This window comes from Quercus robur, chromosome 5 (genome assembly GCF_932294415.1).
Source record: "Quercus robur chromosome 5, dhQueRobu3.1, whole genome shotgun sequence".
NCBI lineage: Eukaryota > Viridiplantae > Streptophyta > Magnoliopsida > Fagales > Fagaceae > Quercus > Quercus robur.
The window spans coordinates 33,544,356-33,687,707 of NC_065538.1; the positions used below are offsets into that span (position 1 = coordinate 33,544,356).

Below are 143,352 nucleotides of genomic sequence, written 5' to 3' on the forward strand. Positions count from 1 at the left end.
ATCAGTTTGCTACTCAGTTAATTTATGGTACCTTTGGCTTTGTTGTTTAATTTTATCAGTTATTATCACTATTGTTATGATTATATGATAGGTAATGTGAAACTGTTGAGGCACATGTATGAAATAAATTACTTTTAAGTAAATTTCTTAGGCTCTCGGCCCTTGGGCATTCTCTTAAGGGGCGTTTGGTTTGCTTGATGCTACATCAAGTGTAATGCTATATTTTTGTAATCTTAAATTCATGTAATGTGATTAAAGGAGGGTAACATTATAATGTTTGGTTCATTGATTAAATTCCCATCACATTTTGAATATATAATATTGCTTTATTTGGTTAATTTCTATAAATGTTCTTTGAAATAACTTTACCAATTTTTATAAAAAAAATTTATAAGTAACCAAAAAATTACTAATGAAAAACATTTTTATATTTTTATTTACTTTCCTCCACTTTCTCACCAATCAAACAACCAATACAACTCAGATTAGAAAAAAAAAAAAAAATTCACTTTCTCATCAACCAAATAATTACAATCTTCCATTTCATAATAAAATAACCACAAAACATCCAAACTACGAGTGTGTTTGGGAAGTGATGAAAGTTGAAACTTATTAAAGTTTTTAGCTTATTTTTGTTACTATTCATGGGTTCTATTGCACTTTTTGGTATTATTCATGGGTCTCATTATACTATTCAGCTAGTTTTTAGTTTTTTCTACAATATTTTCAACAAAAAGTTTTCAATTTCAGCTAAATAAGTTGTTCCCAAATGGACTCTACATTCCATTTTCACTTTCCCATATTTTTTCACAAACCAAACAACTTAGATCTAAGACAAATCAAACAAAATTTTCTCAAATCCTCCCACCTCCACCACCACCACCACCACCACCACCACTACCACCGAACAAACCACCATGAGTGATTGTGACAGAGCTTCCAACCAGCTCGTTCATCACCTCCTCCATGGGTCCACACCTGCACCACCACAAATTTTAAGATTAATTTAGCCCCGATTTGGAGCTTTCTTCATCTTGATACCCAGCACTACCAAATCGGAGAAGACAATGTGATAGAAAAGAAAGAAAGGGATTTAAAATTCACAAAGAGAGAGAGAGAGAGAGAGAGAGAAATCGTCCATTGTGGTCTGTGATGGAGGGAGCAGAGAGAGAGAGAGACAGCCATGGATTGATCTAAGGAGAGAGTGGCTAGGGTTTCAACTTTGAATGGGATGAGAGAGAGGCTAGGGTTTGATAAATTTACATTAGGATAATTTTGTAAATAAAATTTATTAGTGAGATTATCATCATTTAAGAAGGTGATGTAATATATTTTGAAATCTTAGTACCGTAATGTATGTCACATTAAGGGCACATCACGACGAACCAAATGCCCCTAAGAGTTGTATGATTGAGGGTCAAAGAAACGAAACACCCCCCCCCCCCTAAATCTCCCCAGCAAAAAATTAAAAAAAAAAAAAAAAAAAATCAAAGAGGGAGATTTGACACCAAAGATTGCAAGCTTGAAATGACAATGGAGAAAGAAAAGGAAAATACTAACGCTCTGTTTGTTTTGCTGGAAAACCTTCTGTAAAGATAGTTTTCCACATTTTCCAGTGTTTGGTAGCACAAAAAAAACTTGGTCAATGGAAGACTATCTTTGGTCAACGGAAAACTCTAATAAAAATAAGGCTTATTTTCTATAAGCTGTTTTCCAAAAAAAAATTTTGGAAAACAATCTCTCTCTCGTGTTGCATCTCCTATAAATATTATTTTTGTTTATAGTCGTGGGAAACATAATTTTTTGGCACCTTCTCTCTCTCATGGTAAGTTTTCTCACTTTTTCTCTCTTCCCTTTGCTTTTTCTCTCCTCACACCCTCATCGTCACTAACTCTGGTCTCTCCTCTTCCCATAGATCTCTCTCTTTAACTGTCTCTCTTCTCTCTTTTCTTCATGTTTCTCTTCCCCTCTGTAACACTATTCTCTGATTAGATTTTTCTTTACTTCACTGATCGATCAATAGTTCCGACTTGTAAAGGAGAACAAATTTGCAACGGTAATTATTTCATTCCTCTCTACCAAAATCCCAATTCTTTGCTTTGAATTTCAAGCTCAATTTTCTTTTTTCTTTAAGAAATTTTCGATTTGATGGATTCTAGGCAGAAGTTACTTCTATTTCGTACATAAAGTGCAAAAAATAAAAATAAATAAAAAATAATAATAGAAGAAGAAGAAGAAAGAATGAAAGAAGTAAAAGATTAAAATTTTAAACTTAGTACCTATATTGCTCTAAATTGCTTTTACATGGGACAATCTTTATTGTGGACTAATTATATTGTTATATAATGAATGATAATTGTTTAGGAGAATTGCAATTGTTGGCAAATACATTTTTTGTTAGCAGATACTATGTAGTGATGATATATTATGCAATACATTATGTAAATACTTAATTTAGAGTAATATTGAAGACTTGTGGTTGACCATAGTAGACAAATGGTTGAAATGTGTGTGTGTGTGTGTGTGTACATACGCTACTGTCTATATATATGAGAAAGATGAGTGGTAGAGATTATGAAAATTTGACAACTAATTAATTTTGATTGTATCTATTGTCAAAATTTTAGATTAATTAGTATGAAAACCAAATTCATTCTTAGTTTTTATTTATAATGATTACATTAGTTAGTTTATATAATATACATGTTTTAAATTATACAAGAAATATTTTAAAAAAATTGCATACCATACACCAGAAAACATTCTCAAGCTCATTTTCAAAGTCGTTATCAAACACTGGAAAATAAGACAGTTTTCTAAAAAATGCTCTTTGGAAAATGAACAATTTTCGAAAAAACGTTAATGCTGAAACAAACAGAGCGTAATAGAAAATGAAATAGAAATATAAATCGATTTGGTTGGTGATCATCAACGAGCAGTAGCTTGAGTATTTTTTTAAAAAAATTTTTAATTTCATTTTTTTTTGTGCTTGAGTCTTTGAAGAGAGAGAAATTTACCTAAATTTTCAATTTGTCATTTAAAAAAAAAAAAAAATTTAATGAAGCCCATACGACATATTAAAAAAAAAATTTAATAAGAGTATTAGTCACATCAATTTTTTTCATCAACTACATAACGATAGGGACCTTTTAGATACAATACCAAAATATTAGGGATTAAATTGACATATTTAAAAGTTTAAGGATGAAATTAACATACATCATAAACATTAAGAACTAAATATGTAATTAATCTGAATTCCTACCGGTGTAAGTATAATAGTAAGACTTCAACTGGGATTGGGATTGCCTTTTGGCGGCTGGTCTGATAATTACATATATATCCCTTGTCTTTCTTTCTTTCTTTCGGTCTTAGGGTTCTTGCATTTGTGTTCGTGTTCCTCACGACTAGTTCTCACAGTTCATCAATATGGGAGCTTCACAACCAAAACAGCCTGAACCGCAAAAGAAGAGAAGAGTCCGAAAAACATCATTCAAGCTGAGAAACCCAACTCTGAAGAAGAAAGCCATGGAACTCTCTGCACTCTGCGACATCCCAGTTTGCGTGATATCTTATGATGCGGCTGAAGGGGCTGATGGCAAAGCTGAGACGTGGCCCGAAAGCCGAGACGACGTGAAAGCCTTGATTCACGACTACAAAAACTACCATGGAGTACATAAGAAATTTTCTCTTGTTAATAAGAAAAAAGGGTACAAGGAAATCAAGAAGAAAGATGTTGATTCCAGCCACGAACACAAACCAGAGGAGTTTAAAAGGGTTTTAGCCATGTGGAAAGCATGGCTTAATGAACAACATGATGAGAAGTCATTGGAGAGTTTTTGGACTTTCTTTGACTCTATGGTTTGTACTATGAACAAGAGGATAGAATTGCTTAGGATGAAAAGGAATAGTAACTATGAGGTGGGAAGTAGTAGCGGTAGTGGTAATAGTGGTAGCAACAATAATAGAATTCTTGAATTTGATTTGAACAACTGAGGATATATATATCACACGCAGTGAGCCTCTGCCTTTAGCCAAGAAGATTTGGTTCCAGAGGTTCAATTTAATTTCAAGCAATTAAGTATTTGTTATTTTATCTTAATTGTTTCAATTTTTTTTTTCTTATTTTCTGATTTTGGGGGCAGTACGTACAGTAGTAGTCTTTTGTGTTGATTCTTGATTTTGTGAGCAATAACAGTAGTCTTTTGTCTCAGTCCGGCCGGTTTCCATTTAAAAAAAAAAAAAATTTAATCGTAGGGTCAGCCTTAAGAAGGTTTAGTTCAGAGATTGGTTGTTATGTTATCTTGATTCAAAGTTTTTCTTCTATTGTTTCTGATTCAATGTGGGTATGTTATGTGGTAGTCTTTTATGTCAATTTGATGCTTGTTATTTCCTTTGAAGTTGGCAATTCCCTATTTGTGAGCTACAATATTGTTTGTTATTCAACGTGGCCAGTACGCTTTTGTTTCAGTTTTATTTCTGATTTTGTTTTAGACAATTATATGTCTACATCTTTATTTTAATTGTAAAATGTAAACAATTGTATACGGTTTGTTTAGTACCTGTTTGTTTTAGCTTTTAGAAGCCAAAACGCACTTTTTGAGAGCAAAAATGAAAGTCAGGCATTTGCTAATGTTTCAAAACGTGCTTTCTCAAAAAAGCTGCATTTTGAAATGCAAAGAATTGAGCCAAAACGTGCGGACGGGTTTGAGGAGCTTTTGAAAATGCAAAAGCGCTTTTGATCAATATTGTAACAAAGTAAAGATGAAGAAAGAGAAAAGCTGTATAAACACAGAGAGAGAAATTGAGAGAAAAGATGAGAAACTTTCTCTAATTGATGTAATGAATGAAACTGTACAAAATATAGGCTTATATACACCTTTGAACCTAAACACCCAAAACAGAGCTTAACAAACTAACCAAAATATAAGGGAATTGGTTACAGCACGTGTAGAGATTAGTTACAACACACGTGTGTTACATTCTGAATTAAATTAACATCTAAACTACATGCCGTTTAGCTACTGATCTAAAATACTTGTAGCTATATGTTGTGTCGTTTAGCTCTTCTTTCCTTTCTTCTTATTCTCTAACCCTTTCTTCTTAACTGCCTGATACTCCCCCTCAAGATGAGACTCAGTACTATGTATGTTTAATACATTCATCTTGGAAATTAGGAACTTCAGTTGTTGACTACTCAATGCTTTGGTAAATAAGTCCGCTGGCTGTGTATGTGTAGGAGTAAAGAACAAATGAATCACCTTTTCTTGCACCTTATCTCTAACCAAATGACAGTCTACTTCTATGTGTTTTGTCCGCTCATGGAAGACAGGGTTCTCACCAATATAAATTGCTGCCTGATTATCACAAAAGAGCATGCTAGGTTGTGGTTGATCAACTTCCAAATCTTTCAATAAAGCTAGCAACCAAGTCATTTCACAAACAGTTAAGGCCATTGCTCTATACTCAGCTTCAGCTGAGGATCTAGAAACTATAAATTGTTTCTTAGATTTCCATGAAACCAATGAGTCTCCTAAGAACACACAAAACCCTGTAGTGGATCTTCTAGTGTCTACACAAGAGGCCCAATCTGCATCTGTGTAAGCCTTTAAATGTAAATCTGATTTTGATGATAGGAGAATGCCTTGACTAGGACATCCTTTAATGTACCGTAATACTTTGTAGGCTGCATCAAGATGTGGTTTTCTAGGCTTAGCCATGAATTGGCTTAGTTTGTGGACTGAATATGTGATACCCGGTCTTGTTAAGGTCAGATATAGCAACCTTCCAACTAATCTTCTATAAACACCAGGATCAGCCAATAAATCTCCTTGATACTTGCTTAGATTTAAGTTTTGTTCCATTGGCACTTTGCTGGGATTACAACCTATCATATCAGCATCTTTAAGAACCCCTAGTGCATACTTCCTTTGGCATAATGAAATTCCCTTCTCTGATTTAGCCACCTCAAGACCAAGAAAGTATTTCAAATTACTAAGATCTTTCAACTTAAACTCATGATTCAAAAAGGTTTTGAGATCTTCAACTACTTGAACATCATTACTTGCAATAAGAATGTCATCAACATAAACTAGCAATGCTATAAAAGTCTGATTAAACTTCTTAGTGAATAAAGAGTAATCAGATTTTGATTGCTTGAAACCATATTTCAAAATGGTTGTAGAAAACTTGGAGTACCACTGCCTTGATGCCTGCTTGAGACCATACAAAGATTTGTTAAGCTTGCAAACTAGGTTCTCCCCCTTGCTGTGAAATCCCTGAGGCAATTGCATATATACTTCTTCATGAAGATCACCATTAAGAAAAGCATTGTTCACATCAAGCTAAACCAAATGCCAACCTCTCACAGCAGAAATTGCAAGCAAATTTTTGACAGTAGTGAGTTTAGCAATAGGGGAAAAGGTGTCAGTGAAGTCTAAACCAGCTTGTTGAGTGAAACCCTTGGCAACAAGCCTAGCTTTGTATCTGTCCAAGGAGCCATCAGCATTATATTTAACCCTATAAACTCATTTACACCCAATAACCCTTTTATGAGGAGGTAATGGAGTAATGGTCCAGGTCTGATTTGCTTCCAAAGCAGCAATTTCAGATGCCATAGCATCCTGCCAATTATGATCCTTGATTGCCTCATGGTAAGATGTAGGTTCAAGAATGGCAGAAATGAGAGAACAAAAATGGGCATAATTGGAGGACAATTTGGAGGAATTAAGGTAATTGGATAAGGGAAAGGGTGTACCTGACTTGTTGGCGGAAAGAGAAGGGAGATTATCACTGACAATTGTGTTGCACTTAAAATCATTCAAGTATGCAGGTGGTTTAAACACCCTAGAAGACTTTCTTAGAGGGACAGAAGATGGAATGGTAGAAGGAATGACAAGTGGGATAGATTGAGAGGGATTAGAAGCTGTTGAATCTGTAGAATTCTCAATAGGTAAATCTGCAGAAGCTAGAATAGAACTCTCAACAGGTAAACTATCTAAAGGAATAGTAGGATTAAAGGGAACATTAGGAGTGGAAAGGTTATCAGAAATAGGAACCTATGGAACTGAAGCAGGAGTATTAAAGGTAGGAAAATCAAATAAGGAAGCAGGTGGTTAAGCCACTGAAGGAAAAAGGTGAGGTAAAGGTATGCTAGTGAGAGAGAGAAGGAATGGGAAGGTGAAATGAAAGGAAACACAATCTCAAGAAAATGGACATCCCTAGATACAAAAAGTCTTTGGGTAGTTAAATCAAGTAACTTGTAACCTTTAACACCAAAGGGGTAACTAAGAAAAACACAAGAAGATGATCTAGGATCAAATTTTGATCTGTTATGGGATAAAGTGAAGGCAAAACAAAGGCAACCAAAAACTTTCAAATGAACAAAGGAAGGAGGTTTGCCATAGAGTTTTTCAAAAGGAGTTTTCTGGTTCAAGATTTTAGAAGGCAATTTATTGATGATGTGGACAGCAGTCAACACAAATTCACCCCAATAGGAAATAGGAACATTATATTGAAACTTCAATGCCCTTACAATGCTTAAAATGTGCTGGTGTTTCCTCTCCACAACTGAGTTTTGTTGTGGAGTCGCAACACATGAATGTTGGTGAATGATGCCTTTGTTGCATAAAAATATTTCAAGAAAAATTCAGGGTCATTGTCAGTTCTAATGATCTTAATATTGGCATGAAAATGTGTATTTATCATGTTATAGAATGAAATCAGCAAAGATCTAGTATCAGCTTTTGATTTCATAAGATAAACCCAAGTGGATCTTGTGGCATCATCCACAATGGTAAGAAAGTATTTGAAACCATCATGAGTGAGCTTGGCAAATGGTCCCCAAACATCACAATGGATCAAATCAAAAGGATTATTTGAAATATGATTAAAAGATGGAAATGGAAGTCTTTTCTGTTTTGCAATTGGACAAAGAACACAGTTTTTATTACTATGAAAAGTACGTACATCAGGAATATAACTGTGTAAAGCATGAAACTTATTATCAGAGGCATGTCCTAACCTCATGTGCCAAAGATAAGGCTTGGTAACACTAGGAATTGACATGGAATCTGACATAGAATTAACAAAATATTGAAAAACAGACTCAAGAGTTGAATAAGCTGCTGAAACAGACTTGCAAGAGGATGTAGTGTGCAGCAAGTACAAATTGTCATGTAATTCACCCACTCCAATCATTTTCCAACAAGTAAGGTCCTGAATAAAGCACAAATTGGAGAGAAAAACAAGGCAACATGAAAGAGTTTTGGTTAATTGGCTGATAGAAATCAAATTGAAAGTGAAAGAGGGAACATAGAGTACATTTTCAAGTTTCAAGGTTGAAGTAACCTTAATTGTACCTATATGTGTAATAGTGACTTTTTCACCATTAGGCAATTGAACAAATGTGGAAATGGAACTAGTGATATGTGTAAACAAAGATAAGGAATGAACTATGTGGCCTGTGGCTCCAGTATCAAGAATACATACATCAGTACCATAAGCAATTTTATTGACAGGATTGACAACAAAAACTGAATGATGCAAATCTAAGGAAACAAAATCTGACCAAGTATTACACACATTACCTAAAAGAGCAGAATTGGCTGAGTGTAATGCATCATTAGCACCACCAAATGTGGATGCATGAGAGCTGAGCATTAAGATCAGTTGCTGATACTGCTCTGAAGTGAAAGGAAAGGAATTGACCTGTTGAATACCAAAATTACCAGAACTGCCTTGATCATCTTCAATCAAGACTTGATTGGCTATAGCCACTCTGCCTTTTTGCTTGTAACCGGGAGGAAATCCTACCAATTTGTAGCATTTCTCCACAACATGACCAAGCTTCCCACAGTGACTACACACAGGCCTCCCTTTTGCATTGATTCCTTTGATATTCTTGTTATTCCCTAGATATGAATTTCCTTGATTAAACCCTTGATTCTTGACTGCAAGAGCAGTTGATTCAACTGAAGAAGCAACAGTAAAACCCGAATACCTTTGCCTTTCCTCTTGAATCACTAAAGAAAATGCCTTATCAATGGAAGGACTAGGCTTCATCATGAGTATTTGTGTTATGACTTGAGAATAAGAATCATCCAAGCCATTTAAGAACTGCATGAGAGAATCTTGATGCTGAAAGGTTGTGATTTTATCATTCACACCACACGTACACTTTCCACATGAGCAACAAGGCAAAGGCCTGAAATTCAATAGTTGATCCCAGGCAGCTTGAAGACCAATAAAGAAACCTGTTACTGTAGCAGCACCTTGCATCATAGTTGAGATTTGCTTTTGAAGTTGAGAGATCCTTGGTCCATTGGCTTGAGAGAATCGTTTCTTGAGAGTATTCCATACTTCGAATGCAGTGTCTTTGTAAATCAAACTAGCAGTAAGGTGAGGAGAAACTGAATTCAAGATCCCAGAGGAGATCATTGAATTGCATTTGGACCAAGCTTGCTTCTCTAGTGCTGTGATTGCCATTGATGTATTAACAGAACCATCAACAAATCCAAGTTTGCTTTTGGCATCCAAAGCCATTCTCATTGCTCTGGACCACATAGGGTAGTTATCCTCAGTTAATGGTTGAGTAACGTGAATTGCACTTGGTGTTTCACCATGATGCAAGAAAAATGGACTTCGTGGATCTTCCATTGGAGTTAATTCTCGCTGAGAAGAGGAAGTTGAACCAATTTGAGTAGCCTGAGTATTCAATGCCATTGAAGAAGGCTCGAGCTCTGATACCATGTAACAAAGTAAAGATGAAGAAAGAGAAAAGTTGTATGAACACAGAGAGAGAAATTGAGAGAAAAGATGAGAAACTTTCTCTAATTGATGTAATGAATGAACCTGTACAGAATATAGGCTTATATACACCTCTGAACCTAAACACCCAAAACAGAGCTTAACAAACTAACCAAAATATAAGGGAATTAGTTACAGCACGTGTAGAGATTAGTTACAACACACGTGTGTTACATTCTGAATTAAATTAACATCTAAACTACATGCCGTTTAGCTACTGATCTAAAATACTTGTAGCTATATGTTGTGTCGTTTAGCTCTTCTTTCCTTTCTTCTTATTCTTTGACCCTTTCTTCTTAACTGCCTGATAAATATTACCGTTGGAAATGCAAGAAATTAATAACCCAAATAACCATCATCTCACTAACCACAAAATACACTGAAAACTGAAAAAACAAACATAGGAAATAATAGCTACAATATGCCAGAACCTCCACTGCCAATCTCACTCTCAACAACCCATTCTAAATATTCTAACATGGCTGAGGTTAAGTAACGAGGAGGAGCTCTGATGCATCAATCTAACTTCAATTCCCATTTGGTTTTCGGGTTATGAAGAGAGAGCGGTATTGAAGATTTTTGATGAAATTAAGAGAAATCACCTGTGAAGATCAAGGTGAAGAAGTGCATGGGGGTGGGTTGTGTGTGGTTGAATTTAGAGAAAAAGAAAAGAATAAAGAAGATCAAGGTGAAGAAGTGTGTGGGTGTGGGCTGTGTGGCTGAACGTGTGGAGGAAAGTAGAGAAAGAGAAAAAGAAAGAAGACAAAAGGTGAAGGGTTGGCTCTTGTGGCTGAGGTAAAATGGAAGGAAAAAAACGAAAAAGAAAAAGAAAAGGGAAATGGGTTGGTTTGGTGTGGGGGCGTGCCAATATATATATTAAAATAATAGAATATATTTGAGTAACTCAAGTTCACAATATTATGAAAATTTATTGTGAAAATATCGTGGACATAACACTTTTTGAAAAATGAAATGTTAAAGATAAATATTTTTTTTTACAAAATCTTTTATTAAGAGAGTCATTTATTATTAACATGAAGTAATTATTATTATTATTATTATTAAGAAGAAGAAGAAGTTGATACTAAGTATGAAATAAACTCCCTTATATATATATATATATATATATACATTTTGTCATTTTTGGTAATTTACCACTCAAATCACAATTTTTATAAGTGCTAGCCAAACACTCAGTTTTTTCAAAAAACACTTTTTAACAACTTTTACGAAACACTCAACTTTTTCTTTTTTGACATCCAATACGATAGAAATTTTATTAATGTGGAAAATTCAGTACAAATACACAATGACCCCCAGTGAACAGTGTTGGGGTTTAAAAATAAAACAGATACAACATTGCAGCAACAGAGCCCGATACAAAATATGTAGCAGAAATAGAAAAAATACCGTTGGCTTTTTACTGCAGAGCCATGAGGCGTTGGTACTCCTCCAGCAGTCTGCAAGCAACATCGACAATTGCTTTTGGTTGGAGTTGGACATGCTCAAAGTAAAACTTGTTTCTTGCATTCCAAATCGACCACGCCGTAGTTGCCCACTGCTCAAGTTCTTGTTGGGTACACAACTGTCTGAATAATTGGAAAAAGTCATCGGCCATGTTTCTGCATTTCCAGATTCGGCTACTTATTAGTGCCCACACATTTTGTGCAAATGGGCATTCCCGTAAGATGTGGCTTGTATTCTCGGACTAGTGATGACAGATATCACATCTGGTATCCACTCAAACTCGGCGTCTATGGAGATTTTCCCTGGTTGGAAGACAATTTGACCAAGCTCTCCATAAAAACATTCGGACTTTGGGTGGTACTTTGAGTGCCTAGATTTCGCTCCAAACAGGCTTATAGGCACGGCTTAAAGAGTGTTCTGCCCATGGTTGCTTATTCAAGTGGAGTGCAAGCCGATAAGCTATTTTAACAGTGAATTTCGCAGCTGCATTTTCTATCCAAGTCAACAAGTCCAGAGAGTTGAGGCAGTCCAACGGTACTGCCAGAATTTCCTGCCTTGTCCAAATTAGCTTTTTCAAAAAGTCCAGTTTCATACCGCACTTTTTGAAAACCTCACTTTTTCAAAAAGCCCAGTTTCAAAAAGTTGAACCAAACTTATCCTTTGTCTACAACATAAAGTGAATATGAATAGTAAATTTAAAACATAATTGTTCTTTTTTTATTTAATGCTTGTCATTTTTGTTTTACTTTGGAAATCCCCTAACTTGTGAGCTATAGGTTTTGTGGTACTGTAGTATGCTCATGCTGGTAATCAATTATAGCCACAATATAAACGATTCCCATTGAACCTTCCGATTCCAATTTTAATTTTATGCTCCATATTCACATCAATTAGGGTTGTGCATTTTGTCAGGTCAATAATTTGTTATTATAATATTTCATTGTGTTGGAATTTTAAAAAAAAAAAATTATATCTTAATTTTTTATTATTAGTAGTAGAATTATGTTTTTTTTTAATAAAAAAAACTAGTATTATGCGAGTATGATGCATGAATTTACTTATGATTATATGTAAATAAATTGAAATTATATTAATAATTAGTAAGCCACTTGACACCTAAATAAAGTTATAGTTTTAGGTAAAATAAAATAAATATATTAGTAACTAATGAGTCACATGATAACCAAAAATTCACCTGAGACCATAACATGATCACAAAAAATTCACCAAAACATAAACCACACCATCGTTAAAAAAAAAATAATAAATAAATAAATTTGAACGTAGAATTTAATCTAAAATATTTAAAGAGATTGATTTTTTAATTTATTTAAACCTGAACAATTGAGCTAGATTAAACACGTACGTGGGGTCAACCCTACAAACCAAAAGCAAGCTCCACACAGCATAAAATGGAAAGGCTAAACAAGCTCTATGCATTATAGTTCTATTTCTTAGCTTCTCTACTGGTTTTTTGACTTAACCATTGAAGCCTTCTTGGAGGTGGCCTTGGTTGATTTGAGGTCTTCTTCTTTAACGTGTGACTAGCTTTGTCAAGTAATTCATCACATGCCATTCTCGAAGTAGAAATTTTGATGCGGTTCCATTATCTCTCAAATTTCTCCCACCTACAAAACCCACATATGAACCTAGGAGAAATGGATGATTACTTTGTTCAAATGAAGCATATCAAAAACTTATAATCGATGCGTGGATGTGTCTCATGGACAAACTACATCATAATTAATATTGAGACATGTTTGTAAGAATATTAGTATTGGCATAGTTAAATTTTTAGTCAAATCCTAAGTTATAACTTAAAGAAGATAATTTTTCAATAATCATTCTCTCATTTCTATTTCTCTATCTACGTACCCACACCGCCACCCACACTTTTTCTCATACCAACTAACCTCCCAAACACGGCAAGGGCGAGGATGGCTTTTCAAAGGAAAGACTTAAGATTAACCATAAGGCTTAAAACAATTCAAAATTCAAGATTCAAAAAGAACAATAGCCCTTCATCCATAATCTAATCCTTATTTCTCTGTACAACAATTTAACAAAAACACAACTCATCTTAACTCAATCAAAGTAAAAATCTCATCTTTCCTACTCCAAGGCACAAATTGTGATCAGGGCATGAATGCAATGATTGTAGAATGTTCCATTGTGAGTTATGTCAAGATGGTTCTCTGATGTGGGGGAGAGAGAGAGCAATAAAACAAAATAAATTAAGATAACTACAAGTTACAATGCTGGTTAGAATCAAGGCTGGCTCAATGTTTTTGGGCACTACAACCAATGTGGACTATGCAACATGTGTTTGAATGATAGATTTAAAATTAGTAGATCTGAATTTTTTCTCTACAAGTCTCTATGTCCTAATAAAAAAACAGATCTAGAATACTTTTCTTGAAAGTTTCCTCCTGTTCTAAAGAGAGTGGATTCATAAAGCTCACTTCAAGAATTAATTTTAGATCTATCATTCAAACACATGTTGCATCTCATCATTGTATGTTAATGGGTACTTAATGATCATTTATAGTCTAGAAGACCGGACTCTATCCCGGCAAGGCGGGTGTCTAACACCTCATCTTGTAACCTAGCCCTCAAACCATAGATCTTAAGTTCGTAGAGTAGTCTTTATTGTTGGTAGATTGTAACTAGGAAACAAGGCTAGGTAATTCTTTTACTAGATTGTAACTAGGAAAAAAAAGCCATGTATAGTTTCTTTCTATCAATTGTATTTTTTTTAGATAAACGAGAACTCGATGTTATTCATGTAACTTTGTATTTTTTTTGGTAATATAAAAAAAAAAGAAAAAAAAAAAAGTGGCGACTTCACATAATCCCAAAAGAGGGGTGCCGATACTTATCTCTTTTGATTGAGAGCACCCAAAAATCCTGGTCTCTCACAATTTTTGTTAAGTGAGTAACGATAGGGACCAAAATGGAACTCTTTTTTCATTTAAGGACTAAAAGCGGTAAAATAAAAAAGTAGGGATCAAAATGGAAATATGGTCAAAATGTAGGAACTAAAAGTGTATTTACGCATTCATTAAAATCACATAAACAACCAGGTGGGTACCGTAGACACTCAATTTTGCACCCATAATTTAATCAAGGAGAATGAATTGAATGACCAATCCATGTACCCCAAAAATCATAATTGCATTACATGCATCAATTTGTTCTTGCATTACATGCATCGTTTTGTCTTTGAATTACATGAATAAATTCATTCATTGAATATCATAAAAATGATCTTGAGATTCTAACGATCGCAGTGGTGTTTCCGTTTATCAAATCAGACTATCGGATTGAAAGATATCGCATAATCAAGTTTGCACGGTTAACATGTATTATATCTAGGTAGAATCGACCACACATGATCAATTTAAATTAATTCTGATTGGTTAAACAATTAAAATTAATTAAATAATTTTGTGATTGGTTGATAATTAGTGTTTAAAATAGGGATGCATGCATGGGAATAAAAGGGATAATTGGATAACAATAAAACTATGGATAATTTGAACTTTATCAAGATTTATTTTAGGGTATTTATCTACAAGATAATTGTCCTTAAATATCCTAAATTATCCAAAAAAGAGATGAAAAATCATAGGCGGAGGATGAAAACGCGTCTAGGTACAAGGATCAGCCAAAAAACCCTAAAAGAGGAGTCCAAACGGCACCCGAACACGAAAGTGCATTCGGAGCCATAGGACCAATTTCCCTAATGTGGGCTTTGGCCCAACAGCCTTCGGGTGACGATTATGCATACCATTTTCGATCTTTTCGTAAAAAGATGCGTCTAGATTCAAACCCTAATCGCCCGTACCTAATTTTTAGAGTCTTCTGGCCTTTATAAATAGAGACCAAACCTCATAATTTAGCACATTTTTTCTACGCTTTGGGAGGCATACGTTTTGGGCCCTCAAATTGCCCATATTTTTTGATCCCTTCTCTGAGTGTTGTTGCTTAAATTAGGGTTTTTAGGTTTCAAAGAGAATTGCATAAATTTCTTTGAACCCTAAAACATCCTCTCAAGAATAAAGAATGCTCATGCAAGAGGTTGTTTCCTTCACCCTTTTTCTTGTGATGTGATGATGCATGTTATATCTCTTTCTTTTTTAAATATCCATAACATGAATGGTAAATTGTTGTTTTGTTAAAGCATGATTGTTTTTTTTTTTTTTTTTTGTTTGTTTGTGATTGTTATAATCTTTTTCTTGAATATCAATAAATCTACATGTGAACAATTATTTTTCTTAAAACAAAACAGATCTGCATCTTTATAAGATGTAGATCTGAATTTTTCTCAATATAAAAACAATTATGCATCTTTATAAGATGTAGATCTGAGTTTTTCTCAATATAAAAACATATCTACATTTTCCTTAGATGTAGATCTAAGTTTTCTCAAACAAAAAGAGATCTGCATCTTTATGAGATGCAGATCTAAATTTTTCTCAAATCAAAATTGATTTGCATCTTTCTTAAGATGCAAATCTGATTTTCTTAATACATGCAAATTGTTGAAATAAAGAAAGAGATTGTGTATTATTGTGTTTGTGTTTATTTTAATTCATGATTGCATAAATTTGGATTGTGAGTGAAACTCTCTTCTTAAAAAATCTTTTTCATTCTTTGTAAAACATATAACAAAACAGATTTGAATTTTTGTCATCAAAAATCATTTTTTTAAATATAACAAAACAGATCTAAATTTTTGTTATCAAAAATCACTTTTTTAAATATAACAAAACAGATCTGAATTTTAGTCATCAAAAATTACTTTTTTTTAATACTACAAAACAAATCTGATATTTTGACAAATCAAAAATCATTTTTTTTTATACTACAAAACAGATCTGATATTTTGACAAATCAAAATCATTTTTTTAATCATTAAAACAAATCTAATTTTTTTAAAAAAAAAAAAAAAAGCCAAAGAGGAGATTTCATTCATAAATAAATTTTTGTGATTTAATTTTTCATTCACATGTTCAACATATCATTCATGACATGCATAAGAAAGTACATTGGTCACAAGAGTCTAGAAGACCAGACTTTGTATGGGCGGAATGGGTGTCTAACACCTTCCCATTTCGTAACCTAGCCTCCGGATTTAGGTTTTTGGTTTAGTAGATCTAGACTTGTCTTCATTTGTTTTGGGTAGAATGTAACTAGGACAACAAGCCATGTAAATATTTGGTAGATTGTAACTAGGACCCAAAGCTATGTAACTTTTTAATTTTCTTTCAGATATGTGATTTTATTCAATCAATGAATGGAATTATTCAATCATGTATTTTGTAATTAGTATTTTTTTCTTATTTTTTTGTATAAAGAAAAATAAGTGACGACTCTATACCATTTAACCAAAAGAGAGGTGCCTTAAAAGGTACATGAATCTCTTTTTTTGGGGGACGCTTTTCATCGAGCTCTCTCACAAGCATTATCCAAATTATTATTCAAGTTTTTGATGTGATAACTCATGAGAGATCTTTTCATGCAATAACTAATCAAAGATCTTATAGATGGGGTTTCCTATTTTGTCTACAACCAAAATCTAATTTTTCTATAGAAAATAGATTTGTACATAACGTGTCTAGGGGAGAAACCTAGAATGCTAATAGACCAATTTTCCTTTTGTACAACACATAACCTGTAAAAAAGGAGAAAAGCTAAGACTAAATAAATAATATTTTTAAGCTTTTGTACAATACATAAAAAATAGAAAGGTCTATAGAGTATAAACCAAAAAAAAAAAAAAAAGTAATAGGCTAAAGGATAAGTATTGACTAGATGATAGTAAAGTATCATGTATTCAGCTTTAAAAAAATAAAATAAAATAAAATAAAATAATAAAATAATAAAAAAAAGAAGAAGAAGAGGAAGACAGTAAGGTCCCGGATAAAAATAAAAATTTTAAGCTCTTTCATTCATACCCAACTAGCAAGAACAACAATAAAAGAGAGAAAACTTTGCAATAATAGAAACAACAACAACAAAAAGAAAGTAGAGTAAATAAAGGCCAACCGGAAGAGCAGTTAACATACCAATACCATACACTAATTGACGAACAGCTACAAAGAAATTTAGAAAAATGAATCAAGATGGATAGTGGCAAGGAAAGTAGCGGGCAATGGGGAGGTTTGATTCCATCAAGAATCAAGATGTGGAGAGAAAAATGTGTTTTTATTTGTTTTTTACTTTTATTTTTAGATAGAGTCGTTTTCTTTCTCTTGGAGAAGTTGAGAATAAGTATTGAATAGGTATTAAAATGAAGAGTCTCTTCACCTTCTGGTATGGGAGAGTGGAGAATTTTTACTCTTAAATTGCAGTAGATATTGTGGAAATTATTGTGTATTCTCGGAGTACCATAAATGCGTACTCCCTCATCTCACATGAATGGTGGGTCTCACTAATTAAATTCATGGTGGGACCCACCATTCATGTGAGAGGAAGGAGTACACATTTATGATACTCCAGAAGTACCTAATAATTTTTCACAGTATTTAAAAAGTGTGTAATTTTTTTTTAATGAAAAAAATAGCTTTATTAATTAAAACTTTTTACGGATAGTGCATTCTAGGGGCCTTATTATTTTTTTTTTTTCGGATAAGTAAGAGGAACTTAATTATATTTTGTTGGGTAATAGAGGGGCTTTCTTTCATTTGAGGGCGTCAAACCATTGCCTTAGTGGCCTATAGGGTTGAGCCGTCCTTGGTTAGAATTGCATTAACAGTGTAATTAGCATGCATTTTGCCTAATGGTAAACTAACCTAATGTGGACTAATTTTTTGTATTTCAGCAAAATTTTAGCCGGATTGATTAGATGGTTAATCCAATGCTAATTTCCCTAAGAAGATGATTGGGTGTGTGAATGTGCCCGCAAAAATGGGAACTACTGGAAGACTTTCTTGCATTTATACAATTGCCTCCCAAGCTTAATCCTATTGTAATCTTTTTGAATTAGAAAATTCTAGCCACTAACTCAAACCCACACCTAAACATGGAAAAAGGGTCGAGATTTGTTGACTTGACCCGAATCCAAATTTTTAACCTGAATAATAAACAAGTTGACACGTGACCTAACTTGTTTTTTGCAGGTCAACCTGACATGATTTGGCTAACTCGTGACAAGACCCCTTTTAAAAAAAAAAAACATTTTTTTGGATTAAAAAATAATACAAGACATTATTGGTTTAATTATTTGCTTTGAACTTTATCTAGCTACATGCAAACAATTGAAATATGAATGATTGAGGCATTCTCTTTCTTGAAAACGCGATAAGTAAAAAATTTTATATATCAAATAACAAAGTACATGGCAAGATAATTGGGTTGTAGTAGAGTTAAAAACATATATTAGCTTTGCCACTCTTTCCTTTAATATTTCATTTTCCTTTGATGATGGGTTTTATTGGTCTAACCATGATTTGCTTCTCAACTGTTTTTGCAGATAAAAGCCACGTAGCGCCCCGCCTCAATTTAGTCAATGTTGCAGACCTCAACAGAGTCCTAAGGTTCGAGGTGTTCGTGAGTGAGGACAGGTAGTTGAGAGCGGTCCACCTCATTTTGGACTTCGAACCAATCTCGGACAACTTTTAAGAAGTGGGCCACGCGATCAGGGCAGGTGACCTTAGGCTCTGTAGGATAGACGTCTCTATACCTGGGTTCCTTGCCCGAGAGGACGTTGTGCCTGTTGAGCTGCCTCTCATTTTTGCTCTACCTAAAGTAGCGGTTCCAAGGGAAGAAACTAATTCCTCATGCCTCTCACTCGAGGAGGAGATAAACTAATTCTAACTTAAGGAAGAAGGAGAGGTGCGGGCAGATCCCATTGAGATCTTAGACACTGAGGGTGAGATTGATAGAACTTTAGGTGTTCGCACCCCAGGTCTCATATTTGCAAAAATAGATGACAACTCCCAGGAGGAAGAAGAAGGGATGTCATTCAATCCGAGAAAAGGCTTGAAGGACCTCCTCGCGGGGAGGAATAAAGGGTCATCCTCTAAGGAGGCCCCAAAGTCCCAACCCCCTCTTCTCTTCCCCCTCCTCCCCCTCCTGTTACTAGCCTACTCCCCATACCCAATTTGAAGAAGAAAAGGAAGGAGCAGGAAGTGGAGAAGGCTGAGGTGGTTTGCCAGAAAACCAAGAAGCAAAAAATAGCCCAAGACAAAGGGCGAGCCACCTCAGTGGAAAGTAAGGAGGACCCAGGTGTGGCCAAGGTGCGCCAATAACACTACACCTGGGCTTCTTGGCTAGAGTTAGACGGAGCTACCATCCCATGGAATTCCTCTATCAAGGAGTTTCAGGGAGGGCAATCCTCTTACGTAGCTGAGGCCCTAGAGCGGCCCCTCCTCCTGCTAAAAGATATGGCTGTTCTGAGGCATATGAGGCAGCCAGACCTCTTCACGTCCCTAAAAAGGGACCAGGCCCTAGTAGGTTCACAGTCATACCTTTTGGTTTAAGTGCTAAGTTGCCCTTCCTATTTGTTTTATTATTACTATTTCATTACACATATATATTTCTTTAACATGGTATTCTCTTGTTGTTTTTGCACAGGCTATCCAAGAAGTTTTTGTAGCCGAGGAGTGGGTTACAAATGCCCGGAATGATGCCCAGGTTGAGGCCAACCTCCACACTGAGGCCAACAAGGCCTTAGGCACATCTAAAAAGAAAAATAAAGAGCTTACTAGTAAGCTGGTTACTGAGTAAAGGGCACGTTTGAGTGCTAAGACGGGCGTGAAGAATGCCTAGAACCTACCCAAGGACTAGCGTAAGAGGCCGTACCACACTGAGATTGAATTGGCCATGGTAAAGCAGCAGGTCCTAGAGCTGAGCACTGACCTAGAGAAAGCCAAAGCCGCCGCTCGAATGGCTGAGGAAGCCACAGAGGGCTCATAGCAAACATCCTACGAGCTGGGTCTGCAGGAGACTAAGGTTCGACTGGCGGATGAATTGGCTAGAGGCCCTCAACCTTGCAGAAGTCCCCGCTACCTCAAAGTGGAGGGAGGCTAGGAACGTCTACTACCCTCCTGACATTCGTGAGGTTCCAGCTAACCTCCTACCTTCCCCTGCCCTTGCACCACTCTCAATAGAGCAGCCCCTTACCACCAAGGCCTCTCTTCCCCCTCCCGAGGTCCCAAAGGAGCCCATCCAAGTTGGTGATCAAGGCCAGGGGGTTGAGAAGGCCAAGGAAAAGGGCAAGGGAAAGGAAGTCTAGGCTTCACTAGAGGCCAAGGACGCTATTAAGGCTAAGGATGCTATGAGGCCAAGGATGCTGCTAAGAGCAAGGATGCCACCAAGGCAAAGGATGCTGCCAAGGCCAAAGACACCGTTGTTAAGGCAAAGGAGGCTAAGGACAAATCCAAGAATGCTGCCAAGGCCAAAGACACTGCTGTCAAGGCAAAGGAGGCTAAGGACAAATCCAAGGATGCTGCCAAGGCCAAAGATGCTCCTGCCTCCAAGCCTAGCAACAAAGAAGACTCTCCTCCCCGTTCCAAGGCTTAGTTCTAGGATTTTATTTTCCCTTTGTAGTTCTTCTTTTGTACTAGCAGTTTGCCATTTTCTATAATGTATTTTTCCATTATTTAATTAAAAGACTTCAACTTTATTTTCTGAATCTTTACTTTTCTTGCAATACTTATTTCTAGTTGGCTATAATCCTTGTCTTGCTCTTTATTGAAACCTTTAAACTAATGATGTATCCAAAGGTGAACACCCACACTTTGACCAAGGCTAGAAGTAATAACTAACCGTCAACTTAAATAAATTAAACATGTGTGCATGGTGAGAAAAATGACTAAGTCCTGAGAGACAAATGAAATGCTTAATAAGGAAAGAGGGTGCCTGAGGCTTTTCCCTTTAAGTGTATCTTATTAATGTATTCTTAGAATCCTTTAATCGAAACCCAGGGTGGACTTTCCAAGTGTTAACTTCCCCAAGGTACATGATTCGAGGAGCCTGATATGTCTGAAGTTCTGTTCAACACTTAAATGGATAATTTAGAATATTAATTTTTACAAAGCATGTGGTCTGAGGAACCAAACATAGCCAAAGTTTTGCTTAATACTCATGTAGGTAATGAAAAGTGTTAATTCACCTAAGACATGTGGTCTGAGGGACCTGGCAGTGCCAGAGTTCTATTTAACACTTAGGAAGATAATAGAAAATATTAATTTACCCAAAGTATGTGGTCCGAGGAGTCCCACATGACTAAGGTTCTGTTTAACACTTAGAAAAATGTCATGAAGTATTAATTTACCCAAAGCATGTGGTCCGAGAGACTAGGCATAGTTAAGGTTCTGTTTAACACTTAGAAAGATGTCATTAAGTATTAATTTATCCAAAGTATGTGGTCTGAGAGACCAAGCATAGCTAAAGTCCTATTTAACACTTAGAAAAATGATTAAAAGATATCAATTTACCCATGGTATGTGGTCCAAGGAGTCAGGCATGACTAAGGTTCTATTTGATACTTAGGAAAATAATAGGAAGTATTAATTTACCCAAAGCATGTGGTCCAAGGAGCCAGGCATAGCTAAGGTTCTGTTTAACACTTAGATGGATGTCAAAAAATATTAATTTACCCAAAACATGTGGTCCGAGGAGCCAGACATAACTAAGGTTCTGTTTAATACTTAGATAATTTAAAATATCAATTTACCTAAGGTATGTGGTTCGAGGAGCCAAGCATGACCAAGGTTTTGTTCGATATTCAAACAAATAGTAGAGCACATGATGCATAATGTAATAAACCAAAATATGGTAAAGAAAGCTTTTATTAATAATAATACATTCTCAGATTGTTTACATTCCAAGGGCGTGGTACAACATTTTCATCTAGGTCTTCAAGATAATATGCACCTATTCCAGCCACTAAAGTGGTGCGATATGGCCCTTCCCAGTTAGGCACTAACTTTCCCCAAGCTAGGTTCTTGGCAGTACCCAGAACCTTTCTTATTACCAAGTCTCCAGGCGCTAGTGGCCTTGACTTTACATTTGAATCGTACCCCTGCTTGAGCTTGTGTTGATAGTACGCCAGCTGAACCATATCATTTTATCTTCGCTCTTCAATTAAATCTAAACTCTTCTTTAATAGCCTATCATTGTTGCTCGGAGTAAAAGAGCTTGTTCTCAGTGTTGGAAACCTTGTCTCCAGAGGAATCACAGCCTCGGCCCCATAAGTCATAGAAAATGGCGTCTCCCTAGTGGACCTACGAGGTGTAGTCCAATATGTCCAAAGGACGTGTGGCAACTCCTCCACCCATTTTCTCTTTGCGTCATCCAGCCTCTTTTTGGGCCCACTCATTATGACCTTATTGACAACCTCGGCCTGTCCATTCCCCTATGGATATGCCGGGGTGGAATATCTATTTGTTATGCCCAGGTCAAAGCAAAACCTCCTGAAAGCTTTGCTATCAAACTGAAGACCATTGTCCGAGATGAGTGTGCAAGGGATTTCAAACCGAGTGACAATATTTTTTTAGATAAATCTCTTGGCATCCATATCCCTAATATTTGCTAGTGGTTCAGCTTTAACCCATTTGGTGAAGTAATCCGTGCTGACCAGCAACCATTTCTTATTCCCTGCTGCCTTAGGGAAGGGCCCTACAATATCCAAACCCATTAGGCAAAAGGCCAAGGGCTGGACAGGGGGTTAAGGACACCTCTTGGTTGGTGAATGTTTGGAGCAAATCTTTGGTATTGTTCGCATTTCTTCACATACTTTTGTGCTTCCCTCTGCACATTTGGCCACCAATATCCTTAAGTGGGGGCCATGTGAGATAAAGATCTGCCTCCCGTGTGGCTTCCACAAATCCCATCATGTAACTTTTCTAGGAGTAGTTCAACTGCCTCAGGGTGTATGCACAGTAGATATGGTCCAGAAAAAGAGCACTTATACAACTTTTGGTCCTTGGACAACCAAAACTGAGGAGCCTTATTCCGTACCTTGTCGACCTCGAACTTACCCTTAGGCAAGATGTCTTCCTTAAGGAATATCACAATAGAGTCCATCCAGCTAGGACCCACCCTAATCTGGTGAACATGAACCACGTTTCTCCCTATTTCAACAGGTTTACACAAGTCTTCCACAAGGATCACCCGAAGTAAACTTTGTGCCAAGGAGGTTGCGAGCATGACAAGAGAGTCAGCATGTGTATTTCGACTTCTAGGGCTTTGTGATAAAGTAAAAGACTCAAATCCTGACTGTAAGTGTCTAACTTGGTTCAAATATTCCTGCATTCTGAAATCTCTGGCTTCTAACTCTCCCCCTACCTAGCCTATAACCAATCTTAAATCTGAAAACATCTCCACTTCCTTTCCTCCCATTCTCTGAACCATAGTCATCCCTACCAATAAAGTCTCATACTTGGCCTCATTATTGGTGGCCGAGAAGCCCAACCTTAAGGATTTTTCACTAATGATCTTCTCAGGAGAAATTATAACTAGCCCCACTCCAGATCCCCTTTGATTCGCTACACCATCAACGTGTACTCTCCAAGGTAAAGGCTCTTGCAGGGAGACCATGCCAACTAATTTTCCATCCATGTTTTATTTCTCAACTTTTTCTTCAAATGGGGATTCAGCAAACTCGGCCACCAGATCAGCGAGGACCTAACCCTTGATAGAGGTGTGAGGCATGTACTTGATATCAAAAGCCCCTAGGATCGTACCCTACTTGGCAATCCTCCATGTGTAATCAACACTTTGAAGTAGAGATCTAAGAAGAAGTTAGGTCAGGACAACAACTGTGTGTGATTGGAAGTAAGGGAGAAGCTTACGCATAGCATGCACCATTGCCAAAATGGCCTTTTCCAGTGGTAGGTAACAGACCTCAGCCTCATGTAATAACTTGCTCACATAATAAACTGGCCTCTATACACTACTATCAACTCGTACAAGCACCAGGCTTACCGTATGGGAAGCCACAGCAATGTAAGCAAACAAAACCTCATCCACCTCGGGTCTGGACATATAGGGTGGTCGAGATAGGTATTCCTTCAACTTTTGGAAGACCAAGACACACTCTTCTGTCCATTCAAATCCCTTCCACTTGTTCAACAACTTGAAGAAAGGTCTACACCTATCTGCTAACCAAGAAATGAATCGGTTTAGAGTAGCAGTTATTCTTGTCAACTTTTGGACCTCTTTGGGATTCCGAGGTGGCTATAAATTGTTAATTACTTTAATTTGGTTAGGGTTGACTTCAATTCCACAATGAGTGACCATGTACCCCAAGAACTTCCCTGATCCGACACCAAAAGAGCACTTAGAAGCATTAAGTCGCAACTTGTGTCTCCTTAAGATCTCAAAGATGTTCCCGAGATCGTCAATATGCTCAGATTCCAACTTACTTTTAACCAGCATGTCGTCTATAAAAATCTCAATGTTTTTTTCCTAACTGTGGCTCAAACATCCTGGTCATCATCCTCTAATAAGTAGACCTTGCATTCTTTAGACCAAAGGGCATCACCTTATAATGGTAATTCCTAGTAGGGGTGACAAAAACTGTTTTCTCCTGATCACCCAAAGCTAAAGGTATCTGATGGTACCCTTAAAAGATGTCTAGGAAGCTCATCTGTGGATGACCCATAGTTGCATCCACCTACTGGTCTATTCGAGGCATGGGAAAAGGGTCTTTGGGGCAAGCTTTATTCAGATCTGTGAAGTCCACACATACCTGTCATTTCCCATTCTTCTTCTTCACCACCACTGTATTGGCCAACCACTCAGGGTAGAACACTTCCTTAATAGCCCCAGTCTACTTAAGTTTATTCACATCTTCTATGACAGTATCAGAATGCTCCTTAAATGAGCGCCGAGGTGGTTGATTCCTAGGGAGGACAGTTGGGTTGACATTCAGATGATGACAAATGAAGTCTGGATCCACCCAAGGAGCTTCATAAGCATTCTATGTGAACACATCAATATTCCTCCTAAGAAATGCTAACAACTCCTCCTTCTCCCGAGGAGGCAACTGAGCTCCGACCTGAAAAAACTTCTCCGAATCACCATTTATAACAACTTCCTTCATCCTCTCACACTTTGCCTTTTTCCACACTGCATCCGTAAATAGGATCAGAATCCTTGATTGCTATGAGCCCCCTTTAGCAAAGATCGAGGACTCAGCTTCAAGCTGATGCATAATAGCAGCCACCAGGCATTGCCTAGCTAGGGATGGACTCCCAAAAAACTCTTCAATTTGGTCCCCCACAGATATTTCACCTTCAAATGCAGAGTTGAAGAAACGGCCCCTAGGGCATGAAGCCAAGGTCTTGCCATAATGGCCGTGTAGGGAGAGTATGCATCCACCACAATGAAGTCCACCTCTACTACTTTTGAACTTGCTTGCACGGGCATTCTAATCTGACCCCTTGGAATGATAACTTTCCCATCAAAACTTACCAAAGGTGAATCATAAGTTGTCAAATCCTCGGACTTCAAGTTCAGCCCTTTGTACAAGTCAGGGTACATAATCTTTGCACCATTGCCTTGGTCTACTAACACCCTCTTCACATCGTACCCCCCTATTCGGAACGTGATCACAAAAGCATCATTGTGTGGTTGTATGGTTCCAATCTTGTCCTGATCCAAAAAACTCAACGTCGGTCAAATATCCACTCTAGCCTTCTTCGGCTCAAAATTAAAGTCCTCGACAGGTGGCCGAGTCACAGACATCACCCTGGAGAGATGAGAACCAGTTTTCCCAAGAGCAGCAAAGATGACATTAATTGTGCCCAAAGGAGGCCTCGAAGAAGCATTCCCCTAAGCCCCTGATCTTGCTTGGTCTCCTTGCCTATTGGGCCGATACAAAAACTGTTGTAACCTCCCATCTTTGACCAGTTGCTCCAGATGATTCCACAGAGTTCTATAATCCTCGGTGGTATGCCCTCATTCCTGTGGTACTGACAATGAAGACTTTGGTTGCGCCTCATGAGGTTTCCTCCCATTTTGTTTGGCCATTTGAAGTATGGCTCATTCTTGATCTTCTCTAGGACTTGATGTACTGGCTCTTGAAACACCGTGTTAACCACCTGAGGAGTCGTCGACCTAGATTTCCCAGTAAAATCTCTTCTGGGCCTGTTATTATTGTATTTGTCCGACCTGAAATCTCTCATGTCCTGAGGGATAACCTTAGCCTTTCCCTTCCCTTGCTGCTAGTCTTCCTCAACTTGCTTGTATTCATCAATACGATTCATAAGCCGACGCACACTCCTTACCGACTTCTTGGTCAAAGACTTTCTCAAATCATGTTCGGTAGGCAGGCTAACCTTAAAAGTCCTTATAGCCACATCATCAAAGTCCCCATCAATCTCATTGAACATCTTCCAGTATTTGTCTGAGTACGTTTTTAGGGTCTCCATTTCTCGCGTGGAAATGGATAACAGGGAATCTAAAGGGCGAGAAACCCTACTACACGTAATAAAACAAGATCCAAACACTCGAGTGAGCTCCTTAAAGGAATCAATGGAACTTGCACCTAGGCCATCAAACCACCTCATCACCACAGGCCCTAAGCTGGATGGGAATACCTTACACATCAAGGCCTCATTCTTGGAGTGCACAACCATTCTCTGGTTGAAGTAGCTTACATGTTCCACAGGGTTTGTTTGACCATTATACATGGTGAATGAGGGCTGAGTGAACCACCGAGGAAGTCTCCTTCCCTCAATTCTGCGCGTGAAAGGTGATTTGGAAATTTGGTTGAGCGCTTTGCTCATCGCGTCATTTCCCAAGCCTTTGGAAGATGAGTTCCTGCTTCTGCGCTCATGGTGGTAGTCCTTATCACACAAGAAAGACTTACTAGGAGGTCCTTGATCTAGGTCTATAACTATCATCCTCTTTATCATTAGAAAAGAAGTCAGAATTGGAAGGAGTTTTCCTTCGCCGTTCGTGGCGTAACTTCCTCTTCAAATGATCAATCTCCAGCTGCATGTTCCTAGTATTTTCCTCATGAGAGGTGTGACTCCTAGTTCGAGATTGACTTCTACTAGTATGGGTGGTATGCACACTTCCTTCCTTGATCCTTCTTCGTTCAAGATGAAGAAAATGATCTGGACATTGAGACCCCATAGATTCCTCCTGGTGTGGACCTGAACCCACCATATTTGAACGTTAAACTCACCACAACACCAAAATTTTCCCACAAACGGTGCTAATTGTAAGGACGCAATTTAGATCCCAAGCCCAAAGGATGTATGAACTTAGGCCCAAAGAGCCTAATACAATGAATTTGTAAAAAGTGAGTTAGAAAATTGGGCTTTAATGAGTCAAACAACAAGCAAAGTGGATCCAGATGACAAGAAAATGAAGATAGACTGGTTTAAGCTAAAGAAAGTTGTCCTCGACACAATCCGAGAAGATCAGTTTTTATATATTTCTTCTCAAGTTTGATTACAAGTTCAATTCTTAATTGTTACAGTGTTTTCCTCTCAATTTCTCGATCTCCCCCTCTCATTGCCTTTTTCCTATTTTATACTATCTGTTTGTCTTCATCTCTACCCTCCACGTGTAGATTAGATTGTTGGGGCTGATCCCTGTCACATTAGCACCTTCCTAAAGTCTCTGGAGAGTAGCTATAAGGCTGAAAACTACTGTTCAGGTATCATTTCCTCATTAATACGACCAGAGAGTTAGCTGTAGAGCATTCAATGCGGTGGTAGCAACTTTCCCTTAGATATTTCCTACCTCCTAGTTGTCCTGTATGTTCATAACGTATATCGTTATCATTAGAATTTCTCGGAAGGTCACCCTAGATGATAGGACACTCTTTCTAACCTCTGTTTTGCTTAGCCAAGGAGATACTCCTCCTTGGCTTACCTTCCCCAGCATTCTCACCCGTATCTTGCTCATGGGGTCCTGAGTCTTACATACTCATTACTGTTTATCTGTCCTCAAACCACAAAGTGTCCTCGGACAAGGCCCAAGGCCCAACATATGTTCTTGGGCCCCTTCTCCCTACAACCAAAATAAACTGTTTTTCAAAATAGCAAATGATATTTACTAGAGGGTGTGTTGCTTAATAATGATATGGTAATCATAAAAGATATAAATAAGTAAACAATCAAATTTTAATGTATATTTTTAAATTGAAACAGAGTGCCAACTACAATTGATATTAGATTATGAAATTAGTTTTCAAGATTGTAAATTTCTTTTATGCTTTTATTATTTGTCAAAGTATCTATCCAATAGGGCATTTGTAATTTTTTATTATGTTTTGGGATGTTGATATTGTTTAGAAATGAAACTATTGTATTTATTTTAATTATATGCTCAAATGGTAGACTAGACTCCTTTGTGCAATTTTGTTTTGGTTAGCAATGTTGAGATTTGTATAATTTTATAATTATTGAACAAGTATTAATTTGTTAAGTTGAGCTTATTATTGATTTGAGTGGTGAATTTAAAATAATGCATATTACACTAATTTGCTACATGACTTATCAAATGGCAAATGCAAAATTAAAGGAAAAAAATCATGTGAAAAAAAATATGGGATCGACCCAACTTGCAACCTGAATGACCAAACCCATTTCTAACAACCTTTTTTTTTTTTTTTTTTTTTTTTTTTAATTTTATTTTATAACCTGAACCTATTTTCTTTTCAACACGAATCCAATTGACCCGACCCAAACCGACCTACCCAGTCTGATTTGCCATGTCTACCCACACCCAAATTCACAACTTATGTGTCATCTTGTGATTGATGCACCAGATCTATATTTTTCATTAAGTACCCATGATGGTCTTATATGTAATTGTAGTCTAATCACATGTTGACACTCAAGTCTATTTAGAAATAAATAATGCTAGAGATACAAACTATTTTATAAAATATTTTACAAACTGCTGATATGATGAGTGATTATTGGTAAATGAAAATGTGATATTAATGATGGGCCTATATGAAAATCAATAAGATATTGACCACATCTACATTTTATAAAAATATTGAAAATAGTTTGTAATTTGTAGTATTATTCTTTAAAAATTGGGTGTGTCCATGGACAGACTATTCCGAGTTTAGGCTGCGTTTGAATCGACTTCAAACGCATTCCGGAAATGATTTTCTGGAAAATAGGTGTGTTTGGTTGGTCCGGAAAATTCTATTTTCCGGAAATTGAAATCCGTTGACCGAAAAAAAAGGCCTTTGACCACGGAAATCAATTACCGGCTCTATTTTCACTTCAAAGGATTTCCGGAAAAGAGAGAGAGAGAGAGAGAGCGCGCGCGCGCGAGGGAGAAGACCAGTGCGCGCGAGGGAGAAGACCGTCCGCGCCGATCTCCAATCCTAAGACCAGTCGGACGACGGCGATCGACGCTTCGCGAGATCGCGATCGACGGCGCGATCTCGCGAAGCGTCGTTCGCGAGATCGCGAACGCGAGATCGCGCCGTCACGAGATCGCGACGTTGATCGCGATCTCGCCTTAGCGAGATCGCGCCAGCGAGATCGCCTTCGATTTGTGTTTTCTGGATGTGAAGGCGAGATCGCCATCTCGCGAACGCGATCGCGCCGGCGAGATCGCCTTCGATTTGTGTTTTCTGGGTTTTCTGGATGTGTTTTCTGGGTTGTGTTTTCTGATTTGTGTTTTCCTTTCTTCTTTTCCAAACACTAGAAAATATTTTCCGGAAAATTTTTTGAAATACAACCAAACACACAGAAATATTTTCCTTTTCCAGAAATTAGCATTTCCAAAAAATATGTATTTTTTGGAAAACGTTTTACGGCAACCAAACACAGCCGTTTAGTTACCCTGAGAGGTTAAAAAAAGGTAGTAAGGCCTAGGTTAAGCTCTACAAATACAGAAATACTGTACCCAATGGGATTTTGGGTTTTTGGGCTCTTGTTTCATCCAAGTTAATATGGGCCTCTCGTACAAATCACTTTCATTAAAGTGAGAAACATGGGCCATGTATTTAACATTGTCAAGTAAGAAACAACCGGCATCAGCATGTGCCTTTTTTATTTATAACAACAATGGTATCGTCCTTCATAAAAACCTTTCTTCAACACCTTCCTTAGCATTATCGAATCTGAAGAGAATTCCTTCTCTTCTCTGCTCCTCTCTGGTTACAGGTAACATTTGGGATCTTTCTTGGGTTTTCAATTTTTTTCATCAAGCTAACATCATCAGATCTTGTCTTTTTCTGCCAATTTATCTCTGAGATTCTTTTTCTTTTTTTTTTGAGGAACAATCTCTGGGATTCTTAACACACTCTTTTCTGACCAAATTAAACTGATTCAAAATTTATATCTTTGTGAATCTGGGATTTTTGTGATCTTTGATGGATTTTTATTTTTATTTTTATTTTTATTTTTTTTATTTATTTATTTATTTATTTTTACTTTGCAGTAGTTTCTGCTGTTGTTTCATTTGCAATATGCGTTAGCTTCAATGAAATTGACTCTCTCTCTTTTTCCCTTTCATTTTTTGGTTGTGGGGTTTGATTCAATTTGGTTAGTTCAATTGCTGGTGTCGCTTAATTTCTTTTATAGAAATTATTGAACAATGTATTTTATATCATGTATTTGTAGGACTTTTTTGTTAGATCAATTAATATACTGTTAAACTAATGCTTAAATGATTAAATTAACTGGTTCCCAACTATTCCTTTGGGAGAAATGGTAGATTTATTATGGTATCAGAGCAGATGGTCCTGACTACTGAGTTCAAAACCTTGTCTCCACTCTGCCTTCCATTTATCATATACTTATAATCTCTTTGTTGTTGCTCTAGAGAAACCCTGCTGCATTTTTTTTTTTTTGTTTTTTGTGTTTGTAAAACAGGCTTAAAATCAATGATGAAAACCTCAGATGTGATGAAATGTCTTCAAACATCTCCTAAATTTTATAATTGGATATTAGGAAGGTCTCCTTCTCTCTATTTTAGACTGAACTTTCCTTATTGGTGTTTGTAATTGCAATTGGTTGCTAATTGTTTCCTGTAGGGGCAAAAAGAAAAGGTCTGGTTTTGATGGATGAATTACCAGACCAGTTAGTTTGGGAGATCTTAACCAGGATTAAGAAAACCAATGACAGAAACTCTTTGTCTTTAGCATGTAAACGCTTTCATGAGTTGGATAATGAACAAAGACAATCCATTCGGGTTGGGTGTGGATTAGACCCTGCAAATGAAGCTTTGACTTCACTATGCAATAGGTTTCAAAACTTGGCAAAAGTGGAGATAACTTACTCTGGTTGGATGTCCAAACTAGGAAAACAATTGGATGATCACGGGCTTCTCATTCTTGCAAGTTGCTGTCCTCTGACTGATCTCACCTTAAGCTACTGCACATTCATCACTGATGTGGGTCTCCGTTACTTGGCTTCTTGCTCCAAGCTTTCCGCATTAAAGCTGAATTTGACCCCAAGAATCACGGGTTGTGGCATATTATCTCTTGTTGTGGGCTGTAGAAATCTTACACTTCTACATCTTATCAGATGCTTGAATGTTACCAGTGTTGAGTGGCTTGAATATCTTGGCAAGCTTGAAACACTTGAGGACCTTTCAATTAAGAACTGCAGAGCAATTGGGGAAGGTGATTTAGTTAAGCTAGGCCCTGGTTGGCAAAATCTAAAACGGTTGCAATTTGAAGTGGATGCTAATTACCGATATATGAAGGTGTATGATAGGTTAGCTGTGGATCGATGGCAAAAGCAGTGCATCCCATGTGAAAATATGCTGGAGCTTAGCTTGGTAAATTGCATCATCAGCCCAGGGAGAGGTCTTGCTTGTGTGTTGGGAAAGTGCAAGAACTTGGAGAAGATTCACTTAGATATGTGTGTTGGAGTAAGGGACTCTGACATTATTGGTTTAGCCCAAAGATCAAGTAATCTTCGGTTCATTTCATTGCGAGTTCCATCTGATTTCTCACTGCCTCTTTTGATGAACAATGCTTTGAGATTAACTGATGAGAGTTTAAAAGCCGTGGCTCAGAACTGTTCAATGCTTGAATCAGTTAGGATATCTTTTTCTGATGGAGATTTTCCTTCATTTTCTTCATTTTCATTAAGTGGAATACTTTCCTTGATTAAAATGTGTCCCGTTCGTGAACTTGCTCTTGACCACGTGTATTCATTCAATGATGTTGGGATGGAGGCTCTTTGCTCAGCTCAGTTTCTTGAAATACTGGAGCTCGTCAGATGCCAAGAGATTAGTGATGAGGGGCTGCAGCTTGTGGGCCAGTTTCCCCGATTGTGTGTCTTACGATTAAGTAAGTGTTTGGGGATTTCTGATGATGGCTTAAAGCCACTTGTGGGTTCATACAAATTGGAATTATTGGCTGTGGAAGATTGTCCTCAAATTTCTGAAAGAGGCCTTCAAGGAGCTGCAAAATCTATTTCTTTCAGGCAAGACCTGTCTTGGATGTACTGATCTTGTTATCAAGCCTGTTTGGTTTGTACAGTCTTTATGGAACTCTCACAAGCATCCACTTATCGTGACTAACCCAGAAAGGTTTTCTTTTTTTCTTTCTTTTTTTTTGGGTGTGGTTATAACTTCAACTATTGAAAGTTGAAATATTCATTGTGAATGTAATATATGTACTTTCTGTAATTAAGTTGATGATTTTTCTTACTAAAAGTACAGTTCTTTATTCGATTACCATTAAGTTGATGCTTTTGCCTTTTAGAGTTTGAGAAAAAGCCTCTTTTTTTTCTTTTTTCTTTTTTCTTTTTTACAGTAAGAGCATCCACATCAGTGGAGTTAAAATTTTTAGCATTTAACATTTCAAAAACTACTATATCTATTTTAACACACAATTTCACAACACATCCTGCATCAATATTCTTATTTTTCCCCTCAACTAAACACTGTTAATTTTTTTATTAATTTCTTTCTTACTTCCTCTCTGCCACGAAACTCAATAAGTGATAAAATAATATTTAATTTAGGACAAAGATTTGCTGCAAACTTAGTTGCAGCAAATCCTACATAATGTTGATGTGTCAATGCCTTAGATAGTCACCTGTCCAGGGCAAAGATTTAATGAAAACTTCTGTTAACATTAGGGTTAACGTCTTCTCTCTCTCTCTCTCTCTCTCCTCCGACGATGACCATGATTACCCACCTTTTCCCCCTGCGATCTTCTTAGATTATCCACTTCCTCCTCTTTTGAGCTTCTCAAATTACCCACCATTAAACCCATCAAAAAACCACCACCACCACCACCACCACTTGCTTCGGCCACCGATCCCACTTGACTATGTGTCCGTCAACCCCATTGATCCACCCCATGTCTCCTTTTTCCACTGCTTCACCCCTTCCCTCATTGCCCCTTCCTTCTCTCACTTCTTAGCTCTCATTTTGTCTCAGTTTTGATTTGATTAGTGACTCCTCATTGAGTATGAAGCTTGATGATTTGCTTGGGTTTTCTTTTTTGCTCATTGCTAAAAATAATTTCTTGTGTAATGTTTTGAAATATTTTTTTCTTTCTTTGATTTCTTGTTTTTGTCTAGTTCGTGCTCCTTTTTTTTTTTTTTTTTTTTTTTTTTTTTTTTTTTCAGCACCTTGGATTTTTTAGCCATATGACAGATTGATTAGCCATATTTCTATTGGTAGGCATGTGGTTCTAATGTATTGTGTAGTTGTAGACCGTGGTGGCTTCAAGAATTTTTCTCAAGGTATTCCTTAACAAACATTAATTATACAATCTAATAAAAAGAGAAATTCATATATTGACAACAATAATAAAAAAACACGCAAATACATAAATTTTACAATTGTCTTCTACGAATTTTCATATTTTGAAATTGTTGAATGATAGTCTCATTATTAATGTTACAAGCTACGTCTCTTTCAATGTACACAATCAAGCAATCATTCATCCACTAAATGTAGAACAAATTATGGAGCAAAATTTAATTTTATTGGCATAAAAAAATTGAGGGTGTTCCCAAATTTTTTTTTGAAGGGTAGACAAATAAAAATTTTTAAGTTATTATATATTAAAAAAGCTATGCACTTGGTTGTAGAAAAGCTATGCACTTGTCATGGCAGGTGCTAAATTGCACTTAACTTTTGGTTTGGTTCTTTTGAGTGACAACCTTTATTAGAGCGTAATTTTGCTTCAATTCCTTTTTTCGGTTGGTGAATCTTTGCCTCTCCTTAATGCAAAATGCATTTGTTATTTTCTAATTGCCCCATTAAAATTGGGCTATGCACCTATTATTCTGTGTTATTGATTATAAGGAAATTAAATATATCTCATGAACATTCAAACTATATGATATGCTTTGTATTTCACTTTTAATGTTTGTCCCTTAGTTGAGTTCTTAAGATGGAAGTTCCTAAGCTAAACCCTCACAAACTTACATATTTAGTAGTGATAGTGATCTTATGGCTTCACCTATGCTTGCTGTTTAATCATTGAAATCACTATTTTTTTTTTTTTGGTCAGGTTTGATCACCAAGAGCGAGAAAAGGTTGCTGCTGAAGGGATTAGTGCTAAAGTTTAGATTGTTTTATGTTAGTGAAGACCACAAGTTCTCACACTTGTATAAGTTCTACCATTACGAAGAAATATTGTAGAAATATATATTTTTTTGGATACAAGTAGAAACTTCAACAATTACCTTTAGCAGGTGATTCAAAAATTCTTTTGAATGGAAGTATTTTGCTTGGGTATTATTTTATTCATTACACTTTAGCTTCAACTTGCATCCTTAAAGAATTTGTGAATGAAAATTTTAGGTTCTTTTTGAGTGAAATAAATCATTGCCCATGACTGCGCACATTTAATTAGGGCTCTTCTTCTAATAGCCTTGTAATCAAAGTATACATTTCAATAAAAGTTTTGTTCATTCTTGGATCAAACTCTTGCATCAATTTGTGAGTCTTGTGACCATATAGGCAACATTAAAATTGTTCAATTTGACGAATTACAAGAAATTAGAAATAAACGGCACACAATCAATTACATTTTATTACACTCTCAAATACTGGTAAAACTTTTTGTAAATGAACAATGAAACTACTTTAGTGTTAAAATTAGAGAATGCATTCAATGTTTCATTTTCACTGATACTGAAAATTAGCCTATTGACAAATGACAGCAAGATATTGCTCCATACATCATGGAATGCTCATAACAACTAACAAGTTCTACTATATAAAAAAATTCAGGTACAACCAAAGACCATCTTTGATTGAGCTATTGCTTTCCTGGCAGAGTACCAACACTTCACAGAGCTCAAAAGAAGTCTTAGCAGAGTCTTTTATATCAAGCTTTTCTTTATGCAGCACTGTCATGTAATGTGTTTTCACTACTATGCTCTTTTCTGAGTTGTTCTCTGTTTCGTCTAATTGTCTTCTGGGATTCAGACCAGTTTTTTTGGATATTTTCTTTCAACATATCAAAACAAGTTTTCTATCTTTTAACTAAAAAAAAAAAAAAATCATGGAATGCTTCATAACATTTTCTGGATAGATACATTGAACTTTTGGACAGCAAAGCTAATATTTTACCCTGTTAACAAGGAAACAATAGACATAATTATTACTCCATATAACCTTTGTCTACTATAAATATGCACAAAAAAAAAAAAAAAAAAAAATTGCATAAAACAATTCATAAGCTCAATTGTGCACAAATCTAGCTGTAATTTATGCTTTATTGTATAAATCAGTACCATATTTGTATAACATAGAAATGCCCAAGTAGAATTAAAATGGGATAATTACAGTAAACCCACCTGTGGTATGGCCTGTTTTCACTTTGCCTACCCATGATTTAAAACTTTACACTTTGCCCACCTAAGGTTAGTCCCGTTATCCTTCCGTAACCCCCTCTCCGTTTGCCGTTAGAAAAACACATTTTTAGGCAAAAACAAATATAAGAAGAATAAAAAAGCTAGGGTTTTTCATTGCTCATGAACTTCAAGGAGAACAAAGTGGAGGAACAATACACCAATCAAATGGCTCAATGAAATTATTTTTAATCTTTAACAATATCAACAATTTCACAACAACATAGAAGTTCACATAACAAAGATAAAAAAGTTAGGGTCTTTTATTGCTTAAGAACCTCTCAGGGAAGTTCTCATAGAAGTTCTCAAAAAAAAAAAGAAGAAGAAAGAAATTTATTATAGCCTTGGACTTCATTATACCCAATCTCCAAAACCCATCTCTTTCTTCTTCTTCTTCAAGAACCCACAAAGAAAAAAACCCAGAAAACCCAGTAATGCTTCCTTTCAGATTAAGCGTCGTTGTTTTGTTTCTTCTCGTGTCGCTTCTTTTGCCGCCGTTTTGTCTTTGTATACGGTCATTTCCGATGAGACCGAACAACAGTGGAGATGGGCTTGGGCTTGGGCTTGATGGGTTGTCGCGGTTTGCTGAAGCGCCGGACTACCGTAACGGAAAAGAGTGCCCGCCGATGGATTGTTGGAAATGGATTCAGATTAGGGGAAGCTATTCATAGGTGGGATTTCATGGGAGACCACTGAGGAAAAGCTGAAGGAGTACTTTGAGAACTATGGTGATGTGGTCCAAATTGTGGTCATGAGAGACAAGACCACTGGTAGACCCAGAGGCTTTGGCTTTATTGTCTTTGTAGATCCTTCCATTCTCAATAGGGTTCTTCAGGACAAGCACACCATTGATGCCAAAACGGTCTGACTCACACCTATAATGGGGCTTTCTTCTTTTTTATTTCCTGGGTTTTTGTTGTCTGGTGGTAATTCTAATGATTCGGCTTCTGGGTCTTTTTTGTTTGTTTGTTTGTTTTCTTATTGGGTTATTGTGGTTCTGCTTCAATTTTTTTTTTTTTTTTTTTTCCCTATGCTTGTTTGTATGGAATTTTGAGTTTTTGGGTATTTTGGAAATCTTATGTTCTTGTTGCGAAATTGTGGTTCTGTTTAATTTATGTTGCCACTGATGTTTGTTCTTGGGATTTTGTTGTTTTTGAGTTTAATCGTGATGGGGTAATGTGGTTTCTCATTTTATTTTGTTCAATAATGTTGTTTTTGAACTCAAATTATCCTGTGGTTTGCTATTCCTTCACTATGTTCCTATAGAAGTTCTTAAGCAATCAAAACAAACAACTTTTTTATTCTTGTTATATTTGTTTTTGCCTAAAAATGTGTTTTTCTAATGGCAAACGGAGAGGTGGGTTACGGAAGGCTAACGAAACTAACCTCAGGTAGGCAAAGTGAAAACGGGTCATACCACAGGTGAGTTTACAATAATTATCCCAATTAAAATTCATAAATTAGTACCATATCTGTATAGTTTAGAAATACCCAAGAAGAATTAAAGTTCATCTAAAAATATTTGACAATTTATTAAAAGAAAAATAGTATCACCAAATTTTCAGACATTCTTTTGAACCAAAAAACTAGAATATTTGGGGGAGGCCTAAACATATAAAAATCTAAATTGACTACTTAAAATCTGGACTAAACTTGTTAAATATGATTGGTAACAATTCAAGCAAAGCAAAAATTTTCCCCTCAAGTTCACCTATCAAGAGCCACAGTTTATATCTTTAAAACGAACCACAACACGCAAAACATATTATCCACGAGAAAAATTTCTATCACACGGAGTGATAGAGAGAGAGCATGAGAGAAGAGAGAAGACATTAACCCTAACATTAACAGAAGTTTTCATTAAATCCTTGCCCTGGACATGTGTCTATCTAAGGCATTGACATGTCACCATTATGCAAGATTTGTTGCAACTAAGTTTGTAGCAAATCATTGCCCTTTCTTTTACTGTAGCAAGAAGGCAAACAAATTTGCCTTTGGCTCCACCAAAGTTGGGCACTAATTGGAGTTTGAGGTACCCCACCAATGGTGAGGCTCTAACAGACACTTTTAACTTCTTGGTGCATATTTTCAAAACCTTGATCTAATGCTAAAATTTTTGTGCATGATATGTTGAGAAAGCAACGTAATTTTTTTTTTTTTTTTTTAAGAGAAAAACAAAACAAACGTGAATAATGAAGTTCATGAGATAAGAATAATAACATAAAATCATTTGAGTAGCAAAATAACGAGGTTTAACTCAAATGGCAACTCTTCCCCTTGTAAGAATAGTTGAGGGTAAGGTTTACTAAATGTCCGTTTGGCAAAAATTATTTTTGCCAACTTATTTTACTATTCAGTTTATTTTTGGTACTATTTATGGGCCCCTCTATATTTTTTTAGTACTATTCATGGGTCATACTGTACTATTTCAGCAGAATAACTTTTACCTTTATTTACAGTACTTTCAGTAAAAAGTTTTTAGTTTTAGCAAAATAAGCAGATGCCAAACGAACCCTAAGTGCACAAAACTTATCAATAAAATTAAGTAAAAAATGGAATAGTTTCTATAAATGAATTATACAGTCACAACTATTATCTATCTTCTTGATTGGTGTTATTTGAATATGAAAAAGTGGCTGTCTATTTGACTTTGAGGATGATTTTTAAGAAAATCTAAACTAAAGTTGCTCAACTAATCTAAAGGGATGAACATATTAATAAGGGGATTTCTATTCTAATACATTTGCTCTGAATTATGCATAGACATCATTTCAAATCATCCATAGCATAGATAACAAAACTAATCAGATCACTTAGACTTTCACCTGTTCATACGAAAAACACTTTGTGCTAGAGAACTGATGATGATCACTATTCAAAAAACTACCGCAACGACGCAAAACTTCTGACTAGACTATGGCCATAGGAGAGACTAACAAAAAGTTTTGGCCATTTTCTTAGGTTCTTACCATATAACACCATGCTCTGATCAAGTTGATATTTGAAATATTCATGACATTTATTTTTTATTGAATTGAGAATGCCATCAATTTCCATTTTCAATCTTAGTATTCAGTATTTCATTTGACATAGTTCATTTGACTTTTAATTGATAGTTTTTTTTTTTTTTTTTGGGCACTGAAGATTAGTTAAAGTATGGATGCACCTAGAAAAGGTAAGGTTTCAATAAACTATACATAAACAAATAAACTAAAATGTAAGGGTATATTACACTGACACTTCTGTGGTATTGTGAAATTTAACTCAGTATACCGTATTTTAAGGAAATGACACTCTGCCCCCTTTTTTGAATTACTTTGGACACGGAGTATCAATTATGTTGATCATTTGAGATGGGAAAAAGGGTAGGGGGTCAATTATTTTAATCGTTTGGAGACTGTTATTTCTTGTAATCAGGTATAAAGAGTCTACTTTCACTATAACTTGGGAATGTTAGTGTAATTTACCCAAAAATTAAATGAAAACATTGATTGCAAACAAAAGTCTTTATACTAGGTTATTTGGATGGAAAAAGTTTATCATCGAACTAATTTGGAGGAAAATACCTCCAACTCACTACATAGCAATTCATAAAACTATTAACATGTACTTTTAGTTATATTGCATATTTTATGAGTCACGTGACTTATTTAATAATGCATGTGAATGATTTGAATCGCCACGTAATGAGTTGTAGGAGATGACTCCAACTTGTTTCAGAGGAAAACTTTGTTCTATTAGGAAAGATACCTTTATTTCCCATACGTGAGAAAAGAAAAAATTAGGCACAAGAAAAAACTAAAGTTGGTTTACTTTGGAAGTAGACAAAGAGGACCCTAATGAGCACTCCGTTGAAGAAGATGACCACCTGGAGAGAAGCATGAAAAGGAACACATCACCTACAGTCCTATAAGGACTCTCTAGTTCACCCTTCTAACGATTGGGCTAACCATGAAACACAGATTCATCCATTTGCAGCGGGAATGCAAGACTTAGATGATGAAGAAGAAGACACTATTGATTCTTATCTCATGATTCTACAATCTAAAGTAGAGAAACAATGCTGGAACAAATTTTTTTTTTTTTTTTTCTTTTTGCTTCTTTTCTTCCTCTGCTTTTCCAGCCTCCTTTTTCTTCCCATGAATATCTTGGCAAGCTTGAAACATTTGAGGGACTTTCAATTAAGAACAACAGAGCAATTGGGGAAAGTTATTTAGTAAGACACTAGATTTTGCACCCATAATTTAATCAAAGAAGATGGCTAGAATGACCATTCATATACCCAAAATTCATGATTGCATTACATGCATTAATCTATTCATTGCATATCATAAAAATGATTTTGAGATTCTAACGGTCACGATGGTGTGCCTGATTTCCAAATCGGACCGTCAAATTGAAAGATATTGCATAATCAAGTTTGCACGGTCTACATGCATTTTGTTTAGGTGAAACCAACCACACATGATTAATTTAAATTAATTCTGATTGGCTAGACAATTAAAATTAATTAAATAATTTTATGATTGGTTGTTAGCATAAAAAATAGGCTTGCATGCATGGGAATAAAGACGATAATCAGATAACAACAAAATTGTGGATAATCAAGACTTTTTGAAGTATTTATCTACAAGATAATCATTGCTAAAAAGACTTGAATTATTAGAAAAAGAATTTAATTTTTATAATATAGATTAAAAACACGTCTTAGTACAAGGTCTGGCTAAAAAAACCCTCAAAAAAGGAGTCCAAAGTGGACCAAAACTCAAACACTGGACCGACACCCAAAAGGGCCATTCGGCACTTTCCAAGTGCCGATCGGCACAAACATGGGCCATGGCTCGAGGGCACTTAGATTGAGATAAAACTCATCCTTTTTTATTCTTTTAGAGATAAGGAATCCCAGTTCATATTCTGATCATTTAGCTATTTTTTCGAACATCCTAGCCTTTATAAATAGAGGAGTTCCCTCAAAATTCAGCACACTTTTTGACGCTCTCTGAATCCCCATTTTTTGACTCTCCTCTTCTTTTATTTTCTCTCTTACGTTAAAGACGTTTTGGAGGTTCTGACCTTAGGAATTCCTTTTTTGTGAGTAAAATATTTTAGGTTTCAAGGATAATTGAATAAATTTCTTTGAACCCTAAAATATTCCTTCACTACTAAGAATAGCACACATGCAAGAGGTAGTTAATTTCTTTTCTTTTTTTAGCCTTCTTTATTAATTTTGATTGATGATGCATGAATAGGTTTAGGATTTTTTTATTTATTGTATTTCTGATTCTTATATAATTGCCATGCTTTGTTTAGATTGTTTTTCTTTCTTTAAATATGTTTTTAGATGATTGTTTATTTCAACTCTTTCTCTTTAACTTCAAAATCTGCAATGACTATTAAAACAAAAAAAATTTGTATCTTCCTTAGATGCAGATTTGAATTTTTTTAAACACAAAATAGGTTTGTATCTTCCTTAGATACAAAACTGAATTTTTTTTAACACAAAGCTGATCTATATCTTCCTTAGATACAGATCTGTATTTTTTTTTTTTTTTTTTGTCATAAAACTAATCTGAATTTTTTTTTTCTAAAAAAGTTTTCTTCTTTATAAAATTGCAGATTTTGAAACTTAAAAGAAAGGATTGAAAGTTAGGTTGTAATTCTTTTAATATGTGATGTATGTAACATAGATTTGTTTCATGAGTGTAGTTCCTCTTCTAAAAAAAAGTCTTTTGCTTATTTTATTCATAAACAACAGATCTAATTTTTTTACATATAAATCAAAAATCATTTTTCTTAGTATTCAAAACAAATCTTATTTTTCTTAATAAAATCATTTTTTTTTTTAACTTTACACCAAAAATAGATCTAATATTTTTTATAAAAACCTTGTTCTTTCTTTGCTCCAAAGCAGATCTGATTTTTTTTTTTCAAAATTTTTTTCTTTCTTTATACAAACACGAATCTAATTTTCTTCACAAGACATTTTTTTTTTTTTTTATCTACACAAAAACAGATCTGGTTTCTTTTTTTATTATTGAATTAAATCAATTTTTTTTTTTTAATTTACAAAAACAGATCTAAATTTTTTAAAAAGAAGATGATACATTTATAAGATAAATTTATTCGAGTTAATGTTAGTCAAGTGTTTGTCATATGTTCAACATATCATTCATATCATGCATAAAGGGTATATTGGTCATTAGAGTCTAGAAGACCAGACTCTATCAGAGGGGAATAGATGCCTAACAACTTCTCATTCCGTAACCTAGCCAGAACTTAGTTCTTTTGGATAGGTAAATCTATGCTTTGTCTTTCTTTTATTTTTTGGGTAGATTGTAACTAGGACTCACAGCCTTGTAAGATTCAATTTATCAAGCTTGTATTTATATTTATTTAATCAATGACAATGAAGCATTTCAATCATGTAAATTTGTATTTAGTTTTTTATTATTTTTATGTATAAAAAAAAAAAGTGACAACTCCACATCACTTACCCAAAAAGAGAGGTGCCCTGAAAAAGCACCCAAATCTCTTTTTTGAGGGCACCCCCATATTTTGGCAGTCTCTCACAGTGGCGACTCCACTAGGGATGTTGAGGGCTAAGCTTCGTGTTAGACTTAAGTGACCAACAATATACCCGTCTCTTTTGCATGATTTTGTATGATATTGTTGTTTGTTTGATTATTTATGTCTTGAGATGATTTTATGATATTTTTGTTTGTGTTGCCATGTTTGTTTGTTAAGAGCTTTCCCTAACTGTCATAGTGTGTGCCATCAAAACAAAAAAAAAATGTATGCACCCCTCTCAACAATATGGTGGTAGTAACTGTGGATCACCCATCTTCATTAGATTCGGGTACCCAGTGGTGAACTCACCAACTCATAACCCAAAGTCACTGGATCATTTCTTGTTGACTATAAAGGATAGACCATGCCATTCGGACCAATGCAATGTTCATTACATTACAAGTTGGGAGGTGTAACGTCCTAGCTATGGGAAAAATAAAACAACAAACCCACCCTACAATGTAATGACTTAGAACCTACCCCTAGGCCGGTCCCTGTTAAAATTGCATTGCATGTTGTTTTTTGTTTGTTTGGTTGGTTAATTGATATAGATGGGGACCTAGCTTTGATTAACCCGACCAAGCCTGTCATTAGGGAAGAGTTTGGTCAAGATCTGAAGGAAGGCTGCAAAGAGAACTTAAGGCTGACACTCAAACTAGTGGCTCCAGTTCCAAGCCCATCACTCCCATCATGATATTGAAGCTCGTGAACATAAAGGACATTCTGTTGTCACAACATAACAATCCCATATTCGACCTACAAGATAGTACAAGCCACAAGAAGTTTGAACCTCCTAACACTATGGAGGAAGAGGTAGAACATCCAAACACTGAAGAACCTATGAACACTCAAGTGCTACTCAACACCATGGTAGTTAGTCAAATCAAGTTAAGGGAGGATGTGAACCTTATGGTGCAACAGGTTCAAAGCTTGAAGAGTAATCAAGAAGAGAATAAGGCTGACCATAATCCATCAACCATGGAGAGTGAGAAGAAGATCAATGAAAGAACGAACAAGATGGAAGAGATGATCAAGAGAGCTCACAAAATGGATGACCTCATGGACTACCAATCACTCTCACTTTTCCCCAATGTGAGACTGCATTCCAAGTTCAAGATGCCAAACTTAGACAAGTTCAATGGGATTGGATGCCCAAAGTGCCATTTGAAGATGTATATGAGGGCCATGCATCCCCCAGGTGCGACTGAAGAGCTACTTGCTCAAATGTTCCAAAACACTCTAACTGGAGCCACTCTTAGATGGTTCCTCAACCTAGAAGATACTAGAGAAAGGAGTTGGGAGGACATCTGTCGTGAGTTCCACAATCAATATAAGTACAATATAAAGGTGGATATAACAAGGAGGGATCTCGAGACCATGAAGCAAGAACCGAAAGAATCTTTCTCTACCTTCATTACCAAGTGGAGGTCCAAAGCTGCACAGATGATGAATAGGCCAAGTGAAGAAGAACAATTAGCTATGGTTGTAAAGAATTTATTTCCTGTATACCATAAGTACTTGTTTGCTCAGTATTTTCCTAATTTTAAAGTTTTGATTGCTGCTAGAACCCAAATTAAGGACACAATAAATAATGGCACTATAAAGAATGATGACCCATCGAGGTTTAAAAAGAATTTAGGATCTAATTCTAAGGCTGTAGAAGTTTCTAATATCCATAAAAATGATCCTTATCAACTGAGTGCACCCATTGCACTCGTGCCAATATCACAAAGGCCACCTTAAAGGCCTAGGGGAGAGTTTCATGAGTTATGTATGCCTATAAGCCAAGTATTTGAGAAGCTAAAAGCAAAAGGGTTCCTAAAGCCCTTAGACCCAAGACCAATTCCAAACCCACTACCTTCAAGATTTAATGTGAATAAGAGATGTGCCTACCACCAAGGCCCTGGCCATGATACTAACAAGTGTTTTGGCCTTCGTCATGCAATCCAAGACTTAATAGACGATAAAGTGATTGCATCGCCTATAAGGCCTAGCATCGCTAATAATCCCTTGCCCAACCACAATTTTGGGAGAGGACAGAGGATTAATTGTTTGATGACTGAAGAGGAAAGTAAAGAAGAGTCGTCTAAACTGATCTATGACCTGCCTGAATGTTTTATGATGACCTGGGAAGAGTTAATGGAAATGATGACCACTGTAGGGTATGACATATGGAGTGAAGAAGTAACTGAGACCACAAATTACCCGACATCCATAAATGGGGGGAGACACTTTGAACCCCAATCAAACAACCCAATACCTATAAACGGGGGGAGACACTTTGAACCCTAATCAAATGGCCCAATAATTGCAAATGGGGAGAGACACTTCAAACCTTAAGACACCGACCTGAACGACCCAACAAAAATTTCCCACATCACAAGGGGGGAAGACACTTCAAACCCCCACATTTGGAGAGGATAACCCAATAGAAGCCTTGAACAAGGCCACCCAACAAACACCTATTAAAGAAGAGGAGGTCCTTAAGCAACTGCAGAAAACACAAGCCAATATATCTTTATGGGGTTTACTCATGGCCTCATACAAGCACTGCCAAAATCTGGTAGACCTTCTCAACCAAATCCAAGTCCCTACAACCACAACTTCCCAAAATCTGAATGCCATGATTGGGTCCATAAGTAAAGAACTCACTATTTCCTACTCTGACAAAGATTTGACAAAGAAAAGGAAGCACTACAATGACCCACCGCATATTACTGTAGATGCTAAAAGCAATAGGACTCCAATGGTCCTCATTGATGATGGAAGTGCCTTAAAAGTGTGTCCTTTAAAGACTGGAAGTTGCTTGGGTCTAAGCATTGAAGACTTTGTGCCTACTAATCAGTATGTGAGGGCATATAACAGTAGTAGAAGAGAGGTTCAGGGAACCATAACACTAGAGCTCACTATAGGGCCAATGATCAAGAAGGTGGAGTGTCAAGTCCTTAACATATCCTCATGCTTCAATATTCTCCTTGGGAGACCATGGATCTATGACACAGAGGCCATACCTTCATCCCTATACCAAAAGGTTCAATTTCCACATGAAGGAGCCATAGTTACTATATATGGTGATACTTTGACTGTGCCAAAGCCTATTTTGGTATTGATTCTGAGAAAGAGCCATTGACCTTGGATGGCTTTGAGATTAAGAGGCTTGGTTTTGAAAGAAGAGGAGAAGATCCCCATGGACTTTTCTCCTTACAGTAACAACAATGTGGTAGCAATGATGAAGAGAATGAATTATCTTCCAAGAATGAACTTCGGGAATACTGTGAAGAAGCCAATTGTTCAAGACCCAATAATCCCTACTACCACACCACCTTTTGGGCTAGGCTATAAGCCCACTGATGATGACTTGTTAAAGATGGAGGTAAGAAAGATGGCCCGAACCAATGCCAAAGCAAAAGGACTTCCTTGCCCTCCGGAACCCCTAAAGCCCTATTCTCCAACATTGAACAGAAAGTTTGTCAAAGCTGGAGATAGTCAACGCTATTGGGGATTCCCCGAACCTAGATTTGATCCTGAAACCAGAACTATGATGCCTGAGTTTGAGTTACTACTTGATTGCAACAACAAGCTTCCAAAACTGAAGAAGGAAGATACAACTAGGGTCCCTATTGATTGGGCTGATTACGTGGACCCTGATGCAATGACTATGCTTCTAGGGGATGCCATTTGCAATATAAGGGAAGAAGAATACTAGAAGGCTTGTCAACATGCATTGAAGAGCCCATATGAAATAAGAACAAGTGATAAAGATGAAGAAGGGGGAGAAGCCCCTAGTAATGATGATGAAAGTAGCAATAGCAAGAGTGGCAGCAGCAATAGTGATAGTGGAGATGGTGAAGATGATAGCAACAATGACAGTGAAAGCAACAATAGTGAAAACTATGATAGCCAATATAGTGGCAATGATTGGGGTGAACCCCTTAGTGATAGAGAAGATGAAGACGAGGGGCTTTACTATGAAGACTATGATAACGACGTAGACTACTATGATGGAGATATAGAGGATTATGCTGAAGCTGAACCTATAGATATGGGAAGTGACACTGGAAGTGATCAATATAGGCTAATAAATGTGCTGGAGGCTGTAGGAGAAGAGGTTGAAGAGACCAACAATATAGACTATGATGATCACCCCTATAAGTGCCTCTCAAATTGGAGTTGTGTTACTGATGTTAGTTCAAGGTTCGGTCCTCGATATGACAAGCATGGTAGAGAAATTCTTGAGCTAGGATCCTTCCACAACTCAGAGCTTGGCTCACTGACCCTATACACTGAGGAAGAAGATGACATAGATGCTAGATTGGCCGTTCTAGACCAAAAACTGATGGTCCACAATCTTAGAACCCTAACACTTGAGAATCCTGGAGGTGATGATGAGAAGATGGAAGGGAATGAGTCAGAATACCTCCCTCAATACACCCGCCCAAGCAACAAAGGAAAACAAGATTTGTTTGGTGAGTGGATGGATAGCATAAAGCGTTTGGATGCTTATGTGATTGACAAGCCCATAGATATGGAAATTGATAGTGAAGGCATGGATTATATGGATGAAGACCCCCTGGTACTGATGCTAAGGGAAGAAGGAACTCGCTAGGAGATGCCCGCAGTCTTTGAAGCCATAACTGAGTTGAATAATTGGGCATAGGAGGGAGTTACCCACCTCGTGGATGACTCTGCGAGGAAGATAAAGACCATTGAGCCAATCACTCTTGTCAAGAAGATCAAGACCATCGAGCTAGTCACCCCTACCAAAAACATAGTTTCTATTCCTATTGAGTCTGTTTCTGCTAGTATTACTATTCTTGTTGAGTCTGTTTGTGATACTATTCCTATAGAGTCGGTTTCTGTTGAGTCTGTTAAGAACTCTTTTTCATATAATATGATTTATGATTTTGCTTATTTGTTGGTTTTGAATGTTTTTATTTCTAAAATTGGTAAAAAAAACTCTTAATAATAAGGAATTAAAACAAGGGCATGTAGAACCCATAAAAGAAGAAACCCAACCTATTAACCTGGGAACTGATGATTAACCTAAAATGGTACAAGTAGGCAATACTCTAACCACCTTTGAGAAAGATGCATTAGTTACCCTACTAACAGAATTCAAGGAAATATTTGCATGGTCCTATGAAGACATGCCTAGGATTGATACAAATATAGTACAACATTGCATTCCAACAGATCCAACCATGAAGCCGGTCAAGTAGAAATTGAGAAGAATGAAGCCAGAATGGACTCTCAAGATCAAAGAAGTCGAGAAGTAGTATAATGCAAGACTCCTGAGGCTGGTCAACTATCCAGAGTGGTTAGCTAATGTGGTTCTAGTACCGAAGAAGGATGGGAAAGTCAAAATGTGTGTAGACTTTCGAGATTTGAATAAGGCTAGCCCAAAAGATGATTTTCCTTTGCCTCACATTGATATCTTGGTTGATAATACAACAAGACATGCCTTGCTATCATTTATAGATGGATTTTCATGGTACAATTAGATTAAAATGGCTCCAAAAGATATGGAAAAAACCTCCTTTATTACTCCAAGGTTATGCCGTTTGGCCTTAAAAATGCTGGTGCTACTTACCAACGTGCAGCCACCACTTTGTTGCATGATTTAATCCATAAAGAGGTAGAAGTTTATGTGGATTACATGATAGTGAAGTCCAAAGATCGTGAGGGGCACATACCAGCCTTACAAAAATTCTTCGAAAGAATCCAATTCTACAAGTTGCGGTTGAATCCCAAGAAGTGCACTTTTGGAGTCACATTCGGAAAGCTGTTAGGGTTCATGATAAGTCAGAGGGGAATTGAAGTAGATCCAGAAAAAATCAAGGCCATTGTAGAGATGAAGCCTCCAAGGAATGAAAAGGAGGTCTGAGGGTTTCTAGGGAGGATACAGTACATCAGCAAGTTCATAGCCCAACTCACCATGACATGTGAACCAATTTTCCGACTGCTCAAGAATGAAGTTCCCACGGTATGGAATGAACAATGCCAAGAAGCTTTTGAGAAGATTAAGAATTATCTGATGAAGCCACCAATACTGGTTCCACCGGTACCTGAAAAGCCATTATTGTTGTATCTCACAACTACGTATACAACAATGGGGGCTTTGCTTGCTCAATACCTAGAAGAGTCTAGGAAGGAGAATGTGATTTACTACATCAGCAAGAAGATGTTGTCTTAGGAAGAAAAGTATTCACCACGTAAGAAGACATGTGTAGCACTTGTATGGGCAACCCGCAAACTCAGGCATTATATGCTTGCTTTCAATGTCTTGTTGATTGTAATAATGGTTCCTTTGAAGTATTTGATGGAAAAGCCTGTGTAGGATGGGAAGATAGCTAAATGGGTTTTGCTTCTGTCAAAATTTGATATTAAATATGTTACTTAAAAATCTGTGAAGGGGACAACGATTGCTAATCACTTAGCCCACTATTCACCTAAAGAAGCTGAAGAAATCCAAGGAGACTTTCCAGATAAGGATATTATGGAGATTGAGGTAGAATCATGGAAGATGTATTTTGACGGAACTAATCAAAATGGAAGTGGCATTGGAGTTCTCCTAATTTCTCCAAAAGGGACACACATCCCACTCTTTGGTAGGCTCAACTTCCCTGCCACTAATAATGCCAATGAATATAAAGCTTGTATTATGGGGTTACGAGTAGCCCTGGGTCTTGGAGTAAAAGAGTTGAAAGTATATGGTGATTTAGCTTTGATAATTTCTCAGATTCAAAATAGATGGAAGATCAAGGAAGAAAGGTTAATGCCTTATCATGAATGTCTTCAGAAGTGGGCCTTGAAGTTTAGCAAGATCCAGTACCAATATGTGCCAAGGATGCAAAATCAGATTGCAAATGCTTTAGCAACAATGGCATCCATGATGGATGGACCCAAGGAAGATGAAACAAGACCAATAGTGGTGGAACAAAAAGAGGAACCAGCTTATTACATGACAATAGAGGAGGATGAGGAAAAGAATGGGAAAGGTGAATGGTATTCTGACATCCTACAGTACCTCAAGGATGGGACATACCCACCGTCTGAAGATAAAAATGACCAATTGACCATCAGAAGGCTATCCACTAATTATATTATTTGGTGGGTGAGGCTTTACAGAAGATCATACGATGGAATTCATCTCCTTTGTGTGACCACGAAGGAAGCACAACAAATAATTGTAGAAGTTCATGAGTCAAGCTACGAGCCACATATGAATGCACACATGTTGACATAAAAGATAATGAGGCAAGGGTATTACTAGACTACTATGGAAGCCGAATGCGCAGCTCATGTTCGGAAGTGTCATCAAGGCCAACTCCATGGAGATTTGAAGCACATGCTACCCATGCCATTACATACCATGGCTTCACCTTGGCCATTTTCTACATGGGGAATAGATATCATTGGGAAGATCCACCCAACTGCATCCAATGGCCTTGAATTCATACTTGTTGCTATAGACTATTTCACTAAGTGGGTGGAAGTTGCCTTATACAAGGTTTTGAATTCAAAGAAAGTTGCTCAGTTCATTCAAACCAATATCATTTGCAGATATGGGGTACACATGAAATTATCTTTGACAATGGGCTACATTTCAAGGGAGAAGCAGAGAAGCTGTTACAATAGTTCAACATTCAGTACCACAAATCCTCACCATATCGTCCTCAGACTAATGGAGCAGTTGAGGTTGCAAACAAGAATATAGGGTGGATCTTGAAGAAGAGCACGAAGAAGTACAAGGACTGGCATCTACAATTACCTTATGCACTCTGGGGGTATAGGACATCGATTCAATCTTCCACAAGAGCCACTCCTTATTCCTTGGTGTATGGGATGGAAGCAGTCCTCCCCATCCAAATGGGTGTCCGTTCATTAAGGACAATACTAGAAAGTGAAATTCCTGAATTTGATTGGTTGCAAAGTAGATATGATCAACTGAGAAATCCAAGCAAAATGAGGCAGGTCCATACATTATCAAGCAGATATACTCTGGGGGAGCAATGAGGTTGATGGACTTAGATGCAAATCCTTTCGCCAAACCAACCAACATGGATCAATTGAAGAAATACCACATTTGAGGTTGTAGTTTCAAAACACCATGTTTGAAGTGGTTGAAAATTATGATTATTTCCCATCCTAGGCTTGATAAAAAAAAAAACAGAGAGAGAGAGAGAGAGAGTGAGGAACTTGCTAGGTTGACAACCTGAAAGGGTGACCTAGGCAAAAATTAAGGCATATAAACAATGAACTACGTGATGACCTGATCCTTCTGCAAAGGGGGTACGTAAGCAACCATGCATTGGTTCGGTCACAATATCCCCAAACCCACCATTTACCCATTAAGCAAAAAATTTATTTTCACAAAACTCAACCATTCCATTGAATCATGCCATTACCCCCCAAAAAAAATGTCATAAAAAAAACCAAACCATAAAAATAAATAAAAATAAAAACCCTAAAAACTTGAACCTTAGATAGAACTTGCAAGCCCTAAATAATTCCTAAACATGTTCAAAGCCAAAAAAATAAGATCATTTTGTCTTTAGTCTTTTCTCTTTTGGTTGATCATTGATTTCTTCTGTGCTAGGTACCTAGCCCCAGGGACGAACCCAAGATTTCAAGCTAGGGGGGGCTGGAGATAAGCAAAAAAAAATTTTCAAATACACATCCATATAGTATTAATAAACTATCAACCAAGACAAATATTAAGATACAATCATCTACCAACAAAAACAAAACACACGAAACACTATTAAGATACAATCATCTGGAATTGGGGAATGAATATTTTTTGGGATTGGAACATCGACATTTTCCGGAATTGGGGAATGAATATTTTCTAAAATTGGAACATCCACATTTTCTGGAATTGGAATAGCAAGATTAGTTATTGGCAATCCTACGTTGACTTCTGAAGAATTTGAATCTTTTCTTTTGACAAAATCAAACATTGTAGTTGGTTTTTTCATGATCTACAAATAAAATAAGAATCATATATATTATCTCACAAACGGTAATATGCATGATGCATTTAATTATAAATTTAGTATTTCTCACTTCTTTTCAATTTATAAATTTATCTAATTTAGCATTATGAGTTAACAATAGCCGCAAGTGAATCACTGTCATTTTCTTAAATTTGTATGACAATTTTCTATATTATATGATTTGTTTTTGTCTTTTTTCATTTGTCTTTGGTCTTTGCCTTTATTTATCTCTTTGGCTTTGTCTTGTCTCCATATTTCTAACACTCACGGACTTAACCAATCCCCCTACTAGCACTACGATTTTATTCTACAGTAGCAACAAAAACTTTTCCCTACCAAATCCCACTACTGACACTATGTAAACTTTTCCTAATTTTACCATTTTTTTTTTTTTTGTCCGGTTAATGTGTGCCCTTGACAAATCTATTTTTGAAAAAGTTTTATTGGGTCAATTTTCAATAAACTTTTTCCAAAATTGGTTTTACTATTGTGTACCCCACACATTAGTAGAATCTTTTTTTTTTTTTTTAAGTTGTCCCTATTATTGCCCAATTGCCTAACAACCGGTCCACAAACAGTCAAACACTACACTAATATATTCTCTAATCTCTACAAACTCTACTCTCTCTTTCTCTTATCTCTCTTATCAATATAATATAAGAGAGTCCTAAACACAGAGTCACAGAGACAGAGACAGAGAGTCACAAAGCCAAAAAGCCAAAAAAAGAAGAAAAAAAAGCACAGATTCAATTCATAATCAACAACTTAGTTCATCACTCATCAATAAACACCACAAGTCCATAAGCACAGATTGTTAGATTCTGAGATTCGGCTGGGTAGATTGAGCAAACGGCGGCAAGAATCAAGATGGGTCTCGCGTGGGCATGGTGACAGTGGCGGCATTGGTGTGGCCATTTCCCGTTTGGGTATGCAATGGGAACCGGTGGCAGCGTGAGGCGTGAGCAGCGGCGTGAACCAGTGAACAGCGGCATGAGTTTTTTTTTTTTTTCACTGTGTCTGTTTCGCCTCTCAGTCTCGCCTCTTTTTTTTTTCTTTTTTTCACTTGTTCCGTTTGTTCCTTTTGCTAGGTTTTCAATTTTTCGTTTTTACATTTTTTTTTTTTTAGACTTACATAGGCTAATGGGCTCTTGACTGGGCCAGCCGGTTGGGATAGGGGAGCCAAGTCATTTTGATAAGGGGGACCAAGTCCCTTTTTTTTTTTTTTTTTTTTTTTTGTTTTTTGAAAAACTTTACCTACTAATTTTTTTTTTTGGGCCTAAGGGGGGGGGGGGGGGGCGGGCCCCCTTAGGCCCCTTCCTGGGTCCGTCCTTGCCTTGCCCTCTTTGTCCCTCCTTTTAAATTCATAGTTGTCAACATCATGTCTTTCCCGATTGTCTCTAAGAAATTGTTTTCTCATAGCAACCATGTCAGCCTCCTTGTCAGCAATCTTGTCCACCAACCAGTTAGAGTATTCTGTAGTCATCTTGAAAGTGAACCTTGACAAAAGATTGATCCACTCAGTCAGCCATCTCCAAACCCAACAACATATTCCTTATAGAAGTAGGATTTGTGCCCACAAGAGTGAAAGGTTTTCTTCTTTTTCCGACAAGCATTCCTTGCTCATATTGGAACTGCCTCAAGAGTTTGTCTGCCTTATAGAAAGTTGCCCTTCTTAATCCAACTATGAAGATATGATCTGATCGTGGAGACCGCAGTAAAGGGGGTGGACACTTCCACCAATAACAATTCCATTGAATAAAGGCATTGGATTTCTTGTTTAGAATCTCACCCAGTTGCTTTCAGTTTAACACTCAGTTTTGATGACAGTCCTACTGAAAAAATTGTTAGGACCATAATTACCAGCTATAGACCTGGCAATCATATCCAGTCTTTCCATCAACCATATCTGCAAAGTCAAGGGACTCCCGAGAAAGTTTTGAGACTCTCCACCATGAAGTATAGATTCCAGTCCTAGAAGAGTTTCTACCAAGATCAGAGAAACAGGATTATCACCATCCTTAATTTGACTCACAACACTTATGGCTCGAGCTTCCGCAAAATCGTGCCTTCTAGAGCAAAGCAAAAATTTTCCCACGAAGCAAAAAGCCAAGCCAAAACTTTCCTGCATGTTGTCAGTCACTCTATAAGTGCGTTTGTCAATCAGTATTGAAAGAATTGCACGAAGATTCACCATATGTCCTTCAATCATACTATTGGTAATTGAAGTAGGAAGACCTAGAGCATCCGACAAAGATTCCCTATGTTTGGGGTCACAAGAAATTGCCACGGATTTCTTGCTCGGATCATAACCCAAAATAGCGGAAAATTCTTCAATTGTGGGAGAAAGTTCAGCAATTTTAAACCAAAACACATTATCTTCAATATACTAGAACTTCACAGTAGCACGGAGGAAGTCCCACTTGATTTTGATGTTCCTCAAGGCCTTGATTCCCTCTACTTTATAGGCTGTAAAATTGGTCTTGGTGCTAAAATCAAAGCTATGGACCCATCTGTTGATATCATGAATTGTTGAATGAGAAAAATTTTGTTTGTTAACCATGGATGATTTTTGCTTGTGATTATTGTGTCTTGTTAACCTTTTTGTAGAGAGTTGTTACAGGAAAGATTGCTAAAGTAAGCTACATCAGTTCTTATTCAGGTTTAAATAAGTTTCAAGAGTTTCTAGCAAACTAGGAAAGTGCTTCACGGTCATTAATAAAGAAAATATTTCTCAAAAAACTTGAAAACACAAAACATGTGTCAAAAAGGTGTGAGAAGTTAGCCCTCCACAGCATAAGCCAGTTAGTGCATTAAGTGCCGAACGACACTTAACTCCACCCAAGCTCATTTACCTTGTCTTGCATTTTCATGCACTTTTCGGATCTTTTTTTTTTTTTTTTACCTTATTTGACACTCAAAAAGATTTTTTCTTGTTAAACTGGGGCATTCAAACATACTTTGTACATTTGTTTCAAAAATTTTACTTGCATCACTACATTCTAACTTTTTTTTTTTTTTTTTGAATAAACCGAGATTTTTCAAAGTCATGTATTCATCTCTTAAACTAAGCGCATTCGGCCATGCCTTACCCCCTCTTTTTGGAACAAGTAAAAACCATTCATTCTTTTCAAAAAACAATTCTTGTAAAAAATGAAGAGTCATCATGCATAAATTTTCAAACTAGGGGCATTCGGCAGTGCCTCATTCAAATAAGTGCAAATGCCATCAGAATTATTCAAGATAAGTTTAAATTGGTACTACAAGACCTCATCATGTGAATTCTAAGCTTATCTCATTTAAAGTTCCAACATGATCAAAAGCAGTTCAAAGGACAAAGAGCTAAAAGCTAAGATTAATACAAATTTGTCTAAGAAACATTTCTTTTCTTTTCTTTTTTTGCAGGAAAAGTTAAAAACACCAATCAAACATCATTGGGACTTTGGGTCTACCTACATGAGGATCTCCTCGACCCTCCTCTAGAGGAGCCGCCTTCAATGTTTCCTTCTTGACTTGCATAAAATCGAGATTCTTGTTGCCAATTCTCAAGCTTAAGATTTCTGATCCTTTGCTTCAAAGATTGCCTGTTGGTATCAGCATTTGCCATCCGACTTACCTGGAAAAATCAACAAAGTCAAGTGTTAGATCGATTATTGAGGAAGTCCGAGCAAAGACATTCAAAAAGCATCATCTTATACCTAGCTCACTTCATTGATCATATATCGAGAAGACTGAGTGTGTGCTACTAGTTGCAAGCCTCCAATCATCTACATGCTTTCTTCCACAAGATCAACATCAACCTGAAACATAGATTTACCAAACCATGAGCAATTCAATGATGCCAAGAAGAAAAGAGGACAAAGAACTAAAAATTCAAGAACACACCGAATCAGGCCAAGGGACGTTGGGGGTGTACTCTGGCCCATCTAAAGTCATGGAGCTATACGATCTATCAAGATTCATCACTTCATATTGCCGTGTAGGAAAGTGAGGATAGGTCTCCGTGAAAGAACTAGAAGAGCCACTAGCATGACTAGAAGGGGGATTTTCTTCTTCCTCCTCTTCTTTAGAAGATGAAGCCTGAAAGTGCAATATGCAGACATTGTTACAAAGCATAAATAAAGGAAAGGAGCATACAAGATGAAATGCAACTTGACTTCAGAAGGAAAGAGAGATACCGAGGCAACAGGGATGCCAACCAGACAGCCTTGCAATTGAGTTTGAATGAAATCCAAATAATTTCCTAATATCCCTAAAACAACATGGCCAATCCGAGCACGAGCAATCTCTTCATCAGTTAGCAGATCAGCCAACCGAATGGAGGGATAAGAAGGAACTAGAATTGTCATAGGAGGGTATAGGTGTTGAACTTGGGCCAACACCCAATCGCTAAGATACCAATACCTCCCGTGGCCACACTTAAACAACACCTAGTGACTATTCAGCTCCAAAGCCCATTCACACTCAGCATACTCCTCACATCCAACCCAAGGATTCAAAGACATCTGAAAATCACAAAGATCCTAGAATAAAAAGAAGACCAAACCACAATCAAACATAGAGACCCTTAAACACAAAATTCTACCCAAAAAAAAAAAAAAACTCACATCAGCAGCAGTTAAATTATCAATCACCATACGCCAAACTTCCAAAGAATGCTTGGAAGGCGTTGACAAACGGTATTTGGGCAACCAATGGAGGAATCTAGGATATATGCGATCAACATCTTCCCGAACTTGAGGACCGACCCCAAAATATTCATACATCCAAACCTGAAAAATTCACACACCATTAAAACCTAGCCAAAATAACTTTTCAAAACCCACACACAGCCCAAAAAGAAATTCCAAACCTTACCTGCCAAACAAACGGTGCACCTCCTAAGCTTGAGAGACTACACCTGGAAAGTTGAGCCATAAAATGCAAGAGGGTCACGTAGGCTATGCCACCCCAATCATAATTCTTGATCTGGTCAATATCTCTCAAACTCCATAGATAGCATAAACTCACAGTATTGCCCAAGTATGGACACAAGAAAGTCCCGATGAAGAGAAGCATGAACATGCGTGTACCCGTTGCCACAGTTTCACAGCTCTCAATATTCTCATATAGCCACATTAGAGAGACATTTTTACTCTTCAACTTTGAAGGCACTACACCTAAAAGTCTCTTAATCTCTTTTGGAGTAAGGAAATCATTGACCTTGATTCTTTCACCACCCAATCTTAAGCTAGTGATGATAGAGAAGTCGTAAGGTGTCAACATTACTTCACCAATGCCTGGGAAATGAAATGTGCATGTGGTATCCCAAAACTGTTCTGACAAAGCAAGGAGAAACTAGAGATCCTTGTATTGTGCTAAATTATGAGGTGCAATCTCTATTTATAAATGCCTGAGGATCCTAAAAAATAGGTACGGACGATTAGGGTTTGAATCTAAACGCATCCTTTTGCGAAAAGGTCGAAAAGGGTGTGCCTTATCATCACCCGAAGGCTGTTGGGCCAAAGCCCACATGATGGCAATTCCGCACTTTTAGAGTGCCGTTTGGCACTCCAAATGTGCTGTTCGGCACTCCAAAAGTGTCGAATTAGCTCTTGGAGGCCAAATGCATTTTCATGTTCGGGTGCCATTTGATCTCTCCTTCTAGGGTTTTTTGGCCGGTTCTTGTACCTAGACTTGTTTTCAACCTCCGTTTATAATTTTTTATCTCTTTTTTGGATAATTCAAACTTTTTTAAGAACAATTATCTTGTGGATAAATCCCATAAAATAAATCTTGATAATGTTCAGATTATCCCCAATTTTGTTGTTATCCAATCATCCCTTTTATTTTTATGCATGCATTCCTATTTTAAACACTAATTATCAACCAATCACAAAATTATCTAATTAATTTTAATTGCTTAACCAATCAAAATTAATTTAAATTAACATGTGCAGTCGACCTTACCTAGACTCAATGCATATGGACCATGCAAACTTGATAATGCGATATCTTTCAATTCGATACCGTTGCGACCGTTAGAATCTCAAGATCATTTCCTTGATATGCAATGAATGAATTAATGCATGTAATGTTGTAGACACCCAATTTTATAACTTGCATTTAACCAACCGGTAGATCTTTAGATTTGTGATGCAAAACAAATCTTGATGTTCTAACGATCAAAATGATATGTCATGGGTTTTGATCGGACCACCTAATCAAAAGTAATCATACAAACAATTTTCAATGATCATGACTTGCCTACACGATGGGCCTGATCGCGTCCTATTCTAAACACTTAATTTTGATTGGTTCTCACAAGAATTAATTTAAAATTAATCAAGTGTGATTTTTGATTAAATTTCATTTTATTTCATTTTTTAAAGAAAATAATAAAAAATGTTTTTCTTTATGGCATCTTATCTGCTCTTTTGAAAAAAATTCCAGAGATATGATCCATGAAAAATTCAAAAAAAAAAGAAAAAGAAAAAGAAATGCTCAAAAAACGTCATTATCTTCAGCAGTAACTTGAATCGCATTTTTGGTCAGAAAAACGTTGAAATTTGGATTTCTCTATTTCTATAAAAGTTGTAGAGAATTAAATTTACTTCCAAAAAACATCAATCCCGAATCAATTGGAATTTTGAGCAGCAAGTTATGGCCAAAATACGAAACAGGTGCAGAAGACAACACAAATTCAGCATTATCTTCAATTTTCTCTCAAAATTTCAAATGAGTTCAACGTCAAATCTGTTCAAGCCTATCTAATAGACTTATCCTTTCCCTTTGCCTCAGAAGAAATATTTTTGAAAAATAAATTGGGTAAAGAAACAGATACAGCCTATGAAAAAATTCAAAAATGCTCAAAAGACGTTACTATTTTCAGCAGCAATTTGAAACACATTTTTGGCATGGATAACGCTGAAATTTGGCTTTCTCTATTTCTTAAAAAGTTGTAGATAATTGAATTTCATTTCAAAAAACACCCATCTTGAATCAATTGGAATTTTGAGCGGAAAATTGGAGCCAAAATACGAAGCAGGTGCAGCATCATTTCAAAATTTGAATGGGGATCAACACCAAATCCGTCCCCAGCTCATTTAAACAGGTTATCTCCTCCCTTAGCTTCAGAAGAAAGCTAATAACTTAGCTTTAAAGCTAAGCCATCCCTTCCCCTATAAATAGAGGAGACCTCTTCCATTCTCTGGACCCGAATTCCCTCTAGAGAGCTAGTGAGAAAGCAGAAAAAAAAAAAAAAAAAGCTATTGAACAACCATTGTTCTTACTTTGGTTGTAGTTGAGTACTTCCTTGCTTTCTCCCTAGCCCTTTAGGTGATCATTTCCCCTTTTAATTTATGCTGGTAAGTAGTTAACTTTTTTTTTAATTCTTTATACATGCTAGAATAAATGCTTACAAATCATTATTCACTTCTTTTATGCTATGCTTGGATGAACATGCCTATGTTTTATTGGTTTTCTCTTACATGCTTAGATGAACATTTCTAGGCCAATACACAATTTTCTTTTGAATGCTTAGATGAGCACTTCTAGACTAAAACACAACTTTCTCTTTAATACTTAGATGAACATGTCTAGGTAGTTGTTTTACATTTTTAAATGCTTGAACAAACATGTCAAAGTATTTTGATTTTGCCTAGATAAACATGTCTAGGGTTTTTCTTTTACTTCTCTTCATAATTGCTTGGATGATCAAATATGCTTAAAGGTTTTATTTTTATTTGCTTCTCTTTGCAATTATGTTGATGTCAAATCACATGACAATTTTGTTTTCCCTCACATGCTTAGATGAACATGTCTAGGCTAGGAATTCTTTATTTATATTGATCTCTTGGATGAACATGCCATTACCTTCATTTTTTTTGTTATCTAACAAGTTTTTTTTTTTTTTTTTTTCTCTTCATGTCAAATTCCTCTAACATATATTTATTTACACTTCTTGCAAATCACATGTTTGTATGACATATTCTTTGTATTTGTTTGACATGACATGACATTGGCCACCTTAACCTAGGAGACCGGTTTTACCGGGCGAGATGGGTGCTTAATCCCTTCCCATCTCGTAAATTAGCCTCCGAACCAAGATCAAGGGTTCTAGACAATGTTTTTTTGTATATAGAATTTTACCTTTTTTAGAATGTAACTAGGAAATAAAGCAATGTAATTTACTTTTCTTAGATTGTACCTAGGACAAAAAGCATTGTAAAATTTTGTTACAAAAGTCGATGTAAATTGTCATATACATTAATACAACAAAAGTATTTTTCATTAAAGGTTTTCTTGTTTTTCCTTTTTTAAATTAAATAAGTGGCGACTCCATGTAAAACCCTCGATCTAGGGGGGACCACATTTTACAAATGCAAAGGCAAAATGATGCATGTAATGCAAGAATAAATTGAAGCATGTAATGCAATTATGATTTTTTGGGGTACATGGATTGATCATTCAAGTCATTCTCCTTGATTAAATCATGGGTGCAAAATTGAGTGTCTACACCAGTAATGTAGGAACTGACCTGGTAAAACTGCATTCATTCAATCCCAAATTCCTTAAGAATTTTAGATTGCCAATTGATTTAGGCAATTCTCCTGAAAAAGTCGTTGAAGAGACATCCAAGAATCTTAGGGGATTGGTCCAATTTGCCATTGAGAAAACCCCCATGAGTTCTCTATTTTCCTTTAGATTGAGCTCGCGTAAGTTTGGAAGGTGGAAAATGTTATTTGACATCCTCCCACTCAATTGACAAGCTTCAAGAGTAAGGGATGTCAAAGAAGAAGACAAATTCATGAAAGAACTAACGGAAACAAGGGACATGTCAACTTCATCAGGTTGAAGTTCTCTTAACTTGGTCAAAATTTTGTCAAGCCTCTTCATAACAGATGCTTCAAGGTAAACAAATCCATTGTGAGAGAGATCTAGTGAGGTCAATTGGGAGAGGTGGGATAATTTAAGAGGGACTTGGCTAGAAAACCATGAGCCTGAAAGGTTAAGATATCTCAACCTAGCAAATTGACCAAATCCAAATGAAATTGGCAAAAAAGAGAAGCAGTTGAAAACAAGGTTGAGATGTTGCAGGTGAGGGAGAAGAAAGAGGCTAACGTTGGAAGGGATGGTGCCATAAAGCCAGCTACAACTAAGGTCAAGGCCAATCACGTCCCCCCTCGCCTTATCACACATAACCCCATCCTATAAGCAACAATCAGTGCCCACCTTCCAAGACTCCATCTTTGGATAAGAATTATCACACAAGAATGAAGCAAACTTTGAAAAAGAAACAAATGCTTAAATTGGAGCAACGCAGAGCTCTGGACTTGGGAGCACAGTAGTGCTAAAGAAGAGGAGAAAGATGATGATGATGATGATGATGTAAGTTGAAAATGCAAGAGCAACAAGAGGTAAAAGAGTTGGGAGAGCCATATGAACCACCTCATCATTCCTAATGAGTTCATAAGTACATACATGGAGAGATGGGAGGTTAGTCTTTTATAGGAAAAATATCATGGATTGATAATAACTACCTCATTTCTTGTTTACAGATCCAACGTGTTGTAGCTCATGACATTATCATTACAAATGCTTCTATGTGAAAATGGACCGTGTGATTTCGAAGACTAGACTCTGTATTTGCATTTGAGTGAGTCTTCTAATTCCTCTGACACAAGAATCACAAGTACCAAATTGAGAAAACAGGGCATGTAATTACGGACTTTGCTATGTACACAATGTAACTTTTAGGGTGTGTTTGGTGGAGTGGATTTTAGGGAGGATGAAAAAAAAAAAAAAAGGAGAGAAAATGAGGAGAGAAAACTTTTTGGAGAGTATTTGGTTGGGAGAGGGAGAGAGGAAAATAATGGTGAAGTCCATGTGTTTTCTCTCCAAGCCCACCAAAAAGTTCTCTCCAAAATGGGGAGAAAACTGAGTGGGAGAAGTTTAATAAATATATGACAAAAATGCCCATTTACATTTTGCACATGAACTTAGTCCAATACATTGCTTCCTTTTTTCTTTTCTTTTTTTGGGTTTAGACGTTGGATTCTTCCATCTTTTCTTTTTATTTTCTTTTTTCTTGGGCGTTGCCTGTTTGTTTTCCTGGGGTCAAGCTTTGTCCAACGTTGCCCTTCTTCTCCTTTTTTTTCTTTTCTTTTCATTTGCTTTCTTTTGTATTTTTTTTGTTTTTGTTTTTGTTTGTTTGTGTTTTTTTGTTTAGATGTGATTTTTTTTTTTTAGACGTGATTTTAATTTTTTTAATAAATTTAGGTGATTGCATTTTTTTTTTGTCATTTTTTTTAATTGGGTATCATTTTTTAATAAGGATATATGAGTAAATTTACACAAACTTACTTTTTCCATCCCTTCACTTTTCCACTCCCAACCAAACAAAAATGAAGGAAATTAAAATCTTTTCTATCCTCCCACTTTTCCATCTCTCACATCAGTTTCTATCCTCCCACTTTTCCATCTCTCCAACCAAGCAGACCCTTAAGACTGTTTTTGGACATTGATAACTAGTGATTAAGAAAGAAACAATTTTCTTGTATGATCTATTTATTTTTTAAATTAATAAATTAGATACTCACCAAGTGAGTCTTAAACCCATGAGACGACTTGTCTGCCATCATGCTTTAGAGCATTCCCAATAAACTTAACAAAAAATTCTAACTAAATTTTTACAATAAAGTCATTTTCTATTCCATTTAACGAAAAATTCTAACTAAATTTTTGGTACACTTCCAAACAAGCTCTCTATTTTTTTTTTTTTTTGGTGATAACATCTAATCTATTTCATTTAAATACTTTTTTTTTTTATTACCCAAGGGTACTATTTTCCCTCCATCACTCCAACATTTCCTACAAGTTCAAATAACAATCCCAACAACTCCACCACCTTCAATTTGCCAATACAGAATACCCACCAACAAAACCCTTGACCAAGCACGGCTAGATCCAAGTCCATTAAAATACACCCATCAGACAAGCTTTAACCCCACTCAACCACTTCTAACTCAAGGCTGTCACCATAACCCTTTAGCTGCCATTGTTGGGATGAGTGAAGACCAATCGTTAAATTACCAATTCTCCCAAAAGTTTAAATTGATAGAAAATGATAAATTTAATTATTTAACCATATAACTCTAACATTCTCCCCTCAAATCTGGGCTCAAACTCTATTTTAATAGGTAATGCTTAATATGTGAAATTTTAAATGAGATGTAAAGTCGAAGAGGCAATGATCAAATTTATGATCTCCTACTCTGATTTTATGTTAAATTTATTCTTCTTCAAAAAACTTAAGGTGATAAAAAAAAATGGCAAATTTAATTATTTATCTACATAATTCTAAAACCAATAGCCAAAAAATGAAAAATGGAAATGGAAATCTATTAGAGGAATAGGTTTGGCCATAATGAGAAGAAGAAGGTGAGGAGGGGAAAAGTGGAGAGAGAATCGGTGAGGAGGAAAAGAAAGAAAATAAAAAGTAAGAATGGAAAAAAGAGGAAAAAGAAGAAAAAATAATAATAATAGAGAGAGATCTCTTGAATGGAAATACAAAAGAACAATTTTTGTTGAGTTATTGTAGCTTTGCAATATTTTTTTGAATAACTGGCGAGTAAGTTGGAGGCCAAGAAAGGGTTTGGCTAACCCTAACTAACATTTAGAAAGAAAAAATAAAAGTGGTTTGTTGAATTCATTGTAAAATTGCAATTTTAAAAATTCAAATGTTAGCTTATATTGGTTGGCTTAAGGATTGCTTTTATAGATTCTTATTTGGGCAAATGACTAACATCATTTTTTTACTTAACAATAACCACTCACCATATTAATAATTTATAAAAAAATTTGTAACTCGAACATTTTCCTTTACATTATAACCCCATCAATATTTTCTCACTTAACCATGTATGTTGAGGCTCTTTCATCAATTAAATACTTTTTAAGTCCTATGTGAACTAAGGTTGTTTAGTAACATTTTTCTAATGCTGTTGTTTTACCTGATGTTTTAGTTCGGTGATTATGACAAACACCGAAACGGCCAAGAAGCATGAAATCCATTTTAGGTGTCTAATCCATTTTCCTTATTTCACATTTACCGTCAACAAAGCCATCATGTCGTGTTATATTGTGTGCGCAAAGTTGTTTAGCACTAGTTTTCTGATTGGTAGTATTAATTACACATACAAACATACACACACGTAATAAATAAAAAAAGAAATTGAAGGCATAATTGCAATCACAATACAAAAAACGAGGGTTATAGCCGCGTTTATAAATTGCAGCTATAGACCCTTAAAACGCAACTATAGCCACATTTGGTCTATAGTTGCATTTTCTATAGCTTCACTACAACTATAGGTCCAACAAGTCTATAGCCAAATTTAAAAAACATGGCTATAAGCTGAGATACTTATAGCTGCATTTTTAAAAACACAGCTATAGACCCTATTTGGGCTGCGTTTAAAACACACGGCTGTAGGTACAGTTTTGATTGCACTTTAGAAACGTGGCTAATGCCTCCTACAACTACTTTTTAAAAACACAGCTAAAGCCTCCTGTAGGGTTTTTGTCTATAGCCGCGTTTATGAAATGAGACTATAGGTTTTTTTTTTTTTTCCTTGCTAAGTCACAAATTCCTGCCCAAATTTACATAACCAAATACAAAACAAATAATCACAAATTCCTGCCCAAATTCAAGTTCATTGCTATATACTTAAAATTCTAAAGTTCATTGCCAAAATAGATAATACAAAACAGCTATATACATCACAAAATTTTGCAAGTTCCCAAAATAGCTATATACATCACAAAACAGCTATATACAAAACAGCTATTTTTGAAGTTCATTGCCAAAATTTTGCAAGTTCCCAACAATTTTGCAAGTTTACAAGCTGAAGTTCAACTTGTAAGTTCCACTGACAAAAAAGATCCTATAATGATCCTATACATCACAAAAAGATCCTATAACTAAAAGATGCTCCACAGACAAGTCCCCAATAAATGCTCCAAAATCAAATGCTCCAATGCTCTCTTCACATCTTCTTTCGTACCCTTTCATCATCAAATTTGTACCTGAAAATGAGTATATCTTAATAATAGACCATAGAATGAATAAACAAGATGGTATGTGATGCATGAAGTTCAATCAAATCTCCAATAAACTCACTATACTCATACCCACCAACTAGAACAGTGAAACCTAAAACTAATGGTAGACCCTTTTACCATTAAGCTTATATCATAAATTCATTGAGATTCATGTGACACAGCAAGTGGCACCAAGCACTAAATAGAAATTTAAAAATAATGAGCACTCTCACTACTTGTAAGGTTTGGAAAAACATAACAATGTATATTTTTAGAGCTATATGATTGTTGTGCAGATTCTTTGACCTTCCCAAGATCTCTTCTATACCACGGAGAGTCCCCAATTGCCACCCTAAATATATTAAAGGCATCGTATTAATATCACATAACAATGCATTGCAAAAAGTTGTGTTTCGCTAAATAACATTTTTTTGCTACCTGAGAAGGATTTGAATCACGCATCTGTGGGCTAAGTTGGGCCAACATATCTCTTATGTGCGCCAACACTTCGGCCATTTGCTGTCGGTGCCTTGCTTATGATTGGGAGAGTTGTTCTTAATACCTTGCTTCTAATTGGGCTAGTGATTGTGTGAGTTGCTCTTCATGCCTCGCCTTAGATTGAGCTAGTTGCTTTACAAGGGAAGTCTTCAACTCTCTAATCCTTTGGGTCATTCCGCTTGACAACGGTGGAGTCAATATAAACCGTGAAAGGTTTATGGCACTTCTTCTTGATGGGGTTCATCCAAAACCCACCCCGCATACATGTCTAGAGTGCTCTAGACCCATCACTCGAGCATACACATCGTCTTTGGATCATAGGATTCCACCAAGCTCTCCTTGTAGTCGCACACTATCTTCATTCAAAAGTTTTCTCATCCTAGCCTATTTTCCCACAAGAACCAAATAACATATTACACACCATAAACAATACAAAGACAAAATACACTAAAAATTCGATTCAACTAGTGCTTACAATGTTCTCTTCCACTTGGGGAGTTACAGCAGCCCCATCTTTGGTAAAGTATACTTTTTCATACACATCTACACACTCAACTACTACCCCTTTAGATTTCGCCTACATCATGAACATAATTCATATAATAAACACAACTGCTCTCATAATTGTCATGTTATTTATCATTTGCATTGACTAAAGCGTTCATGAATTCTAAGTTTATAACTACCACCACCAAGAAAGTTAAAAATTATTTTCAACATTCAATGTGAATCAAAAGCATAAAATCAGCTTATGTGATACACGAAGAAAGTAGCACTTGTAATGCATTTCTTACCATTACATCGGAAATTTGTGCAAAACTTTTGGGCCCAAACCTTGCTATCTCCTTTTGTTTACCACGACTTTCCTTGCTTTTGTCACCTAATGTTCACGATTACATTATCAAAAAAAAAAAAAAAAACAAATATAGAAATAAAACAGAACCATATTAGTTAACTTTAACAAATCCATCTTAAGAACCATTTTCATGGACCAAATGAAATGAACAGAGCATAAAAGGAGCACCATTTGATACTTAAAATACCCATGTCAGTAAAAAGAAAACAAATATGACCCAACAACCAAAATAGCATTAAAAATCAAAAACAAGTTGGGGAGAGAGGTAGTTTTGTTAACTAATACCCAAAATCGAAATGCTAAACCAAAAATCAAAACATAATTTTTTTTAAAAAAACTTACCGTTGGGGGGATTGAGAGAGGTCCGAGTGAGATTGAGAGAGAGGTTGTTTTGTTCTTGAAAAAAAAAAATAAAATATAAAACCCCATGTAGCAAATCCCTAAAAAAAAAATCCAATTAAACCTTAGCTTTACAAATACCCAAAATCGAAACCCTAAACCAAAAATCAAAATAAAAACATTTAAAAAACTTACTATTAGGTAGATTGTGAGAGTGTCTTGAGTGAGATTGAGACTTGGAGAGAGTGTTTAGAGTGAGATTGAGAAGGTCTTAGAGAGAGAGAGATAGGGAGAGACCCAAGGAAGGGTGACAGCGCTACTAAGTGAGATTGGCAGCGTTGGTAATGGAGGCTTGGGCTTCATCAGCAATGACACAGTGAGAGAGGTCCGAGTGAGATTGAGAGAGAGGTTGTTTTGTTCTTGAAAGAAAACAATAAAATATAAAACCCCATGTAGCAAATCCCTAAAAAAAAATCCAATTAAACCTTAGCTTTACAAATACCCAAAATCGAAACCCTAAACCAAAAATCAAAATAAAAACATTTAAAAAACTTACTATTAGGTAGATTGTGAGAGTGTCTTGAGTGAGATTGAGACTTGGAGAGAGTGTTTAGAGTGAGATTGAGAAGGTCTTAGAGAGAGAGAGATAGGGAGAGACCCAAGGAAGGGTGACAGCGCTACTAAGTGAGATTGGCAGCGTTGGTAATGGAGGCTTGGGCTTCATCAGCAATGGCACAGTGAGGAGGATCAGTGGTAGAGAGGGGTGGACCGGTGGTAAGGGTTTGGGAGTTGCAGATTGGGTTAGGGTGTGAACAACGGTGTCATAGATTGGGATAGGGTGTTCGAACAGCGATAGAAGGTGGAATTTAGGGTTTTTTTTTTTTTTTTTTTTTAATTTATACCAAACCTGTAGCCACATTTAAAGAAACACAGTTATAGACATGCTTTAAGCCGCATTTTAAAGAAACGCAGTTGTAGGAAAGCTATAGCCACATTTTAAAAATGTGGCCATAGACCCTAAAAAAAAAAAAAAAAAAATTGTTCAACCTATAGCCGTGATTGAAACACGGTTTTTTTTTTTTTTTTTTTTTTTTTAATAAAAAGATGTCCTATAGCTGCGTTTAATAGGCCCTACCCAATAAACCCCACTAAAAATGTTATAAACGTGGCTACAAAAATTCCCTATGGCTGCGTTTTCTTTTTTGTAAACGCGACTAAAAAAAATGTGGCTATAGCATTTTGTGCGTGTATTCGGTCATGTGCTAAAGTGTGTGCACGACGGCTTTAATTACCATTTTCCAATTCTATTTCTATTAAGAAATAGAATTACGACCAACTATTGACACATGATTCCTGCTTGCTTGAGGAAGAATATGCATCATGTGAATCCTTTACTATGAAAAAACCAAGTCTTTGGGTTGACTATCCTCATGTTGCGGTTGCATGCATAAGGGACTAATATGGATGCAACACAACAGTACTTGTGATAGAGAGTGTGAGTCCCAATAGAGTTGAGGGACCATATTAGTAATTTGAGCATAATTATCCCACTAATTTGGATTGTAAATAAACATTACGTGTTCATCAAAATAAACATTACGTGCAATCATGATTAGTAAGCTAGCCTTCAAAAACCGTTATCACTATTGGAAAGAGATACAATGAGACATGGTTCGAAAGTTGATGATTGGTTTAGAATTTTTCCTTAATTAGGCGTGATTAGTCTTGCTAAAAAAGACTAAAGAGACTTGCATGCAAATTAATCTCAGATTAGGATATCGATGTTGATTTGGAATTTCAAATATACATTACAAATGCCCTTTTAGTTTAAGGCAGATAGTTAAAATTCCATAATTAAAAAAAGAAAAAAATAAAAAGAAAAGAAAAGGTAGTTAAAATTAAACTTAAAACTAATGTTATCATCAAGAGCTTGTTTCTCAACAAAAAAAAAAAAAAAAAAAAAAATGCTATCCAAGAGCTTCTTTTGAATTCTATCATAGTTTTAAGGTGATGCTTCAGAATAAGTCAGATTATTATGATTGAGTTCAAAGTTTCTTATACACTCACTTAAAGTTTCTTCAGAATAAGTCATAGATTATTTTAAGGTGATGCTTCAGAATAAGTCATAGATTATTATGATTGAGTTCAAAGTTTCCTAAAGGCAATATGGGCTTTGGCAGAGTTGGTTGAGTAGGCAATGTTGGCAAGGGAGTGCTAGGCAATGGTGGCAATGTGGCTTTAGGTAGTGTGGGCACTGATGGCAGAGGGCAATGTGGCCTTTGGCAGAGATGGAACTGTAGGCAGTGTTAATGCTGGGGGTGGAGCAGCTGGTGTATCCAAAAGGTGTCGAGTAGCTAGGCTCACATTGATGCTTGAGAGTGACAATGCTATGATCATAGAAAGAAGGAAACAATACTTAGAAAAAGTCATAGTTTAAATGATATAGGAGCAGAAAGTTGTAGGAGCTAGTTCACTTCTAGTATTGGCAATGGCAAGTGGTGTTAAAGAAAACTTGTACAAGTTGGTATTTATAGAGGCCAAATGCTGAAGGATTTTAAGGACTATATAGGAAGTGCTAATGTGAGTTTAGTGAAATATGGTGGTAGGAAGAAGCATCAGTTAGCTCACTTCCCATTCTCCCAAGATGGGCAACTTGGAGATTGAGGTTCAAAACTACTAACTAATCTAGAAAGGCATGTGGCTTGATATTTGCCTTTAGGAAATCAGACCAACCTGTTTTATGGCTCATCAAATATGTCAATGAGTTATTGAACGAATTTCAGACTAACAAACATGTATTGGGTCCACAAGGCAGTTTACTTGTCCAAATAGACCATGACTTTTTGTGACACATATATAGTTTTACACAAATAGTCTTAAGAATTTTGAGCTTCATGGTGGGATTAGAGAACATGTGGTTGGCTAATTCCCAACCAAGAACTGGGAGGTAAACCAAAGATATGAGAGTGGTCAGTGGGATCTATATGACGTACACAATATACATATAATTTTAAAAAAAAATTATTTTTTGGGTTGAATAACAATTTAATCGAACAAACCGAAAGTGTTATTGAGGATTAGCCCATCTTCCTTCTCAAGGTCTAGGGGGGGTATTAAGGAAATGGAACTAGGCCCCAAGCCTAACAAGGAGCAACCCTAAGCTGCCAAGTTGTGAACCATTATACATTGGGAAGCACCATAAAAACGTAGTATAGCATTCTCTCCACTTCAAGTCCATATATTTCGTCTATTTCGGAGTTAGATTTTATTTTATGCACTGCCACATTATTTAATTTTGCAAATAATATGACAGTCTATACATCTTTGAATCTGCAAAACTTTATATGAAACATTAAATATATATATATATATATATTTCAAATTAAAATAATCAATTTTCATTTAAAACCTTCTATTGCTAAGTGTAGGGGCACGAATCAGGGTCCAGGCCCAACAGTTACAGGGTTCTGGCCCAAGGAGCCCTAGACAATGAATTTGTAGAGAATGGGTTACAGAACTAGGCCCTAACGAAGTGCGTGCTAACTAACTTTGGGCCATGCAACAAATCGAAAATAAGAAAATCTCCTTCATGTCCATTAAATATACGGTTCGAGGAGAAGAATGGGATGTACTTCTGTCTCTGATCAAAGGCTATGGTTCTTCTCTTCTTCTTCTGTTCTAAGTTCCTCTTTTTTTTTTCGGTCCCTTCTTCATGGGGACTCCCCTTTCTTATATAGCCCCCTAGAAGTCATCAGAACCTTACACCTGTTGATCATCTGGACCTTCACTTGAGTGTCCGTCCCATCGGACATCTCCCCCATCTTTCTGTGAGTTGTAGTAGCCAAGGTAACATTGTTCGCAAGTCCTCTCCACATTAATGCAGCCAAAAAAGTAGCTGTCATGCATTTAATGTGGCAGTTGTAGTCTCTCCATCGACATCCTACACTTTCTTCCCTCTCCCGGGCTTGTGGGACTCGTCCCTGCTACTAATACTTGTTGGAGCGAATCTTTATTGCTGGCAGAGTGCATGTTTGAGCCATATTTGGTACGTCCGAGGAAACATTCCTCCTCGGACTACCCTTTCAACAACTTTAGGCCTATAAGAATTGGGCCGGGAGCCCTTTTGGTGCCCACACCTTCTCCTCGGACGTGGGGACTTTACCCCTACAATAGCCCCACAAAATTCTGATTCTTTCCCTCTTATTCGAGTAGAAAATGCGAGATTTTGACACTTATGGGGTCACTTATTGTAAATCCTTGTTTTACGCGTGTGGAGGTATAGCCCCACGTGCCTCATTACTGCTACTGGCGTTTCGTAACCCACGAGGCGCTAATTATTGTGCTAGGCGGCTTTATGTCCTTCGAATCCAACAGTGGGGCGCCTGATCAACGGTTGACATTTTCCCAATTCTCTGGGCGGGAGTAAGCCCATTCAGTTTCTCCCCGCTATATAAGATTTCCAAGGGGACTTATTTCCATTTTTTGAAAAAGCACTCAAGCGTCCTAGAGCACTCCAGCACTTTCTTTTGCAAAGCATTCAAAGCTCCATAGACACTCCCTTGAAGATTCCAAGCGAGTTCTTCACAAGCTCAAGAGGTTTAGGATCTTCGCTCCCGTAAGTGCTCATTTCCCTTCCATTGCCTTTCCTGGCTTTCTTCCTTAAGTAAACCTTCTTCGCATTGCCTAGGGTTAGTGGGATGGGTAAGCTTGAGAAACTAGTAGACTCTCCAGCCGGTATGGAAGGCTTCAGGGCCAAATACCGTATCCCGCCGAGAGTAGGTCTAGAACATTGCTCCTTGGACGAGATCTTAACTAAGAGAAAGACGGGGCAAGTCACCATTCTAATGATAGCCTTCATAGAGGGAGGAATGACGATCCCTATGGGGAGAATAACCAGGGATTATTTGCGTGGTCATAGGCTGACCCCCCACCAGGCGCTGCGAACATGTTCCGAATCCTGGGGTGCGTAGACGCTCTGAACGAACAGATGAACCTCGGCCTCTCATGGCATGATGTAGTTCACCTATATGAATGTCATTGCCTCAACGAGTCGTATTACCTGAAATCCAGGTCCGACGAGGTGAGGTTGATATCCTGCCTTCCCAAGTCCAACAAAGGCTTGAAGGACGACCTTTTAATCATCTCCGGAACATGGCACGACTGTCTTCACTGCCCAGTTAAGGCGGGAACACCAGGTGGGGCACTGTAGGGTCAGATCCCTTGGAGGGGATCTTAGTCTCGAGTTTTCTCTTCCTTATTTCAGTTTTAGCTTTGATTATTTACCTCCTCGGACTAACGTAACCCTTCCTTTGGGTTTTTGCAGACAAAGAACAAACAACTCCGCGGCTAAGTTTGGTCAACGTCCAAGCCCTCAACTTCCTCCTAAGGTCCAAGATCTTTGTGAGTGAGGATGAGCAACTGTGTACTGCTCCTCTTATCTTGGACTACGAGTCCCTTTCACGCGCTTTAGTGGACGCCGGTCAAGCCATCAAGGCTGGAAGTCCCCGATTAGCTCGCATCGACATCTCTATACCAGGCTTTCTTGCTCGGAGAGACCTACCTCCTGTCCAATTGTCTGTTCAGCGTGTTCTTCTAGAGGAAGTTGTCCCAGGAGAAGGAGCTGATTCCTCGCACTCATCTCTTGAGGTTCAAATTGACCAATTCCGCTTCGCCGAGGAGGGAGAGGTACCAGCCAGGCCTGTAGAGCTCTCAGACTCCGACTCGGACATAGACCGTTCCTCAGCGGCTCCCACCCTTGGCTTGGTAATTGCTCAGGTTGACACTAGCCAAGAGGTTGAAGAAGAGGACATGGATTTGAAGTCAAGGTCTGGTCTCAAGGGCCTCTTGTCCAACACAAATAAGGGGTAATCTTCCAGGGATGCCCCCAAGGAACAGGCTACATCCAAGCTTCCTCCTCCTCTTCCCCCCACAACTGACCCAGTGATACGACCTTTTCCCAATTTGAGGCAGAAGAGACCAGTGGAAGAGTTGGAAGAGGGCGAGGTCGGCCCTGAAAAGGCTAAGCAATAGAAGAAGGGCAAAAAGCCCAAGGAAAAAAGAACAAGATCTGTTGATAGCCGAGACAAGGCGACTATGAGGAGGGAGCAGCAAACCTGGTCCCCACGCCTAGAGTTGGACGGCGCTCCTATCTCGTGGGACGCGACTCTGTAGGAGTCCCAACGAGGACAGGCGTCTTATCTGGCTGAGGCCTTGCAGCAGCCCCTTCTCCTGCCTCGTGACATGGAGGGGCTCCGTGCTACTCAACACTTGGATCTCTTTATGTCGCTGAAGAGAGATATGGCCATGGTAAACGAAGACTTCCTTATTCAGTTTCTTTATTCCGCACCTGTTTATTTGTTATTTTCTTTTAATCAATCTTCCATCACTCCCATGTAGGTCACTCAATAAATTTTTGTAGCTGAGGAGTGGCCCAAGAAGGCTCGCGAAGATTTGAACACTGAGGTTCAGTCTCGCCTCGCCGCGGAGAAGGCTACTGGCGTCCTCAAGTTGGAAAAGGATCGCCTAAATAAGGAAATAAAGGAGGAGCTGAAGGCCCGTGACAGTGCTGAGGCCAAACTTAGGACCACCACCAAGCAGGCTAAGGACATGCGCCAATAGCTTTATCTGTCTGAAATAAACCTCGCGACCGAGAAGCAGATGGTTTCAGACCTCAAGGCCGAGCTACCAAAGGCAAAAGAGGCGATTCACCTAGCCAGGGAAGCGGCTGAGGCTGCGGTGGCAGCCTCCTACGAACGTGGAGTGGCGGATACCGAGGCCAGGCTGACCGAGAAGGTGGCTATAGTATGTAGGGACTACATTACCATGTCCTGGGGGGTGGCCTTAGACTGGGCAGCAGTTCCTGCGGACTCCGACCTTAAAAAGATTGAGAATATCTTCTTTCCTGAAGATATTCGCAAGATTCCGGGCTCGATTCCTCCTGAGGAGCCCCTCTCTGCTAAGGTCACTACTTCGGATTCCCTCATACCTGAAACCAAGGAGGTGCAGCCACTTGCAAAGGACAAGTCGCCTGAGGACACCCTCACAATAAGGGACGTGGTCGCACAAGCCAAGGAGGCCATACCTGAGCCCAAGGCAGGAGGTGGTCAACCTGAAGCAGAGGTCCCTGCAAAGATTTCTACCCAGGATAAAGCCTAGGACATTAGTGTAGGACTTCACTTGTAGTTATCTTCTTTTATCTTTTATCTCCTTATTTTGCCAACGTTTGTAAGAGAACGCATTTTGGAGCCCAATGAATGATATTATTTCTCCTTTGAATCTTGTTTCACTGCTTCTTTTTTTGCCTTTGTTATGAATGAGTTTCTGTTATGCTACTAGCTGCTAAGAGCCAAACGTTATTCGAAATTTAAGCAACACGGTTAAGCATGAATGAATGTATGAGAAAAATGATAGTTAATACTTAGATAAAACTGCATCGAGGTTAATTTCCCCCAAGACTGTGGTCCGAGGGGCTACATAGGAGTTTGGGTTCTGCTTAACACTTAGATGAAATTGCACACGGATTAATTTCCCCTAAACTTATGGTCCGAGGAGCCAGGCAGAACTTAGGTTCTGTTTAACACTTAGAAGAAATTGCACTCTAGTTAATTTCCTCCAAGCCTGTGGTCCAAGGAGTCAGGCAGGACTTGAGTTCTGTTTAACACTTAGATGAAATTGCACACTGGTTAATTTCCCCCAAGCCTGTGGTCCGAGGAGCCAGGCAGGACTTGGGTTCTATTTAACACTTAGATGAAATTGCACACTGGTTAATTTCCCCCAAGCCTGCGGTTCGAGGAGCCAGGCAGGACTTAGGTTCTGTTTAACACTTAGATGAAATTGCACACTGGTTAATTTCCCCCAAGTCTATGGTTCGAGGAGCCAAGCAAGAATTAGGTTCTGTTTAACACTTAGAAGAAATTGCACAGTAGCATGGCGCCAAGAATTACAACTTTCATTAATAATAATACCTTTTTAGGTTATTTACATTCCAAGGGTGTGGCACTACATGTTCATCCAAATCTTCTAAAAAGTAGGCCCCTATACCAGCCACCGAGGTAATACGATATGGGCCTTCCCAATTTGGTCTGAGTTTTCCCCACGCGGGATTTCTTGCAGTGCCCAGGACCTTCTTCAATACCAGATCCCCGGGTGCCAGGGGCCTTAGCTTCACATTGGCATCGTAACCTTGTTTGAGCTTTTGTTGGTAGTAGGCAAGTTGGACCATTGCACTCTCCCTTCTTTCCTCGATGAGGTCTAAGCTTTTTTCCAGCAGTCCGTTGTTAGCATTGGGGCAGAATGTGCTGGTCTTCTATGTTGGAAAATTTATCTCTAGAGGAATAACAACCTCAGCTCCATAGGTCATCGAAAAGGGGGTTTCCCCTGTGGACCTGCATGGCATGGTGCGGTACGTCCACAAGACATAGGGCAGTTCTTCTACCCATCTTCCTTTCACGTCGTCTAACCTCTTTTTCAACCCGTTTACTATGGTTTTATTGACAGCTTCAGCCTGTCCATTCCCCTATGGGTAAGCCAGTGTGGAGTACCTATTGGAAATTCCCAACTCGCTACAATATCTTCTGAAATCTTTACTATCAAATTGGAGATCGTTGTCCGAGATTAGGTGTGAGGGACTCCGAACCTGGTGATGATATTTTTCCAAAAAAATTTCTTGGCATCAACGTCTCTAATGTTTGCCAGCGGCTCAGCCTCGACCCATTTTGTGAAATAATCTGTGCCAACAAGAAGAAACCTTTTGTTCCCCACTGCTTTAGGAAATGGTCCTAGGATGTCCAGGCCCCACTACGCGAACGGCCAAGGGCTGGACAGCGGATTAAGGGTTCTGCCTGGTTGATGTATATTCGGGGCGAACCTTTGGCATTGGTCACATTTTTTCACATATTCCTGCGCCTCTTTCTACATGCTCGGCCACCAATAACCTTGCGTTATGGCCCTACGGGACAGGGACCTACCCCCCGTATGACTTCCACAAATTCCTTCGTGCAATTCCTCCAGGATAAGTTCAGTGGCATCTGGGTGCACGCATAGCAAGTACGGTCCTGAGAATGAGCGCTTATACAGTTTGGAGTCCTCAGACAGCCAGAATCGAGAAGCCTTTCTCCTAATCTTGTCGGCCTCGTTCTTTTCTTCTGGTAAGGTGTCATTCTTTAAGAATAACACTAGAGGATCCATCCAGCTAGGCCCTACCCTGACACTATGGACCCAAACTAAGTCGGTTCTCACCCTCGTTGGGCTGTATAGATCTTCTACGAGTATGACCCGAGGAAGTGGTTGAGCCGAGGCAATGGTGAGCGTTGCAAGGGAGTCAGCGTGGGTGTTCCCGCTCCTGGACACGTGCACTAGATTGAAGTGATCGAAATGCGCCCGCAAGCGCTCGGCTTGGACTAGGTACTCTTGCATTCTTTCATCCATCGCCTCCAATTCCCCATTTACTTGTCCCACGACAAGTCTTGAGTCCGAGAACATGTTTATGGATTTCCCACCCAGTTTCTAGATCATTGACATTCCTTCCAATAGTGCCTCATACTTTGCTTCATTATTCGTGGCGGAGAAGCCCAGCCTTAACGATTTTTCGATGGTAATCCCCTCGGGGGAAACTAGGACTAGCCCCACCCCTGAGCCCCTTTGGTTGGCCGCGCCATCAACGTGTGCTTTCCAACAAGTGGGCTCTTGCTGAGAGACTATGCCGACCAGTTTTTCATCTGGGTTTAGTGGCCCTACTCCTCCTTCTAGTGTGGGTTCAGCAAACTCAGCTACCAGATCCGCGAGAACCTGACCCTTCACAACGGTGCGAGACATGTACCTAATGTCGAAGGCGCCTAGAATAGTCCCCCACTTTGCTATTCTGCCCGTGTAGTCGGCACTCCATAGTATTGATCTGAACGGGAGTTAGGTTAGTACAACAATAGTATGTGCCTGGAAATAGTAAGGGAGCTTTCGCGCGTGGCTTGCACGATTGTTGGAGTGTTCCCAGTTTGTCCTCATCTGAGAATCCGATTAGGGGCGTGGCCATCCCTCTAGCCCTCTAAGACTCCCGGTCGTTAGCTTCAGCGGGGAGCCGGCCCACCGACATTACTCTGCAAGGATGGGAGCCGGCCCTTCCTGGTGCGACGAGAATGACATTTATCGTGCCAATGGGTGGTCTCAATATGCTTTTCCTAGTTTCGATGTTCGACTACTCCTGCCATCCAACAAGGTGATGCAACAGATGTCTCAACTTCCCCTCTCGCACCAGCCAGTCCAAGTGGTTTTTCAGATTCCTGCAATCATCGGTGGTGTGGCCCGGCTCTTAGTGATACGCACAATACAAATTCTGGTTACGTTTCGCAGGGTCGCCTGCCATCCTACTTGGCCATTGAAAGAACAATTCGTTCTTCACCTTCTCTAGGATCTTATGTAATGGTTCTCGAAACACAGCATGGACTGCCTGTGCCCCTGTGGATCCAGACTGCTCCGAGTAATCCCTTCTCGGGCGGTTACTGTTGTTAAAGCGGTCCGACCTAAAGTCCCTCCTCTCCTGAAGGACAACCTTCACTTTGCCCTTTCCCGTCTATTGGTCTTCTTTAACTCTCTTGTACTTGTCGATTCTGTCCATGAATTGGCGCACGCTAGTGACCGATTTCCCAGTCAGGGACTTTCTTAAACCATGCTCTGTCGGTAGGCCTCTCTTGAATGTGCTAATGGCGACGTCATCGTAATTTCCCTCTATCTCATTATACATTTCCTAATATCTGTCTGAGTAGGCCTTTAGGGTCTCTCCTTCTCGCATGGACAAGGACAGGAAAGAATCTAGGGGCCGAGGGACTCTGCTGCTAGTTATGAAGCGAGAACCGAAAACCTGTGTCAGCTGCTTAAAAGAGTTTATGGAGTTCGGCTTGAGGCCATCGAACCACCTCATTGTCATGGGTCCCAAGCTGGACGGAAACACTTTGCACATTAACGCCTCGTCCTTGTAATAGGCGGTCATCCTCTGGTTAAACTGGCTTATGTGCTCTACTAGGTCCATCCGACCATTATATATAGCAAAAGCGGGTTGGTGGAACCGCCGAGGAAGCTCAGGCCCCTCTATCCTACGCGTGAAGGGCGACTGGGAAATGCGGTCCAGGGCCTTACTCATGGCGTCGTTTGCTAGGCCCCGGTAAGATGGGTTTTTGTAGCCGCGTTTGCAAGGTTGCTCTTCCTCATAGGAAAAGGTTTCACTTGGTGAGGTTCTTGATCTCCGCATGTACTCATTGTCCTCCTCATCGCTAGTGTCCAAGCTGGGGGAAGGACGCTCTCGCTGCGCTCGGCGTAACTTCTTCTTCAAATCGTCGATTTCTTGCTATAGAGCCCTATGATCATTTTGCTTATGAGATGCGTGACCTTTCCCTTTTAAGCAACTTCTGCTCGTGTAGGAGGTGTTTACACTACCCTCTTGTTGCTTGTTTTGATTTCTCTCCCGTTCGAGGTTAAAGAAGTTGTCCTGCCATTGGGAGTCTACGTGTCCCGTTTGGCGCGGACCTGATCCTTCCATTTCTAACGGTTTCACTTGTCGAGGCACGAGTTCTCCCCACAGATGGCACCAATTGTAGGGGCACGATTCGGGGTCCAGGCCCAACAATTACGGCGTTCTGGCCCAAGGAGCTCTAGACAATGAATTTGTAGAGAGTGGGTTACAGAACTAGACCCTAACAAAGTACATGCTAACTAACTTTGGGCCATGCAACAAATCGAAAATAAGAAAATCTCCTTTATGTCCATTAGATATACAGTCCGAGGAGAAGAATGGGATGTACTTCTGTCTCTGATCAAAGGCTATAGTTCTTCTCTTCTTCTTCTGTTCTAAATTCCTCTTTTTTTTCGATCCCTTCTTCATGGGGACTCCCCCCTGGAAGTCATCAGAACCTTACACCTGTTGATCATCTGGACCTTCACTTGAGTGCCCGTCCCATCGGACATCTCCCCCATCTTTCTGTGAGTTGTAGTAGCCAAGGTAACACTATTCACAAGTCCTCTCCACATTAACGCGGCCAGAAAAGTAGCTGTCATGCATTTAATGTGGCAGCTGTAGTCTCTCCATCGACATCCTACACTTTCTTCCCTCTCCCGAGCTTGTAGGACTCATCCCTGCTACTAATACTTGTTGGAGCGAATCTTTATTGCTGACAGAGTGCATGTTTTAGCCATATTTGGTACGTCCGAGGAGACATTCCTCCTCGGACTGCCCTTTCAACAACTTCGAACCCATAAGAATTGGACCGGGAGCCCTTTTGGTGCCCACACCATCTCCTCGGACATGGTAGAATTCTATATGGAACCCAAGGCCCATTGTATGATCTGAGGACTTTACCCCTACACTAAGTTAGGGATATGTATTTGCATTCACATCCAATTATATATAATTTCTCTTTCTCAAAAAAAAAAAATATATATATATATATATATATATAATTTCTTTATTTTTGGCTCTTTAGGGAGTTATATTTTCTTCTTTAAATGATCACTTTTACCATATACTATGCATCTCATTCTCTATTCTCATAGAATATGACCATTATGATTATTTGAAATCATGATTGTTGAAACTATTAATAAAAAAGAAACATATTTCAAACTATTAATAAAAATGCAATTTTGAAATTCCACCTTTTCCGACTGGTCATATTTTTGTAATTTTTTTTTTTTTTATGGCTCACTTTTTTTTTCTACAAATGCATCTTAATGACTCAGATAATAATAAGACAATAAAAAAAAATTTCATGGAAGAAGAATGATCGACATCACATCGTCAATGTTCAACATTAATTCTTAGTAGATCTGACCTGATCATTTTCAAGGCCACCAACTGAACCTATATAAATAAATTAAACCTTGATTCTATGTATAAATGAATTTAACCGTTTGGATGAGAGGTGTGTGGATGAGAATGACATAGCAAATATTTTGGTGGATTTCTACCAAAATTTATTCACTTCATCCTTACCAAGCCGGATTGAGGAAGCATTAGAAGCTACACCAAGGGTGGTAACGGAGGAGATGAATCATGAGCTTGTTGCTCCTTTTGGGAGAGACGAGGTTGTCATTGCCTTAAATCAAATGGATCCCTTGAAATCTCCAGGACCTGATGGGATGCCTCCATTGTTTTTCCAGCAATTCTGGCCGGTTATTGGTGATGAAGTAGCTGATGCAGTTCTCACATGCCTCAATACTGGTTCAATCCCACCTTCCATAAACCGAACTTTTATCACTCTCATCCCAAAGGTTAAAAGCCCGGTAAGAGTTTCTGAATATCGCCCAATTGCACTTTGTAATATTTTGTATAAGCTTATTTCTAAAGTTCTAGCAAATAGACTTAAGAAGTTTTTACCTAGCATTATTTCTGAATCCCAAAGTGCCTTTCAGTCTAGTAAAGCAATCACTGATAATATTTTGGTTGCCTTTGAGACCTTACACCATATGAAAAACCAAAAATCCAAAAAAATGGGTTTTGTGGCCATGAAGTTAGATATGAGTAAGGCGTATGACCGGGTGGAGTGGAGCTATTTAAGAATGATCATGGAGAAGTTGGGTTTCTGTGAAAGGTGGGTGTCTCTTGTTCTTGAGTGTATTAGCTCAGTGTCCTATTCGATTCTGGTGAATGGAGAACCTAAGGGAGATATAAGGCCTTCAAGGGGTTTAAGGCAAGGAGATCCTTTGTCTCCATACCTTTTTTTGTTGTGCTCAGAAGGTCTGAATAGGATGTTACAGCAAGCAGCCGCAAATGATAAAATAAGGGGATTCTCCTTATGTAAAAGGGGTCCAAAAATCTCACACTTATTTTTTGCAGATGACAGTTTATTATTTTGTAGAGCTTCTTTGGCAGATTTACAGGCAATCCAAGATATTCTGTCATTATATGAACAAGCTTCGGGTCAAAAGCTAAACCGGGAGAAGACAACCATCTTTTTCAGCAAGGCAGTGAATGAAAACATGAAGGCTCAAATTTCAAATTTTCTACAAGTACCAGAGGTGAAAGAGTATGAGAAGTACCTTGGCTTGCCGGCGGTGGTGGGAAGGAATAGGAAAGCAAGTCTAAATTTCATCAAAGAAAGAGTGTGGAGCAAACTTCAAGGGTGGAAGGAAAAGCTATTGTCCCAAGCGGGTAGAGAGATTTTACTCAAAGCAGTGGTGCAAGCGATTCCTACATTCACAATGGGTTGCTTCAAATTACCGATGGGCCTTTGTCAGGAAATTGAGGCATTAATCCGAAAAATTTTTTGGGGACAAAAGGGTGAGCAACGAAAAATTCATTGGAAAAGATGGGACGTTCTATGCCAGCCTAAATCAGAAGGAGGGTTAGGGTTCAAAGACTTGGAAAAATTCAATGATGCAATGTTGGCAAAACAAGTGTGGAAACTATTGAAGGACCAATCCTCTCTTTTGTATCGGGTCTTTAAAGCGAAGTATTTTCCCAAGGGATCCATTTTTGAAGCCTCAGCAGCCACGGGTTCTTATGCATGGCAGAGTATCCTTAAGTCAAGAAAGGTGATTTTGATGGGCATGAGATGGAGAATAGGAGATGGGAAGAGCATAGATATATATGGAGAAAATTGGCTGCCAGGGAAGGGGTCTGCTAGGATTGTTTCTCCTCAGGTAGCGGCATTAAAAGGAGCTCAGGTGGCTGCACTAATAAATCCAAATACCCGGACTTGGAATATTAATCTGCTCAACCAGAATTTTTTGAGTTTTGAGGCTACCAGAATAAAAGCAATCCCACTGAGCTGGACTGAACAGGAAGACCGTCTCATTTGGCCCGATAGTCATGATGGGGAGTATTCGGTTAAGGCAGGGTACCAAACGTTGTGTAAGGAAGCAAACTCTAGCGCTGCATCAAGCTCGGATTCGTCGCACCGATCAGCTTTCTGGAAACGCCTCTGGAAGCTCCACGTTCCTAACAAAATAAAGTTTTTTCTTTGGAGAGTTTGTTCTAATGCGCTACCCACAAAGGATAATTTGAAGAGGAGAAAAATTCTTGAGGATGCGAGGTGCAGTGCATGCCTTCTGGATCAGGAAACAACGTTCCATGCGTTGTGGAGTTGTGAGACACTGAAAGATATTTGGAACCCCTGTTTCAGCTGGGTCCGAACAGAGTGTCCTCATCTTCAGGACATGCAGGAACTAATAAATCTGGTCGATCAGAGGGCAAAGGGACTGGAGCTATTTGGGGTGGTGGCTTGGTCTATCTGGACTCAAAGAAATAAGTTGAGGTTGAATGAGAAAGGGGTGCCTAGAGATAGGCTTTTTGAAACGGCTAGTAGATACCTCTCGGATTTCCAATCAAAATTCCATGAGACTAAGGTGCACCAATGAAAGGAAAATACAAAGTGGAGACCCCCAGGGGTCGGAATGTTTAAAGCAAATTATGATGGTGCGGTGTTCGCCGAGTCGGAGGAAGCAGGGATAGGAGTTATAGTTAGAGATAGTAAGGGGGAGGTGATTGCTGCCTTAGCTGAAAAAATACCTTATCCGGGTTCAGTGGAGGTGCTGGAAGCTCTAGCTGCAAGAAGAGCAGCAAAATTTGTTGTGGAATTGGGATTATCGGCTGCTGAAATTGAAGGTGATTCTGAGGTAGTTTGGAGGGCTTTGAAGGCAGCGGACGGGGCTCATTCAGCTTGGGGGGTGATTATCAAAGACACAATGTCTATTGTAGGTTCTCTAAGAACCTTTTCTTTCTCTCATACTAGGCGGCAGGGTAGTTGTGCGGCCCATGCTTTAGCTAAGAGAGCAATTGTTTCTTTTCCGTTATTAGTCTGGATGGAGTATGTTCCAACAGATATTAGTCACGTTGTAATTTCTGATTTTCCAGCATCTTAATAATAATACTTTGTTTTGACTCTCAAAAAAAAAAAAAAAAAAGAATTTAACCGAACCTATTAGTAATGAAGTGAGCAAAATAGTGCATATAATGTTTTACAGGTCTTGTATTCAGTTCTTATGTTGAGAAAATATAAAGTTCACATGATGGACAAGTGACGTAATCCACCATTCCACTAAAAGACTCACATCTATTTAAAATTGCTGAGTTGAAAATTTTTTTAAATAGAAACTGATTACTGACTCAGCAATTTTAATCAAATGGAAGTCTTTAAGTGGAATAGTGAACAGATGACATGGTCCACCAAAAGACCCTATAATTCTCGTGTTTCAGGTCGATTCAATATATAATTTGTAGCCTAATATGACAATAAGTTCAGTTTTTCTTTGTGTGTTTTAGGGTGGTCCAATATATAATTCGAAGCCTAAGACAATAATAATTTATAGATTTGACCTAAACATTATAAGACAATAAGTTCACCGCTTTAACAATTAGAGCGCGTTTGGATTCGGCTGAAAAAAACTGCGTTTGCGTTTTGTCTTTTTTTTTTTTTTTTTTTTTCACGCGTTTTGGAGCGTTTTGGGTGTTGCGGCTACTGTTCATGCACTGTTCAATGAACAGTAGCCGCAAACTTTGACTTTTCAAATTTTTTTGGACCAATCACAGCACATCGTGTACTGTTCACGGACCCACAAATTTCACTTTTCAGCAACTTTTTCATTAAAAATGGGTCCCACGATACTATTCACACATTTAAAAATTATTTCGCTACAGTGTTTTTCAGTTTTCAATTTTCAGCTGTATCCAAACGGACCCTTAGTCACCCTCTTGCCGTAGAACATTATTGTAATGGAGAGCCAAAAGACCAGACATCCCCTGCTCTCCAGCCAAGACTTTCAGCCTTCAACTGTCGTTTAGGCTCTCCATATGCGTTTTTTTTTTTTTTTTTTTTTTTTTGCAACACAAACAGAAGGCAAAAGCTTTTTAGATAGTAAGATGTATTTGCACAAAATAAAGATATTCTTTTTTTTTTTTTTTTGAGAAACTCCAAATAAAGATATTCAGTTGCTGTATTTCTATTCTATGGTGCAAATAGAGATATACAATTCTTGTATTTCTATTTCCATTAATTAAAAAAAAAGAAAAATCCATATCAGTTATACTTATGAGCCAGCAATAACCATCAGTTATAAAGCGCAGCAAGTCAATTCGCTGTTGTACCCTTGTGTAAGATGCCTAAAGAGAGGTTTCAAAAAAAAAAAAAAAAGATACCTAAAGAGAAAACTGGAATGCAGTAGATCATAAGTTCGAGGATAGGAATTAAAACACTTGCACCAGTTGTGATAGAGGTTTACTACTAAGCCTCTTGGGCCAGCTGAACAAGTTACCCATACCATCAACCGGAAGCAGAGAAAGACAATGACTGAGAGCCACACCTGCCACAGAAATATAGAAAAGATTAGCACAAATATGGATAAAATTCAAAAAAGTGATTCACAGGCAATGGTCCAGTAGCTTTAGTAACAGTAGTAGCAACAATGTTAGTGTGATGGAGGAATGGTGTGCTTTAGAAAGATATTATGAACTAAGAAGCACGGGTGAGGGTGTGGGTGCGGCGGGGTGCGGCAATTAAAATATTATTAAAAATATTTTTATTTATATTTTCTATATATTTTTACTATTAAAATATTCTTAAAAAATACATTACTATGGCCTTGTAATCTAAATATGTCAAAAACAAGCGATAATATAAAAAGTTAAATATTTTTATTCAAAATTGTAATCTATACTCTTTAATAGGGAATTGTCAAGTATCAAATTAGAAATAAAATTATCAATAATTTTCCTTTATATATATATATATATATATATATTTTAAAATAAAAAATTAGACAAAGTATATTTGTATCAGTTTTAATAATAGTTTATTACATTTATGTATCATATAATAGATTAATAAATTTTTTGACTAATAACAAAGTAAGAAAAATCACACCTGGGATCCCACATGTAGGACTGTAATCTAAATTGAAGTGTAGGTTGGGGAGTATAACTTTGCTTTAGAATACAACTTGAAGTGCAACCCACCACGTGTAGGACTTAAAGCAAATTGTAAAGAAAATCTTATTTGAGCAAATAAACCACTAGCAGATTGAACGAAGAAGTAAAGAAAAGATGAAAAAATAAAAAGCAAAGCAGATCAGCAGAGAGAGAGAGAGAGAGAGGATGAAGAAGAAACCCAATGTGACTGTGGTGGTGCTCTAATTTTTTGCCCAAAAAGAATCCAAGATGCAGATCAGCAGAGCTTGGTGGTGCCATCTGTGATTGTGCTCTAACGATTTCGGCCGTTTCGGTAAGTTGAGATTGAAAGCTTTAATTAGTTTGATACCTGAGTTGAGAGTGGGTCAGTGAGGTGAGGTGAGCTTGAGTGCGTCTGTGAGAGAGGGGAGACAGAGAGCAGAGAGTCAAGAGGGGAGACAGAGCACAAAGTGAGAAAGAGCTGAAGATTGAAGTGAAGAATGGACCAAATGGTGCGTTTTGAGAACTAAGATATTTTAGGGTTTGTTATTAAGTTCAAACGATGCGTCTTGCACCTTTTTTTTTTTTAATTTCGGCCTAAATCAGCCGGTTCGGCGCCGGCACCAGTGTGTTTCAACGGTTTCGTCCGATACGGACCGATTCGGCCCGAGTCAACACAAATCAGCCTGAGTTTGCGCTAAGTCGGGAAACGAAAAAAAAAAAAAAAATGGACGCAGCACCGACGCGCTGGCAGCAGCGTCGCTCGCGCATCGGACGCGGGTGCGGCGGCCATTTTGCCGCATCCGTGCATCCCAGATTATGAACCATCTTTCCTATCTTTCTGTTCACACAAAGGGTGTTATCATCTCTGCATTATTCATAGCAGGAAGGTGAGAACCCATAAACAAAAATATTGCCACTACCAATGAAGGTTTCTTTTTTTTTTTAATTATTATATGTGATTTAGGTTTGGGTATTTTGGTTGGATTGATTTTGATTTTTGGTATTTGGGTTAGATTTTGCTTTGATTAAGTTATTTGGTAGAATTTTTTATATTAAGGGTGGGTTTGGATTCAGCGTTTGCTGAATCCGCGTCCACGTTTTTCCCCTTTCTTTTTTTTTTTCTTTTTTTTTTTTTTTCACTTTCACGCGTTTAAGGAGACCATTTTCACTGTTCATATACTATTTTGTTACTATTCATGTACTGTAGCAGTACTATTTACGCATTTAAAAATATTAAAAATGGGTCCCACGGTACTTTTTATACATTTAAAAATTATTTTGCTACAGTGTTTTCAGTTTTCAGTTTTCAGTTTTCAGTTTCAGCAATAATAAGTTCAATCCAAACAGACCCTAAATGATCACATAAGAACTTTTGAAGTGAAATATAGATTCCACAAGTTTTTGTGCTTGGTGCTCTTTATCTTAAGTGACCAAATAGTGGTTACCTCAATAGAAATATATTTGAAGCAAAAAAAAAAAAAAGTTTTTCTGTAGATGCATAACAAATTAGAAAATTAGTTAAGTTTGAACTTTTACTATTAAATGAGTGGCTTTAGGTTTCTCAAAAAAAAAAAATAAAGGTGGTTTGAGGGGTTTAAAAGACTGTGAGGGAAAGGTTTATGCATTTGGGATCAAATATGGTTTGGACACTATGATTTGGTGATGGTTTAGGTGTTTATGATTTACCCTCCCTAAAAAATCCCTAACATAAGCAATCTAGGTGTAGATACATTAGAGAGAGTTTAGTGGCATGTTAACTCAAATTAAAGACTATTTAAAAAAACAAAGAGCTCAGATTAGAAACCTCTTTGGTAATACAATTCCAAAAACTATAGGTATGATTCCCAAGTAAACTAGAAGTCACTGTCTTATACAAATCTCAATTTATACCTCTCCCTGTTAAACGAAGTTACTGACTTTTACATTTTCTTTGAAGGAAACTCTTAAGCCCTTTGCATGGGTAGCCAAGTAACTTTTGCTCCCTTCTTATATCTTTAATTAGATGAAATCTACTTCTACATTTTGGATTATTTCTCCCTTCGCAGTGCCATTTTATGATTTGCGTTGATTTCCATGGCCAGTAGCCTTTTATGTTTTTTGTTACAAATTTGATGAGCCCTCTCATAACAGTGGAGAAAGGAATAAGGGAGCACATTTCATAGAATTATTCACAACTTAATGATTCAAATAGGTGATTTTACACTTGGTGATGGCAGAGGTGGTGTTTCAATATTTGGTGTGAAGTTTGCCAATGAGAACTATAAACTAAAGTACACCAGGTTAAGAAAGTTAAAAGTCCTACCTACCAGAATTCTTTGTTTAATGAGAAATGTCTTTAAAAAGTTTATGGTAATCTAATGTGTTTGAGAGGTTTTGGCCCTATAGTGTATTTTCAACTACTTGGGGTGTTTTTTTTTTTTTTTTTTTTTTTTTTTTTTTTTATCAAAACAAATGTGCTTGACTGGGTTTTACAGATTTTTGTAGCATAGCTTTGATTTTGGGAACTTTTTTTTTTTTTATCTATTTCAAACCAATGCCATTTGGGTTCTAAAGATTGCTCCCTGTATATCACTCTATTTTCTTGGAGGTAGTCACACTCAAAAGCTATTGATTGGAATGCAAGCTATTTAAAAGAGAATTGTGATTTTGCTTGTATGACAAAAAACTTTCAATTTTGCTTTTCAATCTTTTTTTTTTTTTTTTTTTTTTTTGCATGCAACTATTTAGAGTTATATGCATTGATTTTGTTTCTGATTTGTTCACTTCATTGAAATAGTATCATCTCATGCTTATGTTGTTTGATGATGTGCAATTTTATAACTTTTCGAAATCCAATATTTGTGCAGTGAGGTTGATTTTTAGTTAATATATTTGTTTCTGATTTGTGTAGAGGGCTAACATGAACCTACTTAAATGATTTCAATGTAGGTTAATTCAAGATGTCAAATTACAAGGTCACTTAGTTCCATCCTGAATCACATGAATTCGTTAAATTCATTCTTAAAGAGGGTGCTGTTGGGGACAACACTAAACAGTATCATCAATTGACTTTGGACAAAATTTAGTAGATCAAGCTAAACAACCCTGAAGCGCATCACATTTTGGCCTATATAAAATATCATACTACGCTTGTAGAGTGGCTGAAAGTGAACAGAGTTTAATTGGTAATCCATTTATAGGAAGTGGAATGTAAATCGGCCAAGTCCAGAGGCTTGTGAATTGATTTTGGGTCTTCTTAGGGTAGTGTACAATTACTACATTGATGGAGAGAGTCATGGAATCCTTTGGAATCCCAACAATTATTTGATTCAATATGAGAACTGTGGTGAAAAAGTAAAACAAGTCTTACTTGTTCATGATTGGTTACATGATAGGGGAAATAAAAAAGCAACGAAGAGAATGATATCGAAGATGTGTCAGAACTCATATTCAAGGGAATTCTTAATGTAAGTCAGAATAATTTTCCAGCAAAGTTATATCATTTGTATGACTTACTAAAATCTGCTGTTGATGGGAGTCCTAACACTTGGAGACCGATTCTAAAACACCCTTCCCTTTGGAACTTTATTCTCCGGATCACTTTTGTTGATCGTGTTCATATATGTATATGAAAAACAATCAACTGTTTACGTTAGTGGATCAGAGTCTTAATAGTTGCCAAGACTTACATAATTGGAAATCGAAGGTTCCTACTAATACTCCAATGGGGAACTTTTCTAAGCAAAAATCCTTATAAATCAACACCTATGGAGCTTTTTCGCTTTACAAGGAATTTTCTGAACCATTATATGGAAAAGTACTTTGTAGTTGTTGGTGTCACCAAGGTGGAAGTGGATTATGTTGCAAGAAACTCTGGCTCTCCATACCTTGAGGAGCAATATGTGGAAGCTGAACTATGTAAAGTTTGTGAAACACTTCTTTTGAATTTATTTGATTTGGTTTGTAAAGAGGATGCATTTGATGGCTCTTGGTTCTTCTGAAAAAAGGTACGAAATATTTTAGCATACTTTTTGTGAGTTGTTAGTTCAATAAAATCTTTAGATGTGGTCATGTATGTATTTATTGTGCAGGTATAAGAAGATTTTCTTGCTGTATCCGCCCTCTATCTAGGAGTAGCATTAGGTAGATTGCTATGGTGAGTAAATTTCACATTAGTTTTGTTTTGTTCTGTTCTCTCTCTTTTTCTTTTTCTTTTTTTGTGTATGTTGTGTAAAAACAACCTTAATTTCAGGACATATAGGGTCCGTTTGGATTGAGCTTATTGTTGCTGAAACTGAAAACTGAAAACACTGTAGCAAAATAATTTTTAAATGTGTGAAAAGTACCGTGGGACCCATTTTTAATATTTTTTAGTACGTGAACAGTGACAAACAGTATTGCTACAGTGCGCTACAGTGTTTATTGTCCTTGGAACATGTGAAGTGAGGAAAAAAGAAAAAAAAAAAAAAAAAAAAAAAAAGGAAAAACGCAGCTTGGATTCAGCGGAAAACGCTGAATCCAAACGGCCTCATAAAAGCAAGAACTTCCTATGAAAACTTCTACACAACATACACTAAAAAAAAAAAAAAAAAAAAAAAAAAAAAAAAAAGAAGATAGAGAACAAAACAAAAAAACTAATGTGAAATTTACTCACCATAGCAATCTACCTAATGCTACTCCCAGATAAAGGGCAGTTACAGCAAGAAAATCTTCTTATACCTGCACAATAAATACATACATTACCACATCTAAAGATTTTATTGAACTAACAACTCACAAAAAGTATGCCAAAATATTTCATACCTTTTTTCAGAAGAACCAAAAGCCATCAAATGCATCCTCTTTACAAACCAAATCAAATAAATTCAAAAGAAGTGTTTCACAAACTTTACATAGTTCAGCTTCAACATACTGCTCCTTAAGGTACGGAGAGCCAAAGTTTCTTGCAACATAATCCACTTCCACATTGGTGACACCAACAACTACAAAGTACTTGTCTATATAATGGTTCAGAAAATTCCTTGTAAAGCGAAAAAGCTCCATAGGTGTTGATTTATAAGGATTTTTGCTTAGAAAAGTTCTCATTGGAGTATTAGTGAGAACCTTCGATTTCCAATTATGTAAGTCCTAGCAACTATTAAGACTCCGATCCACTAACGTAAATAGCTAATTGTTTTTCATATACACATGAACACAATCAACAAAATTGATCTGGAGACTAAAGTTCCAAAGGGAAGGGTGTTTCAGAATCGGTCACCAAGTGTTAGGACTCCCATCAACAGCAAATTTTAGTAAGTCATACAAATGATGTAATTCTGTTGGAAAATTTTTCTGACTTACATTAAAAATTCCCTTGAATATGAGTTCTAACACATCCACGATATCATTCTCTTTCATTGCTTTTTCATTACCCCTATCATGTAACCAATCATGAACAAGTAAGACTTGTTTTACTTTTTCACCACAGTTCTCATATTGAATCAGATAATTGTCGGGATTCCAAAGGCTTCCATGACTCTTTCCATCAATGTGGTAATTGTACACTGCCCAGAGAAGACCCAAAATCAATTCACAAGCCTCTAGACTAGGCTGATTTACATTCCACTTCCTATAAACCAATGACCAGTTAAACTCTGTTCACTTTCTGCCACTCTACAAGCGTAGTATGATATTTTATATAGGCCAAAATGTGATGCGCTCCAGGGTTGTCGAGCTTGATCTGGTACATCTTGTCCAAAGTCAATTGATGATACTGTTTAGTGTTGTCCCCAACAGCGCCCTCTTTAAGAATGAATTTAACGAATTCATGTGATTCAGGATGGAACTAAGTGACCTTGTAATTTGACATCTTGAATTAAAAGTCAATAACTTTCTTTAACAGGGAGAGATATAAATTGAGATCTGTATAAGACAGTGGTTTCTAGTTTACTTGGGAATTATACCTATAGTTTTTGGAATTGTATTACCAAAGAGGTTTCTAATCTGAGCTCTTTGTTTTTTTAAATAGTCTTTAATTTGAGTTCATATGCCACTAAACTCTCTCTAATGTATCTACACCTAGAGTGCTTATGTTAGGAATTTTTTAGGGAGGGTAAAATCATAAACACCTAAACCATCACCAAATCATAGTGTCCAAACCATATTTGATCCCAAATGCATAAACCTTTCCCTCACAGTCTTTTAAACCCCTCAAACCACTTTTTTTTTTTTTAGAGAAACCTAAAGCCACTCATTTAACAGTAAAAGTTCCAACTTTAACTAATTTTCTAATTTGTTATACATCTACAGAAAAACTTTTTTTTTTTTTTGCTTCAAATATATTTCTACTGAGGTGACCACTATTTGGTCACTTAAGATAAAGAGCACCAAGAACATAAACTTGTGGAATCTATATTCCACTTCCAAAGTTCTTATGTGATCATTTAATATAAAAAATTCTACCAAATAACTTAATCAAAGAAAAATCTAACCCAAATACCAAAAATCAAAATGAATCCAACCAAAATACCCAAACCTAAATCACATATAATAACAACAACCAAAAAAAAAAAAAAAAACCATTCACTGGTCTCATTTCAACTCTTATTTTCTTTTCTAAGAAACTCTTTCTTATTTGTATATATCTAATTGTGTTTCCCAGATAAGCAATTAGTTGGAACACTTCATAATTGGCATGCTTTTCATAAGAATAACCCACCAAATTGTTCAAAAAATTTTCAAAGGAAGAAAGCATAATCAGCAATAATAAATATGCAAGTTAGAATGGAACAAACCATAACATTTAGTATAAAATTCTTTTAAGATTTCTTAGATTTCTTTCTTGACTATTCAAACTAACAATTTATAGTAAAATATTTACTACTTAAACAACCAATAAAAAAAATTTAGCAAATGCAAACAATAACTCAATTGAGCTCCCAATATTTTAGAAAATAAATATCTAAAGCTTCAAATCAGCAAAACTATGATGTGTGAAAAGAAAGAAGTGAAAGGATGGAAGTCATATCCAAAAAATATAATGTGATCACTCAATTTAGTGCCACTGAGGTTCTATTCTCTCACAGTACATTCATCAAAAAACTGATATGCATCTTCAACTAACATTGTTCTTTTCAAAGAAAGGAAAATAACCTCCAAATACTTTATATGCTTGCTCACCAAAGGGTGCAGAAAATTATGAAAGCATTAAATGATTATAAACCAATTGAAGAAGAATGATCCACACAAACTAAGAAATAATACAGAGGAAAAAAAAAAAGACCATATTTAGTGGGGATAATGCAAGCAGAAGAACAAAGACAAAGGCAAACACAAAACTCAAACGATATGATTCATACAAGCTAAGAACTACAACAATTCTTTGCATCGGAGTGGTAAAGGTTGAGCATGAGAAAATCAATTCCAAGCTATAAATAATTATTGATATAATCATGTTCAAAACTCTTTTATAAAAGAATCAGCCACAGGAAATTACAGAAGGCTACCGATATAATTCCTATGTCAGTATTTGTTGTTGAAATTGTAACTTGATCTAAAATATAACTCAGTTAAATATGATTATCAAGATGAGTATTGTATTAGATATTATCTTAAAATAAGTAAGATTGTTGAACTAAGAAATTTCTACTCGGCTCAAGACATACCAGCAATATTTATTTCAAGATTAGAGAAGGTATTCTTTTTCATCTCTTTGAAGGCTTATAAGATGCAAAGATAAAGCGCGTAAAATCTTGAAAATTATATCAAGATTCAAAATCAATGTTAGGTTTTGAAGTTGAAGGAAAGAAAAATAATACTTGAAGCAGAATGGAGGTTGGGGGCTGCAGCGGCAGGCATCGGAGCTGGGGTGGGTAGATCAAGCAGGGCAGTGGCGGCGACTGGAGGTGCGTGAACTCTAAGTCAGTCTCTGCCTCACTAGGTTGATCAGCTAGTCAGTGGGTGTGTATCAATGGCAATGAGGTGAGTCTCACAGGGTGGATGACAGTTGTGGTAGGGGTGGCTTGGATGGTAGTGGCGTGGTTGGCAGAGTCACTAACTCACATCACTCTCTTCTCTAGTCTCTCGGTCTCTCTCTCTTGACGAATCCTATCTCTTCTTCTTTTTATTTTTGGCGGAAATACTATTTTCATCCCTACATTTTCACCTCTTTTTCACTTTGGTCCCTACTTTTTAATTTTACCGCATTTAGTCCCTAAATTCAAAACACGTTCTATTTAAGTCCCTACCGTTATCTTACTAACGAAAATTGTCTACGTGGCAAACAGAGTATACAGTTGGCACACTAAATGCTAATGTGACCATTAAAATAATAATAAAATTTTTTATTTGGCATTAAAAAATGCCACATCAGCATCTAAATTTTAAAAATTAATTTATCAAATTTTAACTAAATAAAAAAATAAAAAACAGAATTAAATACAAAAAATTACATGAATTAAGATCCAAGTTTATTTTGAACAAAAACAACAAGAACACAAACCCAGACTTAAGAACACAAAATTAAAAACCAAAAATCACAAACCCAGAAAATAAGAACACAAAATTAAACTTCAGATCCACATCAGATTAAACCTGAACGCATTAGAATTCATGCCAACAATCTTGACAAACCCAGATAAAATTGATAAATTAAACATGAACACATTAAACATTTGAGCAAGAACACAAACCCGGAAAATTTAAAACCCAGAAAATTAACATCAGATCTACAATTCTTAATTCTTGGTACATGAATATTACCATTTACCATCTCAATGTTTTCCAAGACTCTTTTAACAATATCAATTAACTCGAATCGTACTAGCCATTCAAAACACAGTCATTCTCATTGATTGATTTTTGGGTTTCTTATTTTCAAGCAAAAAATGTGGATAACATGTAAGGAATGACATCTGAACTTACAGCTTCCTATAAAATAATCAAATTATTCAAAATAATAATCAACCCCATGACAAAAATAGAAACTTTATCAAATATGAAAGAGCAAAAAGAAGAGCTTGAATGATGAGAAAGCAAATGAGAAACTATATAGGAATATGAGATGGAAAGGAAACGAACCAGCTCGATCCATTGACGAGAATCAGCTGTCCACTAAAATGCAGAGTCTTCAAGGAGCTCTGATTACAGAACCGAGTATACCTTCAGAAATGTTGATTTCAGATCCACCATTGACACCCCACAAAGAGCTTTCAGAGTGAGTGTGTCAAAGAAAGAGAAAGACAGAAAGACTATGGAAGAACAAACAAGAACACAAACCCAGAAAATTCAAAACCCAAAAACATCTAATATGAGATGAGAGAAAAAAAAACTTGGATTGAGCAGGAAAATAAAAACCAGATCGGTATTTTGAACGAACCCAAATAAAAACCCACACTTTTTCAATCGCCAAAACCACTTTGAAACCCAGAACCCAACCACCACAGTTCTTAAATCAGTCCCCATTTGGTTGATCTTGAACCCACATGTCGCCGCCAGCCATGCCGTGACAGCAACCGATCTCAACATCTCCCTCTAACCCGGATTAAACCAACTCAGCCTCTCTCTTTCTAACCCATATCAAACCCATGGCGAAAATGGCCAACTGGCCTTAAAAACGAAACTATCTAGTTAGTAGGCTCTCTTTAGAAACATATTTCATTTATAGAATCTCGAGTCTTAAAGACTTGATTTTGGGCTTCAAAATCGAGTCTTTAAGGCTCGGTTTGTATGCTTGACCACGTCTGATGTGTCAGAGTTGCCATCTGGCATTGACATGGAAATCGAGTCTCTTAGACTCGATTTCCACGTGTATTCCAACCGGAAATCGAGTCTTAGAGACTCGGTTTCCAATTGGGGTTTTTCAAAATTAACGTCTTCGTCTATTGCATTTGTCTCACTTTCACTCACACCCTCTCACTCTCACACAAACCAGAGCGCTCTCACTCTCTCACCCTCAGTCTTACATTTTCATTTCCCACACTCACAAAACTCTCTCATTTTCTCTCTATCTCTCACACGGCCTCTCACATTCACACACGCTCACACACACACAGAACCCCGCCGGTGTCGACGAGCAGAGCCCAACCCAGCCCAGCGACGACGCCGACGAGGCTGAGCCCAGCCATCGGCTCCTCTCCTCATCGATCTCTCTCTCCCTCACTAGGAGATCCTTTCTCCTTTTCTCCCTCTCTCTCATTACCACCCCCATACCCATTCATTTTTCCTCACCATACCCATACACATACCCATTCCGATTTTGGTTGGTAAGTTATTTATATGATTTTTTGTTTTGATTAATGTGAAATTTTGGGTTTGGATTTGGATACTTAACATCTAGGTTATTTTTTTAATTTTCAGTTTTGATTTTTGTGAAATTTGGGTTTGGATTTTGTGGTAGATACTTTATTTAATTTTTATTTTATGATTTTTATGAAATTTTGGTTTGGATTTGGTGAGTGCAGATGACATTCAACTCTCTTTGGCTGAAGTCAAACTTGCTTGGTTACCCATTCCGATTTTGCTTGGTAAGTTATTTATTTGATTTTTTGTTTTGATTATTGTGAAATTTTGGGTTTGGATTTGGATACTTAACATTTAGGTTATTTATTTAATTTTCAGTTTTGATTTTTGTGAAATTTGGGTTTAGATTTTGTGGTAGATACTTTATTTAATTTTTATTTTATGATTTTTATGAAATTTGGGTTTGGATTTGGTGAGTGCAGATGACATTCTTGCTTGGATAGTGCATATTGTTACTGCCATCCTTAAGACTTTCCAAATTTCTGGCTTCAGGTTAGATTTTTATTGCTGATTAGGATTATAGCTTTTACGAGAGAATTGTATATCTCATTAGGCCCATTTGCTTGTCTATTAGGAGCTTAGAACTTACAAGTTTATATGAAATAGTTATCTCATATATTTATAGTGCTTGCGTACCATTACAAATTACTAAATTATATGCATATAAAAAAGCACTTAGTAGTTTGCTATTGAAGAAACAAATTACATAGTCTTTTTTCAGTTATGTATTTTGGTTGATTGGTTATGATTTAGGTTTTTCGGTTAGGAATGGTTTTGTTTAATTAGTTTAAATAGATGGATTAGATTTAGTTTTGATTAAGGGATTTTGGTTAGAAGTTTTGTTTACGTTAGCTAGCTTGGCATAAATTGGTTTTAGGTATCTAGAATCGATTTTGCATATTTGGGTGGCTTTGATTCGGTGAACAAAGCACATAGAACTTACGGCTTTAAGCTACGGGTGCTTTTGAACTCTAGGAACCAAATGCCTCTTTGAAAACAAAACCTAAACCCTATTCAATTATTGAGGGGGATTTAAACGCTGTTTTCCTTATAAAAAAGATCAGGAAATGTCACTAAATTACAAGATTCTTGGCCCATTTAAACTGATTCTAAAGCAGAATTGGACAACAATATCTCTAGAAAGTTTAGATGTTCAAACAAGCATATCTCATCCAATTTAGTCTGATTTAGAACTGGGTTCTAAGTTGGCTATGGAAAAGTCAACAAATTTTTTTCTTGGTCATTAATATTAGTATAAAACACAAATAATGTGTCACATCATATTATTTTTCAAGTATAAGCATGATTTGTCAATTATCACCAAAGTTGTATCAACACCACTTTAAATGCTATCTTTACTAGCGTTGTCAACTTGTCATTAGAATCTGGCTTATTAGCCACTTCTTTTTTGTTTCTTTTTTATTTTTTTCTCCCCTTCTTATTTTTTTTTGTTTTTGATCAGTCATTAGCTACTTCACAATTTGTCTACATCGGCATTCCTCTTTTACCAACCTTTTGCATAAGATTTCTCATTCCGAAGGGATAAAATAAAATAAAATAGAGAAAAGTCAAAATATCCTCCATTTAAGATTATGTCTTACTGCAATATCATATGGATCCAATCCACTTATGTGTGGCTTTGGACCATTATTCAATATAGGGAAAAAAATGGGAAGGTTATGAACACCTAAGTGTTCTCATTGGAGTACCAAGTGTATTCCTCGGCTAGTGGTGTTTTTTTTTTCAGGGGTGAGGGAAACAGTTTCTATGGAGGATCTTGCCCAATCTTGGACACGCCTTTCTCTATCTGAGAGAGAAGGGCCAGGTTGCTGCCTCATGCCAGAAGATGGTGTAAAAACCTTCTCCATTGCAGCAAAGTTTCTGACTAAAAGAGCCCTTAATGCTGAAGCGATTGCTAGAACTTTTAATCCTTTGTGGCGAGCAAGAAGGGGTTTCAAAATCCAGAATATTGGTGATCATAAGATTTTATTTTCTTTCGAAGACAAAGATGATGTAGATAGGATCATTGGCAGCGAGCCGTGGAGTTTTGATAAGCACTTGGTTGCTATGCAGCGCTATGACAATGATAGACCACTTGAGGACATCAAGTATGATAGGACTACATTTTGGGTACAAGTCCATGGACTCCCGTTGAGGTATATGACCATTGAGGCGGCGGAAAAAATATGTGGAGGGGTGGGAGAGGTGATCAAGCAGTCGGATTCGAAGGTTTATGATGGAGGTCACTTTATTCGAGTCAAAGTTTCAGTTGATATCACAATGCCGTTATGCAGAGGGCGACTTATCTCGTTGAAAGATGATAAACAAGTGTGGGTCTCATTCAAGTACGAGCGATTGCCAAACATCTGTTATTGGTGTGGTAGACTTACGCATGATGACAGGGACTACGACATTTGGATCGAAAGTGAGGGGACTTTAAAGAATGACCAAAAGGAGTTTGGTCCCAGCTTACGTGCTCCTCCATTCATGGCATCCAAAAAAAAATACCATTGTGGTGCCGGGTTATTATTCTACGAGGAAGATGAGTACGAAGGCTGGACAAACATCTCAGCCGATGGATGAGGAGCAACCTGACGTTCAGAACCAGTCCGGTGGTAACTCTGAATCGGAGCATGACACAAACGGCAGTGACCGTTACAAGCAAGGAGCTGTTACGCATTCAATGGGCAACGGCCAAAAAGGAATGAAACACACTGATCATGCAAGTCCGGTTTTCTCGCTGCCTTTAAATTCTATTTTAAATGGGCCGCCCAGCTGTTTAAATGGAATTGATTCTGCCTTAAAAGAGACAGTTAACGAATCATCAAGGTCAGAGCAGTCTGGAATGAGTCCAGATATAGCTGAATTCTCCAAGTCACGTGCCTCTTTAAGTGGAACAAATACAAGGCAGCCAAGTGAAGCACCTCTCCCTCACGTGCCAAGTCAGCCAAGTGCAGTAACACTTTCTCACGTGCCTGATAGGGTTTCACAGAATAATGTTCAGGGACGTGTTCTTCCTTCTTGGACCCGTAGGAGCAGACCACAAACAACAACTGAAATCACAACTACTGAATTTACCACAGGAAGAAAAAGGCCTATTCATTCTCATGTCTCAAGTGTTTTTTTTGAACTTCCATCAAAGCGGCTTCAAGTGTCTCAGAAAGATGATGAAGGTTTATTTTTATTGGCGGAGGCTGATTATCAGCCCTGCCAGGAGCAATGAGTTGCTTAGTATGGAACTATCGTGGGCTTGGGAACCTACGTACAGGAAGAGAGCTTGTGGAAATTACACGGGCAAAAGATCCCTCTGTAGTGTTTTTGGCCGAGACACTCACAGATGATGCAAGGCTAGAAATTGTACAAAGAAGTATTGAGTTTGACCATCGGTGGGTAGTCCCAAGGGAAGGGAGAGGTGGAGGATTGGCTTTATTTTGGAAGTCTTTGATCAATCTGACAGTAGTGGATTCTTCGAAGTATTATATTCATGCAGTCATCAATAAGGATTCAGGAGATGAATGGCGTTTGACAGGTTTTTATGGTGAACCAGAGACAGCAAGGAGAACTGAAGCATGGGATCAACTTAGGTACCTCAATTCTCACTCTAATACTCCATGGTTGTGTGTTGGGGATTTTAATGAGATCATTAGGCAAGATGAGAAAGTGGGAGGGGGAATTAGGCCTCACAATCAAATGCAACTTTTTAGAGAAGTATTAGATGAGTGTGGGTTTATGGATTTGGGATATGTGGGTCCTAAATTCACATGGGCTAGACATTTTGAGAATGGAAGCTCGATATGGGAAAGATTAGATAGAGGTTTAGCAACAAACAATTGGTTTTTGAAATTTCCCGGGACTAAGGTTCATCACTTGCGTTGTGATTCTTCTGATCATATCCCCCTTCACATTATTTTTTCGGGTTTGGAACCACATAATAGAAAGAAGCCGTTTAGATTTGAGGAGATGTGGCTTTCCAATCCGGGTTGTAATGAAATTGTTGAAGCAATATGGCATAACTCTAGTACCGCGGAGTCTAGTGTGGGTATTTTACAAAGGGTGGAGAAGTGTGGTAGGGATCTGTGTTGGTGGAATAGGAATGTCTTTGGAAATGTGCGGAGGGAGTTGGATAAATTGAGGAATTTACTCCTCAAGGCCGAAGGGGTGGCTGTCCTTAGTGGGGATAATACTCGGGTTAGGCAATTGAAGAAGGATATTGAAGTGTTGAGGGATAGGGAGGCAACTATGTGGGCCCAAAGGTCGAGGTTACTATGGGCAAGGCAAGGGGATAAAAATAAGAAAAACTTCCATAGTTGTGCCACGAAGAGGTTTAGGAAAAATTTGATTGAAGGAGTTAGAGATGGAGATGGTAATTGGAAGGTCCATCCGGAGGAGATAGCACCTGTTTTTGTCAGCTACTTTAACACACTTTTCTCTTCTTCGGGATATAATGGGTTTGCAAGAGTGTTGGAGTTTGTACCTAATGTTATTACAGATGAGATGAATTCTTCACTTAGTCGTGCCTTTGATGCAAGTGAAGTTCAAGTGGCTTTGAATCAAATGGCTCCTTTAAAAGCTCCTGGACCGGATGGAATGCCCCCCCTTTTCTACCAACATTTTTGGGGCACAGTAAACGATGATGTCACTTCTTCCATTTTGAGGTGGTTAAATTCAGGTACTCTACCTACTCCCCTAAACCATACTTTTATTACACTTATCCCAAAAACTAATTCTCCCGAACATGTTCACCAATACCGTCCCATAAGCCTTTGCAACGTTTTGTATAAAATTTTCTCCAAAGTGTTAGCAAACCGTTTGAAGAAAATACTACCTCTCATCATTTCTGAACACCAATCTGCCTTTACTAAGGATAGATTAATTTCTGATAACATCATGGTGGCATTTGAGACTTTACACTGCTTGCAAAGATATAATTCTAGTAGTCATGGTTATATGGCCATTAAGCTAGATATGAGCAAGGCCTATGATAGGGTTGAGTGGCATTTCCTTGAGGGGATTATGAGGAAGATGGGTTTTAATGAAGGGTGGATTAATCTTATTATGGTGTGTGTGAGCACAGTCACTTACTCAGTTTTGGTTAATGGAGAGCCTAGTGGTTTGATTCACCCGACAAGGGGTATAAGGCAAGGAGACCCATTATCTCCTTTCCTGTTTTTACTCTGCACGGAGGGGCTCAATGGGTTGATTAAAAAAGCGGAGACGGATGGTGATATCCATGGTTTTTCCTTATGTAGGAGAGGCCCAAAACTAACACATTTGCTTTTTGCAGATGATTGTCTTCTCTTTTGCAGGGCAACCATAGAGGAATGTAGGAGGGTGCTGGATATTTTGGATGCTTATGAAGAGGCTTCTGGACAAAAAATTAACAAAGTCAAAACAGCCCTTTTCTTTAGCAAAGCTACTGATGCTGCTATAAAGAATAACATCAAAGAAGCTTGGGGAGTTCCAGAAATCATGCAGTATGAGAAGTATTTGGGTCTACCTTCCTTTGTTGGGAAAGGGAAGAAAGCAAGTTTCAACTACATCAAGGAGCGGGTGTGGAGAAAAATTCAAGGATGGGAAGGGAAGCTACTCTCACAAGCAGGTAGGGAAGTGTTGATAAAATCAGTCATCCAAGCTATCCCAACTTACACAATGGGATGTTTCAAAATTCCTTTGGGACTATGCGATGAGATTGAAGCTATGATAAAAAAAATTTGGTGGGGGCAACGAGGTGACCGGAGGAAAATTCATTGGGTAAAATGGGATGACTTAACTAAATCAAAAGCAGTGGGTGGTATGGGTTTTAGAGATCTTGCCATGTTCAACGATTCACTCCTAGCAAAACATGCTTGGCGGCTTTTGCATGACCATAACACTCTCTTCTACAAGGTCTTCAAGGCAAGGTTTTTTCCAAATACAACAATCATGGAGGCTAAGGATTCAAGATTGGGCTCTTATGCATGGAAAAGCATTCTCATTGGGAGGGATGTGATTCAAAGGGGAGCGAGGTGGCGGGTCGGCAATGGAAAAAAAATTAGAGTTTGGCAGGATCACTGGCTGCCAAGGAAGCATCCTCCCTTGTTATCTAATTGTCCAATAGTAGATTTTGAAGACTCAACGGTGGATATCCTCATTGATCCACAAACTAGGCAATGGAATGTGGAGATGGTGGAGGGTTTATTTCATGAGGAAGAAGCGGAATTAATCATGCAAATTCCACTAGGCCGAACTGAGGCGGAGGACATTCTGTTTTGGCCTTATTCAAGCAACGGGCTGTACACCTGTAAGTCCGGATACCAATTCCTTAAAACGGAGGAAGAAATGATGGTGAGAGCTCATGACTCAGCAACAACTGAAGATACACAAGTTTGGAAGCATATATGGTCCATGAATGTGCCACAAAAAGTGAAGACTTTCTTGTGGAGGGCGTGCCGTGAAGCCATGCCAACCAAACATGCTCTGTTTCGACGCAGAATTACAGAGGATGATATATGCGTGAGGTGCCGAGCTGAAACAGAAAATTCTCTCCACGCACTGTGGTCGTGCTCTGAGCTTGATTTGGTTTGGGCAGAGCCGGAACGGTGGAGTTTTAGAGGTGAAGTACAATTCTTAAACTTCAAAGAACTTTTATCTTGGATAATCAAACACACACAGCTGCTGGAATTATTTGCAGTCACGGTTTGGTCCATTTGGAACCAGCGGAACCGTGTGCGGCTTAACCAAACAGCAGATGCCATCCATCAGATTGCGCTTCTCTCTAAACAGTGGCTAGCTGAGTACCAAGCAAGACAGAGCAGTCCTAATCCGGTTCCCCTGCGCTCTCAACCAACCAGATGTAAGTGGAAGCCTCCGCCATCAGGTAATTTCAAGATTAACTTTGATGGAGCGATTTTCCCAACGGAAAAGAAGTCTGGTATAGGAGTGGTTATTAGAGATAGCAGAGGTCTTGTTATTGCTGCATGTTCGAAGGTGGTGCACCAGATGTTAGGAGCTCCCGAGGTCGAAGCTATGGCTGCGACATGGGCTCTTTCCTTTGCAGCTGATGTAGGGGTGAACCGGGCTGTGTTAGAGGGAGATTCATTGGATGTTATTGCAGGGTTAAGGGAGGATAGGATGGTTTTGGTGCCATACGGATTACTTTTGGAGGATGCAAGGTTTTTGTCCCAACATTTTGATGAGTTGCGTTACTCTCATACAAAGAGGGAAGGCAACAGGTTAGCACATTGTCTGGCTAGATATGCAGTTGGCATACCAGATTTTCTAGTTTGGATGGAGGATGTTCCTCCACAATTTTATTCTGTATTCCAAACCGATTTATCGGGTTTTTCTTAATAAATTACATTGACTTCTTTCTCGAAAAAAAAAAAAGTGTTCTCATTGGAGTATAGTAATTCTAGTTAGACCTAAGTGATCTCATTGAGATTCTAATCAGCAAGTTTATATAGCTAGTAAAATATTAAATTATCATATTTTTGTTTTATTTAGCTCAGAAAAAACTTTTGCACCATCATATCTATGTTTACTTGCAATGTCAATATTACGTGCTAATTGCTTATCATTCTTGTGCAGTATGGATGCTGCAAATGCTGGACGGATTGACCATACACGGCCTAGCCCTATTGACGATTCGGTGTTAAAGTTGCAGTCCACCCATCGGTCAGAAGCTATTTGGAATGGGCAGGTACAATACAGCAATAAATATTTATGTAAAATGTACACGTATTTAATTCATGCAATATACATGCAGACGTTTGTCATATGTTAATCCAAGGATTCGTTTTGTGCAGGATCCAGGGGCCCTTACTTGCCGTGGCCGTACTGAAGAGTTCTCCAATCGAGAACCAATGGTAGATGATCGAGTTGTTGACATTATTAAGGCATTGGGCTTGGAGGGACTGCTAAGGCAGCCGGGTAGAGAGCTTGACCACGGCCTAATTACAGCCTTAGTGGAGCGATGGCGGCCCGAGACTCACACCTTCCACATGCCACATGGTGAGATGACCATTACATTGTAGAATGTGGAGGTGATTCTCGGGCTTCCTATCAATGGTGACGCTGTAACAGGGAGCACACAGAAAACTTGGATGACTATGTGCGAGGAGTTCCTTGGCTTTCAACCTATAACTCAAGACCAGCATAAGGAACTTCATGGCCAAAGGATTCTCATCAAACGGCTTTTGGAGCAAGTTGCTAATCCATTGCCGCCTAATGCCGAAGAGGATGAGCTGCATAAATACGCACGATGCTATATCCTAGCGCTACTGGGGGACACAATATTCATGGACAAATCTGGCGATAGGGTGCATCTAATGTGGGTGCAGCAGTTGGAAGACCTTCGCAACCCACGAAGGTACAGTTGGGGGAGTGCTTGCCTTGCATGGTTGTACCGAGAGCAATGCAGGGCAAGCCATAAGGAAACCAGTCAAATTGGTGGATGCTTACTGTTGGTGCAGTATTGGGTATGGGCCAGGTTCCCTTATTTGTGCCCGGCAATTGAGCGTGGCCCACCAGTAGGCACTTATGGTCCTTCAGCGCGTGGTCCTCTGTACCTGAAGTAAGTCTCTACCTTATAAGGATTATTTCTTATTGTAGTGATATTATTAATTGCCTAGTTTTTATCTATAACATTATCTTAGTAGTTATATGTGATAACATTATAGTTTTAGTCATGACATTATCTTAGTAGGAAAGTTATAAATATTGATCTTTTGTTCTTGACAACACTTGTAGGTGGGCGTGGGTCCCAAACAAGAAAAACAGGCCTGCCCACATCTTCAGGGATAGGTATCGCCAGCAAATAGCTTCAATGCTGCCAAGCCAGGTATGAAAATGCCTTGTTTAACATGTTAACATGTTTAGGAACAAGATATATGTTTGGTGAATTTTGAAATATAAACATAGTTGCCTAATATGTTGCGTACTTGTTTTTGGGCTACTGTAGGTGGTGTGGCAGCCGTATGAAGCCGATTTTGAGGACCTTCCGCCATGGTGCGTTGCAGGGGGGGCTGTGTGGACGGCAACGGTGCCGCTTGTATGTTTCCACCTAGTAGAGATACATACACCAGATCGTGTCGTTTGTCAATTTGGGATGATCCAAGAAATTCCCGAAGATGTTAACACTGACCCCGTGCTTCATGCCATTGATTTGAGGGGGAAGGTGGGCGTTGATTGGATGCGGAAACATGCTCTGCATTTACTAAATTGGGGTAACCGCCTTCAATGGTGTTGTCAAGCAGTGCTTGGTGATATGCCTCCACAGCATGAGTACTTCGACTGGTTCAAAAGAGTGACTCGGAGGTTCATTGATGTTCCTGGTGCTACATTGACTATACTGGTAACTTCTCCACATCTTGTACATTTTACCGTACTCCTTAGCATGAAACAATATTGCATGCATGAAGCAACATTACAAATTTGATAAAAATCAGTTTCAGAAAATTCGGTAAACATGTTACTAATTTATTCAAAAAGAGGGTATAGAAGAGCGGATATGAAGAAATTAGGTTTTATACCATTGGTGCTAAGAATAAGGAAGCATCTGCAACCCGGGAAGTTATTATCACGTTTGGCTGGTACTTCTTCAAACATTCAACAATAGGAGCAGCTCCCAGATATGTACTAGCACCCTTAATACATTAAGCCAAAAAGATAGGATTCAGATTTACAAAGTAGTAATAAAAAAGAGGGGAATTTCAATAGTGATTAAATAATTCATTAAAAGAAAAGGTTTATTTATGCAAGCATCACATGCTAATGAAAAGGTGCCTCAGATTATGTAGCCAGTGTAGTCAAAGGGAAAAAAAAATGAACTTAAGGCACATCCTCGTGAGTTGACAAAAAAGTGCTCACCTGAGTGAACCAAGGTACTGAACTCTAAATATAAATATTATAAATTGTATGTATCTAATGCTTGTTAGGCATGGTTTGAATTTTTCAAACTTTACAGTAATCTCATATATACAATTAAAAAAAAAAAAAAAAAAAAAAAAAAAGGAGAGAACCAACTATTAAAGCTAAAAGATTATGATTGAAATCTAAAAAAATATATATATTTCTAAATTGATGCAGAAAGAAAGAGAGGTGAGAAAGAAGAATGCAAGAGAAAGACACACCCACTAACTTGAATTGAAGTATATAACTATCCTTTTTTGCCAAATTACAAAACTGCCTCTCTTTTTCTTTTCTTTTTTTCCTTTTTGCTGAATTTCATTGAGACTCTTGCCTCAAATGCCTTACAGTCTGTTTAAGGTGCTCAGGTGGTTGCCTAGAAGGCAAGAGTCTAGGCGAGTTCCTAGATGGCCTTTGACTACACTGTATGTGGCTAACATGTAACAACAGAAGTTTGAAAAATAAAAAAATAAGGAGTATACAAGTTTTTTTTATTTATTTGAACATCAAATACTAATGAAGAGAACATGCAAGACAAGAATCTTACGCCTCCCATTAAATATGATTTCTCGAGTGAGGATGGTGATCCTGGATACATAATAAAAATAATTGGGTTGTAAGTTGAAAGTCATTGCATCAAAACATAAAGGGAAAGAAACATCTGCATGGTATTCAATTAAATTTCCTAATTGACCTTGATAGATATAAAGGTTGCACAATAGTGGTTTTTCAGTAATGTGACAATCTTTATATAATTCATTTAGCATTCTCTTATGCAACTAAGAGTACCTGATTCTGTGACAAAAGTCTCATGAGCCACGGCAATAGAGACACTAAGCCCCAGGCTGCTAGCTATTTCCCTAACCTTTTCTTGGGCACCAAAAGGATCCACTTTCTAGAAAGGGAATGAGAAAGGTTCAAAAGGCAAAGAATAAGACATAAGCCATCTATTAAAAGCATAAAGAAGTACCAAGCAAAGTGCATTATAATTTTTTTTTTATAGGAAGTTACACATGCACCCAATGGGTCTTGAACCCACAACCTCACCCTCCACCTTTCTCTTACAAAAGGAGGAGATGTGCCATTTGAATTAATATTGGCTAATATTAGTTTCTTACTTGCACCCATGTTCGTAATTAAGCAAGTTCGTCTCTCCATAGCCAAAGGTAAAAGCAAACGCATCCAATGCGAAACTGCAAAACCATCAAAAAGTATCAGAGAATAACCCCAGGGAAAAAAGTATAAGAACTATATATCACAAAACTGACTAGATACAATTAGCATAACAAAATTAAGACATGCATGGACAACTTACAGAGTTATGTCATAGCTTTTTTATGATATAACCCTCGCATTTTGCAATTAAGAGTGAACACACAGAGTTTTACGAAACCCTGGTCTCTGGATATGTAAATTGCCTATTTACAAACAACTGAACACTTACTTTCTAAAGGAGTCCACAAATGTAGCAAAAAGGTTAGAGTTCCTCTCAATAGTTATGCTAGGCAGTGCACATACCAACTTTTGCAACATTAGAGGGGACATAAACCAGACCATTAATTAAATGTCACCAAGCTTTAAAAAAAAATTTGTTGATTGAAGGTGGACTATATATGAACTTTATTGAAAAGGATATCAGAATTTAGAACTGTGTATGAATAGTAGACACATACTCCAAGAATCATAACCATCGCCACCAGACACCATAAACTGATACCGTTCAGCAAGAGTACGCTCCGCTAGGCATTCCAGTACTAGATAGTTTAGCTCTTTAACTCTCTGAAGCAACTTAAGAGCAGCCATTGGCCTGTCACCTCCAAACCCAGCTCCACAGCCAATATAAACCTTCTCCCTTCGCTTTTGAGGATTAACTCTCTGCAGTTAACGTTCAACATACTCATCTCTTCCACTGCTTCTCCATGCCAAATGAACAACAACCAAAATGAAAAAAATTTAAGGGAAAGAAATGCAAACTACCAGCTTGATCACACAATTATGAATTTCATCTCTGTCCTGGCTTTCCATTGTCACCTTAAGCTCCCTACAAACTGGTCCTGCTAGCAAATTAGTGATCAAATATCAATCCTATGTATCCATCGAAAGCCAACTTTATTGAGATTATAGACACTTGAAGCTTGTTCTTTTAACATGTCCTTCGCATTTTCTAATTTAAAAGAAGACACTTCACAATTCACATCATGTCATATATTTCATCATTTCATTGTTGATACTCTTTAAACAATTATCAAATATGTATTTCAAGTAGTAGAAGCACAAGATTAGTAGAAGTTTTGCCATTTCAAAAAACAACTCTTTCAAAACTGCAAACAAAGCCTTACCTGCCATTTACTTCAAAGATATACCACCTTATAAGATATAAAGAAAAAATGTGCACAGATCCGCATTTCTAGAGAATCAGTATCACCTTGAATAACTCATGTACATAAATTTTTTTTTTTTTAAAGTCCATAATTTTGGAAATATTCAGTGAATTATCCCCTGAGTATCTAAGCTCATATGGCTATAAGCACCAAAACATTGGAGGGTTTTCAATACCACTTCCAGAAAGCACTCACTTTTCACAAACACCAAAGGAAGCACTAAACTTTTTCGTTCATTATTTTTTAAGAAGTAACTCTAAAATTTTATGTTAAACCCATCACAGTCCAGCTTACTCACAATCATTTGAAAGCCTTTCAAATGATATTTTCTGGCCATCAAAATATGACCAAAAATTTTGCTCAATCTATCCATCTCACAGAAAACCCATTAACTATTTTTCAACTACCAGTCAATAACCCTCATTAATTCCACCAAATTAGTAATCAAATGGTTCAATTTTACTTAGTATTAGCAAAGCTCATCTTTTGGTTTGTAGTATACAATAAAAGATGTCTTTTTTTGGTCAGACAAAATACTAAAAATGCTTGAGAGAAACATAGACTCACCGCAAAAGCTTTGTTGAAGGTGATGAAACAGGGAAACTGCTGCTGTAATGTAATGAGCCGATGTACAACTGTGAAGAAATCAAGTCAAATTTTGGAGCTCATCATTTTTTGGGGCTGAAGTCCAAAAAAATAATTAGTTTTAAATTATTTTTGTAAATGAATTAAACTCTATTTGGGAGAGGGAAAAAAAAAATACATCGTATTACGTTAGTTTTTGGCTAAAATGGCCAACTGGCCTTAAAAACGAAACTATCTAGTTAGTAGGCTCTCTTTAGAACATGATATATGTGGTCCAATGTATGCTTAGCATCAAAGAAGTAGGTTAAAGTTGTTTTCTACTTAAGATTCCTTATAGAGAACTTTATTTGTTTACCTTATAGAGAACTTTGTTGATTTCAAAATCTAATTTCAAAATCGAAGGTCATATTTCTTATTTCAGCCTTTAGAGTTATGGTATATATTCTTCTTCCCAATTTTTTATGGAATAACTTGAATTGCCCTACAAGCAGAGGGCCCATAAAACATTGATTGTTCATTCGTACATACATAAACTGTATTGCACTACTAATATACTTGGTTTTTCCATGTGCAGATTGAAGGATACCTTCGTTTGTTGAGCCGTCACCCGGTGGGCACGGAGGACCACCAGGATATTATAGATGTACTGACTGCAGTACAGGCGATTGGCCGTGTACGACCTCGGGACCCTGAGGTCCCGAATGAGGAGGCAGCTACTCCTGCCGCAGCAGCTACTCAGAGGCCAAGCACTACTAAGAGCCCAAGCACGAGCATAGCTCCCACTAGACGTCTGCGTGTTCGTACCCCTCGAGTTGTCCCTACCTCTGATCCCCCTCCACCCACCCCACATCCATCCCTTAGCCCCACAATCCCTTCACCCACCCTACATCCATCTCGTAGTCCCACCATCCCCCCATTGACTCCACATCCTTGTGTTGGGCCTGACATTCGTCCACCCACCTCACGGTCATTTCCCGATGTGTCACCCATTCCATCCTTTGACTTGGGTATTCATCTAACCCCACCTGACATACAGCAGGAGCCAGCCTCTGGCAGTATGTCTACTGACCCTTCATCAGCCATCACCCCACCCCATGTTCATGTTGAGGAAGCTGGTGGGTTACCTGTTCAACAAGAAGGTCGGCCGAAACGCATATCAAAGGCACCTCCTTGTGGGACAGGAGGGCACAAACATGGATACAACGCTAGGCCCGAGGCATCTGACGAAGGACATGCAAGACCTCCTCCTTATTATACGAGACGGCATAAGGTCCAAAAAAGGTAACTGAAATGATACATTTTCAAAGTTTATTTTACAATATATGACCAGCTAAAAAGCATTATTTGTCATATAATAATTACTTAATCATTATGGTTTGTTCATTAATTATGTTCATGAAGATGATGATGCTATGAAAAGGCCGGAAGCACCAAAATTCAAGTTCAGCACAATAAAAGTAGCAACAAATAACCTTTCCAATGCCAATAAGCTTGGAGGAGGCAGCTTTTAGGTCAATTTTGAAGTGGCTGGTAATTTCCTAAAAGCTTAAGCTTCTTGGGACTTGGTAATTTATCAATTTGGTTTTCTTCTTGTACTTGTATTAAAAACAATTGTGGTTCTTAGGTTATTCGAAACGAGGCCTTACTGTTGCTTACTTATTTGACCCGTGAAGCTGAGGTAAGATATTCCTGCCACTTTGTCATCTAATGGTTTTGCTAAACCTGTGCTTGAAAATGTGTTTGATTTCCCTACTAATTAATACAGTTTTGTGAATTTTAGGAGATTCAAAAAATTGTGGTCTTTGAAGGTGCATTTGAGAAGATTTTCAGCATCATTAAAGAGGAAGGAGGTTCAGAAGGTGGTGTTGTTGTGCAGGTGATTTACTGTTACTCAATTTGGAATGGTAGTTTAATCAACTTTTCTAGCTTGTTTATTGATAAATTACTTGTCTTGCAAATGGCTTCTTATTGTTTGGGTGTCTACAATTTAAAACTTGTTTCCTTTATGGTCTTTTGAATGTGACACTTTCTCAATTATATCAATCAATCGAGTAGTTTGTCATGGATTACTAAGGCAGCTTCAACAATGAAGTTATGATAGTGTTTAAGTGACTCTATTGTATATCACTAATTCGCTAGCTAAATGAGCTGTTTATATGCTATAATTACATTGAGATTCAGCACCATTTGTGGGTTTTGGTCTGAATGTTGTATTTTGTCATTGTTTATTTACGGTTATGATTCTACTTGTAGCCTAAATTAAGGACTCTTGTAGTTTTGACCATTTTTTTGAGTTTGAAACCCACATGCTTTATATTATCCTTTGGCTGTCCTCTCCTGTATGGGTTATGTTGCTCATTTGACACATTCTAGTTGAACATATTAGGTGACAAGAAAGCATGAACATTTTATGGTTCTACTTGCCCAGACAAACACCTAACATAGAAGAGAGAGAGAGAGAAGGGGGGAGGGGGATATTCTTTGTAGAAAATTTGTTACAATAAACAAAGTTATGTGCATTGGCCTTCATTCTGAGTCCCATTTTCAAAACTTTTTGTTTTTCTCAGAATCACAGAACAACTTATGGTCGTTGACTGTTTAGCTATTCCTCAATTTATTCATTTCTATTTTTCTTTACAAGCATTTGAGAATTCTGCGAATATCTTGGTTATAAAACTATTATGCATGTAATGGTGCAGGACTGTCTTCAATTGTTGAACAACCTTCTCCGAACTAATGCATCTAATCAGGTCTGCAGCCTCTGTTGTGTTATATTTTATGCTTGAGATTCTCTCATGCTCCTAATGCTTCCAAGTGTGGTTCAGATACTACTGAGAGACTATGGGATTTGACCCCATAATATCAATTCTGAAGCTACGGGGAAGTACTTACAGTTTCACCCAACAAAAGGTTAGATACTGAAATGTATATAAGATTTTACCAGAGATCTTTGAATTTTCTGTCACAGAAGCCTTACTGGTATTTCTTCTTTTCCTTGAAACAAACGCCATGCCAGTAGACAATTAATCTACTCAGTGCAATAGAAACCATTAATTTGTTAATGATGGGAGGTACAGAGGCTGATCCTGGAAAAGATGCAAATAAGCTAACAAATAAAGCAACACTGGTTCATGTTTCTTACTAACTTCATATCTGCTATAATTACTTCCTTTAGAATCATTAACTTGGTGGTATCTTATCCTGTAATGTGTATATTGGTTGCAAAAAAAAGTATTGGATCATCTTCTTTTGTTCGGTGTTGAAAGCCAGTGGGCACTAGTAGCTGTCCGTTGCGCGGTAAGATGACTTTTCTGAACATTGTTCACTGTCTTTTTGCCTCTCTATCTCTCTCTCTGTCTCTCTCTCTCTCTCTCTCTCTCACACACACACACACACACACACACACACACACCCTTTTTGTGCACATAATTTGCACAGAGAGAGAGAGAGAGAGAGATAGATAAAAGTTTAGATATTGCACAAATAAGCATTTAGGAATACTATGGAACAATTTCTGGTTGTTGTTGGGTCATTCGCATAACAAATTTCAATGTTGTGTATTGTGTCAGTCTGAAGAGGATCTTGCTCTGAAGCAACAATTGACAAGTGCTGTATGTGGAGAGAGTTCAGGATGCTGACCCTAACTTACAGAAGGTTGCGCTTGAGAGCATGAGGTAATAGTATTTAATATTTGCTTTCACTTAATATAATTCTGATCTTTATGTTATGGTTTAATGTTTGGGACTTTGTTAACATTTTTGGGTATAAGTTATAATTCATCAATTTGGTTCCTTGATTGATAAAAACATTTCTGGGGTTTTAGATTAACTTTGAAAACATTAGCTCCTTGTATAGAATGGAAACATATGTCATAATAGCATGTAAAATTTTGATAATTGTAGGCAGGAAATCCGAACCTCTACAAGCTCCATGACTTCGGTCCCAAAGCCATTGAAATTTCTGCGTCCACACTATGGAACATTAAAGGCATTTTATGAAACCATGGGGAACTCGGAATTGAAGGTATAATTTTGTTTGCTTGGACATCTGTTGTGTTATAGAAGTAGCATTCTAGCCTATCTAATTAACTTTCTTTGTCAATGCAGAAGTACCTCGCTGATATACTCTCCGTTCTGGCTCTCACCATGTCTGCTGAGGGAGAAAGGGTACGACTGAAGTTTATTGTATTGTTTTTGCTGATTTGTTTAGTTGATTCTCTTTACAATTGCTAAAGTAAATTCGTTTTATGTTATTTGGGACTAACATATATTTCATTGCTTTTCTATTGCTGAAAATTCTTTTAGGAGAGCTTAAAATATAGATTGGAGGGTTCAGGAGGTGATATTGGCTCATGGGGCCATGAATATGTGAGGTGAGTGTCGTCTGATTAAAATACATTGTGGTCTCTATTGGGTTTTTAGGTGGTGGTAGGTAGTTTGATATGGTCAAATCAAAGTTCATTGTATGGTTTTTAGGTTATGGTAGTGTTTGAAGTTCAATCCATATAAATGAATATTAACCTCAATCACTATTGATTATTATTCTTTTTTATGTGTAATCAGGAACGTAGCTGGAGAAATTTCACAGGAATATGCTAAGCGACAGGTTAGAAATCAATGCTACCCCTCGTGTTCTTTATGAAGAAAAAAGCTTGTTATGGGTACTAGGACCATTCTATAAATCTTATTTTTAGAAACCAGTAAAATACAACTTTTTATTCATATGCATTTACAACTCAAAAAATTTAAAATTTGGTTCCATATGCATCTTGATAAACAGATTAAAGTGCTTTAAACTTTATACTATTATGTATTATGATATCCTTGCTTCCCTGAATTTGAAAATATGTATTATGCGGTATGGTATTGGAGTAGTATTACATCTTAATAATGCTCATTGCTCTGTGAATAGAGTGGTGCATTCTCTTTCGATAGAGGATTTTCTCTAGAATATTATCTTCTTTGGCCTTCAATACTTTATTGTTAAGAACTCGTTCTTAATTTTAATATATTTAATTTCTTTGAATTTACCACAATAGAGCGAAGAAGTTCCAATCAAGGATCTTATGGAGCTTGTTCAACAAATAGTTGCTTTTCACATGAAGGTATGATTCAGTAACATGTTACAGTATGACGACTATAGGTGACATTTGAAAGGATTATTTTATTTTATTTTTAGTTTTTAGTTTTTAGTTTTGTTCTAATCATTGTGAATTGCAATGCAGCACAATGCCGAGCCTGAAGTTGTTGATCTTCTAATGGAGGTATTGAGCAGTATTTCTCTTTTGATCTGATTTGTTTATTGTGCTTTCCTGCCCTCAATTTTTTCCTCCTCTTGGTGTTTGGCCAATAATGAGATGTGTGTAATCTGACTAATGCTAGGTTGAAGACCTTGATCTTTTAATAGAGCATGTTGACAGCACGAATTTCCGAAGGACATGTCTCTATCTGACTAGTTCGGCTTGGTAAGTGGGATTATACCATAAATTTGTGGAGATTTTTATCCAATGGATTAATCATTTTACTTGTCACAAAAAAAAAAAAAAAAGGATTAATCATCTATAGTAGCCTGAATTAAAAAAACAGCAGAGGAATTAAAAGTTACAGTTCTCCAGCTAGCATGGGATTTTTATAGGGGGTAGGGGTTCATGGTTAGACCAAATTGGTGCATGTGTTACTTATTATTATGTTATTTATTTGTTTTTTTTTTTAAATTTTTTGTTTATTTTATTTTATTTTTAAGTATGTTTAATTTTGAGTTCTGTTTTGGTCATTTATTGCTCTTTTTCTGGTCAAGTCACATGAAACACTGCTTAATTATTTCTTAAAATAAAAAGATATCTACATTTGGGCTCAAAAATTAAATCCCTTGAGAATACTATGTAACTACGTAAAAGATTGACACCTGACATGAGCTTGCTCTTGTTCAAGGACTTGGAACACTATACTTTATAATAATTGGAACACTTTTGCTGCTTCTTAAGGGTTGAGATGAACGGGTTATTATTTACTAAAGAACATTGCAACATAAATTTTCTGCCTTATATGAAATGCTATACCAATATGTTCAGTAAATGACAACCTTTTGCCTTAGGGTTCTTATTTCTAAAGAGTATTGCAACTTGCAACATTAGTTTTTTGTCATGCATGAAATGCTGCACCAAAACTAAGTTTATAATTGCTCAGTAAACTACAGTCTTTTGACTCGGGTTGTTTATTTCACCTCTCTTTCTCTCTCCCCCCCTTGATGACATTTCACATTGCAACGTAATGCAGATGCCTCCCTGGACCTGATGACATGTTGGTTCTAGATACAGCCTACATGATTTATTTGAAATTTGAGGAGTATCCAAATGCACTTCAGATTGCCCTATTTCTAGATAACATGGTTTGTACTTTAAGAAAAATACTTTTTATAACTCATCCTTCCCTTACTATTCAATTGTGCATTGTGTTTACCTGTATTTGGTGAAGAGCTGCAAGGGGAATTATATTTCTTCATTGATTGAAGAATTTCACAGCTACACATTACTAGAAAATCTTATTAAATACTTGATAAAATTTATGATGCAATCCTTAAAATGTTATTTTGGTTTGGTCCTCATAGTCCAAAGTATTTGTTGGCAGTATGTGAAGCAAGTTTTTACTTCCTGTAATGATCAGCTGAGAAAGAAGCAATTCTGTTACATCCTTGCTCGCCATGTAAGTCTTCAATTCTACATACTTTTGATTTCCTTTGAGTTTATATTGTTGACTAACTTGTTCATCTGGATGAATTTTAGAGAGTGGGTTTGATTTTGTATTCTTTATGAATTGAACTATTCGGCATGATCCTGCACTGTTGCTAGGATTATATAGGAATTTCCTCTTTTTGTATTTAAAGTTAATCATGTCCATATTGTTGGGTTATAGTATCTGTCTAATGTAGTTACTCTGTCCTAATCATTGTTGCTGGGTAGTATTATAGGATGATGAAATAGTCATGACTATTGTCCTTGGTCAGTTTATTTCTTTTATTTTATTTTTTAGGGATGGATTGTAGAGTTTGATAATTTCTTATGTCACTGTATCAATATAACCTCAATCTGCTTCTTACATTTCAAACTACGTTTCCATGAAATAGGTTATTAATTGTATATGGCAGCATCCTGATGCCCCTGTGGTTTATCTGACCTGTGACCTTCTCGGCCAGGAAGAAATTCTAGCAAATGTGTCCCAAACATTTGGGTCCAAGATCTGCAAATGTGAGGAAGAGTTCTTGGAGAATGAAAGTCAAAGAAAACTGAGAATTAATGAGGCAATAAGGGACCAATTTGGTGTTTGGCATGTTTGTTACTCCATTCACTCATCCAAGGAAGAATTAGAATGGGCCCTGCAACTTCTTGTGCCGAAATGGGTTGTTTCAACAACCCCCAGTTGCAGGGCCATGGAGCTACATTTTGTTAAGAAACACTGCTTTGGCAATCAAGTAGCTCCAAATGACCCTATTTGGAAGCTTCTTGATATTTCCACAGAAGGTTCTCCAGATTTGGATGTATCCGTCAAAGGTGTTAGTGGTTCTCCTATGGTTGAAGAGCACACCCAAACTTATGCTCAACCTTAATTTGAACCAGTAAAAGTATCTACTGGCCTAAAAGGACTTATAAAATTGTCCCCTCCAAGCAAAAAAGTGACATTATTTGGAAGAGCGAGACTTGGTCTCCAAGATTTTAGTTTTTCACATGAAGGTCCAATAGTTGTATCTATCAACAATAACCCTCCACAAATATCTGCCAGCAAAGTAGAAGAATTCTCATTCCAGGAGGAAACTGAAGTGAAATGCCATAAGTCAGAAAGCAAGACAGGTATAGCAGATAAGAGTATAATAGTCTTGCATGTTATGTTTTCTGATAAGAGTGTAATAGTCTTGCATGTTATGTTTTCTGGCTAGTGCACATGCGGGTTATTCAAATATTATTGGAGGATGACAGCAATAAGAACCAACACTTAGCTCCAAATATTTGGGGTTGGTTATGGAAACTCGACATATTAATCAAGTTCAAAACATATTCTTTCATTCTATTATATCCGAAATCATAGTTTTTGTTACATCTTTAATTGACAAGTGTTGTTTTGCTAATTTTATTAGTAAAAGTTTAGGACTTCCTCTACCTTTTTCGTTCCATTGACTAGAATCAAACTCTATTTTTTATTGGTGCATTAATTGCTCTACTTGGCATATGACCAAACCATTTCACATGACTCCCTCCCATCTTTTTATTAATAAAGGCCATCCAATTTTTACGCGAATTTCCTCATTTCATATTCTATCTTATTTTTTTCATTTATTCATCTTAACATTCTCATTTCAATTACACTTATTTTATAAACATATTGCTTCTTAACAACATTTAGAGGGGCTAAGCCTCATGAAGTTGGGGAGTTTGAAAATGGGTTGTATGATTATGTTGTTTATCAGGATCGTATCTATTTTTGAACTTTGCTCTGTACGTAGGGTCCAAAGAAACTGATGAAAAGGCTACGAGGTTCTAAAGTTGGATATCTTGGACTGTTGGACGCCAGAAAATCACTATGGATGGACTGAATCTAAGTGTTAAACATTTCTAGGTTTAGACCATCTATAATGATTTTCTGGAGTCCAACCGTCCAAGATATCCAACTTTAGAACCTCGTCAGCCTTTTCATCAGTTTCCTTGGACCCTACCTCTGAGGTCCACGAAAATGGAGGTGTATCATAAGAAGTCGGGTAGGTGTATTCAATCGATAAGTGGACCAAATGGGGACTGTATGCCCGTCAGCTACTCCAGCTCAGTACATGGTCTTCTTCTTCGGGCTCTATCTGGTTGCTTTGGGGACTGGTGGGATCAAACCTTGTGTTGATCAGTACTGCCTTGATGATTTAGGTTAGTTTTTAGTGCGTGTAGCGCTGCTGCTTGGTTTTCTTTCCTTTTTGGGTGGACATCATACTATGTTGCTTTTGTCATGGTTTTATTTCTGCACAAACGGCTTCTCATTTATTGAAATATCTTTGATATGGGTAGGAGCTGGCAGAACCATCGATAAGAGGTGCATTTTTTTCTTGCATTCAACAAGGTGCAGATCATGTGATTGTAAGCCCATTTTTTCTCTTCCTTGGACGACACTGGCATCAGGTAGCTCGGCTTACTTTCCTCTGGTGCCTTGATTATAGATATACTGTACAGAATTGGTGACTAGATTGATTTTTTTTTTTTTAATAAAAATGCTTTGTGTCACTTTACAGGATATTCCTTCGTTAGCTGCTGAAGCTGCAAAAGAACACCCTGATGTGTCATATATCGTTACTGCACCTCTTGGTCTGCATGATCTACTTGTGGTATCAAATTTTATCCTTTTCCTTCTATTGGGCCAACATCTGAATGAATGTCTCTAAAGCTTTGCCAAAAGTTTAAATTATGCTTAACTTTCTGATTGGGCTATGTGCTCTAATTTTATAGTGCTTGCTAGTTTTTTAATCTTCACACCATTTATATTTTGCAAAATGTTCCTCATTATTGCTCTTTGTGGGGAACTTATTAATTTGAACTCAAGTTCTCTCCATGGAGAGATCTGGGAAATGCCATTGAACTACAAGTCTCTTGGCCACTCCAGCCGTAACATGCTTTTCCCTTTCTTCACAAGTGGTACTGTTATATAATACTCTTGATTTATCAAATTAAAACTAGACCCCATTTGGGGCCAATCTGGAGTAACCGAGTAACCCCTGCTTTAACATTTTACTAATATTTAGATGGAGAGGCATATGTATCCTTCTTAAATGAAATCTATTTGCTTAATTTTTTAGCTGAAATGAAAGTTGTGTTAGTGGTGCTGATCTGGATGGAACTCATGTAGACAAGTCTTGGTAATTTTGTTTATTATTTAATGTGCAATGACACTACATAGTAGCTGTTACTGAAGTATTGTCACTATAATGATAGATCTAGTCATATTCATGCTTTGTTCACTATAAAGAACTTGTTCTTTATAATTAATGCTTTGTTCAACACAAATTACTTATCTTTGTGTAGAATTGTACTGATGACATGAGATCATTTCACTGTATGTACCTGCATGAAAGTTTGACATTTTTCCCAACGTTGTCAACTGCATAACAAATTCTGCCCTAGGAAAAAAATTCACTGTTAATTTATTTTTGCTGCACAGGTGCCTTGATAAAGCCGCTATAGTGTCAGATGCTGAGAGCAAAAGTGAGGAATTCTCCAATCCATGGAGGCTTTGCACTGTAACACAGGTGGAAGAATTGAAGATTGTGATCCGCATGTTTCCAATCTGGGCTACTGGAATTGTCTTTTCTGTTGTTTATGCCCAGATGTGTACAATGTTTGTGGAGCAAGGAATGATGATGGACACAAGCATTGGTTCTTTCACCATTCCCGCAGCCTCTCTCTCATCCTTTGATGTCATCAGTTTTATTTTTTGGGTCCCCATGTAGATAGGGTAATTATTCCAATTGCAAGGAAATTTTTTGGCAAGGAGCGAGATTGTATGACAAGGTTTATATTATGAGATTTGTATTACTGGAAAGGTTTGCTCTGTAGAAATTTGTATTACAAGATTTATATTATGAGATTGTATGCTGGGCATTTACAAAGTTGGACAGTAATGTTCTTGGTGTATTTTATAATAATGTTATATTTAATAATTTCAAAATGCAATACATTTTGTTTTTAATGTACTACATTCACGTTTTTGACGCTCTTAGAACTAGTCTAGATAGGTGATTACCGAATACAACCCTTTCAATCGAGTTTCTGGTTTACACCTACAGGAATGCAAAACAAATGAAAAAAAAAAACTTCCCAGTGGAAATCGAGTTTCTAAAACTCGATTTCCAGTGAAACATTTACAAAAATGCCACTTCAATTACAGGAATGCAAAACAAATGAAAAAAAAAAAAAAAAAAAAAAAAAAAAAAAAAAAACTTCCCAGTGGAAATCGAGTTTCTAAGACTCGATTTCCAGTAAAATATTTACAAAAATGCCACTTCAATTACAGGAATGCAAAACAAATGAAAAAAAAAAAAAAAAAAAAAAACTTCCCAGTGGAAATCGAGTTTCTAAGACTCGATTTCCAGTAAAATATTTACAAAAATGCCACTTCAATTACAAGAATGCAAAACAAATGAAAAAAAAAAAAAAAAAAAAAAAAAAAAAAAAAAAAAAAAACTTCCCAATGGGGAAATCGAGTTTTCCAATGACACATTTACAAAAATCCCACTTCAATTACAGGAATGCAAAACAAATGAAAAAAAAAAACTTCCCAGTGGAAATCGAGTTTCTAAAACTCGATTTCCATTTGTGTGGCATTATCGCAAATAAATGACACTAAACAATTTACAAAAATGCCACATTCAATGGAAATCGAGTTTCTAAAACTCGATTTCCACTGGGGAATTTTCTGCCAACCCGAGAGCAAAATTTTTTAGGGGGAAGTGTGAGAGCAAACTTCCCAGTGGAAATCGAGTTTTAGAAACTCGATTTCCATTGAATGTGGCATTTTTGTAAATTGGTTAGTGTCATTTATTTGCGATAATGCCACCCAAATGGAAATCGAGTTTCTAAAACTCGATTTCCACTGGGAAGTTTTTTTTTTTTTTTTTTTTTTTCCGTTTGTTTTGCAGTCCTGTAGGTGTAAACCAGAATTACTTTTGTCCCGTCCCCTACAATAGTAAAAGATATCCAGAACACATCACATGGTCAGCGGTAAAGAAGTAGATACAAGCATAATCACCAGTCAAGGAGAGAGTACATCAGATGCAAATAATTGGATTCAAACAGTTACTATTCATGGGCATTTTAGTTGCCCTTAGCACACAAAAACAGTCAATACATTATCATCGGTTCAAACAAGGCCGCTGTGGTTGAAGTTGGCAAAGTAGTAGCTACATTGCCAATGCCATATCATTGCATTACAGGCAAAAGCTGCACAACGCAATTAATGTAACGAGTACAATGGATAACAAATGTTCAATTAGCACAATATTTAGCAATAAACAAAATAAAAACTAAGTCAATACAACATAGTCTACATAGTCGTCTAACACTTGTCCATACTGATACAACATACTCTACATAGTCACCTATAACATTTCCATACTGATACAACATAGTCTACATAGAATTTGCTGCACTTGTCCATACTGAACATAACCACAAGTCCCACGTACAATGCCATTCAAAAATCCAGTCTCCGCTCGCCTGACAACCACGAAGGTACAGTTGTTAGTTTCCAAATGTGAAGAACAACAACCAAATGACATTCTGAGCATATTATATAAAAATAGTGACAACACTTGCCTAGTTTGCAGCACTACCACTTGTGGAAGCCCCATGGGAATTGGGACAGCATCTGCGGTTATGCCCCTCTTGATGACACACTCCACATCGTTGCCTTGGTTGAATCTCCCTCAAGTCCGGATCTTCCCTCCGGCTTCACCGTTCTCGTTGTATCCCATCCATTTCATTCCTTAATCTTGACTTCACAAGACGACCTTTGCCCCGCAACAGCTGTGGGTTAGGCACCCACCGTGGTCCGCGAACATCCCTCCGCAATGACTCTGATTTTGGCACCACAAAATGATGTGAATATGTCTGAATGGCGTTGTTCAAACTGTAACATGGGTCAATATAGCTAGTCGCATCGAGGTGCAGACCTTTAAGAACTTTAATTGCATGTGAACAAGGGATCTTCAAGTTTAGCCACTTCCCACAACCACATGTTTGCTCAATTACGTGCACTTCATGACTGTGGTTTCCCCCTCCACCTCTATGATCGTTATACGGGGTAACCACTTGATATACACCAATTTCATGATTAAAATTCCTCAGAGTGTGTCCTGCAGTTTTCTGCTCATTTTTGTTATAGATCTTCATTGCATAATCACTCCACACCTTACCTTGAGAGAGATCAGAAAGAAGTTTTTCATGTCGATCGTAGAAATATGCAACAAGTTTGGACCATGTGAACTCAACCATTGCAGCAATGGGCAAACTGCGGGCACCTTTAAGTACCCCATTAAAACACTCAGAGATATTGGTTGTCATTGCCCCGTAACGTCTTCCACCATCCTGTGACTGGGTCCATTTATCAACATCCTCACTCATTAGATATGTGTAAGGCATATAGCGTAGGATGTGGCGATCAGTAGGGTCTACACCCCTCAGTAAATTAATCTCGGCCTCCTTAATGGTTTGCATTATGGACGTGAATTTTGCTTCATGAGTTGCATATCCAGTTTTCAAGGCCAATGCCTTTAAAGTCGGGTCCTTAAATTTTGTGTTGAAGTTACTAGCAACATGTCAAAGGCAATATCGATGATATACTTGTTCTCTTCCGTCCTCACCTATAGGCCACTCTCGAATGGCGCATTTGATACCTTTATGTCGGTCAGAAATAATGCAAATGCCATCCTTAGGTATGACATGCTCTATGGAAGTCCTAAGACACTCTAAAAACCAACCCCAACTAGTCCCTGACTCCTTGTCTACAACAGCAAAGGCGAGAGGCAAAATCTTTTGGTTAGCATCAGTTGCCATTGCAATCATCAACACCCCTTTGTATTTACCATACAAATGAGTCCCATCAATACTGATCACTGGCCTGCAATATTTGAATGCAGCAATGCATGGAGCGAATGCCCAATATACATAGTGAAGTACCGCAATACCTTCGTATGGCCTAGGTATGGTGTGATAGCTGTACTTGGTACCTGAGTCATGATCCAAGTATGCCAACAACAATTTCCGCAACCTTTGGTAATACTCCTCCCAATCCCCAAATATCTTAGCAATTGCCTTTTGTTTTGCGTCCCATACTTTATAGTAAGAAAGCTCATGATTATACTTAGTACGTATGATCTCCCAGAGCTCATCAATACGAGCAGTGTGATTTTGTCGCAATTTTTCCACAATTTCTGATGCAACAAAATTAGAATCCATCATTCTACCGTCTCTTTGCAGGCCAAAGGGTATACAAGTGTGTGAACCCACATAAGACGTGACCACCCACAGACCATTAAGTTTATTCTTCATGAATGCCCCAACATACCACTTGCAGTTGTCATCAACGCATGCGACGCACAATTTTGTGGTGCTCGACCTCCGGGTTATAAAATTTCTATTATCATTTGCTGCGTATATTGTCAATGCACGTTTCACCGCCGATTTATTTGCAAAAGTCAACCCTTTACAAAAATGCATCCCATCTTGCCAAGTACAAACAAATGGTTCTAATAGACGTGAAGGATCAAACATATTTTCCCAAGTATTTACGTAGAATGAGTCGGCAGGAGGTCTGTAGCCAGTGGTCGTATTTGTGTCACGCTGGATGCCAATATCATCGTCTGCATCATCTTCATCATGGAACTCCATATTTTCCTCTTCAAAATGGGGAACGACTTCATGGTCATCCACATCGTTCTCAAGGTCACCTCGTTCAATCCTTTCTTCGTACTCATCCACACCATCAATACTTTCACCATCATTCGTAGCATGATCTTCGTCTTCGTTTTCGTCTTCGTCTTCGTCTTCAACATAGTCTTCGTCTTCGTCATCCTCCTCTAAATGTGTCTCTTGACAATGGAGGGTTTCACCAGTATTTACAACATGATCTTGAGATGGGAGCATATAATCTCCCATTGTATACCCTCCCATTGCAGTGCATCCATCATCAAGGGCTGTAAATTGTAAAGACGTAGTTGTTTGTTGCACCATCTTGGTATCAACTTCCGCAAGCGGCTCTGAACTTATGTACAACTCAGCAGCATTTACTTGGGGCATTTTCTGGATCCTATTAAACATCATCTTCACATGTTTGTCTTCTTTAATCGCCATATACCCGTAATTTATCCATTCATGTAGGACTTCTTGTGGGTAACGATAAATAATCTTGATGTCATACCAAGAAGAGTTCAAATTCAATTCGTCCATTATTTTCAACTTCAAATCATTTAACGTCTTCAACTTACGACGTATCATCATGGGGTAGCATTGGATACCCGGCCCTGTAAATGGAAATCCCTCAATCCCCCCAGGATTGTTAAGACGTCCACCGTAGTATACATTTATATCAATATTCTTCAGATGTTGTGAACCTATTAAAGAGTCAAGTATAATATGTTAGCGACATATTTTTTTCTTTCATTTAACATCAATTACAAAACCTTTTCTATCTACTCAAAGTACAAAAATCACAAATTCTCACCCCACAATTGCATATACTCACCCCACATCACATACAAACACACTCAATCATTATCATTTCGTACTCAAACAAATAAAAAAACTAAAAACAAAACTCACCCCCATTACAAAATTTCAACTCAGCTCTAACTAATATAAATAAAAATATCAAACCACACAACAAGAAAAATAGCCATGATAAAAGCCTAGCAATACAAATATATATCTACAATATTTTTTACTTGTTACAAAATCCTAGCAAATATATACATTAACTTGCAAAAATAGTCATGATAAAAGCCTAACAATACAAATATATATCTACAATATTTTTTACTTGTTATAAAATCCTAGCAAATATATACATTAACTTGCAAAAATAGTCATGATAAAAGCCTAACAATACAAATATATATCTACAATATTTTTTACTTTGTATAAAATCCTAGCAAATATATACACTACCAAATATAACTTCTTACAAACCCCACATTTGCATATTCACATACAAACACACCCAATCATTATCATTTGTTTCCAAAATAAAATAAAAAATAAAAAATCATTAATTATACTAAAAAAAAAAAAAAAACTAAACACACAACTCACCCCATTACAAACCTTCAAATCATTCTATCAAAAATATAAAAAACAATATCAAACCAAACAAAAAAAATTAATCATGATACACATACCCATAAAAAAACCTAATAATATATATATATATATATATTATATTATATTTATATATGAAACTAACAATTAGAGAGATTGAGAAACCTTACCTGACATGAGGATGTGGGGTGAGTTGATTTGAAGTTTGTAATGGGGTGAGATTTGAATGAGAGTAAAACAGCACAGCCAGATAATGAATTTTATGCTGAAATGAAAATGAGTGAGAGGAAGGTTGTGGGTACTAGCATGTGTGTACCTATAAGCCAGACAACTGAATGTAACCTACAATGAGTGAGCATGTGCAAACTGCAAAGGCTACTCCTGAGAAACCCCAGACCAGACAAAAAACCAGCTGAGCTGTGGGACTTGACATGACCAGACATCAGACACGAATAAAGCAAGAGAACTGTACTCAAAAATCGAGTTTGTGAGACTCGTTTTCCAGCTGGAAATCGAGTCTTAGAAACTCGATTTTCACGTGGAAATCGAGTCTAAAAGACTCGATTTCCAGCTGGACCATTCCACCGTGTACAGGCCAGATCACACAAGAAAATCGAGGCTTAAAGGCTCGATTTTGAGACCAAAATCGAGCCTCTGAGGCTCGAGATGCTATTAACGAAATACGTTTCTAAGTCTCGCCTACTAACTAGATAGTTTCGTTTTTAAGGCCAGTTGGCCATTTTCGCCCAAACCCATCAAACCAAGATCCCAAGACCTTAGAGAGATAAAGTTTGAGCTGAAAGTGTGGCTGTGTGATTATGAGGGGTTTTATTTTGGATTTATTTGCGTTTAATTTTGTGTTGACCTGGATTTTTTTTTTTTTTTTTGAGATACTGATGTTTTTGGGTTTTGAATTTTTTTGGGTTTTTTTGAGATACTGGGTTTGTGTTTTTATTAATCTTACTCAAGTTAAAGTGAGATCTCAATCTCGATGATTTTTGGTTTTTATTTATGTTTTTTCTTTTTTTAGTTAAAATTGATAAATTAATATTTTAATTTCTACAAAATAACATTGCATTTTTAAAATGCTAAATAAAAAAATTTATTATTATTTTAATGTTGATGTCAGCATTTAATGTGTCAATTGCTCCGTTTTCTCTATAGACAATTTTTATTAGTGAAACGACGGTAGGAACTAAAATAGAACGCGTTTTTTTTTTTAATTTTAGAGACTAAATATGGTAAAATTAAAATAGGGATCAAAGTAAAAATAATGTGAAAAAATAAGGAAGAAAGTAGTATTTCCGCTCTTTTTTTTTTTTTTTTTTTCCTGAATTAGGTTAAGTTGTAACCGTGGGTTTGAATTGGGCTTTTAGTTTTTCTTTTAGTTGGGCTTGCTAGGCTATTTGGGCTGTTGTTAGAGAAGGGGCAAGGTTATAGAAAAAGGGGTCCAACCCTAAAAAATTCTAGAATTAGCTAACAAAAAAAAAAAAAAAAAAATTTGAGCCGGGCCCGGCCCCAAGCTGTCCAAATTCCCCATAGCATTTTTTAAATATCACATCAGCATTTTAATGTTTTTTAAAAGCATGTCAGAAAATTTTAACAAAATAAATTAAAATTAAAAAAATATTTAATTAAATAATTTAATTAAAACATTTTTTACTCTTCATTTTTTTTTGGTAAGAAACTTGTTTTTCACGTTCTTCCCCAAATTAAAACATACACTTGTTGCCTTCTTCTTTTCTATTGTTGCTCTTTTTTCCTTTTTATTTTATATTTTGACATTTAAATAACTTTCCAGAACATGACAAACTAGGTGGAGTTTGGATAGCGTTTAATAAGTCTGTGTTTGTGCGTTTTGTTAAAAAATGTAGGTCTCACGACACTATTCATGGACCCATAAAAGTCATCCAAACACAAATTTCAATATAAATTTGAGTTCCACAGCACTATTGACATATTTAAAAATTATTTTGTTACAATGCTTTCAATTTTTAATAAATAAGTCGTATCCAAACATACCCTTATATTGAGATTTAGGACTTAAGAGTTAAGACTATTAGGGTCAACACACCCTTCTCACACAGTCCTTGTATTTTGAAAAAACTTAGACAATTAGAGTCAGCATCTTCGTATACTATGTTGCCACCTACATATTCTAGGTTTGGGTTCCACCCAAACTTGCCACCATAATTAATCTCAACAGTCAACTTCAAATCTGCCATCTGCATAAAAATAATTGCTTAAATAAAAATGTTATTTGACAAAAGAATAAAACACAAACATAGCAGAAACAGACAATAGTGTTTGTTCTATTTTTGGGAGACAACCACATGAGAATGGACCACAAAGTCTACATTTAGGGTCCGTTTGGATACAATTAAAAACTGAAAACTGAAAAATACTGTAGCAAAATAATTTTTAAATGTGTGAATAATACCGTGGGACCCATTTTTAATGAAAAAGTTACTAAAAAGTGAAATTTGTGGATCCGTGAACAATACACAATGTGTACTAATTGACTGAAAAAAGTGAGAAAAGTCAAATTTTGCGGCTACTGTTCATTGAACAGTGCATGAACAGTAGCCACAAGTCTCACAAATGTGTGAAAAAAAAAGAAGAAGAAGGAAAAACACAGATGTAGACATGGGTCTTCAGCTCAATCCAAACATAACCTTACACTTTTTTTTTTCTCAATACAAAAAGATTCTTAGGGTCCACATATAACACAACACAGCAAATGACCAAACCACTAGCAACTTTCAACTCATTAAACATTATATAAATTTTAGCAGTTGAAAATTTCTATAGGTTCCTAACAGAATATGCACATTTAAAAAAAAATCCTTGTTTTGTATTTGGGAGGCAACCACATGGGAATGGACCAATGTCTTTTTTCATTATTATATAAATTGGAAAATTCTACAAGAAAATAGCTGCAAATAGACCAATCCAAGAGTCTTATGAGAAATCAATTCAGTAATTGGCCTTCGACTTATTAACAAGACAAATATGAAGGAGCTTATAAATGTTTGGTTTACGTGGTGCAATAGGAACCAAGAAATCAAGTAATTTACCGACAATCTATCAAGTAACCTACCAGCAATTTAAAAAAAAAATAAAAAATCTACAAACAATTTTTGAAAAAGAAATTAAGAACCCTAACTATCAAAATCGTACCTATTGTTTAAATTAAGAGGGAAAATCTCCAATATCCTTCACATGGGTTTTGATAGGACCGCCATCTTCTCTTGATGCTGAGAGTTTCACAAGTTGATCTTGATGGAATGGATCACAATCTCGAACAGAGGGTGTGCGGGTAAATGGAAGCTTTTTTTTCTCAAGAAAGTTACCTATCGCACATCTTTGATGCAATGGTCACTCCACAAGTATAAATGCTTATAGGGTGTGAGGGGCAAGGACCGAGGTTTAAGCCTACGTGAAGGAGTTTGTAGAAATTCATGCTAAGCTTGGGTAAAACGTAATTTCCTTTTTTTTTTTTTTGGATAATTACAGTAAACCCACCTGAGGTTAGGCCCGAAAACACTATGCCTACCCGTGGTTCAAAACTTATCACTTTGCCCACCTGAGGTGCCTTCCGTTAGGGCTCTGTTACCCACCTCTCCGTTTGCCGTTAGAAAAACACATTTTTAAAGAAAAACAAACATAACAAAGATCAAAAAGTTAGGACTTCTTATTCCTTAAGAACTTCTTTGAGAACAAAACACAGGAATAGCACAGATCAAATGCTATTCCTGATTAAAAGTGATATCATTGAGCATTTGTTTTTTTATTTTTGTTTTTTTTATAGATCTCTCCAACTTTTATTCAAACCAAACCAAACCCAAAAAAAAAAAAAAAAAATTCCAAATCCCAGAAAATTCAAACCAAACCAAACCCAAAAAAAAAAAAAAAAAAAAAATTCCAAATCCCAGAAAATTCAAACCAAACCAAACACAAGCCACAAATCCAGAATATCTCGCCGGCGCTTCGCGAGATCGCGATCAACGTCGCGAGATCGCGATCGACGTCGCGATCTCGCGACGGCGCGATCTCGCCTTCGCGACATCGCGCCGGATCGAGATCGTGATCGACGTCGCGATCTCGCCGTCGCGAGATCGCAATCGACGTCGCGATCTCGCGACGTCGCGATCTCGCGACGGCGCGATCTGATTTTTTTTTCTAGGTTTGTGGCTTGTGTTTTCTGGGATTTGGAATTTTTTTTTTTTTTTTGGGTTTGGTTTGGTTTGAATTTTCTGGGATTTGGAATTTTCTTTTTTTTTTGGGTTTGGTTTGGTTTGAATAAAAGTTGGAGAGATCTATAAAAAAAACAAAAATAAAAAAACAAATGCTCAATGATATCACTTTTAATCAGGAATAGCATTTGATCTGTGCTATTCCTGTGTTTTGTTCTCAAAGAAGTTCTTAAGGAATAAGAAGTCCTAACTTTTTGATCTTTGTTATGTTTGTTTTTCTTTAAAAATGTGTTTTTCTAACGGCAAACGGAGAGGTGGGTAACAGAGCCCTAACGGAAGGCACCTCAAGTGGGCAAAGTGATAAGTTTTGAACCACGGGTAGGCATAGTGTTTTCGGGCCTAACCTCAGGTGGGTTTACTGTAATTATCCTTTTTTTTTTTTTTTTTTTCTTTTGCTTTTCTTCCTCCCAATAGCTCTCTTTCTTCTTCACCAGCCTCATCGTTTTCCTCATCTCCACTGATTCCACTTATTTTTTTTTCAAATTTTCGCTCATCTCCGCCTCATATCACCGATTTTCATTCATGCTCTCTCTTTTTTTCAAATTTTCTTTTCTTTTTCCTCTTCGGGCCGGTACACCCATTTAGCTTGGCGTGCTGAAATCTCTCTCTGAGTAGACACCCACCTACACTCTGATACCATCCCAAAATTGAAACCCTTTTTCACTCAGTGTCACTCAAATTGGACACCATGAAGCGGCAGAGGATTGAAACAGAGGCGAGGGAGAGGAGAGAGAGGCAAAGAATTGAAAGAGCAGAGAGAGCACAAAGGAGAAATGTGAGCAGTGAGACTTGCCTATCTCCTGTTCGACAAAATGCCCAAACTAACGCTGATGACGACAAAGACATAATTAGCAGTCTAGCGGACTCTCTCCTCACCCACATCCTCTCCTTTCTCCCAATCCGAGACTCTGTCTGGACAAGCATTTTGTCAAGCAGGTGGAGGCCTCTCTGGACTCTTGTCCCTGTTCTTTACTCCAGGAAGAACTTTTAGAAAGATGGTTTCATGAAGAGAATGAAAATTTTAAGTTTGTGGATATAGTTTCTAGAATGAAAATAATCCCACATTTCATAATTTGTCCTTCCTTGAAGTTTTGTGGTGACATTTGGCATGAGTGGTATGCATGGCATGCAGTACGGCTCTTGCTTTGTCGGGCTCCAAAGCTACAAACACTTGTCTTTGAACATTCATTTTTGCATCGCTCTAATCTTGATAATCGTAACCCTTGCTTGGAGGAGCCACTCGATGTTCCTGAATGTATGTCATCACACCTTACAACCTGTCTTTATAAAGGATTTATGGGAGTTGAGAACAAGATGGAACTTGTTAGGCAAATCCTGAAGGCAGCAAGAGTACTAAAGACAATGAAAATCACCAGTCACAGTGATCTAGACCAAAGGAATAAGCCTAGTGTTCGCAAGAAATTGAGGAAGTTTCAAAGGAGCACTCGGAATTGTCAAATTGCATTTGGAGCATTAGGTAAAAGCCTGCTGCTTTTGGACAGCACTTTGGCAGAGGATACAAAGATACAATGCACACCTTTTCTGAATACAATGCATAGCTTTTCAGCCTTTTAACAACAATGTATAGTCAATAATTTTTAACCTAGTCTGCTTAAAAGACCAAAAGTCTAAAACATATTTAGTCATTCTGGAATTACCTTCTGGGAAAGGGGAGGGGATAAGGAAGGTGAAAAATAAAAATCGGCTTCTTGGTGGCTAAATATAAGTGAAACCTCAGAAGTTTCTTGCACTAGTGCAACCCATACTTAAGCTTGTTATTGGGTTTTTACTAAATTCAAATGACTATTGTGTTTACACATTTGATGAGAAGGTAAATAAGCTTCTTGTGACAGTCTCAACATTAGTAGTTGAAAAAGTGGCATTTAGGTAATTCTATATTTATCTTGCTTGCTAGCTATGGAACCATTAAATGTTAGAGATATTTTGTACATAAGCCATACAGTGAATTGAAAATGAATGTAAGGGTTGAAGGTTCAACTTTTTAAAGATAATGGCTAAAGCTCTATGTAGAATTAGAAGGGTTGGATATGCTATTGAGATTTTTGACTGTATGATAAATGATGGGTATGAATGAATGATTTTGGTTCAAAGATTTGTTCTTTGATATTGTGAAAGTGTGAACAAGAGGATTTGTGTGGTTTTAAGGATTGGGTTTGTGCAAAGAATGAAAAAGTTTGGTTTTTGTCCTCGGATAATGGATTATTCTAAAGTGATAGAGCTTTTTGGTGAAAGAAAGGAAGGGTTTTGATGCTTTGTAGGTTTTGCATCAGATGAAAGTGGATGGGATTAAGCCTGACATTGTTTGTTATACTATGGCATTCAAAGGGGCTATCGTGGAAGAGGATTTTGGGAAGGCCGATGACACATTTGATGAATTGCTTGTGTTGGGTTTGGTTCCTGATGTTTGCACTTATAACGTGTATATTTATGGCTTGTGTAAGCAAAATAGCATGGAAGCTGGTATTAAGGTGATTGGTTCAATGGAGGGGTTGGAGTGCAAGCCCAATGTGATTACTTACAATAGATTATTGGATGCATTTTCTAAGGCTGGGGGGTTAAGTATGAGCAGGAAGCTTGTTATGGACATGGGAAACAAGGGTGTTGAGTTCAACTTTTGGACATATAGGATTATGCTGAAAGGTTTAATTGGTGAAGGTGAAATTATGGATGCTTGTGTTTTGTCTGAGAAAATGTTGGACAAGTTTTACGGTCGTCAATGTGAGACATTTGATGAGGTAATATTTGGGCTGGGCCAAAAAGGGTTGGTTTGTAATGCAATGGAATTGATGCAGAAAATAATTGGCAAGAATGTTACTCTTGGGCTATGGCCTGGGAAACCATGCTCCTTGGTTCTGGATCTAAACTTAGCTTTCCAGAGACTATTTTGACTGGTTTGGAGAATGGTGAAACCCACTGTAAACTCACCCAGTTAGGTTGCTGGAACGGAAGTCTAGATTTGGTGAATGTAGAATGGTGAACCTACTATAATCTCACCAATTTAGGTTGCTGGAACAGTAAACTTAATTTGGTGAGTGGTGAAACCAATATGAATTCACCTATTTATGTGTATTTTTAATCTCTTCTTTTACTTTTTTGGTGGTTCAATTTGTTTGTTTTTGGTGTAAAGGAACCATAATAGCATTAACAATAAATCAGTACAAATGAGTATGTGGTAACACACCTTGTGCATCTGCCTCAATGTGGCTTCAAACAAAATTAGGGGGAACAGAAAATACAATGAAAGAGCAAGCTAGACAGCAGCTTTTGTTGGGTTACACGTGTGAGTGAAGTCCCACATTGAATAAAGATGAGAAGAATGAGTGGTTAATATAACATAATTGAGTACATACCCATTGGGCTTAGGCCTTTTGGGTTAAAGTGTGTCTCAATATGTTATATTAATTATTCAAGGAAACTCCCCAAGGTGTTTATCTCCCCAAGGAAGCTCTGATACCACTTGTCGGGGAGATAAACACCTTGGGGAGCTTCCTTGAATAATTAATATAACATATTGAGACACACTTTAACCCAAAAGGCCTAAGCCCAATGGGTATGTACTCAATTATGTTATATTAACCACTCATTCTTCTCATCTTTATTCAATGTGGGACTTCACTCACACGTGTAACCCAACAAATCTCCCCCTCACGTGTGAGTCTGCCTCTTTATGGGCTTTCAAGACCTCTTTGTGGGTCATGAACAAGTCCTACTCACTCCCCCTTGCCTAATGGGTTTTTCACTTCATCAGTGCGTCATCCATGGGTCTCTCGTACGCCATCCATGGGAACCACGTGTCAACCCTGCACGCACATCCATGGGAACCCCGTACGTCCATGTCCATGGGAACCTCGCACCACACCATTATTTAGCACCATTAGCAATATTTCTTTGTTAGGCTTTTTTCTTTTTTCTTCTCTAGGATCTTTATGTGTGGGCCGTTTAGGCTTTCTCTGTCCCCGCTGGGTAGGGACCATGAACACCTCACTACCTTCGCCGCACACCACCATGGGCTCTGATACCACTTGTAGGGAATTTAACCAAAAATCCCAGCCGTGAGATTTAAGAAAAGAAAATTTTCAATTAACCTAGTGAGCAAGCCGCATGAGAGAAAATAGAAAAAAGAGAGGCAGCCCGTTTCTATTCTTATTTTTTCTGTGAGAGAGTGCTAGGGTGTAATTGAGATTTGGGTTTCTTGAGAGTGTTCTTGTGCACTATTGTATTTTCCCTGATAATAGTGAAATCTCTGCAACTCCGTGGACGTAGGCAAATTGCCGAACCACGTAAATATTGTCTTGTGCTTGTGATTATTTTCTTTGGCGTGTGTTTTCTCTATTTGTTTTGTTTCTCACAGGTTGGGATTTTGGTTAATTCCCTACAGCCTTATCTTGCAAGAAGATCTGCACAGTACCTTCTCCTCTGTGTGAGTGACTCAAATGATGGGAGTCCTAGCTGGCTAGGTACCTGCCAGCAGAAAATCATGCTTCAAACTAACTCTAGATCAGGCTGCCATTCACCTCTACTGAGGGCTGTATCTTGAATTAGATCATAGGTGATTTGAGAACAATTTTCATGTTAAATAGATAATAAAATAACTTTCCTCCTTTTGTTATTTATATATAGCCTGTCTTCGCAATTGTCTCATCGATGTCCTCTTTGAATTAAAATAAATGGAACTTTTTGGTTCTTATAAACCACATGATATGTGTTGATTGTCTCGCTAGACTTGGAATTATTTGCTTTTAGTTGTGTCATTGAAAGGTTTTCAATTAAAACGTTACCTCTATAGAAAACTATTTGCTTTCTGTCTTGTGATAAGACTTTACCTCTATAGATGTCTAGCTTGAGATTCTTCTAAGCACTGGTGTGACCGTTGATGTGTTTCCAGTGCTTTTATCTTCACTTGGAGGAATCTAAATACCCTCTAGTTTTCTCTGATTGTTCAATCATATATTGTAGTCAGTTTGTTGCAGTATCAAACTTGCCGCATATTATTTTTAGTACGACTAGGTAAGTTGCATTGTAATCCAGACTACATATAAGGTGGAATCTAACTAAACCCATATAGTAGGTTAATCCAAACCAATGGCTATTATTATTGAAGGTGATTGAATCACAAGGTTGTTTTTGTGTCTCAATTTCATTTTGGTGACAATGTCATTTAAGAGGTTTACTTACACAAATTTGTATTTTTATTGGTAATATGGAGGATCAGAATCAGTTGTTTCTGGTCATTTATTATAAATGATCCTTTGAGACACCTGCTAACTTTTAATATGTCCTGCAGAAATGTATTTATACCCCCCAATGCCCTCCCGCAATTAATAGTACTTTTATCAGTGAGTTCAAGTTGAGCCAGATATGGAGTAGTATCAAATATGATTTATATGAACTCCAACCTAGCCGCGGCTGCTATAAGTAGAACCTTGGGGTAATGGTTTGTTTTTGATCAGGAAGATAGCACCTAGCAGAGGTCCTACAAAACAACAAGCCATTATGCTAGACCAGTGGCACAAAAACACCTCTTATCTTGCAAACATAAGCTCTTATAAAACTTTGATACTTTAAAATCTCTCAGATTGGAAAGCATGACAACAATGTTATGGAAAAATGAAAAATCTTGAAACCAAGTTAATGTAACAAAATTATGCAAAGGGCATATTGAACTGTGAAATAAGCGAAACAGAATATGTAAAAAATTAAAAATACGAAGAGAATGCTAAGAGTAATTGAAGAACAGACAACAGCAGAATCCCAAACCAAAATTACATAAATATCATTATCATGTGGACTCTGGACCATAGATGCTTCCAGTAGCAATGCATACTAGCAACTATAATTCTACAGGGGTCCCTAACAATCATCAGTGATGCTGCCTGTTGATTTCAATATGGTTTGTTCTTGTTTCAGCTGTTTAAACTTTTTGTACTTGATTGATGAAATAACAATATTGCTTGATGCGCAGGAACTTTGAAAGAAAGAGACGAGGGAGAAAGGGGAAGTCAAAAGCAACTTCTTTGTAAATCAAGGTTGCATGTGGTTGTGAATTGAAATCTTTTTTTATATGTAGTTATTTGTTTGTGCTTTCTCTTGGACTTTCATGTTCTAAGTTTTCAAACATATACACTTGATCTTGGTTGCTTTAAATTTGTCTCTGATTGTGTTATCTCTTCGTGGGAATTTCAACACTATTCTAAAGTTTGATTGGAATCAAATGTTACATCTTATGGAATTTCTTATGGAATCAAATGTTAATCTATAATGTGTAAAGTTCATTGGGCAAAGGAAAAGTACCAAATGGGGGGAAAAAAGAGATCAATACACAAAGAACATAGCGTCTAAATTGGCTTCATTTCACAGTTTGTAAGGTTGTGCCTTGTTTCTAGAATACTAGATTGTAAAATTTGTGCAAATGTATTAACTATTGTAAACTTTTAGATATTATATTTCTTGTGCCACTGATAATTGTGTTTACTTGTAATTGCTTTTGTTGTTTCTCAAAAAAGAAAAAAAAAGGTAATTGCTTTTGTTGTAGTACACCTTTCACACATTTTGCATTTTTCTTGGAAGTCAGGAAGTTGAGTCGGGTGCCTGGATATCATGACACTATCATTTGATAGATAACGGGAGTAGACCGCATTAAATTTGCCTTTAAATCCGATAGACTAAATCTTATAATTCAGTTATTTTTTATTTTTTTAAAAAGATTTGTTCACATATTATGTAGATAAAGTTAACTTTTATTGGACGAAGATATCGATTAAATACAATTGATATTATGACACATTTAATAGTAATTTACACGTGCCTCAAAACTATTTATGTAAAATGATTATGCAAAGAGCATTTGAACTATGAAATAAGCGAAACAGAATATGTGTAAAAAAAAGAATTACAAAGAGAATGCTAAGAATAAAAGAAACATAAAAAACTCAAACCAAAATTACATAAATATCATAATCATGTGGATTGTTGACTATAGACCATAGATGCGTAGCAATGCATGCTAGTAACTACAATTCTACAAGGGTTTTGTATTGTTATAAGATATTCATGGATAGTTTCAATTGTAAAAGATTTTTATATTTTTTTCCTCCCCTCTACAAGTAATTTTTTATTTTTATTGTTTTTTGGATAGGAACTAAATCTTTTACCAAAAAGTAAATGTTCAATTCAGATACACAATGGAACTAAGCTATCTTATATTATTGTTGCCCTACGTTTGTCCGTCCTCTTCATATTACTATTTTATTTGTAAAGGAACTTTAACTAATTGCATCATCATCTTGATTAATAATCGAAGGGCTTTCAGAATACACTAAGGCACGCTACAAGGATTTAACAGTCGAACATGGATCAAGGCATATTACCAAAATCTTCACTTGTGAAAGTAATATGGATATAGTCATATTTGAAGAATAATGTAAAATCTTATCATATGAAAACTTTGGGTTGTTTTAAGAACACCTTTTCTAAGTACAATTGTAAAAGATTTTTATATTTTTTTCCTCCCCTCTACAAGTAATTTTTTATTTTTATTGTTTTTTGGATAGGAACTAAATCTTTTACCAAAAAGTAAATGTTCAATTCAGATACACAATGGAACTAAGCTATCTTATATTATTGTTGCCCTACGTTTGTCCGTCCTCTTCATATTACTATTTTATTTGTAAAGGAACTTTAACTAATTGCATTATCATCTTGATTAATAATCGAAGGGCTTTCAGAATACACTAAGGCACGCTACAAGGATTTAACAGCCGAACATGGATCAAGGCATATTACCAAAATCTTCACTTGTGAAAGTAATATGGATATAGTCATATTTGAAGAATAATGTAAAATCTTATCATATGAAACTTTGGGTTGTTTTAAGAACACCTTTTCTAAGTACAATTTTCAAAAATAGTGATTTTAAAAACCAAATAAAAGAGTCTTGGAATCAGATTATACTCTTTCTAAGAAAGAGCGAGTTAAGGTCATATACAATCTATTTCACCATGGTCGCCCAACATTTTTTTGGGTCAGTGTTCAACATATATTTCACAAATATCAAACTACCCAATGGATTGTTTAACCTCATTGTTTGCAGGTAATTCATCAAAGCCCATGGTGATAAATATTAAGCAAGTGTACTCTATATATTTTTTTAAAAATTATGAAAAATATTTAAACAAATTTTAGAACCTATTTCATCTATTAAAAAAATGTTTAATATCTATTCTTTTTTTTCTTTTTTCTTTTTTCTTTTTTGAGAAACAGTTTAGTACCTATTCAAATGTTAACTAACCTTCCAATCAAAATAATAATAATAATTGTTAACTACCTTAACCGACCCCACTAAGAAAGAGGAATAACCAATCAACAAATGACACCTGTAGAAGAAAACGCGGCATTTAGTAGCATACAATGAGATCTGCTATACTATGTTGCCCCCCGTATGTCTCTCAGTGTCTCTCACCCAATCCCAGTGAATAGAAACCCACCAACTCTCTGAAGAGAGATCAAAGTACCCACCATGGAGTTGAAGCTCTGTTAGCTGGTTGTGAGGATGAAGGCTGAGATTTAGAGATGTCGGCAAAAGGTTGATATGCAGGTTAGGATGCAGGTTGAGTTGTGGTTTGAGGCCTTGCTTCAGTAACATTCTTCTTGGTCCTACTTGCAGAATTAACTCCTTGTGCATATATCACAACAATACAAGTTACAAACATATGACAGCAATAATGATAGCTTACAAACATATGAAGCAAGAAACGAAGTGACTAGGGTTGAACTCTAAATATACTTACAACTTTATCCTTTTGAAGCCTATGTCTCCTCTGCCATGTAGTCTCACCAGTAATGATAGCTTTGCAACCTCTTGAATTGTGCCCTTCTCTATGACACTTCCCACATTTGATAGTCTTGTTCATTCTAGATACCCTATATGGATTCCTTGGCTCGACAGGGGCTTTTTTCCTTAGCTTGGAAGGCCTATCAAGTGGCTTGTAAACATGAGGGGCAATAGGTGCAGCATGTCCAATTTGAACCCATTCTGATTGGCCAGACATTGGTTGAATAATCTCCTAGTAAGTTTGAAGATATGTTTCCCTAAGATTGTTGGCTAAACAGTCACTTGATGCCTTGCAGGTAAAATGAGACTTAGACCATTAGGCAGGGTTGATGTCAGCAAGATACTCCCAAGCCTTAGGGTCTAGATCCTTTAATTCTTGCATTCTCTTCTCAAACTCCTTAATAGTTATGGCTCCAGCACATCTCCATAATGCATCCTTCAACTCCAACCCCTTGTGATCAACTTTGAAGTTATTGTAGATATGCTTCACATAGTACCTATGCTCCACAGTTGGAAAAAACATCTCAATTGCAAGTATAAATCCCTGTTTCACATAGAATTCAATAGAAAACAATATTAGTATGGCATTGCTTTTACTATGGCATTTTTGTTCCTAATAGAAAACTGACTTGTATACCAGATAAATTCCTACGGTAAAAAATTAAATTTAAAGAGCCTAATATTATTGTGTGCCCTCAAAATTACACCAAAAAACAAGGATTCTTTGGACCCAAAAAAAAAGGAAAAAGAAGAAGAATGAAAACAAGCAAAACAAAACATGGTGGGCAAAATCAATGAAGACTACAAAATGCAACACTAAGAAAATCAGCTAAACAATTCAATGCCTAATTGTTAGGGCCTAAAGATGAATTTGCATATTTTTATTGCACAAGTTATGTGGTTTTAAACAAGTTTTGACACTCAAGTTTTGACAAATCAATGCATATTTTTTATTTGATAAGTTAAAAACATTATCAACCATTGGATAACTTGCACTTTGAACGGAACACCTTCCTAATCACTTCTTAGCCATATAAGATCCTAGTTAGATTATATTAAGTCCATGTTTCACACATAATTCAATAGAAAACAATATTAGTAATATGAATAATGAAAACACATGCATGTATTACTGAAGTGAACATACAAAGTTTATACCTTCTGCCTATCACTGATAAAGACAAAATTGAGTTGCTTTGGATTCCCAATATCATCTTAAAACTATTGAAGGAACCAAACCCAAGAGTCCTTGTTCTCTTGTTCATTCACAGCAAAGGCAATTGGAAAAATATTATCATTTCCATCCCTAGCTATGGAAACTGGTATTTGCCCACCAAATCTTCCTTTTTGGTGGCACCCATCCAATCCTATGATTGGTCTACACCCTCCCAAGAAACCAACCTTCCGTGCATTATACCTTATATACATCCTCCCAAATTTTGGTTGGGAATTTTCATTCTCCATCTCAGTTTGCAAAATAACCCTACTTCCCACATCATTCAACCTTATCATCTCTACATAGTCTCTTAGCTTCCCATGTTGCAACTGCTCATCCCCAGTATTCAAATCAAATGGTTTTCCTCTTAGACCTATACACTTGACTCACACTTATATCAACCTTAATTTTATCATTCACATGGTGTTGCACACCCTCTATAGTCTAATTAGGGTTTTTGCTAAAATCCTGCATGTACTTCTTAACAACATAGGCTGATGTTACTTGGCTGTTTTTGAGGGTTCTAGGGTAGGTGCACTCAGGAATCCTTGTATTTATTTGGAAGGTCAACTCCCCACTAACTTTAGATGCATAACACCTCCACCCATACTCATTCTTGCAATAGATAGAAATCTTCTCTTTCTCATTTGATTTGAACCAGATATCCACAGGTTTATGTATAGCATATTCCCTAAATGCTTGCCTAAACACCTTTGCATTAGAAAACTTCATTTCTTTACACAGCTTTGGTTTTTTCATTCCAGTTTGAACATTAAACACCTTCTCTGTTGAACCAGCAGCAGGTTCATCATCATTAGACCCTACCAAACTTTCCATGTCATCCTCAACAGGTGGTTCAAGCCAATCATTTTCATCCATACCATCAATTTCCCTAGCATTATCCATTTGTGGGGCATTACTACCTGTTGCATTATTGCTCTATGGGGTCTCAATAGCTGCTGCATTACTCCTCTGTGGGGCCTCAATAGCTGTTGCATTACTCCTTTGTGGGGTTGTAGTAGGGGTGTGCAGAAAACCCACCAACCTGCCAAACCCGACCCAACCCGCCGGGTTAGGTCGGTTTTTAAGGCTTGGTGGGTTGGGTTGGGTTACAAAAAAAATTTTTATGGCGGGTTGGGTTGGGTCTAGGTCATAAAATTACAAACCTGTCAAACCCAACCCGACCCACCCATATTTAATATATATTTAAAATATATTTTTATATTTAATAATTTTTTTTTAAAAATCAATTGTAGGGAACTTTTTTATATATTATATATATATATATATATATATTATATTTAATAATTAAAAAAAAACAGTTGTAGAGCAATATTTTCTCAGTTCCTCCTACTAACACTAATTTAATATATATATATATATATATATATATAATATATTATATAATTAATAAATTTTTTTAAATAGCCAATTCTTCCTATCCTATATAAAAGCCAATTAGTTCACACAAATCCTAATAAATTACTATTGTTGTTTAGTCATTAGTGTTGTTTGCCTTTAAGGAGTTACATTGATACTAATCTTTAGGTTTTTTTTTAAATATTTTAATATTTTTTTCTACTTAATTTAATAATAATAATAATAAATTTTCAAACCCATGGGTTCAACCCGACCCATGCGGGTTGGGTTGGGTTGGGTTGGACTTATGTGATGGGTTGGGTTGGGTTGGGTTTTTTTTGACCCACCATGGTGGGTTGGGTCAAAAAATCCCCTCAACTCGACCCAACCCGACCCATGCACACCCCTAGGTTGTAGTCTCCCCAACTCCATTCCCCTCAGTCTATGTAAATGCCCCAAATACATCGTGTAAGGTTGAATTTATTCAATCATTTTGTTGGCTTTATTCCGTGCCAAATTTGCTTGTAATTTAACATTTAGAAACCCTGTATTTAGGTGGGAATCATGTAAGGGTAGTGTGTGAAATAATGTGAAGAAAAGCTCAAAAGTGTGCAATCAAGAAGAGCCTCGCGACTGGATCTCGCAACTGGCAAGTCGCCAGAATGGCACATGTGTGAAGTATGCAGGAGGAGCCGAAGGGTAATGCCAACTGTTGCACTACAGGACAAAACCTTTAGTCTGGCAAGGCAGTTAGCTCACGACTCAAACTCGCGACTTGTTCCAGTCGCGAGCTCGAGTTGTCAGAACACCCTGTTTGGTTCTAACTGACTCTTTGCATTCCATACACACCCTACTATAAATACCCTTATACCCATGAAATATAGGGAGCTTCTAGAGAGAATTTTGAGAGAGAAACCCTAGAGAAAAACAAGATTGACTCATCCACAATCTTCATCCTTTAATTCTCCAAATTCCTCTACTCTCACCCTCTCGTTGATACATCCTTAAGAGGTACATTAGCTAAATCCTTATCTCACCATACCCGTATCTATGAGAAAGTATTTTGGTGGTTGGGAAGCAATACAGAAGGGACTAATTCATTTTGGTTAATGCAATGGGCTATTGCGGGATTCGGTAAAGTAGAAGAGACAAGGTTCGGTGTAACTCTATTGGAGCAAGAAGCTTGGAGGGCTTAGGTGCACTGGGTAGATTAGGCTTGGAGGGTCTTTTGCTATTAATGTATCCCAACTTTATTCTCTAGTGGATTATTAACCACTTGGAGGGTGGCGGAAATGTTTTACGCCGAGGACTTCGTTTCCTCTTTGATAACACATCGCTTTGTTGTCTTTGTATTTGCATCTCTCTTCCCTTAATCTTTGCCTTTTTAATTACTACTGTAGTTGTGATTAATTATGGTTTAGATTGTTTTACCAATTCTGTTTTAGCTTATTATCATATTCTGCACATACATTGTTTGACTATAAGCTTGTGTTGGTAATTTGTAAATTGGGGGTCTAAACGTTTATAGGTGTTTTATACACTATTTGAACATTCACATCGTCATTAAAATTTGGCCCTTCTAGCCCTTCCTTCAACCAATCAATGTCCACATTGTCATTTTGCTCAGTTTCTGGCACTTCATCTCCTTCACTATCCACATTCACTTCTTCCTCTACATCACTCACATCACCATTATCCTTATACTCTACATTACCACCTTCTACCACCTCTCCCTCCATACCATCGACATTCTAACCAAGTACTTCAACAGCAAGTGGCTGCTCACCACCTTCCATATATAATACCAACCTATCTGTAGGCCATGCTATGTGAATTTCACACATATACAGCACCTCAGTATCCCTAGTTATCATTCTTAAGCCTTCCTCCAAATTACCTCTAGGAATTAGGTAATGATATGTACTTGTACGGGGTGCACCATACTTCTCACACAGTCCTTGTATTTCGAAAAAAATTAGACAATCAGGGTTAACATCTTCATATGCTATGTTGCCACCTATATATTCTAGGTTTGGGTTCCACACAAACTTTCCACCATAATTAATCTCAACAGTCAACTTCAAATCTGCCATTTGCATAAAAATAATTGCTTAAATAAAAATGTTATTTGACAAAAGAATAAAACACAAACATAGCAGAAATAGACAAAAGTGTTTATTCTGTTTTTGGGAGACAGCCACATGAGAATGGACCACAAATTCCACATTTACACCTTTTTTTTTTCCCAATACAAAAATATTCTTAGGGTTCACACAGAACACAACACAGCAAATGACCAAACCATTAGCAACTTTTAGCTCATTAAACAATACATAAATTTTAGTAGTTGAAAATTTCTACAGGTTCCTAACGGTATATGCACATTAAAAAAAAAAAAAAAAATTCTTTGTTTTGTAGTTGGGAGGCAACCACATGGAAATGGACCAATGTCTTTTTTTATTATTATATAAATTGCAAAATTCTACAAGAAAACAGCTACAAATAGACCAATGTAAGAGACTTACGAGAAAGCAATTCCATAATTAGTCTTCGACTTATTAACAGGACAAATATGAAGGAGCTTATGAATGTTTGGTTTACGTGGTGCAATAGGAACCAAGAAATCAAGTAAATACCAGCAATCTATCAAGTAACCTACCAGCAATTTAAAAAAAAAAAATCTACTAGCAATTTTTGAAAAAGAAATCAAGAACCCTAACTATCAAAATCGTACCTGTTGTTTAAATCAAGAGAGAAAATCTTCAATATCCTTCACATGGATTTTGATAGGATTGCCATCTTCTCTTGATGCTGAGAGTTTCACAGGTTGATCTTGATGGAGTGGAACTCAATCTCAAACAGAGGGTGTATGGGTAAAGGGAAGCTTTTTTTTTTTCTCAGGAAAGTGTTTTGATTCGATTGCTATTGTTTTTTTTTTTTTTTTTTTTTTGAGTTGAATAGTGTTAGAGTAACGGCAGGGACAGAGGTGGGTAACGTTTGGTTAACGGATTAGACCATAGGTAGGCAAAGTGCCATTTTTTAAATCATAGGTGGGTAAAGTGTTTTTTGGGCAAACCACAGGTGGGTAAAATATAATTTCCCTAATAAGTTATATTTGAATTAATAATAAGTTTTTGTAAGAAAATCTATTTTGACAAATTTAGATTAAAAAAAGTATTAGATTTTCAAAATTTCAAAGTGTACGCAAAAGTATAATAAATTCTATTTGACATTTTTTTAATGTTTGACAAATTTAGATTCATTAATTTACATGTAAAGACACTTAAAAGACAACACTAAAGATGAAATGACACTCAATATAAAATTAAAACCTAAAGACACTTGAAATCAAATTAGAATGCTAGGAAGCTTGACGTAAAATTGGAATGTAATTAAAATCTAATTTAGATTTTTAATTGAGTCTTATCTTTATTATATTACTATACAACATGAAGCAATCCCACATTGGAAATGGTGAAATTGCCTTAAAAAGATAAAGTTACAATTATCTGATTTTCAAAAGTTTGCTGGATTGATTCTCCAATTTGACGACCACTCGAGCAATTATTAACCAAAAATCGATCAAACTTTTTTCTTTGAGGACGTTTAAGGTTTGCTCAAGTTTCAGTCAGGTAAAGTGTATGCAAGGTCAATCAAAGTTTTTGTTTTCTGCAAAATTATGCAAACAAATGTGCCTAACTTAAATTTGATTGTCATTAGTACCATCTAATAACTGTTTTTAACCCCATTTTGTAAGTAATGACTCATCAATTGTACCTCTTCGTTTTCTATATATGCATGTTTGTCCATATTCAGAATTCTAATTAACAAAAAACATAAGAAAGTCTTGAGAATTCTCTAGAATTGCTAAATATAGAATTCAAAGGCCTTATGGTATCTTAGAGGTGATTTACCGTTAACCAGTTGGTAACTATCTTTGAATGGGGGCAAATATCATCTTAAAAACAGCAACAAAGCCCGACAAATGCTACAAGACCCTTAATAGTAAATAGCTGACTTCATAAGGCTTAAATTCAAAGGGGAAAACAAAATTAAGAACGATTCAAAACCAAAGAGCCATTGATGCAGAAAATTTTCATTACTTATGTACATTAGAAGCAGCTCCCATGCTACTGAAAAGTCTATAACCACAAAAATAAAATTTCCAGAACCAGCACAATGAATCAATGGCTGGATACAAAACCAATACCCTTGTTCACAGGGACGGACCCAAGTAGAGGGCTAAGAGGGCCCGGGCCCAAAAAAAAAAAATAGCAAGTAAAATTTTCCAAAAAAAAGGGAGGGGGGGGGGGGGGGGCTTGGGCCCCTTGAGTTTTTAGCTCGGGACCCCTCCCAAAAATCATGAACCCCTAGCCCATCATTCGGCCAGGAGCCCATGACCCATGAAAAAAAAAAAAAAAAAAATTCTCAGCTCTTAAGTCTCAGCAATCCAAAACCAAAGGGAGAAAGCA

The 143,352-nt window shown here is 37.1% G+C and overlaps 13 protein-coding genes, 2 long non-coding RNA genes and 1 pseudogene across 17 annotated transcripts; 13 read left to right on the forward strand and 3 right to left on the reverse strand.

Moving 5' to 3' along the window:
• The first annotated feature begins 3,410 nt into the window (after positions 1–3,410).
• On the forward strand, positions 3,411–3,996 carry LOC126729064 (agamous-like MADS-box protein AGL53). The gene has a single exon (XM_050434806.1). It carries the CDS (start codon positions 3,430–3,432, stop codon positions 3,994–3,996), a length of 567 nt encoding a protein of 188 aa, XP_050290763.1. The 5' UTR covers positions 3,411–3,429.
• Positions 3,997–25,207: 21,211 nt separating this feature from the next.
• LOC126728120 (uncharacterized) lies at positions 25,208–26,414 on the reverse strand. Its single transcript, XM_050433988.1, has 3 exons — positions 25,995–26,414; positions 25,491–25,881; positions 25,208–25,356 (listed from the first exon to the last, which is right to left on the reverse strand). The coding sequence occupies exons 1-3, from the start codon at positions 26,412–26,414 to the stop codon at positions 25,208–25,210; spliced, it is 960 nt and encodes a 319-aa protein (XP_050289945.1).
• Positions 26,415–26,453: 39 nt separating this feature from the next.
• On the reverse strand, positions 26,454–27,134 carry LOC126728121 (uncharacterized). The gene has a single exon (XM_050433989.1). It carries the CDS (start codon positions 27,132–27,134, stop codon positions 26,454–26,456), a length of 681 nt encoding a protein of 226 aa, XP_050289946.1.
• A 3,122-nt stretch (positions 27,135–30,256) lies between these two features.
• On the forward strand, positions 30,257–32,883 carry LOC126725816 (F-box/LRR-repeat protein 14). 2 transcript variants are annotated; one of them, XM_050430770.1, is made up of 2 exons: positions 30,257–30,377; positions 31,250–32,883. In XM_050430770.1, exon 2 carries the CDS (start codon positions 31,276–31,278, stop codon positions 32,674–32,676), a length of 1,401 nt encoding a protein of 466 aa, XP_050286727.1. In that variant the 5' UTR covers positions 30,257–30,377; positions 31,250–31,275; the 3' UTR covers positions 32,677–32,883. The 2 variants fall into 2 exon arrangements, with proteins under 2 accessions (XP_050286727.1, XP_050286728.1); XM_050430771.1 differs by having other exon boundaries at positions 30,274–30,377; positions 31,089–32,883.
• A 15,666-nt stretch (positions 32,884–48,549) lies between these two features.
• On the forward strand, positions 48,550–49,860 carry LOC126728122 (uncharacterized). Its single transcript, XM_050433990.1, has 2 exons — positions 48,550–48,771; positions 49,027–49,860. Exons 1-2 carry the CDS (start codon positions 48,550–48,552, stop codon positions 49,858–49,860), a joined length of 1,056 nt encoding a protein of 351 aa, XP_050289947.1.
• A 33-nt stretch (positions 49,861–49,893) lies between these two features.
• Positions 49,894–50,331, forward strand: LOC126728123 (uncharacterized). The gene has a single exon (XM_050433992.1). The coding sequence runs from the start codon at positions 49,894–49,896 to the stop codon at positions 50,329–50,331; it is 438 nt and encodes a 145-aa protein (XP_050289949.1).
• A 31,433-nt stretch (positions 50,332–81,764) lies between these two features.
• LOC126728124 (uncharacterized) lies at positions 81,765–82,232 on the forward strand. The gene has a single exon (XM_050433993.1). It carries the CDS (start codon positions 81,765–81,767, stop codon positions 82,230–82,232), a length of 468 nt encoding a protein of 155 aa, XP_050289950.1.
• A 14,047-nt stretch (positions 82,233–96,279) lies between these two features.
• LOC126728125 (uncharacterized) lies at positions 96,280–97,095 on the forward strand. The gene has a single exon (XM_050433994.1). It carries the CDS (start codon positions 96,280–96,282, stop codon positions 97,093–97,095), a length of 816 nt encoding a protein of 271 aa, XP_050289951.1.
• Positions 97,096–97,731: 636 nt separating this feature from the next.
• LOC126728126 (uncharacterized) lies at positions 97,732–103,470 on the forward strand. The gene is made up of 6 exons (XM_050433995.1): positions 97,732–101,723; positions 102,079–102,190; positions 102,297–102,501; positions 102,574–103,063; positions 103,240–103,330; positions 103,411–103,470. The coding sequence occupies exons 1-6, from the start codon at positions 97,732–97,734 to the stop codon at positions 103,468–103,470; spliced, it is 4,950 nt and encodes a 1,649-aa protein (XP_050289952.1).
• On the forward strand, positions 103,392–108,470 carry LOC126728127 (extensin-like). The gene is made up of 3 exons (XM_050433996.1): positions 103,392–103,843; positions 107,938–108,398; positions 108,443–108,470. The coding sequence occupies exons 1-3, from the start codon at positions 103,598–103,600 to the stop codon at positions 108,468–108,470; spliced, it is 735 nt and encodes a 244-aa protein (XP_050289953.1). The 5' UTR covers positions 103,392–103,597.
• Positions 104,001–107,505, reverse strand: LOC126725817 (uncharacterized). 2 transcript variants are annotated; one of them, XM_050430772.1, is made up of 7 exons: positions 107,346–107,505; positions 106,375–106,451; positions 106,071–106,272; positions 105,516–105,590; positions 105,187–105,288; positions 104,945–104,985; positions 104,001–104,135 (listed from the first exon to the last, which is right to left on the reverse strand). In XM_050430772.1, exons 2-7 carry the CDS (start codon positions 106,420–106,422, stop codon positions 104,016–104,018), a joined length of 588 nt encoding a protein of 195 aa, XP_050286729.1. In that variant the 5' UTR covers positions 106,423–106,451; positions 107,346–107,505; the 3' UTR covers positions 104,001–104,015. The 2 variants fall into 2 exon arrangements, with proteins under 2 accessions (XP_050286729.1, XP_050286730.1); XM_050430773.1 differs by having other exon boundaries at positions 106,375–106,454; positions 107,346–107,501.
• A 470-nt stretch (positions 108,471–108,940) lies between the features above and the next one.
• Positions 108,941–110,495, forward strand: LOC126729065 (uncharacterized). Its single transcript, XR_007656478.1, has 5 exons — positions 108,941–109,041; positions 109,144–109,239; positions 110,063–110,113; positions 110,189–110,273; positions 110,383–110,495. It is a non-coding gene; the product is annotated as an uncharacterized LOC126729065 (long non-coding RNA).
• Positions 110,496–110,928: 433 nt separating this feature from the next.
• LOC126729066 (26S proteasome non-ATPase regulatory subunit 2 homolog A-like) lies at positions 110,929–112,897 on the forward strand. The gene is made up of 8 exons (XM_050434807.1): positions 110,929–111,037; positions 111,266–111,386; positions 111,470–111,529; positions 111,668–111,735; positions 111,926–111,968; positions 112,402–112,467; positions 112,588–112,626; positions 112,745–112,897. The coding sequence occupies exons 1-8, from the start codon at positions 111,033–111,035 to the stop codon at positions 112,829–112,831; spliced, it is 489 nt and encodes a 162-aa protein (XP_050290764.1). The 5' UTR covers positions 110,929–111,032; the 3' UTR covers positions 112,832–112,897.
• Positions 112,898–114,476: 1,579 nt separating this feature from the next.
• LOC126729067 (uncharacterized) lies at positions 114,477–115,211 on the forward strand (annotated as a pseudogene).
• A 1,254-nt stretch (positions 115,212–116,465) lies between these two features.
• On the forward strand, positions 116,466–117,871 carry LOC126729068 (uncharacterized). The gene is made up of 3 exons (XR_007656479.1): positions 116,466–116,514; positions 116,625–116,717; positions 117,548–117,871. It is a non-coding gene; the product is annotated as an uncharacterized LOC126729068 (long non-coding RNA).
• Positions 117,872–129,787: 11,916 nt separating this feature from the next.
• On the forward strand, positions 129,788–130,363 carry LOC126728128 (pentatricopeptide repeat-containing protein At2g38420, mitochondrial-like). Its single transcript, XM_050433997.1, has one exon. It carries the CDS (start codon positions 129,788–129,790, stop codon positions 130,361–130,363), a length of 576 nt encoding a protein of 191 aa, XP_050289954.1.
• Positions 130,364–143,352: the final 12,989 nt, after the last annotated feature.

Excerpts from the sequence above, each read along its gene's own strand:
- LOC126728124 (XM_050433993.1), top strand. The coding sequence starts at position 81,765 with ATGTTTAAAGCAAATTATGATGGTGCGGTGTTCGCCGAGTCGGAGGAA.
- LOC126728121 (XM_050433989.1), bottom strand. The coding sequence starts at position 27,134 with ATGATAGTTATAGACCTAGATCAAGGACCTCCTAGTAAGTCTTTCTTG.
- LOC126728128 (XM_050433997.1), top strand. The coding sequence starts at position 129,788 with ATGGCATTCAAAGGGGCTATCGTGGAAGAGGATTTTGGGAAGGCCGAT.
- LOC126728120 (XM_050433988.1), bottom strand. The coding sequence starts at position 26,414 with ATGAGAGATTTCAGGTCGGACAAATACAATAATAACAGGCCCAGAAGA. Across the intron at positions 25,882-25,994 it reads TGCTGCTCTTGGGAAAACTG|GACAAGATTGGAACCATACA; the intron begins GTTCTCATCTCT and ends TTTTTGGATCAG. Across the intron at positions 25,357-25,490 it reads GTGGGGGACCAAATTGAAGA|TGTGGAAAAAGGCAAAGTGT; the intron begins GTTTTTTGGGAG and ends TTACGGATGCAG.
- LOC126729066 (XM_050434807.1), top strand. Across the intron at positions 111,387-111,469 it reads TGGGGAACTCGGAATTGAAG|AAGTACCTCGCTGATATACT; the intron begins GTATAATTTTGT and ends TTGTCAATGCAG. Across the intron at positions 112,627-112,744 it reads TTGTTGATCTTCTAATGGAG|GTTGAAGACCTTGATCTTTT; the intron begins GTATTGAGCAGT and ends GACTAATGCTAG.
- LOC126725817 (XM_050430772.1), bottom strand. The coding sequence starts at position 106,422 with ATGGAAAGCCAGGACAGAGATGAAATTCATAATTGTGTGATCAAGCTG. Across the intron at positions 104,986-105,186 it reads GACTTTTGTCACAGAATCAG|GATCACCATCCTCACTCGAG; the intron begins GTACTCTTAGTT and ends TTATGTATCCAG. Across the intron at positions 104,136-104,944 it reads AATCATATTTAATGGGAGGC|GGTGCTAGTACATATCTGGG; the intron begins GTAAGATTCTTG and ends TAATGTATTAAG.
- LOC126728127 (XM_050433996.1), top strand. The coding sequence starts at position 103,598 with ATGATCCAAGAAATTCCCGAAGATGTTAACACTGACCCCGTGCTTCAT. Across the intron at positions 103,844-107,937 it reads GTGCTACATTGACTATACTG|ATTGAAGGATACCTTCGTTT; the intron begins GTAACTTCTCCA and ends TTCCATGTGCAG. Across the intron at positions 108,399-108,442 it reads CTAACCCCACCTGACATACA|CCATCACCCCACCCCATGTT; the intron begins GCAGGAGCCAGC and ends ACCCTTCATCAG.
- LOC126728122 (XM_050433990.1), top strand. The coding sequence starts at position 48,550 with ATGACATGTGAACCAATTTTCCGACTGCTCAAGAATGAAGTTCCCACG. Across the intron at positions 48,772-49,026 it reads AAGAGTCTAGGAAGGAGAAT|GGGACAACGATTGCTAATCA; the intron begins GTGATTTACTAC and ends AAATCTGTGAAG.
- LOC126728123 (XM_050433992.1), top strand. The coding sequence starts at position 49,894 with ATGGAAGCCGAATGCGCAGCTCATGTTCGGAAGTGTCATCAAGGCCAA.
- LOC126729064 (XM_050434806.1), top strand. The coding sequence starts at position 3,430 with ATGGGAGCTTCACAACCAAAACAGCCTGAACCGCAAAAGAAGAGAAGA.
- LOC126728126 (XM_050433995.1), top strand. The coding sequence starts at position 97,732 with ATGAGTTGCTTAGTATGGAACTATCGTGGGCTTGGGAACCTACGTACA. Across the intron at positions 101,724-102,078 it reads ACAAAGAGGGAAGGCAACAG|TATGGATGCTGCAAATGCTG; the intron begins GTTAGCACATTG and ends ATTCTTGTGCAG. Across the intron at positions 103,331-103,410 it reads CTTCAATGCTGCCAAGCCAG|TTGCCTAATATGTTGCGTAC; the intron begins GTATGAAAATGC and ends ATATAAACATAG.
- LOC126725816 (XM_050430770.1), top strand. The coding sequence starts at position 31,276 with ATGGATGAATTACCAGACCAGTTAGTTTGGGAGATCTTAACCAGGATT.
- LOC126728125 (XM_050433994.1), top strand. The coding sequence starts at position 96,280 with ATGGAGGATCTTGCCCAATCTTGGACACGCCTTTCTCTATCTGAGAGA.